This window comes from Erpetoichthys calabaricus, chromosome 11 (genome assembly GCF_900747795.2).
Source record: "Erpetoichthys calabaricus chromosome 11, fErpCal1.3, whole genome shotgun sequence".
Lineage (NCBI taxonomy): Eukaryota > Metazoa > Chordata > Cladistia > Polypteriformes > Polypteridae > Erpetoichthys > Erpetoichthys calabaricus.
The window spans coordinates 127,065,195-127,209,373 of record NC_041404.2 but is presented as its reverse complement, the minus strand read 5'-3'; positions in this window follow the sequence as shown (position 1 = coordinate 127,209,373).

Sequence of the window (144,179 nt, the reverse complement as noted above, 5' to 3'; positions counted from 1 at the left end):
CTATCTATCTATCTATCTATCTATCTATCTATCTATCTATCTATCTATCTATCTATCTATCTATCTATCTATCTATCTATCTATCTATCTATCTATCTATCTATCTATCTATCTGTCTTTTGTAAAAGTGACAATGACAATAAAGATCTATCTATCTATTTATCTATCCATCCATCCATTTTCCAACCCGCTGAATCCGAACACAGGGTCACGGGGGTCTGCTGGAGCCAATCCCAGCCAACACAGGGCACAAGGCAGGAAACAATCCTGGGCAGGGTGCCAACCCACCGCAGATCTATCTATCTATCTATCTATCTATCTATCTATCTATCTATCTATCTATCTATCTATCTATCTATCTATCTGTCTGTCTGTCTGTCTGTCTGTCTGTCTGTCTGTCTGTCTGTCTGTCTAATGTTTGACTTCATTTTGACACCACACGTAACTTGAAATAAGCCAGGAAATGAAATGTCACTTTCACTCGTCAAAGTTGAGAGGGCAGGATCTAGCAAGGATTGTTTTTTCATTGGTGAATTGTTGGTAGAGCAGACATAAACCGTTGGCAATCAGGGTATACATTTACAGCAGGCACTTCAGATGCTGACACCTCATGATAAATTCGGAGCTTCTAGAATTAAAGTAGCCATTTTGCACAATAATTCAGGGTGACATTGTCTTGCACTCTTATCCGATGCACACAGTCACCACTTTTGAGCATGTGCATGAGGCACAGGATTCCCAGGTCAAGCAAAGTGCATTCGTCCAATCTGCAAATTTGATTCACCAATCAAAAAACAGTACTCGCTAGAGCCCGCCCCCTTAACTTTGATAAGTGAAAGTGACCATTTGCAATTTCTTGTTGTGGTATCACTGAAATAAATTAATGAAGAAATAAGCAACAGAAATAGATTGTGACACATTTCATTTTTACTTGCATTTTGTGATGTTACTTATTTACTGCAACATTTCACAGTACTTTACTTATTTGTATATTTATTTTATTTTGCATCAAATATTTCTCCATAGCATGGAGGTGCAGTTGTTGGCATTACTGCTTCTCTGCTCCAGAGTTTTCAGATCAAATTGTGGCCAACGCACTGAGTGTGTGGAGTTTGCATGTTCTTCCCATGTTTGGCTGGGGTTTCTTCAGGTACTCCAGGTTCATCCCACAGTTCAAAGAAATGCTTCTTAGGTTAGGCAGCAAGTCTAAATTTACAATTATCGTGGATCTTTTAGTGAGCATGCTCTGTGATGGACTGATAACACATCCAGCACTGGCTCCTGCTTTGTGGCTGATGCTGTCAGGATAGGTTTTGGGGTCCTACAATAGGTTTGGTAAATGAATAAACGATTAATAATACATCTTTCGATCCATTTTCAGACTTACTTATCCAGTACAGAGTCATGGGATGTGTGAATCTGTCATGGGTACAAGGTCACTGGATGAAACACCAGTCCATTATTTTAACATATAATGCACATATCTATTTCTAAACTGACTTAATCAAACAGTCATTATAATATAATATAATATAATATAATATAATATAATATAATATTTGCTTTTATCCTGAACTATTATTTAAGGTCACACAACTGTATTTGTTTAGATGCTTTTGATGGTTCTATTATTTTTTTCTCACCTTACTTTCACATTATAATTAATATCTGTCTCTTTGCTTACTGGGTATTTGACACATTGTTCTCATCCATGTCATAATCTTTCATAAGGTAATTAGGAACACTTGCCTAATTTGCCAAGCTGCCGTGGGCGTTTCTAATCAGCAATGAATTTGAGTAGCAGTGTTAGAAGGCAATGTTAAATGCCGCCTCAGTATTAAAACTAATTTTCCTCTCTCCTTTGAATGTGTGCTGATTTGCATTTTTATTGGATAGATGTCTCTTTGCAGCCAAGTTTTCCTTTTCTAGAACTCACAATGGGACCCTGGCTTCTATGAAAGAAGTTTTATCAAATGAAAATAACTGAGGATTCAAGTTCAGGTCATCGTTTAATTTTATTCCAATAGCTTTTGCAGACATGGACTTTCCTATTCTTCTATGTGCACTTCTTTCAACACATTCGGTTATCTTTACTCAGGTGCACTCTGGGTAAGAACTAGTTTCTTAGGACATGGGTCAGAAACAACACTTATAAAGTAACTTAACATTCCAAACTGAATTAATCCAAATCACGGTCACTGGTAGGGTGACTCTTAGTATTGAGTATGCAACGGGATATTTGGCACGATCAGGGTGAATAGAGATGGAGCACATATCACCTGTAAGTACAGTCTTGGTGTACCAATGGGTATAAAAAGACCAATCTGCTGATGCCATAAGTCTCTATCAGATTCCTTCCATTTTGAAAAAAGGACTAAGAACAATTCCCCTCAGAATCTTCTAACATTCCCTTTGGCATCTTTTACGTTTTCAGCATTTTTAAAATTCCTAACAGAGTAACTTAGTTTTGACATCCACTCAGTCAGGCACGCTCAGTTAAGTAGCAGGGTAGCTGTCCATAATGTAGAGTGGGCCCTGGAAAAGATGGAAATTTCACGAAAGACAAGATAGCTGTAGATAAAGCCATGGCTCTAAAAGGTACCAATAGTAATAGAATGCACACTATTATTGTTAACATGGGTCATCTGGTTAGTACAAGAAGTCAAACGCTGGTGGAGGGCAGTAAATGTGTTATATATTCCAGAAGAGCAAAAATTAGACCACAATGTCACTGCAAGTAAAAGGACGATCTGGGAGGATGCATATGAAGACAGTGCTAACAGTGTCTCTGATAGTGCAGGTATTGTATTGACCCCCTTCTTTTGACACCCACTGCACACCCAACCTACCTGGAAAGGGGTCTCTCTTTGAACTGCCTTTCCCAAGGTTTCTTCCATTTTTTCCCTACAAAGTTTTTTTTTTTTGGGAGTTTTTTCTTGTCTTCTTAGAGAGTCAAGGCTGGGGGGCTGTCAAGAGGCAGGGCCTGTTAAAGCCCATTGCGGCACTTCCTGGGTGATTTTGGGCTATACAAAAATAAACTGTATTGTATTGTATTGTACCCTAGGAGTTGCCTTGAACACCTTGGCCATTTTAAAGTCTACAATAGGCTCAGGAGTGTTGGGGACACTTGGGACAACTAAAGGGCGCTGTGACCTGCGGTTAATGTGCCAGTTATAGAACTGCTACAGAAAATGATTATAGGGCAAAATAGGAAAGTTATGACGCTTTATAGTTTCTGATTTTTTCTTTTGAGCTCTTGAGACTTTACTTTTTTTTATTAGCTTTGGAACTTTGCAGAATTCAGTTTTACTTTCATATTTTAGTTTAGTTTTGTTTTAGACTTACATTTTATCTTTTTTTTTTATTTTAACCGTGACTGAATCTTGTTTTTTCAGTGGATGCCGCCATCTTGTGTTCTCTTTGTCAAGTTGTCTGTGGACCCAGAAGTCACATCACGCAATCTCATCAACATAACGGTATATAAGCCAGCACCACAGAAGGATCAATGTACAAGATTGTGGCGACATTCTAAATGAATCACAAGGGGCTTCTAAGTTTAAATTTTTCTGCAACAAATTTTTGTCTAAGTCTAAGATTTTGATTTTTGGTTTAGTAATTTTAGCCGTTTGATTTCCAATTTTGACCTCTGCTTGTTTCTCGTCTCATTTTTCATTTGATCTCTATCTCATAGTCCTTTGTTCTACCTGCCTTTGCGGTCTGTTAGTTTCCCACTGTTACAGAACAAGGAAGTAGCTGTGGGTGGATTATAAGGCAGCCCTCAGCCAGAAGTTTCATCAAGCTTAGTAGTATCTGACTGGCAGTAGGAGCCAAGTCTGGAATGTTGACAGACAGATGGTCACAAATCCTTTACTTTTCCTTGACTTTGTCTTGCATTTTGAGTTAGGCAGCATGAAATATTTGGATTTTTTGACACTTTCACTATGTTTCTCACTTTATAAGTTTGTCTGATGTCCTTGCCTTTGTTTATTTGATTCTGCCTTCCCGGTGTAAAGGACAGCCGGGTTCCATGCCTGGCAGGGACGCCTCTGCTGCATCTGTTCCGGGGGAGCCACCACGGGCAGCTCAATACCTCCCCTGGGACGCTTGGTGGCAGCCTCCCTGGCGGATGATGATTCCCCAGCCTGGCACATGGCTCCATGGGACATGGAGTCCTCCACAGCCTGGTTGGGGGCTTGGATGGCCGCCAGGGGGAGCTGCATGGTCTTGGCAGCCCGGCTGGTCAATTCCTCAGCCCCACCCGGAAATGCAATTAGGCCCAGGTGATCAAGCACCTGGAATACTTCCGGGTGGGGTATAAAAAAGGCCAGCCACCACCACTGAAGAGAGCCAGAATCGGGAGGAAGAGGACGAGGTTGCCTGGGAGGAGTGGTGGTGCTGAGGTGGAGAGAAGAAGTGTGGTTTGTGTGTTATTTAAGTGCTTGTGGGACTGTGTTGGGCCTGTGGGACACGGGGAAGGTGTGCCCCACGGCTGAAGAAAAATAAAAGAAACTGTTTGTGTTACACGTGCCTCTGCCTCAGTCTGTGCCGGGTCGGGCGCTATATAGCGCTCATATTACACCGGTTATGGCCTTAGCTTTTTATTACTTGCAGGATCCATCTTTACTTTAAACTGCTGCTATTTCACGTAGTCAGTATATTGTCACATTATTATTTGTCATCAATAAGTATTTTGCAGTTATCATTTTTATTGTTTTATTGGTGATTTCATCTCTGAGCCATTTTGAGTTCTCTTCCTGGTCTTATCTATTTTATTATTAGTAATGGATTTGTTGCTCATGATGCGTTTCACAGTGGGACATCATGGTTGTTGGTTTTATTTATGAAGGCAGCACAGTATTGCTGGTGTCCATGGTTTTGGAAAAGTAAATTGAATATGTGCAATAACTAATATTAGTCATTTTTGAGAGTAAGAGCATTTTCATGTGGTTTTCTTGATTTTACAAATTGGATTTTGGCAACTGGTTTCCTTTTGATTTTCTTGCCTTTTCACCCCCTGATCATTTCAGTTATGAATTCTTTATGCTCTCCTGGTCATACAGTATTATTGCTTATTGGGCAAGTATAAATATATGGGCAGTTTTAGTATTTCTGCTGCCCTAGACAAACCTGTAAATGGTTCCCCATTCCGCCATTATTTATCTTAATACTAATATTAATGATTATTATCTATTCTCTATATATAAAATCCTAAACCTAAAAGTGCAACGATTTTGTGCAACGATTTTATGTGATGTTTCTTTGTCAGGTTTTTTGTCACAATTTAAATCAGGCTTATTTTAAAACCTACATATATATGTTTGGTATCATTCTTTTCAGAATTTATTGAACTGTAATGTGATGTTGTTAGATTTTTAGATACTTATTTCGTTTTTAAATTGTAAACTAAAAAATATCAAGAACTCACGTTCCGTGAAACGAGACTTTGTGCCAAAAGATTTAACTGCCTGGGGACAGAAATAAAAGGTAAAGAGTAGAACAGCTGCTGTACAGGCTTTTAAATGTTCGAAAGCGCTGCGCGAGATGCAGATCACGCAGCATGGCAGCAGCAGCAGCAAGATAGCAGCTGATCGAGCAAAGAGGAGATAAAAAAAACTGTATTTGTTTCCCATTGTGTCACGATTTAAGAGGGAGTTTAGAAGGAGCGACCGCGTCTTCTTGGGGTGCGTTCAGCCCCCCTTCTTCACAACGTGAGTGGCAGAGAAGCGAAGTGGCTGACATGTAGCGAGCAAGGGGGAACCCCCTAGTTATAGTAAATTAAAACATGCACAATACAAATAGTATTAAACATGCAATTCAAAAATGCCAGAGTTGTAAAGTGTATGCTGACCTGTTCAGTAATTAGGCAGAAACCCAGCCTTGGAGTATTTTGTTCTTTGTCTAATTCCATTAAATCAGGATTCATAACAGACACATAAATCATCTTTCTAAAACTGCTTCTAATTGCAATGCATTGCACTTGTAAAATAATGCAAGACAAGCAAAAAAAATAAAAAATAATACACGCATGTACCTGAAATCTGCATCAATCCAAGGTTACAATTAGGATGGAAAATAGGATAAAGAGCATACTTGCTAAAAGGGAAACTGTACTAAAACAAAAGCAGAACTATGACTGTGCACCTGAAAGAAATAAAGAAACAAGGACATTCAGTGTAAGGAACTGTGTAGCTCTGTGAAGCTAAGTGTAGTACCACACCGCTAGTGCACAAAAATAATGTAAAACAATATAAGAGGGTCAGACAGTTGTTTTGAGAATGAGTGTTCATAAGTTAGGGTCTGTAATGCCTAAAAAAGTGATACCCCTCCCAAATTCTGCTGTCCCAGCCCAATCCCCCCCTGTTTTCCTATATGGTAGAGCTGGCCCTGAATAGATAAAAGCACAACAGCCACATAAGAAGCTTTGTCAGGATTTGGCTGTCCTTGCCTCTTTTGCCCTTGGCCTATTTTATCAGCGACTAACATAAATAAAAAGAGCAACAATTATGTAACAGAAGAAAAAAGAATACAAACAAGCAGGAAAAAGGGTCAAAATCTCAAGAAAACACAAACAATATCACAATCATTAGGGAGCTTGATAACAGGGTTTTCAAAGGTAGGATGTGCAGTGCTCAAGGACAGAGCGTTTATCAGTCTCCCATCTTTTATTTCTCTTGACACGACTGTCATCTGATTCATGATGTATGGCAACAGACACGTAGCTGAGGGACCAAGAGCAAAATACAGGTGAAAAGAGTGGCTGAGGCAGAACCCTGCCCAAATCCTCTTAGGTATTGATGTATCATTTTTCTCTTTTCAATTTGCAGTTGGCGTTACTCCCCTTGTTTGAGCCCCTTGTGTATTATTTTACTCTAAAACGTTTTCTTTTTGTATTGTTTTTAGCGTGCATAACCAGAGCACCATTACAGATGAGCTAATTCACCTGACCTTGACTGCATAGACTTAAAAAGACTTTATGTTGTGTCCCTCCTCCATCCCAATTGGGAACGAGTTAAGTAACAGGAAGAGATGCAAGGAGGGCCATGAACAAGAAATGTTCCAGATCCATAAAAATGAAGCACCCGTCATGCTGATTGAGGTGGTGCAGCGGTTAGAGCTGCTGCCTTACAAATCCGACGTATTGAGTTGAAATTCATAATGATGTCAGGAACCTAGGTATCATCTTCGAGTTGTCAATAAGTTTTGAAAAACAAATCTCCATGGTAGTAAAGTCCAGTTTTTACCAACTGAGGCAAATCCCATCCATCCATCCATTTTCTAACCCGCTGAATCCGAACACAGGGTCACGGGGGTCTGCTGGAGCCAATCCCAGCCAACACAGGGCACAAGGCAGGAACCAATCCTGGGCAGGGTGCCAACCCACCGCAGGACACACACAAACACACCAAGCACACACTAGGGCCAATTTAGAATCGCCAATCCACCTAACCTGCATGTCTTTGGATTGTGGAAGGAAACCGGAGCGCCCGGAGGAAACCCACGCAGACACGGAGAGAACATGCAAACTCCACGCAGGGAGGACCCGGGAAGCGAACCCAGGTCCCCAGGTCTCCCAACTGCAAGGCAGCAGCGCTACCCACTGCGCCGAGGCAAATTTCTAAACTAAAATCCTTTCTATCACAGAAGGACTTGGAAACAGTCATTCATGCCTTAATTACATCTCGCCTAGATTATTGTAATTTCTTATATGTGGGTCTGCCAATATCTGCTCTGTCACGCCTTCAGATGGTTCAAAACACTGCAGCTACTTGGGTCAAGAAAAAAAGATCACATACTGTATCCCCCATTTTAGCCTCTCTCCACTGGCTACTGGTGAGGGGTCTCATTGATTTTAAAATCTTGTTGTTTGTTTTTAAAGCATTGCATGGTCTCGCTCCAAAATACATCTGTGACCTGCTTCACCCCTAAGTGGCACCAAGAGCACTGAGGTCATCTGGACAACTTCTCCTTGTAATGCCAAGATCTCGAGGGGAGTCGAGGGGAGACCGAGCTTTCTCAGTTGTTGCTCCTAGGCTTTGGAGTGACTTGCCTTTTCACATCAGCTCTTCATCCTCTATCGAGGTTTTTAAAAGTCGGCTTAAGACTTACTTGTTTCTTCTGCTTTTCACTGTGTATAATGGGATTGTGGTGGATGTTATAATTGGTTGTCTTATACTGATCTGCTTCTGTATGACTGTTTGCATTGTGTTCACTTTAATGCTTCTTTGTACAGCACTTTGGCGCAACCTCTGTTGTTTTAAATGTGCTTTTATAAATAAATAATCTCATCTAAATCTTGTGCTTGTCACTTGTCTGTATGGAATGAGCACAGTCTCTTCATGTGTACATGATTTCTTTTCTGGATATTTTCATTTTCCACCCATATCCTCAAGGATGTGTATGCTAAGTTAATTTGCACATTTATGTGTGCCCTGTGATGGACTGGTCTCCATTTGGGGGTTGTTTCCCAGACCGTCCATAGCCCTGGACTGAATGAATTAAAACTGAGAATGTAAACATCTCTGCATCTTTACGACATACTGTCATATGAAACCCTTCTTAATTCTTTGGATTTTTGTTTCTCATTGGCTGAGCTTTCAAAGTAGCAACTTCCTTTTAAGACATGACATGTCTTATGGCAACAGTAGTATTTCATCAGTGACATTAAGTTTATTGGATTAACAGAAAATATGCAAAATGCATCATAACAAAATTAGACAGGTGCATAAATGTGGGCACCCCAACAGAGATATTACATCAATACTTTGTTGAGCCTCCTTTTGCAAATATAACAGCCTCTAGACACCTCCTATAGCCTTTGATGAGTGTCTGGATTCTGGATGGAGGTATTTTTGACCATTCTTCCACACAAAATCTCTCCAGTTCAGTTAAATTTGATGACTGCCGAGCATGAACAGCCTGTTTCAAATCATCCCATAGATTTTCGATGATATTTAATTCAGGGGACTGTGATGGCCATTCCAGAACATTGTACTTCTCCCTCTGCATGAATGCCTTTGTAGATTTCGAACTGTAACTTCAACTTTGTGACTGATGCTTGAATGTTATCCTGAAGAATTTGTTGATATTGAGTTGAATTCATCCGACTCTCGACTTTAACAAGGGTCCTAATCCCTGAACTAGCCACACAGCCCCACAGCATGATGGCACCTCCACCAAATTTGACAGTAGGTAGAAGGTGTTTTTCTAGGAATGCAGTGTTCTTCTTCTGCCATGACAAAGTGCTTTTTGTTATGACCAAATAACTCAATTTTTGTCTCATCAGTCCAAAGCATTTTGTTACAAAATGAATCTGGCTTGTCTAAATGAGCATTTGCATACAACAAGCGACTCTGTTTGTGGCGTGAGTGCAGAAAGGGCTTCTTTCTCATCACCCTGCCATACAGATGTTCTTTGAGCAAATTGTGCTGAATTGTAGAACAATATACAGATACGCCATCTGCAGCAAGATGTTCTTGCAGGTCTTTGGAGGTGATCTGTGGGTTGTCTGTAACCATTCTCACAATCCTGCACATATGCTGCTCCTGTATTTTTCTTGGCCTGCCAGACCTGCTGGGTTTAACAGCAACTGTGCCTCTGGCCTTCCATTTCCCGATTCCATTCCTTACAGTTGAAACTAACAGTTTAAACCTCTGAGATAGCTTTTTGTAGCCTTCCCCTAAACCATGAGACTGAACAATCTTTGTTTTCAGATCTTTTGAGTGTTGCTTTGAGGATCCCATGCTGTCACTCTTCAGAGGAGAGTCAAAGGGAAGCACAAGTTGCAATTGACCACCTTAAATACCTTTTCTCATAATTGGACACACCTGTCTATGAAGTTCAAGGCTTAATGAGCCAATTCAACCAATTTGGTGTTGCAAGTAATCAGCATTTAGCAGTGACATGCACTCAAATCAGCAAAATTACAAGGTGACCAACATTTTTGCACAGCCAGTTTTTCACGTTTGATCTAATTTCATACAACTAAATACTGCTTCACTAAAAATCTTTGTTCAGAAAACACCCCAGTACTCAGATGTTCCTAGAAAATGAAAAACACACCACTGTTATCATTTTTGTTGAAAGTAGAGTCAATTATTATACAGGCTGAGAGGGGTTCTCAAACTTTTTCATATGGCATATCTATTAAATGCTCTTTCATTCAGCTTAGACTATGAATTTACTATTTGTATCTGTATATTTCAAAATTTTTGTGGCAATAAAAACTTAAAATAGAATACAGTATAACATATTTTTGTATAGTGCTCTTCAGTGAGTGCAGGTGCAGACATGCAGTATACAAGTGACAAGTACAAATAATATGTAAGGTCCTCATTCCTTCAAATATTAATATTACATTTACATTTCTAGTAATCCAATGCAAATAGTGGTAAGAACCTTTCCTGGATTTGATGTTTGTGCTTTATTGCATATCCAGGAACCCCAGACCCTCTTCTGACCTCTTGTGTAATTGTTCCAGACTTGCATTATTATGTGACAACAGCTTTTAACAGCAAACCAAAAAAGAAAAATAGCTGACAAGTCTTTCCTGACAACTCCTGAAACCCAGAAAGAGTTGATCACATAGGAATTGTGATTATCAGCATTCTGGTCTATATGTATAGTAGCATAAATGTTTATATTATCATAAGATTTTCAAAGCCTTCCAGGAGTCTATTTGTATCTAAGGGGTAAAATGTTTTAAGTGGCAAATTTCCAGGACATACTCCAAGTTGTTTTTATTTTCAAGCCCACTGTTGAAATCCTGAAGCCACCTTCTTTTTTCAATTGGTTTCAAATAAGCTTTGTATCTGAAAGGTGCGTAGACTCAAAGTGTCACAAAGTGTCATGGCCTTCTTCTTTCTGTCTAAACACCATCCCCAACTGCCGCCATCCCCAGCCTCTTCATGCACCTACGCCTTGCTCTTTTCCTCTTTTTCCTCTATTTACACTACAAATGACATCTTGAGCAGCTATTGCTTGTGCACGCTTCAAAGCCTTTCTTCACGTTTCTTCCTTTCTTCATTTTGTAGTCAGTGCTGGTGGGATTACTTTTTTTCTTGCTAAGCACTTTTCTTTCTCTTTATCAATAATTCAGTCCTCATCCTGCTGTTGGAACTGCATCCTCTGTGGTACACATTCTCTTCTCCTTAAATCACTGTGCAAACATCTCCCTGACACAGACATCTCTGCTGCAGACCTTTCCTAATCTGGGATTCCATTTCTGTGATAAACGTCATCAAATTCAAAGAACCTGTACTTCTAGTTTCTCAGGTTGCATGCCATAGACTCTGTTAAAAATATGAGGGGCTACAGTGACACCAACCCTCTAGTGAACAGAAATGAAAGCCAGCAGTAAGTACAGCAGTACTTGGTTCCTACTTCAAGATGGATACAAACTGTACAGTACATTGACATGAGACATGAGAGTAACCCATTGCAATGCCAGAGTGGGGCAGTATGTAAGTGGGGCTAAAATGCATTGTCTCCTAGTAAAGAACATGATTTGAATCAGTGCTACCTGCAGTACACGAAATGACCACATGAGGCAATATACTGATCAGTTTGCTCTTTGACTGTGTTACCTGCCAACATTATCAGCGTGTCCACTGTGTGCGACTGTGGGACACCCTAACAAAGCACAATGGCAGGTATCGAGCAGGAGAAAAAAACAAAGTTTTTATTTTAAGAAATAAACACAGGGAGGGATAAACCTGAAGTACTAAAGTACAAACTGTGTTATGTTCTTAATTCGAGCAGAGATGCTGACTAGCTTAAGGCCATGTCTGTCATGGTTCAGTCAACACGTTCCCCCTGGCTGGTGTTCAAAGTTGTGTTTTACGTTTGTTTTGTGTTACTTAATGCCATTTATTTTTATTAAGGTTTGTTTTGTACATTGTACATTTTTCTTTGTGTTCATTTGCCCTTGTCCCTTGTGCTTTGTGGGTGGTCCCACAAGGGGCGGGGCCATCTGCCCATCACCACTAGGAACTGCCCACTATCCTGTTTAAGGGAGGGCCTCCCCATGATTCCTGGCGGTTCACTGAACGCACTGGAGTGGAGAGTGTTTTGCTGAGTTACTGTGCTATTGCTTTGCTTTGCCTTGCTTCTTGATTTCGATTTCTGGATTTCGTATTTGGAGTGAGTTGTTTGATATTTTTGAACCTGTTTCAACCACTACATTTGGAATCTGTAATTAGACTTTGTTTGCTGCGTTTGCCTTTCCTCTTCAGACATTTCCTCGTGTTCTTCAGAGCTTTGTGCTTCAACAGCCATTTTTGTGAAAATAAACCTTTTATTTTCTCAAGCGTTGTCTTGGCCCTTTGCCTTTCTAGATGGAGTACTATGATGGGTTTTTGCTCTCTAGTAGTACATTTTGGAAGTGTTTTTGGAACTGTGCTTTCGAACCCAAACAACTTTATGATAATGTCACTTTACAGGACTTTTCCAGCGATTTTCAAAGATTTAATTTATTGTGCATAATTTTAGTGAGTCAAGGCAGTCATAGCATGATTTTGTGTCTACCAGTCTGTTACACAAATCAGACTGTAAGTCACCCTGACAAAATCAAACTTGGTCTTGTCATAAGTTGTAGGGGCAGGCTTTTGTGCATGTGAGAGTGTTCACCCAGAAGTACTTTGTATATAATACAGCTATGAGGAATAAGGAACATGGGTGTTCTGGACCTCTCAAAAGAGAATAGAAACATGTTTATCTGATGTTGTGTGTTTTACGTATCACAACAGTGTGGAAAAAAAAGAAAAAAGGCCAAAGATTGTAGCAGTACTCAGCATACATGTAAAGCCTCTACAAAGGCACTAGTGCCGTCAAGCAGCACGTTATTGGATGCCAAAAAAAGATGTGAGTTAGCAACACTTTGGAAATGTGAAACTGTGCTGGAAAGTTGTCATGTATTCATCTAATTTATCACACCCTGTAATTTCTGTGTATCTAATCTGACATACTCTGGGACAAGATCGGCTACTGCAGTCGTCAAGTTTGACATCCCTTTCAACTAGAAGTCTTGTAATGTGATATCAGTTTTAATGGGAATTCTAAAGAGTAGTCAGAATAGCTGGGTTCTGTAATGAGAGTCAGAAATACCAAATCAACAAAGACCAAAAAAGTAATTCAAGAAACAAAAACATGTTAAAAATTCACGCCCAGACACTTATTAATTTGTTCTTGTTTTAGGGAAAATGTTTCCTTTATGAGACAAAGTTTGGATGTCCTGTAAAGTGTTCCGCCATCTTAAACAGCTGTTGTTATGATATATTTATTTTGTTTCTTCTGCTTGGGGGTTGCTGGCAGGATTGGCACTCCAGCCAGTGTAAAATACCTCACACAGTTTCACTCCATTTAATCTAGTGTGGTACTGAGGTGTCACCTGTTGCATGGCTGAACTTAGGTCCTAATTTGATATCCTAAGGTGTGGTTTGCCGTGTGGTGGTTGCAGCAATGCACTGCATCAGTGCATCCTCTTAGCCTTCTATTTCATTCCATGTTTTTTATAAGCAGTAAACTTTGTTCCTTCTAAGGTTTTTTATTGTGGAAAATGAAAAGACCTACACATGCAAAGTGAACGCTGAACCTCTGAGCATCATCTTGCAGAGATGCCATCACAGGAGGTATGGGCATGTGAAAAGATGGTGATGAGTGAGTGAAGCAAAATTTTGATCTATCAGTGGATGCTAAAAGGCCCACAGAAGTGGGAGGCTGAAAAAATTTTGGATTTATGAGGTGAGAAGATAGATGAAGAAAATGCAGCTGATATGCATGATAGAAGTCAGTTGAGAAGAGAAGTTTGAGAGAAAATAAAATGGTCAACAAAGGGAATCCTGGAAACTAGCCATAAAACTGAACTGATTGAACTGACTACTAAGGTTTTTTATTGTGTAAAATTCATATTTTTGTTTGTTGAAAATCTTTCATGCAATCTGCATGTCATTTTTCACGTTGTTGCCATTTTGACCTTTATTTGTGTACTGTCACTATGGGGTTGTTATATATGGAAGATAGGGAACTAACAAGGCAGCTGGGAATTGTTACATACGCATTATTTTCATTTTTACTTTAAAACTTTTGTAAAAACAATATTTGTCCTTTATTTCCTGCCCCAGGTATGGTTACATCGCTTTCTCGTGGGACTTATAACGCTGCTCGCATTGTGAAGGGGGTCTGAACGCACGCTAAAGAGATGCGATTGGTTCAGCTAATGTCTTTCTGCTTATGCTGGCCAGCTGTGTGTTCTGCTTGTCGCGCCTTGCATCAATCACTTAAAAGCCTGTACAGCAGCTGTCCTTTTGCCACTTTGTGTCTCTGCTGCTAGCGTTCTGAAGGGGGTGGGGGTTACTGTGAGGGCTGAACGCTAAGGAGAAGTGCTTGGATCATCTGCTGGCTTGCTGCAGCTGCTGCTGGTGAGCTGCATGTTCTGCTTGTCATTGTTTTAAGAGCTGGGAGCACTTGAAGTTTGTCTGCCAAAAGCATTCCTATAACTGCTAGGTTAGATGTCAGTGAACTTGTTTTAAATTGTTTGTAAGTAGGGCGTGACATGCAAAAGTCACCGTCTCACGGGTTTTGCCTCTTAAGGTTGTAATGTCTAGTCTTGCGTATTATCAAAGTGTCTCTCCAAGATGATCTGGTCTCGATCGCTTCGCTCAACCCCCCCAGAGGCGTGCTACGCTCCTGCCACTTCGCGTCTCTCCCACTCGCATTGTGAAGGGGGGAGGGAACTGAACGCACGCTAAACAGAAGTGGACTGATCAGCTACTGGCTTTGTGCTGCTTTTGCCAAGATACCTATTCTGCTTGTCACTCTGAGGGTTGATCATTTAAAAGCCTGTACAGCAGCTGTATTTCTGCCTCACTGCCTTGTCTTGCATGACGTTAAAATGTCCCTTGCGGCATGTCAAATTGTGTTCTGAGAAGATCACGCCTTGCCTCTTCAGTCTACCTGCCAAGATTTTTTTTATAATAGAGAGATGTTACTCATATCCTTAGCCCGACATCCACATATCATATGTGTTTACAAAGTGTGTTTTAATAAGTTTACATGTGTTTAAAGTGTGTGGGAGGGGTATTTTAAGGCTTAAACTATAAAAAAAAATGTTTATTTATATGGTCTTTCTATATCACTGATGGGTTTGGAACTTAACTTCCGCAATAGGCAGGGGATCATTGTATTATACTTTTCACGTAAAAAATAAGTAAGACATGATTATAAAGTTATTGACAAACTGAAGCAAAAATAATATTGTCGATTCTGGTTAATTGGACCACTTGTTAATCGGACCAGCCGCTTATTCGGACCAAATCCTAAAGAACCGAAACAGATCATATTACGTAAGCCTAATATTGTTCGCTTATTTGGACCAAAATTCGGTTTAATCAGACCAAAGAACGTGACAGAGAATAAGAAAAAGAAGCCACATGTCGCCCGCGGAAAACGGATGTAAAGTGGGTCAGCGACATCGGGAGGATCCCTGGGATCCCCAGGAGAATTTATGCTTTTATCAAAGGTCAGGAAGTCGGAAAATTTGTACTAAGTGCAAACCAGTGGAGGTGAACATGCCTGCCCTTTCTTTCCTAAAACGGACCACCCAGTAGCCGACGACATGAAGTCGAGCGTAAACAAGAATGTCCGTGCAAGGAATTGCTTCTTGTCAATAAGGATTAAAGTTTACATTTGGTCTTGCAGATGGATGTGGACATGCCGACTGAGAGTGAAAAGAATGATGAAAATGTGGAACTTCAACAGGTCGAAAATTACGAAGAATTTTTATCTATCGACAACGAGCTTCACTGCTACGATAAAAATGAAGATTATGATGCTTCAATTGTTGCTCGAATTGCAGCGAAACACATGACAGCATCAGAAGACCAGGAAAGCGATGATGATGACCCTAATGAGTTAGTGCAAGTGGCAACACAGGATGCCAGGAAATGCATTGAAACTTTGCGCCGCTATTTCATGCAGGAGGGAAATGAAGGCAGTCCCATTGATGTGTTAGATGTTTTGTGGTGATTTTGTTCAAGTGCAGTGCGTCAACAGAATGCATCAGATCACACTAGAGAAGTTCTTCAAACGTTGACTGGAATTTGGTAATGTGATCTTTTTTTATTGTGCTTCGCATGCTGAGTGTCATGTAGATTGTTTCGAAGAATTTGTATATTTCTTTTTCAATAAACAAAGTTGTAAGCATCCGTACATGTACGTAGTTCTTGTTTGTACGTTTGCCATACACGTGTGCAGCACAATAAAAGTCATAATGACATTTTAATATGTTACTTATAGCACGTCCCGTCTTGGTTGCACATGTATAGGGCATGTTCCTGTAATCGGACCAGCCGGTTATTAGGACCAAAATGATCGCGTCCCGATGTGGTCCGATTAAGCGGAATTGACTGTAAACTTGTATAACCTGCTATGATGTGCCATTTGTTCCTATCTTCCTAGAATGATTGCTAGTCCAAGTCTGCAGTAAATCCTGTGCTCCAAGCACCAAGTCTTCAGATTAATTCCTGATATTTTCTCACTACCTTCCCCTCACTTTTTCAAATCCATGGTCTTTTTTCCTATTACCATAAGACTGCTTGTCTCCACTAAGCTTATGGCTCTTTACTCCCTGGGCCACTAATACAGAGTGCTTCTTAAAAGAATACTCTGCTGAAAAATGATTTTTTAAAAATTAAGTTACTTACCCCGTGATGTTTGTAGTGACAGGAAAAACTTTCATTTTATGTTTTCATAGAGAACAGAGAAAATAATGTTTCTAACAGAACGGGTGCCTATTGTGACCATCGGTAGACAACAGCAAGCAATATCAAAAACATCCATGAACAAATCTCACATTACTCACATAGCATAATCCAACCATCAAGTCATCCAGTAATATGCTCAAATGTTCAAAATGTATGCATTGTTAGCTAAAATATGGTTAAATAAATACTTCTGAAAAATGGAAGTAATCCACAAACAGAAAGTCTATTCACTTAGAAACACACTTTTGAATTGAAGACAGGATGTTTGACCAATGAATGAGGGGAACAGGTTTGAAGCATCTGTTCTGATTACTCACACCAAATAGTTAAAGTGGTGTGAGGCCTTCAGAAATAATTTAGTAATCAGGCTAGAAACCCCAACAAACCCCACTCAAGGAAAGACATACTATTTGTTGGTTTAAACAGTGGTATAAACAACAAAAGGAACTTGATCGAGTGACATAGAGTGTCGGAGAAACTCGAAAGTCTCAAGTTCACAAAGTCACACAGTGCCCGAAATAAAAAAGAAGTTGTCAGAAATCAAAGTCACTGTGAAAAGGCGAGTTGTAGCCCACCGTCTGAATATCATATGAAAGCTTATTAGGGTACAGAGAAAAGAAAAAAAAATAGGGACACAATGGGAAAAAAGCTTGAAATGTCAACTTTAATCTTGAAATTTCCACTTTTATCACGTAGTTTATTTTGTCATTAAAGTAGAACATCATAAACTTCATCTTAAAATCATATAATTTACTAGTTTCTCAAATACCATCGTACCTAAAGTAGCACGTTAAATGCTTTGTTTTGTATGTGTTCTTCTATGTGCTCTGTGTGTATGAATCACTATGTGCTTCTTAAACGGGCTTTCTCTTTCTCCGACAGGACACAGAATCCATTACATTCATGATATTACAGTTCTCTGAATAATTTAAATACTGAGATGTATACTTGATATCATTTTCATGATGATATATTAAACATGGGAACACGGTGGCGCAGTGATAGTGATGAGCTGGCGCCCTGTCCAGAGATTGTTCCTGCCTCCCGCAAGATGCCTGCTGCGCCATGCGTGACCTTTGATGAAATAATTTATTGCTGCAGTACTGTCTCTTTCAAACATACTAACCCCCAATTCCTGTCCTTTTCTTTCTCCAAGTAACCAATCACCACACAATCAGCTCAGTAATAGACGTTAAGCCATCTGTAAGCTTAGAACTCCAATTCTTCCAAACTTTTAAGAAACATTGAAATATCATAGTACATGTTTAACTATTCTTTCCATCTATCCATCCAGTGCTATGCCAGCCCCAGGAAGAATACAGCGCGAGGCAGGAACAATTTCTGAACGGGGTACCAGATCGTTGCTAGCGCTATGTCACCGTGTGCTCACATGTTTAATTATTAAAAATATAGATTATTTAAATGATGTTAACATTTTATCTGATTAAAAATCATTTTAGATGATTTTGCATCTTTTAAATCTTTGTTGGGTAAAAACTGATTTTTTGGTGATTCTAACCATTTTTGTTTATTTTCACAAAGTTTATTTATTTCACTTCATTCTGTTTGTTGTTTATGTGACATGGAAGGCATGTCATGTGACCATGATCAATGCAATTATGACCTGTTTTGTGTCTCTTGGTTGGATAAATTTAAAAAATGTTAGCATTAGTTAGTAAGCTTGCAATTCAAGTAGGCAAACTGCTAGATTTTGTTTGGGTTTTTGATCTGCTTTCTGACCTTGACTCCAATTTTTGTTTTGCACCTGTGCTGTGCTCGCTCGTGTTTCTTTTTGATCTTCTGGATTATACCTAGCCTGGACTTAACTATGATTCTTGTTTTGTGTTTGTTTCTTGTCTCTCATAACAATTTCTTGGAGGCGCTGTCTAGTAAAATACGAAACGAGCACGAGTGACCCCTCATATCTGCTAATGTTTAAAATATCATCATAGAGCTTTGCCTTTTGAACAGAAGTTGATTCCCCTGATACTGGTGTAGGGGCAGTTTAGTTATAATGTCCTATGGACACCAATAAATTAAATGGACAGACTTGCCAGTGAAATAAAGTATGGGCAACAATAGGTGTTAGCCATCGACTTTTATTTATGTGCATTTTATGTTTTCTTGATTTTTTTCTTGTTAAATTTGAATTATTATCAATGTATTTTGTGATTATTGTTGGTTTTGTTTATTATTCTGTAACTATTCACTGTATTTTTAAATGTGTGTACATTCCTTGTTTTCCAGGACAGTATCCCTTAAGTTGTCATTGGAAGTTGTTATTGTAAGTATTGTTTTCTTTGGATTTTTCTGGCTTTATGAATTTCTTGCTTTGTCTTTGGATTCTAAGTAGTAAGTTACACATTTGCCATGTTAGACTTGGGTTGCTTCTTTAAAGAAACCTTTTTGCTCTTGTTCCACTGTTTTTTTCTTGTGTTTTTCCTTTTTCATTATTATAATAAACTCTTAACTTACAAACATTCTCATTTTCGATTTGTCTGTTCAAGCCAGAGGTTGATGGGAATGCTCCCTCTTGAAGGGCATTTCACATATTTTTGGAACTATTGATGTGCTTTGAACTTTTATAGCCAGCTTTAAATTTTTGGGCCTGCTAGGACAAAGGCCTGCTTGTAGTAGTTTGAGCTGGCTGGCCTTATCCTGGACAGTTCAGTTAAGGTCTTGGCTTGCTTTGTAGAACTTTCTGTAGACCTCTCACCCCCTTTTGCCCTTGTGAGACTCCATCTCAAAACAGCAGGGAGTTGTTTAGAAGAATGAAAATGCTGGTCAGAAAGTGCTGCTCACCTCCCTAATTATTGTTATCAATCAAAAAAAAAAAAACTGTCAAGAGATTTAAGCCACCATCAACCTTTTAAACTTCATTTTCCTGTGGTTTAAAATGTAACTAGGCCTGGTTCTGCAAATGCAATCGCCAATATTTCTGTCGGGTTTGACTCACATAAAGCTTTAAAGATGCCAGATCTCATTATTCCTTCCAAAAGTATTCTTGCTACTGCTTTTGTTACTTTGGAAGATGTTGAATGTGAAGCTAGTATCTCAATGGACTTCATTACTGATTTACTGTACTTACATCAAAGGCAAATTCTGTAATCCTTGCTATTGTAGATCAATTTTTGAAGGCAGCTCATTTTATTCTTTTGAAAAACAAAATTGTCTGTCAGCTTCTGACCTGGTAAACATTTTTGCTCAACATGTATACTGTTTACATGGTTTTCCTTCAGAAATTAGTGCTGACAGAAAAGCACAATTTCACATTTTTGTAAAGAATATTTTCACTTGCTGGTATCTCAGTTCATTTGACTTCATCTTATTGTTCAGAGTCTAAACGCCAAGGTGAGCTTGTCAAATAAGGTAATGAGAAATATCTATAATGTCATGTTTCATCAGAATCACTGTGATTGGCAGAATTTTGGTCTCTGCACCCCTGAATCTTTCAACGAGTAGAAATCAAATGGTTTAATATTATCCTTCAGGTTATCTTGAGACCACTGAGTATCAATTCCTTAATTTCCCTTCTAAGAATTGTCTGGTCGCAGGTTTATTTTAAACTTACTAAATTTGTGGCTACACATAAAAAAAAAATATGTCAAGGTAAGTCACATTGGCGACACTGGAATGGCTTGTAGAACATTCGAACATTAGAAATATGGTGACAAGAAAAGACAGTTTAGCCTGACAAACTCGTCCATCCTATTCATCTAGACCAGTGTTTCTTAAACTATAGGTCATGACCCTCTTTGAGTTTTGTGATGTCTGAACTTGGCTCACGCTGTGTCTTGAATTACATTAGTAAAGGATGAGAAAGGATCACAAACGGTTTCCAAAAGGCCTTGCGATAGGTCGCTACTATGAAGGTGAGGGACCGACAATTGGCGGCAATTCTCCAAAGGGGAAACAACAACGATTTCCAGCAGTTGCATAGCGAGGATGGATCTCCTGGATGGTGCACCACTGCAATTCCAGGTTGTGAAAACATATAAAAGGCAAAATTGGGTCGCAAGAACCACTGACCCAGACAGTCCAAAATAACATCAGGTCGAGATTTGATGTCCCTAAACTCCTATTCTTCACCATAGTACTTGGTAAATTATTCCACGTGTCTTTGGTTCTTTGTGTGAAGAAAAACTTTCTAACATTTGCACAAAATCTGCCCATAACAAGTTTCCAGCTGTGCCCCCCCATTCTTGTGTGAGTGTTTCTGTTGAAGTAACAACTAGGATATTTTGTAGTAATTTCTTTCAAAATTTTAAACACTTTAGTTATGGCCCTTCTTAATCTCCATTTGCTTAAACTTAAAAGGTTTAACTTCTTCTATGTTTTCTAATAGCTCATACCTCTCAGTCCTAGAATCAGCCTAGTCACTCTTCTGCGGACTTTCTCTAGAACTGGAACTTCTCTAGAACTTGTCTTTTTTGTAATATGGAGACCAAAACTGCACACATTACTCCAGGTGAGGCCTCATCAGTGCATTATAAAGCTTGAGCAGAACCTCCTTGGCATGGTAATCCACACATTGTACTGTAAAACCTAGCATCCTTTTAGTTTTCTTAATCACTTCTGTACACTGTCTGCATGTGATGAGTTCGCTATGACTCCTAAAGGGTACTTTCAAGTTTCAGACCTATTGTACTCAGATCTAACATTTTTCTTACTACATGTAATACTTTACATTTATTTATATTAAACTAACCGTCCCCCGCGGCTTTGCCTGCGTAGTAGTGAAACAGGACAAACTGGTACCACTAGCTAAGTGGAGGCAAGTTACACTCCAAAACGCAGAGGTAGAGCACCTCCCCTCTCCTGACGTCACACTTAACCCCTCCATTCGGCCTACAGCCTCTGTCTCGGATTAGCGTGAATATATTGCACCTGCAAGCAAACTATGATTCTTAGTGCGTTGAGAGAAGTCACAAAATCAACCGGAATATTCAAGCAAATTTCAGAAAAAAACCCGATCTAAATCCGTTAAGTAGTTCTCTCATGAAAAGTGGACAGACATTCAGACAGATGGACGTTTTATAAGTAGATTTTATAAATATAGAGATTTCATCCGTCACAAGTCTACTCAAGCCTGTATGCTGTCCATGTCCCTCTTTAACAATTTAGATGATTCTATATTATCTGCCCTACTTCATAGTTTGGTAACATCTGCAAAGTTGAGCAGCATATTGAATATATTCTTATCAAGGTCATTTACAATACTAGGAAGCTGCGCCCCCTGCTCGCTTCGCTCGCCCACCCCCAGGTTTGGTTTACCGGATATACAATTTAAGAGATTGTTATTTTCATGGGAATTGTTACATATGCATTGTTGTTACTTTTACTTTAAAACTTTTGCAAAAACAATACTTGTCCTTTATTTCTGACTCCGGGCGTGGTTAAATCTCTTTCTTGCAGGATGTATAATGCTGCTCGCGTTGTGAAGGGGGAGCAGCTGAACGCACACTAAGGAGAAGCGGTCGGATCATCTACTGGCTTTTGCTGCTGCTGCTGGCGAGCTGCGTGTTCTGCTTGTCGCGCTACACATTGATCATTTAAAAGTCTATACAGCAACTGTCCTTTGGCCATTTCGCATCTCTGCCGCTCACGTTGTGGGGGTTTGCTGAACTCATGCTAAGGAGAAGCGGTGCCCGGGCGTTAAATCTCTTTCTTGCAGGACGTATATCGCTGCTCGTGTTGTGAAGGGGGGGGGGTGTCTGAACACACGCTAAGGAGAAGCGGTTGTATCATCTGCTGGCTTGCTGCTGCTGCTGCTGGCGAGCTGCGTGTTCTGCTTATCACTTGTTGTTGTTTGAAGAGCTGGGAGCACATCTAGTGTGTCTGCCAAAAGCATTCCAACAACTGCTAGGTTAGATGTCCACGAACTTGTTTTAAATGTTGTCACACTGCCGTCTCTCGCGGGACATCAAATTGTCTTCCGAGAAGATCACGTCTCATCTCCCTTTCAAGATTTTGTTTTATAATAGAGAGATGTTTATTAAAAAGAGCAGCCACCCTAGCAGTGATCCCTGAAGTATACCACTTTAACATCACCAAATTCTGAGACAGTTCCCCTCACCATCACCCTTTGTTTCCTGTGTCTGAGCCAATTTTGAACTCACCTACACAATACCTACCTTGAATTCTCACGTCTTTTAATTTGATCACTAAGATTTCATCAAAAGCCTTCTGAAAATCAAGATAAATAATATCTCTTATTGTATGTTTTTACTGCTTCTTTGTAGAAGTCCAACATATTAAAGAAACACAACCTTTCTATTAAAAATCTCAATGGTTGTCAGAAAAGTTGTCCATAGATTAAATGGCTCTTTTGCTGCCATTCAGTGATTCATGTCAGTTGCCTATAATTTGACATTAGCCAGATGTTTCAGAATATTGCAGTCTTTTTATGTAGAGAAAAGCCAAGCAAAATGACACCTTTTATTGGCTAACTAAAAAGATTACAATATGCAAGCTTTCGAGGCAACTCAGGCCCCTTCTTCAGGCAAGATGTAAACTTGTCTTTTTATGTACAGCATCTTCACTGAGGCTTTGTGGTTCATTTCTCTTAAATGTTGGACTCTTCCTTGTAAAGGAAGCCCATTGGTTTTTAAAGTCTAGAAGATAACTGAGTTTTCAAATTCAGTGGAATGGTTATGGCCTGAAAGAACAATCGTAGGTTTCAGCTTGTGAGAGTCACACTGCTGTTCAGCACTGTATGCCGGATATTCACATCTACAGTATGTGACCTGTCCTGATTGGGTTACTGTCATTATGTGGCATTTCTTCTGCTTTTGTTTTAATTTCATGCTTAATTTTGGGGATGTCTTTGTCCTCCTTTGGATCTGGTACTTGCTGGTCATTGATTTATCAATTATAATCTATGATTATAAAATATTAGTTACCACTTCTTTTCACTTGTGGCAATCAACTTTTGTTACCTGTCTTACAGCACATACTGAACAAACAGGCCCTAACCTAACATTACTCAATTAGGTTTACCTCTTTTCTAAGTTGTTTGGATAAAAGCATCTGCCAAGCAAATAAATATAAATGTAAATGACAAATTGCACCCCTTGACTAACACAGTCAAACCATTACTTGAAATCCCTGTCCCCTAGACCTAATTACAACGTAAGTCTGTAATCAGTGTGTCAGTGTCAAGCAAGGGGGGCATTATGAGTTTAGAAAATTGTAGCCAGTCAAGGTTGACAATATATCAGAAAAGCTTTTGTGTGTTATGTTTACACATTACGTGATCATCATTGTCTTGATGTTTGATATAACTGGATATGCTTTTTTCAGCTTAGTGAAAAAACTGCCAAGGTCACGCACACAATAGTAGAATAAATGTCAAAGATTTGCACTCAATCAACACAGAACAACGCCACTCAGTGGACCGATCAACAAGCCTGTAGGCATACGATACCTAATGGCACAATCGATAACTACGCACTGTTACCGTGCTATTAACCAATTCTGGTCATTTTTTGGTTCCTCCTTATATACTCTTGTCTCGCACATTTTTAAAACTACTACTTCTTATTCACCTATTATCATATTTTGCCTTCTTGCTTAAGTGTTTCTCATTTAGTGTTTTTGGGGAGTATGATGGTTTTAGTCTTTGTGTTTACCTGCTTTGTTTTATTTAGATGCTTTTCTATTTCTTTCATGTTACTATACACTTTGGTGCATTTTTCACTTTGTAATCACTTGAGCTAACGAATTTCTAGTTGGAATTTCCATCAACTTTTATAGATTCAGGTGAGTGAAGCCAGTTCTTTCGAGCCACTAATAAGATTTTGCAACTTAGCTTCTTTTCCAGGTTTGTGTCAAAGGCTGAAAGGGTTTACACCAGGGGTCTCCAGCTCCGGTCCTGGAGGGCACCAGTGGCTGCAGGTTTTCATACTAACCCTTTTCTTAATTAGTGACCCGTTTTGCCACTAATTAACTTCTTTTGAATTTAATTTTAAGTGACTTGTGGTTTTAGGATTTGTTCCCCTGATTTTCTTCATCGTTCCTCTGATTTGCTTTGTTTCTTTCCTTAAATGGCACCCAAACAGAAATGAAATGTGAAGTAAGGAGACCAACTAAGTCAGGGCCTCAAACTCCAACCAGTTGCTTAATTAAACCCGTTCTTTAATTCCATGATTCTTGCTGCTCTCATTGTGCAATAGCAGACATTTCTGAAATTGTTCATTTTCTCTTTTCTAAGAGCACTGTTAAAATATTTTGGGGACCTGAGCAGATCGACAACCCTGAGACCTTCACCTTTCTTTATTTTCAGATATTGTATGATTGACATAGTTTGCTGGTGTGGCACGCGGCTGGGGGTGGTACCCAGCCGGGACGCCCAAGAGGACCGGAGGAGGGCTCACGCCTCCTCCAGACCATGAGGGGGTGACCGCCCTGATTGCTTTGGGGGCCACGGGTGCGGAGCTTTGAAGCTCAACTCTGTAGGGGCCTGTGGTCACTGCCAGGGGGCGCTCGGATGCCTTGGCAGCCCTGGACCTCAGCACTTCAGCCACACCAGGAAGTGCTGGGGGGAAGAGGAGCAGGGACACCTGGAGTGCTTCCGGGGATGCAGCCGGCACTTCCGCCACACTGGGGTGTGTCGGTGGAAGATTGCCGGGACACACCTGGAGCACACCCGGGGACCTAAAAAAGGGACCACCTCCCTTCATTCAAGGCTGGAGTCGGGTGGAAGAAGGACGAGGTCTGTGGTACTGGAGAGAGAAGGAGGCAGTCTGAAGAAAGGCATAGTGTGGTTTGGCCTGGACTTTGGGGGGAGTCTGTGGGTTGTGTGGCACTTAAGACTGTAAATATTATTGTAAATAAACGTGTGGTGGTGACTTTAACATGTCGGCCTGTCTGTGTCTGGGGCTCATTCCACACTGGCGTAGTCGGCAGGATGCTCCGCCTGGTTCAAGGCAGGGACCTGCATTAACAAAGAAGTCTGCAGATGGCCTGGTGCAGCAGCGGAACCCACACATGTGCCGCAGGAGCGGCACATGCACAACCCCGCGGGAGCGATTCACAGAAGGAACCGCTACAGGTCCGCAGAAGGGTCATGTTCCCCTGTTGCACGACAATAACGGGCATCTCAGTGTTGATAAAATTAATTCAAAAGAAGTTCATTAGGAGTAAAAACAGGTCACTAATTCAGAAAAGGGTAAGAATGAAAACCTGCAGCCATTGGGCCCTTCCAGGACTGGATTTGGGGACCCCTGGTTTACACCAAGAGCTGGACTCCTACCCAGTGAATGAGGGGAAGAGGTGGATTTTCAATTCAAAACCACAATATTATGGGAATGCATTTACTGTTTATAATGTTTGTGATTTTTCTGGAAGTAACAATTTACCAACATGCATTCACGCATGTTGCATATTTTGAGCATACGACTAGATAACAGACATGTGGATTATGTGATTTTCTTTCTTTTTTCCATAGATGTTTTTAACATCATTTGCCATTGTACACCATTGATCACCATTGGGTTTTATTACAGCTTTCACAGGTTCTCCTTCCTATGCATGAAAACATAAGGTTAAATTTTTTTCTTGGTCATCACTACAAACTAAATGGGGTTAAGTAACACACATAAAATATAATTTTAGTGTAAAGTATTGCTTTAATTACTAAGATGTGTATGTGTTTGTGGTAATTACTTAGTTTTTGATTAAAAACAGTTTACCTACTTTGAGAATTGAATTGAACACCTTGATTTTATGAGTGTTAGCCCCAAGAACACACCAGATACAACTTCACTTCTAATCTTTGACATTCAAAATAAAAATAAACCATGAGTAACTGGATTAATAGTTATAGGTGATTTGATTAATTAATTAACACTGCAAACTAAGGTCAAACTATGTATGTTGTGGTGGGTGGCCAGATCCCATGCTTGGCCGGGACGTCCCTTCTACATACAACCATGGGCATCTCAGTACCTCCCACGGGACGCTTGGTGTCAGCCTCCCTGGCTGACGATGGTGCCTCAGTTTCCTGCAGGGCTCCATGGAAGATGGAATTCTCCACAGCCCTGTTGGGATCTGGGGTGGCTGCCAGGGGGTTCTGCATGGGTCCCTGAGCCAGCCTGGACAAATCTACAGCCCCGCCCGGAAGTGCAATCAGAAACAGATGATCAAGCACCTGGAGCACTTCCGGGTGGGCTATAAAAAGGGCCAGCAACCACCGCTCAGGGGCCAGAATCGAGAGGAAGAGGACAAGGTTGCCAGGGAGGAATGGTGGTTCGAGAAGGGAGTGTGTGATTTAAGTGCTTATTGGACTGTGTTGTGCCTGTGGGGTTCACAGGGAAGAGGTGCCCTACGGGTGAAGAAAATAAAAGTCTTTGTGCTTTAACACGTGCCTTCGAGTGAGTCTGTGCCGGGTCTGGCGCTATATAGCACTATTCTCACAATGTATAATTATGTGATATTTTTAGTTGCATGAAAATATGAGGTAAGAACAAGTAAATAGATTTGTCTCTAAAAGAAACTAAAATATAAACATTTAGTAATTTTGTATATTCATGCCAGAAATATGGAGAAAGTTGTTTGCTGGCTGCATCAGATTTTAAAAAATATCTTCTCTACCCCTCTGGCAGTCCTGTCTTTTTTCAATGGTTGCTTTCAGACTTTAGCCTCAATGAGCTCTATCAGGTGGTGGTCTTGTAAAACCTCAATGAAGCTGCTTACAAGAATGAAATAATGAAAATGAAGAGGGCCTCCTTCCAGTCTTGCCCACCTGCTGGAGCATGATGACCACAGCCAGCACTTCACCTGTCAATTTCAAGGTCATTCTATAGCATTCTTCATTGATGTGGTTGAGTCCTCTGTCAGCCTGATCCGCCCAGAGACCACTGCAGATGAGAAGGACTGCCAGTCTAACTGAACTGTAAGGTTTTTGAGTTCTTTCCATATTTGTGAATCTTTCTTGGCTTGATCTTTGAAGAGACCTACAGATCACTTAGAATACTCTTACAGAATTTTACCAGGGATGATGTTACTGTTGTGAATGTGCTACAGTCTTAAAAATATTATTCCACAATTGCACTTTACTGGATTGTGTGATTCTGGGAAGAGTTCTTCACATATAAAATTGGTTCTTTGAGCTTTGAAAAGATTCCAAATATGTAGTGTAATAGATGGCCGGCAGCTTAACCAGGCCAGGACACCCATAGAATGGAAGGATGGGGGAAGGCAACCGCTTTAGGACAATACTTTCTCCAAGTCGTTAGATGGAAGCTTCCCTGCAGTGTAGCAGTGCCCCGGATTCCCGCAGGGCACCATGGGACATGTAGTTTTATACGACAGCCCTGCTGGGTACTGTGGGTGTCGCCAGGGGACGCTGCTAGAGATTCCGGGGAGTCAGGTTTTCCCCATAGCATGGAAGTACTACCAAGTCACGGGGACAACAGCCCAAACGTACTTCCGGGCTGAAGAACTTGAGTTCTCCTTCTGACCAGGAAGTGCTAGCAAGTCACATGAACGGAAGGGCAGAAGCAATTCCAGGTCGAGGACTATAAAAAGGACTGCTGAAGACCCAGCAAGCGAGCCAGAGTCGGGCGGAAGGTGGACAAAACTTGCTGGGAGGTGTGGAGGAGATTTAGAGAGAGTTGTAATTATTATTGAGAATTGTGGTGTTATTTGCCTGTGTATCATGGCTATGGCGCGTACGGTACTGTTTTGAGAAGAAACGGAATTCAAAATACTTCTCATTGCTTTTACCCTGCATCCCAAGTGTCTGTCTGTTGGGTTTAAAGGGGCAACAGCGACCCCTAGCTTTCACAGTGGACAAAGCACAAATCTTTAATGTATAGTACGCTACCAAGCCGAAAACAGCAGGTCAAGAAAACCTGAACTTATCCTGTGTTATTATATTTAACAAGAGTCCTTTTAAAATCTGGAAACCATTGATATTTCATAAATCTGTTATCATCTACGGTAGTCATGAAACCTGTTACAGCTCTGGGTCTTTCTGGAACCTTCATGCAGATGGATCTTTTGGAAACTGCCTGAAGAAGGGGCCTGAGTTTCCTCAAAAGCTTGCATATTGTAATCTTTTTAGATAGCTAATAAAAGATGTGATTTTGCGTGACTTCTCACTCAAGAATTACTTTGAATAGGATCATGTATTTTTTACCATTTTAGAAATATTTCCTTTGAAAAATTAAATGTTTATGTTTTTCTTTATTAATTTGTTTTTTTTTGTTTTGTTTACTTTTAACAGAGATGTACATACAAATAGTTACATCTTTTTCTGACACAATTTTGTTTTTTGTAGGCACCATTATTTTGTGGTGCAGTTGCCACCATTTTGTTCTGCAGAGAAAACATGAGAAATGGAACTGGAGATGAATGAAAGTTTAAAGCTGGACACCATGGGTTAAAAACCAGATAGTCCATTACATCTGTTTAAAAAGCCAAAGCTCTAACCAAAATGAAAATCAAAAGAGGATGGGTAAAGTTTCAATGGCAGAATTCATTACAATCACACACACAAAACATTTTAGGTTAACCATAATCACAGACGGAAAGGAAAGTGTCGCATGGGTATTTAAACCATCGCAGAGATGATGTCAAACAGTGCAACTTCCAAGGCCATGCTCCCTAACAACAGGGAGTCACCTCTAGGTAACGGGGATCCCACAATAGCAGTGCCCATCTCAAAAACAAAATGGCATCATACTACAAGCTAAAATAAAAATAATCAAAGAAAGAAATTTTGCAATTTAGTCAATAAATCCAGTTATGATAAATCCATAATTTATTAGGTTCCAGGCATCAAAAATACTTAAGAAGGGTTTATAAGCATGATAAATTTTTTAAAACACCTCAATCATAACACACATAACTAAAGAGGATGGACCAGAGGAGTGCCTCGCATCGTGTTACCGTTGCTGTCGTATGAAGGTTGGCTCTTTGAAGTTCATGGTGATTCCAGTTTATGAATAGATCCTTTGAGGTTTGTGAGCTCATTTCGTTAAGCACTACAGGTTAAAAAAGTTACTGGCTCTGAATCTTTGACAACGCTTTTATATTTTTTTGATTCTGGCGTGTGACCGATGGATCAGGTTTTTTGTTTGACAAACTTATTATGGCTTTAACACTTCAACCTTTTAGCTCCTGTTTAAATATTGTTTACCTTAGCAGAATGGTTACTTAAGTAGAGCATGATAAGAGGAAGGCCATAAACGCAATGGATGAAATAGAAAGAAGGTAGACAGAGAGGGAGAAGGACCAGGAAATAAAAGGAAACAAAGTACAAAGGTCAGAACTGGGAATACTATACAGATCTTTCATTAAGGGAAATGGGGAAAGCGCATTCAAAGTCAAAAACCAAAGAAAACTCCAATGTAACACACATTTATAGTGTTTTTAGATGCCCACAAATTTGGACAGTGATGTGTTCAGAACAGCAGCTTTTTATACAGTTGTGCTAATGACACAGTTAAAAGACACTTCAGGGACACTTCAGCTAACAATCATTGGGTTGCTTGCGGCAACTGAGTCACACAATTCTGTTGTAGTAAAATAAAAATACAACTGCTAAAACATTGACATTTGAAAAAGTTCTTAAAAAAAGAGTTTCAATTATATAAAAATAATCTCAAGGCTGAAAAAACTATAACAAAAGTCTTATTTTTATGTAACAAAATGCATTTCTTTTAGAAGAAAAATTTAATTATCTGAATTCATGACAATAATATGCACACTGAAAAGACAGGGCCATATGCTTTATGGTTTTGGCAGTTTAGCAAATGAGACTCAGCCAAAATAAGAAAATGCCCATTTTAGAGATGCAGAAAGTGAACAAGGTAATTTTGCTTTTCTCAGACACTGGAAAGCCTTCCAACAGGACGGGATACATCTACAAGAAAAAAAGGACAAATATTCTGGGCAATAGGACCTTTAGGGAAAAGTATAAGGTTTTAAACTAGATTACAGTGGGGGAAAACAAAGGGACATACAGGAATTTATTTTTTTAAGATTTTTACTTTTAGCCTAAGGATTGGGTTCAAACTATGATATTGTTAGAATTACTGAATCACTGCTAGCAGAAAGTAGTGGAGAGGAAAACCATATTGGTGGCAAAACATCTCTCAGGACAGATGACATGATAGGAAAGGAATTGTGGTATAATATGTCCATCCATCCATCCATCCATCCATCCATCCATCCATCCATCCATCCATCCATCCATCCATCCATTGTGTCCCGCTTATCCGAGGTCGGGTCGCAGGGGCAGCAGCTTGAGCAGAGATGCCCAGACTTCCCTCTCCCCGGCCACTTCTTCTAGCTCTTCCGGGAGAATCCCAAGGCGTTCCCAGGCCAGTCGAGAGACATAGTCCCTCCAGTGTGTCCTTGGTCTTCCCCGGGGCCTCCTCCCGGTTAGACGTGCCCGGAACACCTCACCAGGGAGGCGTCCAGGAGGCATCCTGATCAGATGCCCGAGCCACCTCATCTGACTCCTCTCGATGCGGAGGAGCAGCGGCTCTACTCTGAACCCCTCCCGGATGACTGAGCTTTTCACCCTATCTTTAAGGGAAAGCCCAGACACCCTGCGGAGGAAACTCATTTCAGCCACTTGTATTCGTGATCTCGTTCTTTCGGTCACTATCCATAGTTCATGACCATAGGTGAGGGTAGGAACATAGATCGACTGGTAAATTGAGAGCTTCGCCTTGCGGCTCAGCTCCTTTTTCACCACGACAGACCGATGCAGCGCCCGCATTACTGCGGATGCCGCACCGATCCGCCTGTCGATCTCACGCTCCATTCTTCCCTCACTCGTAATATGTCATAAATAATATTTAGACTCATAAGTTCAACATGTCAGAATCACTTTGAGTCAAATTAGTGAGAAAGGAGACTAGATATTTAGTGACTGTAGTTTAACACAAATTCTGGTACTTCACACAAAAGCATAATATTTAATCAAACAAGACAAATGCATGATAAAAAGGATTTAGTGACCATAGTGATAACTTCACAAACACTGACAGGGAAGCTGAAATGATTCTCATGTTAATCAGCTCTTCTGAAGGCTATCAAAGGGTAATACCTGATTAGAACTTATTATTTCTAATATTAAAGACAGAGGAAAGGAAACAAAAGTTAGTGATTCATGGTACAACAGCAATCACAACATGATTAAATCTGACACTAAATTCTGAAACACAGAAATGCACTCTAAAACATTTGTGAAGGGTAGATTTTTGGGAATGAGGAAACACTTTGAAAATGTTACATGGGAAAAAGAACACAATCCAAACATCGACTGTGTCACTTCAGATATATTGTTATCTAGGCCCAAAATAAACAAAAGGGCTAAAGAAATTGACTAAATGTATGAGATATTAAAAAAAGACTAAAAAGGTCATACAACCAAAACTTAAAAAAGATCCAAAAAACCTCAAACTAGGGGAATATCAGAAAATGCAACAAAGGACTGAAAAATGTTTGAGAGGTTAAGAGAAACTGATAAAGAATCGCTGTTAAAGCTAACACAAACAGCACACAATTTTTCGGTGTTACTCAAGTCAGGTCAGGTTGGGGAGCATGCACTTGTACAGCATGTTGCTGCTCCCACCACATGATGAAACAGCTTGGGATCCTGGTTGGCAACCCCCCCAGGTAGACGTGTCCTACGCTCCGGAAGTGAACCTCTATCTGCGCAGTTAGGTGTAATGTAGGAATTCCCTTGGCCTGGTCCAACCACTCGGGTCTTCAACAATGAAGATCCTGTGAGCCGGATCACCCTCGGGGAATCATGTCACCTGGCTGTAGTGTCGTAATTGATGCTCCCACACAATGCAGGTAATGTGCCTCATTCGGGACTCCATGAGCAAATGCTCATTCAACACAAAGTCAAACCACCGCTACCCAAGGATTCTCCGAAGAGACAAAATACCAGTCCAGTCTTCATAACAGGTCACTGGATGGCGTCCATGTCTCGTAACCATATAGCAAAACAGGAAGTTACTCTTACAAGGATTAAGGAATCCTAAGCACTAAGAGTTACAAAAAGTTCCACAAGCACTTCCAAAAATGAGAGAGATTTACAGTCAAACCCTGGCTAGTAATGAGGGCAAACAAAGGGTTTTCATAAAAAAAAGTTTATATTTACAATAATTCACTGAAACAAAAGCAATCTCTGTAGAGTACAAAATACAAAGGAATAGGCAATTCAAACTAAACTGAAGGAAACAGGCAACTCAAAGCAAACTAGAATAGTTAAAAAACAGAGCGAAGGTCTGAAGAACTAAACACTCAGCACATTCAAAATGAACCATTAAAAACTGTGAGAGACCCTATGGGTTTATAGGGCTTAGGCCAGTTCATGGTGGTATTTGGCAGGTGGCCCCTCCTCTTGGGGCACCACCCACAAAATACATGGAACATAACGCATAAACAAAACACAAAAACAAAGAATAATGCACATAAATAACATAAATCAAAGAATTAAAAACAAACAAAGGAGACATAAAACATGAATCTGAACTCCAGTCAGGGAAGTCCCAGTTATTATAGGTCAATAAAACGTACTTATTACCATGCTAAAATTCTTTAAAAAATCTATACGAATAAAGCTGTAATCTGTTTGTCCGTCTGTTTATTTGTTCACCAGTCACAGAAAAAACGTATGAGCAAGTTTTCATAAAATTTTACATGTGGTTATATGGCATATCAGGGAGAGGGTTGTAATGGAGAGGGCAACCGAAAGCCAGCATTGATGTTGGGACTGCAGCTCCCATCAGGCAGCATTAGAGTGCTGGGACTGATGACAGGACACTGTTATCAGTGCACACAAAGTTTTGTACCTGCCAAAGTGATATTTTATCCAAGACCAGAGGAACAGTGTTTTCTTCTAATTTGGATACTAATTTTGGTATCTTGTTGGGTATGTCATTCGGTTTTATTGTGGGTTGTGTTTAGTTAGGTTGAATTTCCAAAAAACATTTTATTCCCTGTTTATTTTCATCTAGACCCTTTTCTCAGAAATATACAGGTCCAAAAGAAGTGTACAGAGTTGCGAAACCCGTAAAGACAAGCAGTTCTTTCTTTCAACTACTCAAAAAATGTTTAAAACTTAAAAATACCCATTTTAGTGAGTTTCACAAATGTGAAATTACCATCAGTTTCATGAAACTGTAAAAGGAAATTCTGCTGTTTCGCTATTACCAATTGTTTTGTGATGTTATGATATAGATAGATAGATAGATAGATAGATAGATAGATAGATAGATAGATAGATAGATAGATAGATAGATAGATAGATAGATAGATAGATAGATAGATACTTTATTAATCCCAAGGGGAAATTCACAACCAATACATAATACATAACCAAGATTCAAGCCACTGGACAAGGTCAGTGGTGTTCTGGATTCAATTGTTTAACAGGCCGTCCATATTAACATACGATTAAACATCTGTTTCTGGAATCACATTAAATCAGGAGATACAAAGAAGTAGCATTCCTGATTCAAACCCAGCACAGAGTTTCGACAATTATGAAATCCTATCATACATACAAAGAAGAAATTCACCACTTATGACCTTATCAGAGACGTAGTGCAGATGACAGGTGGAACACTAGAATTTCAGCCAGCAATGAACAAAGGATCATCATTTAAAAATCACATAAATATATGCTTTTTTACTTTTAATCCATTATATAAATATACCCAGGCAATGCCAGGTACTTTGGCAAGTCTGAAATAAATTGAAAGACTATGTGTATGAAAATGCTATATAAAATAACAGTTAGTATGGCATTATGAGAGGCCAAACTGCTCTAATTTTTAGAACAGATGATGAATAAAGTCGGAAAACACAAAGAAAAGCATAATTTCTCTAGGCTGCCAGAAAGCTTTTTATAAGGTTGTGCACTAATTTTGACACTAGACGCCTTTGTTATCTGAGTTACCGTACAAAACTGTCTACATAACAGAGCGCAGATAAGAGGAGAAAGGGTTGAAGTCATCAATGAAGCCCTTCAGGAATTTGTCCTTGGATTGTATTTTTTTCCCATTTCTACTCATGACATTGATTCTGAATTAGTCCATAAACTTTTTAAAATTGTGAGATGATGGCAAATTTGCCAGGGGGTGGGGTTTGGGTGTAGCAAACACTAAACAATCAATAAAAATAATTCAAAATACCTGGACAATCTTCAAAATTGGGTAATGCGGTTTTATGTAAAAAAGAACATGAATTACAATCTTCTATAATACTTCTATTTGTTTTTGGGCTTATGGAAAGCTAAAAATATTGTGTTCTCTAAATAGTTAGTTCTGGAAATTGTGAACAAGTTTTCATTTTAAAAAATCAGTCCATTTTCAACAAATTTCACTGCATTAATGCTTCATCTTGTTTTTAAGAGGTGCAGGTGGTATTTTGAAGATTCTATCTAAACACGTGCTAAAGATTTAACTGTCGCATCTGGTGCATTGTGAAGTCAATTTATTAAATTTCACAGCTTTTGCATATTACCACAGGTTGGCTTGTTATATTCGTTAAATAGGTAGTGGCAGTCAAGTCTAAGTCTGCAAAAATGAAAAGCAAACGTCTGTCAGCACTTTAAGGAAAGCTCTTTCGGGAAAGCTTTTTCATTTAATGATCAATGGAAGCCTCCAGCCTCCTGTCCTGTGAAAGAGTCAAATTTCAAAAGATAAATATTCATCATTAGGTAAATACTGAACTTTCTCCCACTGTTGCTAATGCCAGTCATCCCTGCCAGTCCACATTAAACTCAATGCCATTCAAGAAGAGAACTTTTTAAAAAGAAGGTCAAATTTTTACTCCTTGTTCATTTTCTGATTGTAAAATGAGAAATTGGTTCATTGTGCAGAATTAATTCAGCAGGGAAGATTTTACTTGATTGCAAGCATTTAAAAACTCTTAAATTATTCCCCATGAAGAGAAGTGTACAAAGGATACACGCATTAAATCAATTAGATTTTTTGGCAATTTTGTGCTGGAGAAAATGTGTCTTGCATTTCAGCAATTTCTGCATCTGACTTGGTTCAAACTGCATTATGGGAACTTTTAGTTTTGTTGAGAATACAGTTCACGGTGGGCACAGATTAAAATGCCAACATCGTACTTCTTTCCAGTATTTACTGTATATGCTTTATGTGTAAAAGTTTCAATACGTACTATTCATTATTTGGACATTGTTTAAAACATAATGTTTTACTCTTTTTTTGCAAAATCATTACTTTATTAACTTAACAATCTAATTTATCAAACTATATGAGAAGTGACTTAATTAGTTCAATGGAAAACACCTCTCTTGAGTCAAGGGGTTCCAATTGATTGTATATATTATACTACTTAGTCTTCCTCAGTGAACCATTACCCTTTTCATTACTGTATATATTTCACCTACAGAAGACAGAAGTTTCCAAGTAAATTGGTTATTCTAATTTTTAATGGTGTGTTTCTTACATGTAAATAAGATTTACTTTGTACACTAACAATAACGATCCAATAAACCTATTAACTCATGGCTACTTACCAAACTAAGTAAGAAATCTAACACAGTGATGTGGTCAAGCATTGTAAAATAATTCAAGTAATATTGGCATGCTTTTACCAAAAAGAAAGTTAGAAAACTAAGTAGACAAGTTTGACTTTCAGTCTTACCCTAAGTGGCCATTCTTTACATGTTGGTCCCCATTAGGCGACAGGACAGCTTAATTAGTCAGAACATGGAATAAATCAGGTGTGGCCACATTATCTCTTGTGTGTTCAGTAATTGTTACAACTTAGCTGTTGCTGGATCGCTTCTCCTAATAGCTCCGACTCCGGATTAGACTGAGATCTGCTGATTAGGTAGGTCACCGCATTAAGTTAAATTTCCTGCCAAGAACCTTTCTTCATTCCAGAGATGACCAAGTCTATTAGCATCAAGTAGTATTTGGCTATAAAAAGCCTGTTTGAAGTTGGGACATATCATACAGAGTCATAGTGGGAGACGTCTGACTGACCATAGTGCTCAGATATCCTATAGCATTTGAACATTGCCTTACTCATTTAATAATAATAATACATTTTATTTTTATAGCGCCTTTCTCATGCTCAAGGGTGTCATATAAACACTTCCCACACATGTTATATTACTACACAAACTACTCTCCTTTCACTAGAATGGATCCAAAGATCAGTATAGGCTTCTGCCATATTCTGCTTCTTTAATCACCATGAATCAGCAAGAAACAGGACTCCAAATTTTTATTTCCAGTGCTTTAGTATCTAGTATAGTTGTCATTCTGGTGCCATGTGGAGTTGTTTATTAAAGTTCTTATTATTTTTCTTGGTTTAGAATTATGATTATTTTATAGGGTTGAATGGTGGCATGGTCCTTATTGCTGCTGTCTCACAGTTCCAGGGTCTTATTTTTAGATCCTGGCTCTGTTTGTGTGGATTTTATATGATTTTACAGTATCTCTGATCATTTTCCCCTGCTATCCTCCAGTTCACCACTCCCCCATCATCCTAAGGTTTGGTCTGATATGTGTGGGTGAACGTGTGTGCCCTCTGAAGGACTGGTGCCTCAGCCGGGTTCCTGCATTGAGCCAAATGCTGCCTGGAGAGACATCAGTTTCCTGTGGCCCTGAACAGGATAAGCATGTTTGAAATTGCAAGTATGCATGTGATTTTATTTCTCTTTTCTTATTTTGCTTTTTCTTCAAGATGTCACGTGTCAAAGAAATTGCTTTGTATGTGCGACAAGCAACCACGGGTATTTCCATTCCGAAGTCACACAGAGTGTTTTCTTGCATGTGCACCTACATCAGCATTTGATGTCAATGATGAAAATCAAAAAACAAAAGTATACAGAGCAAAGATATTTTATGTTTGAAATTTGTTTTCCAAAGGTTATACAAAATCGACGTGTTTCTAGAGAGTGTAGTCTGAGCTAGATAAAAACAGTTATTACTGTCTTTGGTTTAGGTTTTGTCCTTTAGTGTTGCCATATCAGTCATACATTCGTAACAAACGTACCCTGAAACAACAATATTCTTAGTTCTTTGTATATCAATTTATGCCACTCAAAAAAGAAATCACTTAAGTCTGTTGATAATTTTGTTTTATAAGTCAATCTATTAGAGCCAAAAGTTGACAGAGTGGAGCGCTGTCATCTTCTTCCATTTTGTCATCGGTTCAAGGCAATGTTATGAACAACACAATGAGAGGCTGTTCACAAAGTGTATTTACTGTAAAAGGCAAAAGAAACAGGAAATTGAGGATCCAATAAGGGCAAGCACAACATGGTCAAAAAGAAGGCTATGGTCAGATAGAAAAGAAGCACTAATCATGAAAATCAAAACGCTAAACAAACTCAAAATCATAACGAATGTTGCAAAGGTCTATATGCTTTTTTGGCCTTCTTTCTTCTAACTATTGCTAATAACTGCATTTGTCAGAAAATGTTGTCAAATGTGCAGGTAAAGTAACTCATTGCACTGCCATCTTATATGAGTGGGAAAAAAAGACTCACTACATCACTACAGAATGGCTGCAGCAACAACACTTCCAAAACGGTGATGCCCAAGGTAAAACTACATTTTATAATGACACATGCATCACATCTTATATGAGTGGGAAAAAATCAAGTCACTGACAAAGCGTTGCCAAATGATCAATGACAAACCATTGAAATACATCTCTCTATTATAATAAAAAAAATTCTGCGATGATACAAGACTTTTTGGAAGATTTTTTCAAGTCCTGCAAGTTAAGACCTTGGCCATGAGATTTTTTTCAAGTCACACCCTCCTCTCAAACATTTTCAACCACGCACACGGTAATCTCACCTCTCATTTGAGTGAATGCTCTTGACAGACACAGTTTCTGCTCTCTCAGCTCTTATAAATTTTAACATTTTCCTCACTTTAAGTTAATTAAAGAAGACGTATTATGTCCAAATCTTTTTGATGAACTTCATCACAAAGGGTTATCAACAGAAAAAATGATTAGATGGGCAATCCAAGCACCGAGAAACACTGAAGTCAAACGAATTACTGCCAAAAATGTCGATCAGTTACACGGCAAATTGGTTAAATGCGTATCAATAGACTGTGCTGAAACAGTTGGTGGTGATCGTGCGGAAGATGAAAACATCAACTTATAATATCCCAAAGAATGACTACAACCGTTAACACCGTCCAGTGTTCCACTGCATGAATTACTGGAGAAACAAGGATGTATCCAAGAAAGGTAATGTAGTACATCTTCCGTGGATAACGTTACACAACAAAGGGGATCTTGAAACGCCATTCATATTTAAACTTTAACAGTTTCCCATTAGAATAGCTTTTGCAAAGACAATTAACAAATATCAGAGTGAAATATTCGAAAAAGTCATTTTACTTAATAGAGAGAAAGAAACAAAATTCAATCACGGCCAGTTATACGTTGCATTGTCACAATGAAAGTTCAAACACAGAATTTGTCTCCACCCATAAAAAATTAAAAACTAGATGGAAACTGGACACCTATTTTCATTAGTAATTGAAAACAACGATAAAAATAAGTACTGTACACAGAATCATAACACCATGCATTTCCTGAAAGAACTCTTAGAGAACTTGCCGCAGTTTCACTGCAGACTTTGGCTGTCTGTTTTTCTTCTGTCCCTGTCTTTTATTTGAATCAAAAATTTTAAATTTTGACTCATGAGTCGTGAGCACCTGCTGCTGTTTTCGAAACACCTCAGTCTTCTGAGGGCAGATCAATTGTTTGGTTTTATTTCCACCTTGGAGGAATGGTTTTATCTCTCATCTCTTCCACTTCTTATATGACTTCTCTTGACTGTGGACACGGGTCTGAGTTGATAGTGGAGTTTCGAATCTTTCAGTTTAAAACTGAAGTAAGCTGGATGGATTTTTCATTTGCTGTACTGAATTTCTGGTCCTCAGCTTTGTCCATTTTTTGAACTTCTGCTGAAGAGCTTGGACAGCACATCTGAAACACCTCTCTTTCACAATGGGAATGCAGGGGTGACCACCTTTTGTCTTGTTGCTATGTTCACTTTTGTCATGATATAACATCTGCAGGTTACATTGGCACATCTATAGCAACCTCACCTTTTTGAGGATGGTGGTCATTGCCCAGTTTTACTCCCTCTACACAGATGCTTCTGTTTCAGTTAATCACTTTGGTTTCACCAACACATTGATCTTTAGTACATATCTACTATATAATCAAATGCTAAAGTCTGTGTGTCCAGTCCCACAGAGAAATCTGATTGGTAAGTTTGGATTTGGTGTGATTGGTCACTTTGGCTTTGGTGATGCAATGAAAGAGTAAAGACGTGTGAGCCATGCTGATAGAGTCACCTTCACAGGGGGTAAGTATAAAACCACATGGGGGCGAGACAGGTGCCTCATAAAATAATGAAAGAGAATTAGATTCAGACTTTACAGAAACACACTCGAGAGACGGAGCACCAATTAAGAGACATTCACACGCACATGCGACTACTGAGGAAAGGCGCTAAAGGTATAGAAATAGCAAATATTTTTCAAATGATTGTATTACCTCTCTGTGACAGGTATTGTGACTAGTTTGTTATAAATGCCTAACCAATGACTGGGCTATATGGTTACAAATGTCTCATGTTTATTTTTAACTGGAAAGCACTCTCTTACTATATTACTTTCTTCCTTTATGCGCAATCAGATATCTTATTATATTGCTTTCCTCTCAAAAGGAATTTGTAGAACTCCAAAGTACATCCTTTTCTACTAGCACACTAATCCAGAAGACATTTGCACATTAACTCTCTCAGTCCCTTATATATTGTCACGCTTGGGTCACAGATTTGCACAGAGACACAGGAGGTTGTAGAAAAAAAGGAACTTTATTCAAAGCACTGCAAACAAACATTTGTCTTTTTTCGAAAGTTTAAACGTGCTCCATGACAAGTCAGAGATGACAGTTCCGCCAGGAGCAGAGGATGTTTGAGACAGAGATAAGGAGAAGCAAGCAATCAATTTAACAAACTGAGAGAAGCCCGTGCAGGCTTTTTAAGAAGGCGGAGCACCACGCGAGATGCATATTACGCGACAGAGCCGGTTAGATGGGAAAGGAGGAATGTGAAGGTAATCTGTCCATGTTTCTTAGGGGTTTTCCCAGGGGCGTCTGTAACTTCTGGGGGTGCGATCAGCTTCGCAGCTCACAATATATAGACTTTGTGGGTGTAGGTGCATGCCAACAGAAAACTGTGTGGCCATGGGGTGTTTAAGGGGGTTCATGTGCCAGCATAATAAGCACAGCCATTCCCCACTGACACTCCATGGGAAAACTGGAGACAAGAAAGAAAGGAAGAGCAGAACTGGGTGATTGTCTGAGTGCTGAGGAGAGGAGGCAAGGTGGTCAGGTGGCCCCATGAAGAAGAAAGAGGAATGGTGCCCTTGGGGGCAGGTCACTATGCTCCTTCAGTCTTTTAACAGGAGTGACCCGCCACTGGAGCACTGTTTACAATGAATGCTCTGTGAGGTTTAGTGCTCCTAATACCCTCACTCTGGTCCATGTGGCTCCTTCTACTATACCATATTGAAAGTCACTTAATTCTTTTATTTTAGCCACTCTCCCTGTTAATTGCATACACATATAGTTAATTCTGTTTGTGTTTATGTTTTCAATAGCATTTTGTGATATTGCTGCTTACTAACAGGCAGTGACATGTGAATAGCAAGCGGAATGAATAAAGTAAAAAGTACTAAAGTAATTCCAATATTTTTTCCATGGGACAGGCACTTGAAATACAGTACAGCAGATTGTTTACTATATCCAAGAGATGAACTATATGTTCGAGTCAAAGGGGTGTGGTGGGTGGCTGAGGGCGGTACCCATCCAGGACTCCTGGAAGGACCGGGAGAGGGACTACGCCTCCTCCGGACCACGAGAGGGCAGCAGCCCTGGTTTGTATGGTGGCCACGGGAACAGAGCATGGAAGCTCAACCCTATAGGGGCCCGTGGTCACCGCCAGGTGGCGCCCAGACGCCTGAGAAGCCCTGGACATCAGAACTTCCACCACACCCGGAGGTGCTGACGGAAGGAAAACCAGGGACACCCAGAGTGCTTCCGGGTTCTCACACGGCACTTCTGCCACACCAGGAAGTGCCGCAGGAAGCTCATCAGGAGGCACCTGGAGCATGCCAGGGTGGATTTAAAAGGGGCCGCCTACCTCCATTCGTCAGCTGGAGTCGGGTGGAAGAGGACAGAGCTCGGAGGTGAGGAGTGGAGGCGGTAAAGGAAGGCTGGAGTTTGAGAGGCCCGGACTGAGGGTGTGTGGTGCAGGGGCACCGGGTTGTGTGCGATACACTTGTATATATTCTAAATATGATTAAACGTGTTGTGGTGTTTGAACCATCGGTGTCTGCCTGTCTGTTTCTGGGGCTGGCTTCCACAGGGGCAACCTCTTTACTAGAAGAGCACAGAAGTTAGTGATAAATGCTGCAGGCCATCTTCACGGTTCTCACTGGAAAAAACTGGAACATAAAATGCGATGAGCTCCTGCTAGGCAGTATGCCAAAAATCAAAAGTCTGCACACTCAGCATGACCGAAACAGTAAATATCTAAATGGTATGCTTGGTAAAAGATTATGAAGCTCAAATAGGGCATAAAAGGTGGTACAGGATGAGGCAAGAGTGCGTAAGTGTAAACCAGTTTACATCATACAGGACATCGGTGGTTTCAGTGCCCTGGTGGTCATACCACAGAGGTATCAATGAGGGGGGGGGGGGGGGGGGGGGGGGGGGTTCTTGGAGCCAGCAGGAGGCCATTGTAGTGTAGTATGTCCAGGGTTCTAGAAGGCAGGTCACAAGTGGATGGATGTTGCCCTTTTTAAGAGATACTTATACTTTAAGGCCAAGATGAACACTTAAAAAATTTATGCATGGTATTTTTTTCTTTCATTCTAGAACAGTCTTCAAGAGCTCTATTTTTCCTTCCATTTAAAAATGTATTTATTATAACATTAATACACTATTTCCTTAATGTTCTTCTATACAGCATGCACAAACTGCTTCACAAGATCTTTCTTTTATTTCCTTCCACATTTCTCAAGGTCCTTATGCCTAATTTATGTATTTAAATACAATGTTACACAGAATGAAAGACTATTTCAGTCATATTTACAACCTTATGCCATCAACCTAAAACCCATTGTGAGATAATAAAAAACATTTAATCAAAGTAATGGGAACATGTACGATAATAAATGAAATTGCGTTTAACCTGGCAATACCTTCAGGCTTTACAGAATTACAAAGGCCAAAGGTGGAACAGTGGACAGTACTGCTGCATCATGGATCCAATGTCCTGGGTTTGAATACCTTATCCATTTATTGATCAGGTAGTGTATACACAGTCCCCCCAAGTCTGTGTGGGATTTTCCTCCTACATTTCTAAAGATGTAAAGTGTGTGTGAGTAGGCCTTGTGATGGAGTGGTACCTAGTGCAGGTCTTGTTCCTGCCTTACATCCAGGACTTTTGGGATAAGCTGTGATCACCCATGACACTGAATTGAATTAAGTGGGTTTGAGAATGTTATGTTATCAATCAACAAACAAATACAAAATAAATAACTACGACCACACCATAAATAATGCATGCTGATACTAAAGTCATGTACTTTCTATCTATCTATCTATCTATCTATCTATCTATCTATCTATCTATCTATCTATCTATCTATCTATCTATCTATCTATCTATCTATCTATCTATCTATCTATCTATCTATCTATCTATCTATCTATCTATCTACAGAGACGTCAGCTAGTTGCATAGAATCCCCTAGAGCAGTGTCAAGATAAACCAAAGGCAAAATTATGAAAAATTCTATAAACTATAATAAGAAATAAATTAGAAAAGTACCTATATGAAAATCACATACTAAATACAATACAATTTATTTTTGTGTAGCCCAAAATCACAGAAGGAGTGCCGCAATGGGCTTTAACATTGAGGAGGAGTATAGGAACCTAATCAAAGACTTTGTTAAATGGTGCGACTCAAACCACCTACAACTGAACACCAGCAAAACCAAGGAGCTGGTGGTGGATTTTAGGAGGACCAGGCCCCTCATGGACCCTGTGATCATCAGAGGTGACTGTGTGCAGAGGGTTCAGACCTATAAATACCTGGGAGTGCAGCTGGATGATAAATTGGACTGGACTGCCAATACTGATGCTCTGTGCAAGAGAGGACAGAGCTGGCTATACTTCCTTAGAAGGCTGGCGTCCTTCAACATCTGTAATAAGATGCTGCAGGCTCTATTGTAGGCATGGAGCTGGACAGTTTGACATCTGTGGCAGAGCGACGGGCACTAAGCAGGCTCCTGTCAATCATGGAGAATCCACTGCATCCACTGAACAGTATCATCTCCAGACAGAGGAGCAGCTTCAGCGACAGACTGAGGAGATTGTTCCTTCCCCACACTATGCGACTCTTCAATTCCACCCGAGGGGGTAAATGTTAACATTATACAAAGTTATTGACTGTTTTACCTGCATTTTTATTACTCTTTAATTTAATATTGTTTTTTATCAGTATGCTGCTGTTGGAGTATGTGAATTTCCCCTTGGGATTAATAAATCTATCTATCTATCTATCTATCTATCTATCTATCTATCTATCTATCTATCTATCTATCTATCTATCTATCTATCTATCTATCTATCTATCTATCTATCTATCTATCTATCTATCTATCTATTGTGATAGATTAGAGGTCTCCGTGACCCCTTGAACCCTCGGACTCTACTCCAGACACCAGGTAAAAGTCCAATAATTGTATTTATTTGGACAATACAGTGCACAAAGCACCCTCCTCTCCACAATACTCAATAATAATAACAATAATCAATCCTCCACACTCCCAGACACTTTGCCACCCTTCCTCCCAGCTCAGCTCAGTGTTCTGGGCTTCCCAGAGTTCTTTTATAGCCCATGACCCGGAAGTGGCTCCAAGCCAAACCCACAAGTCCGTTTTCCTTCCGGGTCAGGGCAAAGTCCTTTTCTTCATCCCGGGAGCACATCGCTTCTTCCAGTCACGTGACTGGGATGTACTCCCGGGTTAAAGGGCATGCCAGAGCCCACTAGCCCCCCTACAGCGACTCCTGGCGGCCCCCAAGGTATCCAGCAGGGCTGTGTCAAAACACTACAAAGTCCATAAGGCCCTGCTGGAACTCGGGGCACAAATATGCTGTCCGGAGGGCTCCTCCTAGCGGCCCGGGGGTGATGACCGGAGTCCATAGCCGGTCGTCTGTCACACTATCTATCTATCTATCTATCTATCTATCTATCTATCTATCTATCTATCTATCTATCTATCTATCTATCTATCTATCTATCTATCTATCTATCTATCTATCTATCTATCTATCTATCTATCTATCTATCTATCTATCTATCTATCTATCTATCTAACAGACCCTGCCATTTGATAGTCCCCCAGCCTTGACACTCTAAGAAGACAAGGTAAAACCCCCAAAAAAACCCTTGTAGGGAAAAAATGAAAGAAACCTTGGGAAAGGCAGTTCAAAGACAGACCCCTTAGGTTAGGCGTGCCATGGGTGTCAAAAAAGGGAGGTAAATACAATACAATACACAGAACAGAACACAAGTAATCCTCAATACAATACAATAATGCAAAAGAAATATTACAAGTACATAGCAGAATTCAACAGTAGATGATATCTCATAATACGATTTTGATTTGGATTTAAGAGCCATCAAACCAATGTTTTAGATTTTTTGACCATGCTTCTACACTAGTTGATAAAACCAAGTATGCAACATACTTTACTTAGACTTCCAAAAAGCCTAATATTAATTTTGAAAGTAGAAGCTGAAAGCATCAGAGGTAACCCACAAAACTGGATTTCAAGGTGGTTAACCAGCAGGAGACAAAGACTACCTATAAGAGCAGATTGCTTCCTTGTGAGGTAAGGTCATCAGTGGAGTCCCTCTGGGGTCTGTCTTGGGACAGTTACTTTTTCTTTTTTATATTAATGACATAGATATCAGTAGAGTTAGCAAATCTGTGAAATTCGCAGATGATACTAAAATTGGAAGAAGGCACTGAAGAAGTGCCACATGTAAGCAAAAGGAACATCATTTATAAATACAAGATGGAAGATACTGTTCTACAGGTAGCAATTTCTGAAAAGGATTTTGAAATTTTTGATTCGAACAGAAGACATTTTCATCATCTAAACAGTATGCAGAAACAAATAAAAGGCAAATAGAATGTTCGGTTATATTATAAACACTGCTGAATATAAATTGAGGGGTGTTTATACTTAGATATGCTTAGACTATATAATGTACTAACGAGATTGCATCTAGAGTACTGTGTGCAATTCTGGTCGTCACACTACTAGAAAGAAATAGCATCACATGAAACTGTGCAGAGGAGAACAACCAAGTGTATTCGAGGACTTTAGCACATATCCTACTGTGACAGGCACAGAGAATTAAAAATCTGTGTAGCATCAAGCAGAGGAGACTGCATGGAACCCTAATTCAAGTCTTCAACATTCAACATTGATAAAGCAGAATTCTTACATGTAAATAGTGAATCATGTATTCAAAGACACCAGTGGAAATTAAGGGGAAGTGTTTTTGTATCTGAGGACTGGAAGCACTTCTTTACGCAAAGAGTTTTGGGAATCTGGAAGACATGTAGTTGAAGCAGAAACCTCGATAGCCTTTAAGAAGTATTTGGATGGGAAATTGGGACAGCTTAGCTATTAGCTAAACAAACAAGCCCAATGGACCGAATGGTCTCCTCTCATTTGCTGAATTTCCTGTGTTCCAAATACTTCCCAATAAACTATGATGTGAGCAAAAACTTTGTTTGACCTTTCTACTAATTTCCCTTGCAATGGTGTCTAAGTGACTGAAAATTGTATAACCCTTTATGCAAAACCACAGACAAAAACAATCAGGCTATGTACTATCACATAATTACAGTAAATGAAATTGTGAAAATGATAAATGTGAAATTAAAAAATGAGTTGTACAAGTAAGCAATTGAATGCAACGTATCACATTCATCATAATAAACAAATGAAAGTAGAAAATGAAATGGGATTGCAAATTAATCAATCATTTACAATAAAATGCTTATTTGAGGCAGTGAAGTCGTGGAGATGTTATTTCGGAAAAACTATGGCTTCTCTCAGAATGTATTGTTGTGGTATGAGCTGTGCTCACTGCCAGTACCCGTCAAATTGACTTAATTCAAATGAATATTTTCATTCTGATTTTCCCTTCAATACATGAATATGTATAATTAATTCACTTGCTTCTACAGAGCTCACTGTATGTGAATTCATGCATTAAGGCACAAAACATGAATAATACACACTAAGCAGTAGTAAGCTAGCATATAGAATGCATGGAGTATCTGATTGATGCAAAGGTACCAAACATACTTACTTACCAACACAATAAAAATCTTCCCTTGGGTGATACTTACTTACTTACCTAGTAAAACTTTGTGTTGATTGGTATACAAGGACCGGACATACTTACTCAATAAAACTCTCAGGTTGATTGATACTTTACTTATCTAACCAGTAAAAATGTTGTGTTGACTAACAGAGAAGGACCAGACTTACTTACTTACACCATAACACTCTCACATACAGTCAGCGTAGTTTACTACAGCTTTCCTCATCCTGTAAATGAACCCTGGGACTTGCACTCTTTGTTCTATCATATATTGGACATGCTAACAATCTACCCACCTAAAATAAAGACAAACCAAAAAGAAATGTAACCAATTGTATCGTAAATGTTGTAAGTCGCCTTGGATAAAGGCGTCAGGAAAATAAGTAAATGTAAATTTAAAATATGTGTGCTTTTGTTTAGTTTAGGTTTTTATAAGTGGGGAGTTAATTTCTGACCTTGATTTTCACTTTAGGTTTTGTTTTGTGGGCGTTGGTTTTGTTTTTTGTTTACATTTTGTTTCAATTACTTGACATCATGTTGTTTGTGTGTCATCAGATTCCTGTTTTCAATATCACATATATTACAATATTGTGGCAGATGGTAGCGTCAGTATTCCTTGGTGGATTTCTCAAATAGCATTGTTTTTGGTAACAGCTTGTTTCCCAAAAAGAAAAATGATGATGTCATGGAAATAATGATAAAATCATTTAAAAAAATTATAAATACTCAAAATTTCAAAAAATGAAATTCCTAAAAGTTGCCATTGATAAGAATTTTAAATATTTTACTGACTGTTATCAGGCTGTCTCAGGGTGGAATGGAGAGCACAATGGGTTCTTAAAGTAACCAAGAGAAAGGCCTGTTGTGATTAGGAGTCCCAAACATAGCAAAATACCCCTTTAAAGGATCGTAAAGGTAGGGCCATTACCTAACCAGCTTGTCCAAGGAGACTCACCCCAAGTCCAGCTAACCTCAAAATTACTAACTGCAGATTTCTGGCCTAACAGACCCCAAGGAAGATGACATGACAAAGTAAGAAAAAAAAATCCCAGAATATAGTAAAAGCCCAGTAAGGAGGAGGGTTGCCACCAACCTCCAGATTGTGCACAAGACGGGCAACAAAGACTCTTTACCCATCAATCTATTTGGAAAAATAGAAAAATACAATCAAAATGATTGAAAGAATTGCCTAAACAGCAGTTCTACAGAAAAGAGTCTAAATCCACAATCCAGAAGAGAAAACCAGGGGCAAAACCAAATTAACTCAAGAAACTAGAAAATCCAAAGAAAATAAAAATACTAAGAACTCATTCACAAATGATATTCTCCAGATTTGCGCTTACTTAGTAGTGGTCTTAAATAGCCAGAGTGAGGGATCAGAAGCAGTTACGTTAGAGTGGTCCTGCCAATTGAGGTTCCACACACAAAGTGCAAGGAATGGAATGGTTTTCTAAAGACACAGTACATAAATTTTAACACAATTGAAAATACACAACAATGTTAAAAATAATTCAAAAACAACAATAAAACTTAAAACTCTCAAAAGTACAGATCCATATATAACAAAGATGAGGTCAGAAAACAGAAATGAGTTCAAAACTGGGCAGTCAGCAGCGCAGGAACCAAAACGATGTTGTGAGACAAAAATCAAAGTCGAAAAATGAGAGCAAAAGTAAGAAAAAGGTTTTTAGCACAAGCACAGATTTTGATTTGAATCTGTGAACTAAACTAAATCAACACTTAACTATAAGGTGAGAAATGAAGGTCACCACTAGAATCCTTGAGGTGGAAAACCCCCAATTTGAATGTTAATTCACATAAAAACAGCAAGAAAAATGTCAATGCAAAAGAATCCCAACAAGTTTGGTTTTCTACAACCCCTTGAGCCTCTCATTTTTATTCTGCCACTTCCCTCTGGTCACTCCCACAACATGACAGTACTTCAATAATAATGATAATCTACTCTCTCTCTCTATATATAATCCTAAGCCTAAAAGTGCAATGATTTTATGTGACGTTTTTATGTCATGTTTTTTGTCAGGCTTTAAATCGGGCTTATTTTAAAACCTACATATACAGTATATGTTTGGTATCATTCTTTTCAGAATTTATCGAATTTTAATGTGATGTTGTTAGATTTTCAGATTCTTATTCTGTTTTTAAATTATAAGCTAAAAAATATAAAGAACTCACATCCCACGGGATGAGAATTTATGCTAAGAGAATTAACCATACCCAGGGCTGGAAATAAAAGACAAAGAGTAGATGACAAAGACAGCTGCTGTACAGGCTTTTAAATGTTCGAAGCGCCGCAGATCACGTGGCACGGCAGCAGCAACAAGCCAGCAGCTGATCGAGCAAAGAGGAGATAAAAAGAACTGTATTTGTTTCCCATTGTATCACCGTTTAAGAGGGGGTTTTGGAGGAGCGACCGTGTCTCCTTGGGGTGTGTTCAGCCCCCCTCTTCACAACTCAAGCGGCAGAGACGTGAAGTGGCTGGCGCGTAGCGCAGTAAAGGTGGGTTGGTGAGCAAAGTGAGTGGCGGGAAGCCCCCTAGTAATAATAATAATAAGAAGAAGAAGTAGAAGACATTTTTTTTCACTTATATTCAGAGGCATAGCAACAGGAAAGGCAAGACGAGGGGGCCCTGAACTGGGAGAACTCACCAACCTTCCCCCCAATAGGTGTCCATTTACATAGGTATTCATCACAACGAGAAATCTGTGGGAACCCCCCCCCCCCCTTGAAGGTTAACATCAACACAAGGCAACAACACAATCACAAATCCCCCTATAAGTGGTCCTAATGTCCATTGCGAGAGTCTTTGTGATAAGCATTACCTTTTTTGCAGCATTAAATGTAATCAGCACCATTTTCATAAATCTTGAAAAGGTTTACATTTCTGGAAACAAAAATTAGACTGACCGAGTTTCTTTAGACAATTCATCCTTTTCTGATTCTACTTCAGTCAGTCTCTTCAGGGCCTACTGTAGTCAATTTGTGGCCAAAACAGCAGCACCAGTTCAGCCATAGGGTGAGTGGGTAACAGCGAACCGGGGGCCTAAGAGGTCAAAATTTACTCCCTCGGCAGTCCTGACTCTATCACTGTTGCCTCTGGTGAGAGAAATTTTTCATATTTAAAGCTGAATAAATCTTACTTAAGATCTCCCGTGTGCCAGGAGAGGCTTTCAGCTCGAGCTCTAATTTTAAAACGGGGCAAGTGTTTGGAGGTCTTTGGACCTGGAGGACATATTGGCTGTAGCCAAAACTCACAAACAGCAATTTTGAAAGTTACAGAAATATCTTTATGAGCAACTTAAAAAAAAGTGCACTTTTACTTTATTTCTTATATGTTACAATGTGCAATTTGTATTTATTTTTTAAAACTATGTGCACTTTACATTTATTTGCATTTTTTCACTTTTTAAATTTTACTTTTCATTAATTCTCTATTTTCTGTATAAATGTTGTGTTTACTGTAGAGTTTTATTTATATAATCACAAAATTAAAATAATGTATTTGCTTTTATTAACTTCTCCCTGTTTTTCTTATTAATTTAGACTTTGTACTAAAGTAATGCTAGTAAATATTACCAGGTAGAGGCTTGGGGAGGGTGGATTGGAGGGCCCCATGGAGTTTTTTGCCAGAGAGTCCCTAGAATTGTCTCTGGTTATCAATGTGGAACTGCTGTCACGTTATGGAAGGGGCCAGAGGTGGACACCAAACTGAACTCTGTAGTTGCTTTCCTCAGAGAAAAATGACCTTACACCTCAAATTTAGATTCAGTTAACTCCGGCAGAAATGGCCATTTTAAACTTTATCTAAACTTTACTTGTGGGCTTTACTCCATCGAACTCCAGGCATTGAAGCAGCTTTATAAAGGCCGTATGGGGGATAAAAAGTAGTTGGTGAACCACCTTTATATTATCTGTATGTAGAGACATGAAAATAAAAAAATGATACTTGTTAAAAAAATGGAGTTATACAGGCAAATAAATGTCAGCAATACAAAATGGCAGTGAAGCCACAGGGAAGAGTATTCAAAAACACAGACAGAAAGGTGAAATCCAAAAAACACAAGCACAAACTTAAAAACACTTTGCTTGTACATCAGTTGTGACTGCTCCAACATCTCCAAGTGAATTTTAAGCGCAGAATGCACAATACTTTCTACATGCAGAGAACAGAATAGTTAGGAATTTTCTTAATAAATAAGGAGCTTAATTTTCCATTGTTCTTCACTTATCATGTAGTGCTTCAGTGTACGCAGAAGGCTTCTAAATTTCAACAACAGCCATCTACTGTATAAGATCAGAATCAGAATCAGAATCAGCTTTATTGGCCAAGTATATGTACACATACAAGGAATTGGACTCCGGTTTTACCTAGTATTGTCCCTGATGCTGTGAGATTGACTTAAGTGTTCATGAGAGTGATGGCCTGAGGAAAGAAACTGTTCACATGTCTGGTAGTTTTGGCGTACAGTGCTCTGTAGCGCCTACCAGAGGGAAGAAGTTGAAAAAGGTGGTAACCAGGGTGTGATGGGTCTGCAATGATGTTTTCTGCCCGTTTCCTGACACAAGATCTGTATAAGTCTTGAATGGAGGGCAGATCAACACCAATGATTTTTTCTGCAATCCTGACTGTCCGTTGGGTCTAGTCCCTTTAGAGAAATCTGATTGGCCAGTTTGGCTTTGGTGACACAAAGAAAGAGGAAATGTGAGAATGAGATGCACGAGGAGAAGTAAAGACACATGCTTCAAAGATGAAAAGTGTAAAACCAGACAGGGGGGTGAGAAAGGCGCCTCATAAATAATAATGATGGCATTCACCCACACGCAAATCCAGAGAGAAGGCACAGAAGGTACACGTAGGGCAAAAGATATTTTTAAATTATTCAGTTACCTGTCTTTGGCAAGTACTGTGGCTAGTAACGTAATAAAAGTCAAAAAGGTTTAATGTTCAGTTTCTTTTCTGACACACTCAAACTCTAAGATTACAAGGGATAACTGTAAATACTGTATATACTGTAAATACACGTAGCAGGGTTCCAATTGAGCAAGCCTGTTGTGAAGAAGAGACACCCACCATCAGAACCTCTGTTAGACAATTAACTGACTGAGCTCTAATTTGACAGTTGGTTTGCATGTTGTACTTGGGATGTGGACTCAAGTTTGCATCATGGGAGCCCAATATGGATGACATAGGAATGGAAAAGAGAAACTTGTTATTACCAATGATTGTTAGTTATGTCCTGAAATGATGGAGGGTGTACTTACTTTATTACATGACTATATATATGCTGACAATAGTTAAATATGACACTTGATTAGGTTAATGATACCGTTCATTTCCATTAGGGAATCCATTCCCGGACTGGTTTATCCATTCCCGGGAATTCCGGAATCCCGCATGTCATTCCCAGGAATCCTGGGCTCCCGGGAATGACACAGTGCACGGGCATCTCACATGTGAACGGTTTTAGAACGACTGAGTTATTTTTAATAAAATTACTGCAATATGTTGACACCAATAAAAGACTAACCTTATCTACAAGCAGTTCATGCTGTCATATAAGTACATGTATCTAGTTAGTTGCGGTAATAAGAGCGTGGAAAGCACAACGTGTCGAGTGTGCGGTCTTACAGGCGAGAGCGCACCTTCGTGCAGAGTACACCACCCGCTGAGAAAGCACGCTCTGCCTTGACTGAAGTAGGCTGCACAATCATCAGATACTGATACACTTGTTCTAAACAACGCCTGCACTTGCTGTTGCTCTGAAACACCGCAGTTTCAGCTTTTACTGATGCATCCAGTTTCTTGTCATCATTCTGTGATGGCAAGTTTCTTAGCACAGATAATGCGGATGCAACAGACTCACACATTGCAATTTCAAGTTGCTGTTCAAAGCTGTCAACAGCACAGACGTCAATGAAGTCTGCCCCATCCCGGCATTCGTGCGCTGCAGAGTGCAGACTCCTCCCAGTCCACTGTGCTCAGTCTTAGTGGTAGCCGGGAGACTCACTGCTGCTGGTCTGTTGTTGACTGAATTAATCGGCAACACACTACACTGTGGGCCAAAAAACCGTGCCACTTAATTATTTTCAACTTTAACTCTGTTATTTCTCGATCAAGTTTTACACTTTTACATGCTATATATGCGAGCTTGGCCGTTCCCGTTTTCCCGGGAATTACAGCAGTTTAATTCCTGGGAATGCGGGAATGAAAAATGTCTGGGAATCCCGGGCTCCCTAATGGATTCCCTAATTTCCATCACTGGTTCTGTTAACTTTTCCTTGTTATGTTACAGCCAGGGTTTGTTCTGTGGCTTATATACAGTATGTTGTTTTTTTAAATTGCTGTTTCTGCTAATTAATGGTCCAGATGACGCTGCAGCTTTTCAGAAAGTGGCTTTTCCGCCTAAAGCTGTTTACAGAGTGCCTATTCACATATAACACAATCTGTATATCTAAAATATGTATATCTTACCTGATAACATTCTCCATATCTGATTTATTGTGCATTCCATCCATAGCATGACAGTAAGATTTCTGTGTTCGGCCAAATTATGTATTTTAATAGTTTTTTACCTCAGAGGAGAAGCAAATGCCTTTTTTTTCTTTTTGAGGTGGGGGTCCAATCTCTGCCACATCGGGACAACCCACATATTTTTTTTTGAGCTCAAGGGACATTGTCCAACATTCCATTAGGTTCCAAGGACTATGTGGGCAATCCCAATTCTAGGACACCAACTACAATCCATGATACTGACACCTGGAGGGGCTTTGTTTCTCACAAACGGACTCATTCCCAGTTTTATAACCTGTTACCATAAGTGCACTCCCATTCATTTTCTAAACTCACTATTATTATTACATACAGTAAATGTGAAGAACTGCATCATGGCAAAATCAGGTACATGGTTGGAACCAGCAGTGGAGAACACTCATACACAAAGTCACACTCATTAATGGAGTTACAAATAAATGTAACGTCTTTGCCTTTTAGTCAAAGGAGGAGACTGGAGTAATTGTAAGAAAGCATGCAGACTTCACACAGACAGTGATATCGCATTGAGAGCTGTGAGGCAGTAACACTGAGCACTGTGCCACTGCACTACTATAAATGAGGACATATGAGGCTGAAAGGTGGTGCAGTGGTTAGTCCGTCTGACTACCAGCTCCAAAGCCCTGGATTGAAATCCTGGCCCAGTCACTGCTGATGCACTGCAGAGTTTTTGCATTCTTCTTTAGTCTGGTAATCCAATTTTCCTCCCACTTCCCAAAGACGGTCCCATTATGTGTGAGTGTGCAAGAGAATGGCACCCTGTTAAGAGTTAGCTGCTGCTTTGAGCACAGTGCTGCTGGGCCTCATTTATAAAACATTATAAAACATCAAAAAACAGGTAAAAAAATATGATTTATAAAATGTAACATACTCACATTTGTATGCAATTTACCTTTATTAATCAGAATCAGCTTGTAAATGTTAGTACATGAATCTGCCTCTGATTGCCACCCTGATAACACTATACAGTAGGTGGCCTATGCTAAAGAACCTCATACATATTTAATCCAGATGCTGCAGACCTTCATGGGCCGGTAGAGCAATCTCCCACCTCACGCATCCAGCCACTGTCAACTGTATTTGAGAACCTGTATGGCACGCTCTGCGCGGCTTTGAAGCTCCTGTCCTCTGTGCTCTGGGATAGAAGAAAAGTGTACATGGGTGGCCTCTATTACTTGGCACATGTAACAACATGATTTCTCGTACAATGAATAGTATAAGCCAAAACAGAGGGTTCAGTCAGTTAGCATACCAACAATTCAGCCATCATGTACAGCACTTTCAGCAAGTCATCTGATCAACTCTACCTTGCTTCAAAATACAGTTAGGTCCATAAATATTTGGACAGAGACAACTTTTTTTCTAATTTTGGTTCTGTACATTACCACAATGAATTTTAAATGAAACAACTCAGATGCAGTTGAAGTGCAAACTTTCAGCTTTAATTTAGTGGGGTGAACAAAACGATTGCATAAAAATGTGAGGCAACTAAAGCATTTTTTGAACACAATCCCTTCATTTCAGGGGCTCAAAAGTAATTGGACAAATTAAATAACTGGAAATAAAATGTTCATTTCTAATACTTGGTTGAAAACCCTTTGCTGGCAATGACAGCCTGAAGTCTTGAACTCATGGACATCACCAGATGTTGGGTTTCCTCCTTTTTAATGCTCTGCCAGGCCTTTACTGCAGCGGCTTTCAGTTGCTGTTTGTTTGTGGGCCTTTCTGTCTGAAGTTTAGTCTTCAACAAATGAAATGCATGCTCAATTGGGTTAAGATCAGGTGACTGACTTGGCCATTCAAGAATTTTCCACTTCTTTGCTTTAATAAACTCATGGGTTGCTTTGGCTGTATGTTTTGGGTCATTGTCCATCTGTATCATGAAACGCCGCCCAATCAATTTGACTGCATTTAGCTGGATTTGAGCAGACAGTATGTCTCTGAACACCTCAGAATTCATTCGGCTGCTTGTGTCCTGTGTCACATCATCAATAAACACTAGTGTCCCAGTGCCACTGGCAGCCATGAATGCCCAAGCCATCACACTGCCTCCACCGTGTTTTACAGATGATGTGGTATGCTTTGGATAATGAGCTGTTCCACGCCTTCTCCATACTTTTTTCTTGCCGTCATTCTGGTAGAGGTTGATCTTGGTTTCATCTGTCCAAAGAATGTTTTTCCAGAACTGTGCTGGCTTTTTTAGATGTTTTTTAGCAAAGTCCAATCTAGCCTTTCTATTCTTGACGGTTACGAGTGGCTTGCACCTTGCAGTGCACCCTCTGTATTTACTTTCATGCAGTCTTCTCTTTATGGTAGACTTGGATATCGATACGCCTACCCCATGGAGAGTGTTGTTCACTTGGTTGGCTGTTGTGAAGGTGTTTCTCTTCACCATGGAAATGATTCTGCGATCATCCACCACTGTTGTCTTCCATGGACGTCCAGGTCTTTTTGCGTTGCTGAGTTCACCAGTGCTTGCTTTCTTTCTCAGGATGTACCAAACTGTAGATTTTGCCACTCGTAATAGTGTAGCAATTTCTCGGATGGGTTTTTTCTGTTTTCGCAGCTTAAGGATGGCTTCTTTCACCTGCATGGAGAGCTCCTTTGACCGCATGTTGTCTGTTCACAGCAAAATCTTCCACATGCAAGCACCACACCTCAAATCAACTCCAGGCCTTTAATCTGCTTAATTGATAATGACATAATGACGGACTTGCCACACCTGCACATGAAATAGCCTTTGAGTCAATTGTCCAATTACTTTTGAGCCCCTGAAATGAAGGGATTGTGTTAAAAAATGCTTTAGTTGCCTCACATTTTTATGCAATCGTTTTGTTCACCCCACTGAATTAAAGCTGAAAGTTTGCACTTCAACTGCATCTGAGTTATTTCATTTAAAATTCATTGTGGTAATGTACAGAACCAAAATTAGAAAAAAGTTGTCTCTGTCCAAATATTTATGGACCTAACTGTAAATGAATCACGCATTGACCCAGACCACTGAGCCATGATGTCTGTCAGTCACATCTTGGCGTCACACATGATTTGAGAGTTAATGGAATGCCACTGCTTATGGTTAACAAAAGCAGCATCATTCTTGCTAGATGTCCTTATTGCAATATAAGTGCTTCCATTTGCCATGATTCGAATAGGAAAACTGGACATTGCTGCAGATTTCCTTTTTATGTTGGCTTGTGCAACCAGACATATGGAAACTGAATGTAGTGCCTTGTCGGTCTTGATTGAGATGAAGCCTGGCTGAGATATTCCTGATCTGTTGGCTAGTTCCTTTCACATAGATGCCTCTTGCCAGAAAGCCAACCGTTGTTAAAACCTGAACTGGTACAGTCTGACTTTGGACAGTCTGTCTGGGTAGTTGTAATAGAACGGCTCTTGAAAGTCTAAATCGGCTCATAAGCCAGTCATTATCATCTGACATGTCCCTAAAAGCTCATTCCCTTCATATATGACCATTTGCATAGCCTTCAAGCAGTGCCAAACAACCCATCAGGCTATAAATAGGCTTTAGGGCATGAGATTTGTAGCTTTGTTTACACAGGGAGTGAATCCTGTCTGTGTGTATACTGCCCTTTGGTTTCTAATCCTAAGAAGTGACAACAGGTAGCCAATATAAACTGACAAAGCAACAAAAAAGATTTTTAGTACAAATATGCAACTTTGGCTCTCTTAAAAGGCATCTAAAACAGAGTCTGAGGTTTAATAGGTTTGCCACATCAACACACATTATAATAACCGCTTGGTGATATGACTTATTATACATGTGAGTAGTCATTTACAGTAAGTGGTTTCCCTGCATTTCCCAACTTCATCAAGGGTGTTGTCATTTCACATTTGCTGTAAACTGTTGTGTACGGATGGGTCAGACTTGACATAAATATACACAAGTTCTTCCATCAAGTTTTCTTTTATAAATCCTGACATTTGCGTGGAAAGTTGCATGTGAACATTTCAAGACCCCATTTAGTGCATGTTCAAGTTTTATAAATCTGTCCATAGCCCTCCACAACCTGAAGCTGGATAAAGTGAGGCTGAAAATGCATGTGACTATGACTATTACACTTTAGCGTGATCACTTCATTTCAGTTCTGCTTCTGTACTTAGTCCGGTATGTGTGTTAGTATGCAATGTAATTATTGCCCAGTGTTTTATTTCCTGAAGACTATGTAAGAAGAGAATTGAATTTTTTTGATTGTAACAGATTGTCAACTCATCCCGGACTGATTGCAACTGTGCACCTGATGCTGCTGGACAGACTTCAGCTCATTGTAATGCAGGGACGGACATTTTGGGGGGGCTGCAGGCTTTTATTATAAACATGTTTCTTGTATTTTAAGCCAATACTTTTGATTTTTGGAGGATTGCGATTAAATATTCTATAGTTTTACACGTCATTTCTTTCTTTTAAAATAAACAGAAATGACTAGGATTGCAATAATACGTTAATTGTACATTGTGTTTTACTGATTTTTCATTCAAGTTACATGAAATCCTTAAAATCAATACAATTAAAAAATGAATAGCATCCAAACCCTTCAATACATTAACATTTTGTCTTTCTATTTTACCAAAAACATTTCATTAAAATCTGCTAGTTAATAGTGAACATGCATTCAGGTCAAGCTGTCCCCACTTTGGCTGATTAGCACTTGCTAACTGGTATTGTTGCTTGTGACTAAGAGTTACTTGCATGTTAATAAAATGAAACAAAAACAAACATAAAATTCTTGACAAATAAGTTAATTATAATGAAACTGAAGACTGTGCTAAAATATGTGTCATCAGTAAGCCATCCTTCTAAATTTTAAAGGGAAGTAAAAATAATAATTTCTAAAGCCAAATTGCAAAAAGTAGGCCAAGCTGTCATTTAAACAGTCGGGTTTATTTAAAATAAGACTGAGATTATATTTTTAAAAATGATTGGAAGCCTAAGGTTTCAGCCACTGTGGCCCTTGCAAGACTAGATTTGTCCACTGCTACAGTGTAATAAACAGATTCCAAAAACAATTGGTGTGGATTGGTCCACACATTCCTTCCACATAAATTTCACTTTAGTGATACAGCAGGTACAGAACATTTTACAATACAATACAATCGATTGTACTGTACAAAAATATACAATCACATGCCTTAACTTATTTTTACTACATACACAAATAAATGAGTAAAATGAACAGGAAATTGAATCAACTGGACAACTTAAATAATATTTAATTTGAATCTAAACACACTGGGTCAAATGAAGTAAACATGCTTCATAGACAGACAGACTGGTAGGGGTGTCTTAACGCCTCTGTGTACGTCGACCTTTACAGATCTTGGTTCGTTCATTTCTTTCTCCTTTTTCATCCAGCATGTTCTCCGATAGAGCCAACAAGTTGTCAGCTGTCTTCAAGTATAAATTTCTTTTAGAAGTGTGTGTATACACATGAGTATGGGGTATGCCTCTGTGTGTGCACACATGCATATTTAAATAAATTTATGATGCCCCTTGTCTGTAGCCAATGGACTGTGGTATAGTGGGTCCACAGCTCCCGTCAAAAGCCAGTTTTAAATAAATAATCGCCGCACTCGCAGCTTAGTGAGGGGGCATGGTTGTGTGGCTGAAGAAGGTCCCGGGGTGATTTGTGATGTGGGCGTTTCTCACCTAAGTGCAAAGGTGAGAAACCATCCACATCCGTGATTGTTTCCGGGGCTGCTGATTTGCCACAGCTGCCACATCCTCTTCATAAATAGAAGCATGAGGCGGCTAAGAAAAGAGGAGTAAAAAGGAAGAGAAAGCAAAAAGAGAAGAGAGACAGAGGCTGCAGGAAGCAGTATGGAGAGAGAACCGGAGTGAGCAAGAGAGTGAGAGCGAGCGTGTGCTTGCAGGCAGGCAGCCTGACAGTGAGCCCTAGCAGTGGCGTTTGGCCAACACTCTTTGGGGCAGAAGGAAGCGGTCACTTCAGCTGAGCGAACAAGGGGCTGGAGTGACCGGGGATGAAGGAAGGCTGGCCGCGTAAGGCCGAGATGGCAGCGGGAGTCGTGGAGTCTTGGGAAGGTGTGCCTCAGCGTGAGCGACCTGGCTGTTGAGGATCCCAAGTCTCGGTCCGGTAAGGTAGCCGTACGGAGCCAGGGAACGGAAGGCAACCAGACAGTAGTAAGGTCAGCTGCAGGAGGGGCACTCCCCTGTTGAGAAGCCTGTATGGGAGAAGCCGGGGAGCCTTCAGATAAAAGAAGACACCGGCTTGTTTTTAAAGAGACTGCTTCCAGCATTGTTTTCACCTCGTTTTAAAGGATTGTTGTTTTTTCTATTTTAATGGATTTTTTTAATCTCTAGTAGTTTACCTATTTTCTGGATTATTTATTTAATTATTTGAAGCACTGCACTTTATTTAATTTGGATACTGTTTTGTTGTTGTTTTAAATAAAAGCACTTTGCACTATTACACCATCCCCTTGCTCCATTGTTATGCCTCACTGCCAAGCTCATCGGTGACATTACAGACGGTGACAGGTTCAGGGCTCCCCGAATGCAAGATGGGAGCATGGAGCGAACCTGCATCGTCACATGGACATTGACTTCTCTCAGAGCATCTGTGATGGTCCGGGCCGACCCCATTCTCCCATGTCACTTCTGGGAGCCTCTCTGACCCATAACTGTCGATAGTCTTATACCAAGATGAGCCGGGCAAATGAGGACACACACTTACAGCAAGGGGTAGGTGCAAAAAAATGGCAAGTTCTTTAATTAAAATCAGTCAACAAAAGAGGTGTTCAAAAGTGCAGTGATCAGTCTTCAATAAATAGTCAATAAATAAACAATCCCATAAAAGTAAGTTGAATGTAGAGGTAAACATATCCATGGAATAAATAAATCTGATAAAATGAAGTCAAAATTCCAAGGCAGGAAACTGTCTTTAAATAATGCACACGCACCAGTGCATTGTTCTAAAACAGATGTCTCCTCTGCTTACCCTGCATTGGACCTTGCAGCAGAGGAGATGCCCAACTGACAGGCACAGCCAAACATATTCACAGGCTTGGGTCCCTGGTGTCCCATGGGCTCTCAGCAGGGTGCTGCACTGATCCTCACTCCTTCCTCTCTCCCTGCCACTCCTTGGCTTTACGCAAGAGTGAGCGACCGGCCACTCTGGCTACCCCAACAAAAGCTCAGCCGAATGGCCCTCTTCAGTTCCTGAGTGATAGCCCTACACTACACCGAGGGGCTCTCCTCCCGGCTGACTGTCTCCATCCCCTCGCACACTGGCGTCTCCCAGTCCTGCCCTTGTTCATTTTGGGCTCTCTCCCTTTCTGTACCTTTTAATCTCCGTCTTGCTCTTTCTCATTCTCTTTCTGTCTCTGTTTCTCCTCTTCTCTTCTACTGTGCAGACTCCTCTTATATTGGCTTGCTTAATTAGGCACATGTGATACACCTCTACCTTCGAAACAAGAATGAGGAACCTGACTGACGCGCACATTCATACGTGTACGTGCGATCAGCCAGGCACACTAACCATCCCCGGAGCAAAACACGCTCACGCATACCCACACCCGATTGGAGCCTGCACTTCCCGCGTCATGATTATTTATTTAAAATCACACTTCACCGCAGACCATTCATCATAGCATCTGATAGTCATGAACCAAAATGGACCAGAGCAAATGAGGAGACGGACAAGACTTTTTGCGCAAAAGTGTAGGCAGAAGTTTATAAACAACAAAAAACAGAATTAAAGAAATTTTTAAAATCATATCCATAAAACCAGTGTCTTTGGATATGCTCTATAAATAAATATCCAAATAAATAAATAAATAAATAAATACTGTTAAAATCCAGTAGAAATCCTTCCTGTGGTACTCCTTTACCCATCCTTCAGAGCATCATGAATTCCTGTTGTGTAGCCCACTGCATCCCAATCTGTGCCCAGCAGAACTGAACTGCCACCTCTGTTGGTGCCACAAATCTCTTAAACTGCCACCTTCGTCAATGCTTCACATCTCACCTGGCTTTTTGACCTCTATGCTGAAACCGCTACGCTCTGGATCTTCATTTCTACATGACATTCCTGCAGGCTCGCTCCATTCTCCTCTGCTTGCTGAAAGTCAGCAGGGTCAAATAAAGCCACACCATGGAACCTCAACACTGGCCATCAGTCCGGATCCATTCTAAGGCTGAACAGAGCCGATACTGCCTGTCCCGTCCTCTCGACAAGGAATGCCTCTCATCTTCTTATGACTGATCGCTCTTTTACTTTCTATTTCTGCTCTCTTTTAGTTCTTACCTCCAGCACTAACACCCTATCTTTTATCCACCCTTCAGTCCATCAGGCGTGTGTAAATTACTGTGCTGCTTACCCGGTAATTACTATGATCAAGTGAGTACAGTCTTCACATGCACATTACCAACCAGTGCATAAAAACCATTAAAAGCAATCAATAAATTAAACCTTCAAGACACGCCCCCATGTCTGTTGATTACACCCTTGTAATCGGGACGTGAGTTCTTGATAATTTTTAGTTTACAATTTAAAAATGGAATAAGAATCTGAAAATCTAACACCATCACATTAAAGTTTGATAAATTCTGAAAAGAATGATACCAAACATATATATGTAGGTTTTAAAATAAGCGTGACAAAAACATCACATAAGAATGTCACGTAAAATTGTTGCACTTTTAGGCTCAGAATTTTATAAACAGAGAGTAGATATATATATATATATATATATATATATATATATATATATATATATATATATATATATATACACAGTATGTATATATATATATTCATGGCATTTGTAGTCTGAATCACAATCTGATTGTATGGGTGGTTACCTACCAGGTAACGCTTGTGGTTGGCCAGCAAGTCAGCTAACATCTGCCACGGTGCCCTCAGTTGTGAGAAGCAGATCATAGAATGGTTGAAATAGTTTACTGTCAAATAATGCATTATTTGACAGTAAACTATTTCAACCATATATATATATATATATATATATATATATATATATATATATATATATATATATATACAGTGGTGTGAAAAACTATTTGCCCCCTTCCTGATTTCTTATTCTTTTGCATGTTTGTCACACAAAATGTTTCTGATCATCAAACACATTTAACAATTAGTCAAATATAACACAAGTAAACACAAAATGCAGTTTTTAAATGATGGTGTTTATTATTTAGGGAGAAAAAAAATCCAAACCTACATGGCCCTGTGTGAAAAAGTAATTGCCCCCCTTGTTAAAAAATAACCTAACTGTGGTGTATCACACCTGAGTTCAATTTCCATAGCCACCCCCAGGCCTGATTACTGCCACACCTGTTTCAATCAAGAAATCACTTAAATAGGAGCTGCCTGACACAGAGAAGTAGACCAAAAGCACCTCAAAAGCTAGACATCATGCCAAGATCCAAAGAAATTCAGGAACAAATGAGAACAGAAGTAATTGAGATCTATCAGTCTGGTAAAGGTTATAAAGCCATTTCTAAAGCTTTGGGACTCCAGCGAACCACAGTGAGAGCCATTATCCACAAATGGCAAAAACATGGAACAGTGGTGAACCTTCCCAGGAGTGGCCGGCCGACCAAAATTACCCCAAGAGCACAGAGACGACTCATCTGAGAGGTCACAAAAGACCCCAGGACAACGTCTAAAGAACTGCAGGCCTCACTTGCCTCAATTAAGGTCAGTGTTCACGACTCCACCATAAGAAAGAGACTGGGCAAAAACGGCCTGCATCGCAGATTTCCAAGACGCAAACCACTGTTAAGCAAAAAGAACATTAGGGCTTGTCTCAATTTTGCTAAGAAACATCTCAATGATTGCCAAGACTTTTGGGAAAATACCTTGTGGACTGATGAGTCAAAAGTTGAACTTTTTGGAAGGCAAATGTCCCGTTACATCTGGCGTAAAAGGAACACAGCATTTCAGAAAAAGAACATCATACCAACAGTAAAATATGGTGGTGGTAGTGTGATGGTCTGGGGTTGTTTTGCTGCTTCAGGACCTGGAAGGCTTGCTGTGATAGATGGAACCATGAATTCTACTTTCTACCAAAAAATCCTGAAGGAGAATGTCCGGCCATCTGTTCGTCAACTCAAGCTGAAGCGATCTTGGGTGCTGCAACAGGACAATGACCCAAAACACACCAACAAATCCACCTCTGAATGGCTGAAGAAAAACAAAATGAAGACTTTGGAGTGGCCTAGTCAAAGTCCTGACCTGAATCCAATTGAGATGCTATGGCATGACCTTAAAAAGGCGGTTCATGCTAGAAAACCCTCAAATAAAGCTGAATTACAACAATTTTGCAAAGATGAGTGGGCCAAAATTCCTCCAGAGCGCTGTAAAAGACTCATTGCAAGTTATCGCAAACGCTTGATTGCAGTTATTGCTGCTAAGGGTGGCCCAACCAGTTATTAGGTTCAGGGGGCAATTACTTTTTCACACAGGGCCATGTAGGTTTGGATTTTTTTTTCTCCCTAAATAATAAAAACCACCATTTACAAACTGCATTTTGTGTTTACTTGTGTTATATTTGACTAATGGTTAAATGTGTTTGATGATCAGAAACATTTTGTGTGACAAACATGCAAAAGAATAAGAAATCAGGAAGGGGGCAAATAGTTTTTCACACCACTGTATATATATATATAGTATATAAATATACATATGCACACACAATACCTTCCATTGGGAAAAAAGACACATTTTTCCTTGATTTACCTCTCTGCCCCACAGTTTAAAATTACAAATCAAACAATTCAGATGTGATTACAATGCACATTGTAGGCTTTCATTAAAGTGTATTTGCATACATTTTGGTCACAGCATTCAGAAACACTTTTTCTACATGGTCTCCCCATTAAGAGCATAGAAATGTTAGGCATATTAAAACAGTCATATTTAGTTGCTTTGTTGCATACCTCCCTATATAAAGGGGAACCCACCCAAAAGGTAGAATAATAAAATAAGAATTATACTGCACTAGCCTCTCTCAAGGAAAAATGTGTCTTTGTCCCAAACAATATGGACGGCACTGCATATACAGTACGTAACAAACATAAAGAAATGAAGAGAGATATCTATAAAGACGGAACTAGCTTAAGGCATCTTTCAATTATTTTGAAATGTGAGGGCCTATAATGTAAACATGTGCAGGCTAACACCAAAGGGGGTGTGCACAAAGCCTGACCAAGGAATAGAATCCAGCAAATGATTGATAATGTCAGAGGAAATCAGCTGCCGGGCATTAGTAGAAGTTGGCAAGCATACACAAACAGAAAAGTGAGACCTTGAATATTTTTCCTGCCAGAAATCTAAAAATGATTTTCTGGGTCAACAATAATAATGAGCTAGAGCAGAAATGTGGAAAAGGTGCCTAAGCAGGAATAAAAAATACCACTACAAGATTGAACCTTTAGTCAAATATGGAATAATTCAATAGAAAATTAAATATCAGCGGTTGCATTAACTAAGCATTACAAAGTCAATAGTGGGGGAGCAGTTTAGATTTTATATATTTAAAATGCTCAGGCAGGAAACATACAGCACCCATATCAGAACTCACTTAGCATATATTTTTTTCTTTGTTTAAAAAAATGTAAAACAATTGTATTTAATTGTTTTTCTTCTTTATGCTAACCTCCGTTGACTCCAGTATTTCCAAATGTACAGCTTCACCTCCTTCCACACCATATTGCAAGTCTAGTAAGCCACAGGGCACAATGGGGATTGCCATCCTGATTTCATATGCATAGATACTGGCCAGCCATTTACACATTTTCTAAATCGCTAACCTGAGGTAAAAGATAAACAGCTCAGGCTGGATGCTCACAACTCCAGTAGGCCCATATGCTCTTTATAATTTAGGGTACATAAGTGTCAAATTCATAAGTTTCTCTTCAGTTTAAAATGTAACAGACAGAATATTACAAATTACAACACAATATTGCTAAGGCATTTAGATGTTTCATTTATCTGGAGTATTTTTTGATTTTAATGAAGTTCCAGTTATTAATTAATGGACTTGTTGTGGGTAAACGGAGCATATCCCAGAAACAAAATACACAAAAGCAGGAAAAAGCCAAGGATGGGATACAATTCAAGCAAAAGGTGGAGGATATCAAATCCCATCCTGCATGCACATTATTTGCTGAAGCACACCGTATACACATGTGAGTTCAGGGCATTACTGAACCTCAGTCCCTTGGAATAAATGCTTATACTATTTTGAAATAGTCAGATATGCATGTGGGTTTATCCAGGGTTCTGCAATAAGCTAAACTTAAAGTGAGGGTCAGGAGGAGAACATTGCTCCCTAAAATGGGACCATGGAGGATAAGGGGAATTAGCTACGTGCTGTCAGCACCTGGCACAGTGCCAGGATACACTTATGCCCACTTGCATTGCTCATTGGCTCACCCTGCTTTGTAGCTTAGCTTTTTAAATTATTTTCTTTTTTGAACAAATGAAAAATTGCCTATTCTGCATACATGCATTTTAATATACAGTATGTATGTTCCTTGATTAAAATGTCAATTATTTATAATCCTCCACAGCACAGTTGCCAGTGTTAAATAAGCTCTTATAGTGGTAAAGCAGCTCTCGAAAAAGTGTATAAATGCTTAGAAATTTTACAGCGTGCATCTAACTAAGAAGGTGTAGATAAGACTGACTTTAAATTTTACCGAAAACAACCACAAAAAACATGCAACATTAACAGGAGGCTGTCAACTACTGTAGTAACTAACTGAATTTATTGATTGTGTAGGTAGCTCCTGTAAGAGGGAATTGTGAATAAGGCATGCTAAGCGTTACCCATATCTCGACAAACAACCCCTGAGGTTTTATCTGCGAAAGGAAACAAACAGAAGTACAAAACATTCTGATCTGATGTTGGCACTGAATCTTTGGGGGATGCCCCAGTGGAAAGTGAAAACCCCAACTCCAATGATAAATTTGCTTCCAGCACTACTTCTGGGTATGCAGGACAATCTACAACTGCTCTGCCGCTAAATGTCGATCAAATTCGCAGACTTGTCTGATAATCACAAGCCACCAGCTCAATCGGTACTAAAGTGTCCAACTTTGGTTACAGGTGGCATGGCGAGCAGCTTTGCAGATCACAGGTACATCTGTTAGCTATTTGGCTGGAATGCAGGATTGTTGAAGATGTGATGTTGGTCATAACTTAACAGAGGACAGATTCACTCGTGGATTCAGAGACTGGCAATGCATGCATTGGGAATGTTCAAAACATAAGTCAATTAAAATTTTCTTTAATATGGATTGTAAATATCCAATTCAAGTTATCACAATCTGTTTACATTCTTACACATTAACCACGGCAATAGAACACTTTCTCTCATCTCTGTGTCCCACTTTTTCCACCATCCATTCCCACATTTTCATATCAGTCTTCTCATCGTAAGAAAATTGGTTCATTAACTGACATTAATGAAATGAACAGTCGTGAATTTACGGCCATATATTTATTTACCAAATGCATTAATGGCCTCCTGTTAGTCACCATTAAGGGACCTAACCAACCCCTATAAAATGAAGTCTGGGCAAGTCAAGTCAAGTTGGGGAGCATACACTGGTACAGTGGGTTGCCGTACCCACTACACGACGAAACAACTCAGTATCCCGGTTGGCAACCCCCCAGGCAGACATGTGGTCCAGTCTCACCCTCCGGAAATGACCCTCTATCTGCCGCAGCCATGTGTTATGTGGGTGATCCCTTGGCCTGGTCCAACCACTCGGGTCTCCAACAATGAGGATCTTACGAGCTGGATTACCCTTGGGGAAACGTGCCACATGGCTGTAATGCTGTAACTGACGCTCCCTCACAATGCAGGTAATGTGCCTCATTTGGCACTCCATGAGCAACCGCTCATTCGACACAAAGTCAAATGAACAGTATACAAGGATTTTAAGGAGAGACACAGTACCAAAGGAGTCCAGTCTTCGTCTCAGGTCAATGGATAGAGTCCATGTCTCGCAACCATATAGCAAGACAGGAAGCACCAGGACTCTAAAGACTTGGACCTTCGTCCTTTTGTATAGATATTGGGAGCAACACGCACCCCTTTCCAGTGACCTCATGACACCCCATACTCTTCCAATCCGTCTACTGACTTCATAGGAAGAGTCACCAGAGACATGAATGTCACTACCAAGGTAAGTAAACCTCTCGACAAGGTCGACACTCTCTCTGCAAACAGACACATTGCTGATGGCTGTGCCTAAGAGGTCACTAAAGGCCTGGATCTTGGTTTTTATCCAGGGCATTCGCAAGCCCAGACACTCTGACTCCTCGCTCAGTTTCTTGAGTGCCTCGATCAGAGCCCCTATTGACTCCACAATTCTGGGCAGTTCATTTCAAGTGCCCTTTAGTGTTTGGTGAGAGGACAACCCCCCTGAATTGCATTAGGGGCACCTGGATATTTCTGGAGTCCTGGACTGCAGTGCTACCAGAAGAGGTTCGGAGAGCACCTGGAGCATTTCCGGGTGCACTATTAAAGAGGCCGCCTCACTCCGTTTGAGGAGCCAGAGTCAGGTGGAAGGTGAACAAAGCTTGTTGGGAAGAGTGGAGGTGGTAGAAAAGAGAAAGAGAGAGAGAGAGAGAGAAAAAGAAAGAAGAGAAAGAAAGAAGAAGAAGAAAGAAGCAACTGAGCTTATTTGTTGGTGATTTCTGCACTGTGTGCTAAAAAAGGAAAGAAAGGAATACAAAGTGTGCTACTTTTTCACTTGTGTGGTCTGCTTGTCTGTGTCCAGGTTCGGGGAGTGGTATGGTCCCCGTTATTTTCCACACATTGTATATAGGAGTTTAAAATTTTGAAAATCGCTAAATTAAAGCAAATCAAAACTTCAGAGTTTTAAAGATTCAGTCGCTGTTTCTTTTATCATTTTTAATCACAGTAAACCTGCCCAGCCTTACCTGCCACTTGCTTCCATGTCATGTCAAATACTACAAACCCTGTAAAACTTTATTAAAAGCTGAAATAATAATCTAATTGTCCATGGCCAATTACATCTAGCTGCTTTGTAGTGTATGAATACTGTATAATGTCAGCCTTACACTTCATTTTCCACTTCATTTCCAATTATAGCAGCCACTGGTATAGAGACTGTGCTTCTCCCATGCTGTTTTTAACATTTGGAAATAAGCTTTGAATATGCCATAATGGTTTTAAAGGAATTTATCAAAAAACAGAAAAGAGAATGAACATTGTGAATTCTCTGCACCTTTAACTACAGTCATTGAAATTTGACTACACAAACAGACGTACAGGATCTTAAAAATCAGTAATGCTACACATGGGAAAAGATCTGCACTGGTGTTATTATTATTGGCTTAAATATAAGTACCACTGCTTCAGTAGGCTTAACCAAAACTTGCAAATAGACATATTTATTATAATTGCCATCCAAAAAATAAAGAAAAGAATAACATCAGCATCAAATTATCACTATTCCTATGCTTTGCTGCAGTCTCTAATCTGTACATTTTATCTTTGGATAGCCCAGTACACTGTATTGGCCTGGTGTGAATGATCATGGGTATGTGTGTAGGTGTGCCCTGTGACAGACTGGCATCCTAGCCATTATGTGCTTGATGGTGTCATCTCTATGTGTTTTAACAAAAAAGTGGGCTTAAACAAAGGAAGGATAGGAATGCTGCAGGATTCACTATAAAGCATTTCACAAGAGGAGAAATTAAACATGACTCTATTCTCATAATTGTTTCATCTCTCTCCAGATACTGTTAAATAATTGCTTTGTTGCATGCAATTTTTAATATACATCCAATATATAAATATATATATATATATGCGTATTTTGTAGTGCATATACCTGTATATATATATATTTATATATACATATATAGTATATAGTAATGCATTGTGAGGGATGGCCGGCCGAATATTCCGGTCCACACCTCCAGGCCGCCAGATGGAGTCCTCCCAGCAGCATGGAAGGTCCCCAAATTCCAGCAGGGCATTATGGACGGTGTAGTTTTTATAAACAACCCAGCTGGATACCATGGGGACCACCAGGAGCCGCTGTAGGGAGGCTTACAGAGTGCTATGTGCCCTATAACCTGGAAGTGCGTCATGATCACATGACCAGAAGAAACGTCTTGTTTCCGGGTTGAAGAAAAGGACTTTTAATCTGACCCGGAAGTGATCAGGAATCATGGACTGTAGGATTGGAACCACTTCCGAGTCAGGGAATATAAAAAGACAATGGGAAATCCCAGAAGTTGAGCTGAGCTGGGTGGAAGGGTGGCAACGCGTCTGGGAGTGTGGAGGATTGTTTATTGATTGGATTATTGTTTATTAATTATATGAGTATTGTGGAGTGTGGGTGCTTTGTTCACGTTAGATATAATAATAAATATTCATCTTTGGATTTTACCTGGTGTCTGACATGTGGTCTGAGGGTTAAAGGGGTCACAGAGACCTTAATCTGTCACAGCATATAGTAATAAAATGCATTTCTTTTGACATTCCAACATATGGCACATCACAAACAATTGTAATAAAATACATTACTACAAATATTGCGATGTGCAATCTGTTGAAAATACAGAGATGTAGAAACCAGATAGACACACAGACACATATTTTTTATTAAGGTGGGGATATATATAAACTGCTCAAAAAATTAAAGGAACACTTTGAAAACACATCAGACCTCAGTGGGGAAAAAATCCTGCTGGATATCTCTACTGATATGGACTGATATGGTAATGTGTTAGGAACAAAAGGATGCCACATCGTTTGATGGAAATGAAAATTATCAGAGGGCTGAATTCAATGATACCCCGAAAATCAAAGTGAAAAAATGATGCTAATCCATTTTGCCAAAATTTCATTGCAGCAACTCCAAATCATACTCAGTAGTTTGTATGGCCCCCACATGCTCCTAATGAGATGACGGATGGTGTCCTTGGGGATCTCCTCCCAGATCTGGACCAGGGAATCACTGACAGTCTGAGGTGTGACCTGGCGCTGTCAGGAGAACCGAAACATAATGTCCCTGAGGTGTTCTATTGGATTTAGGTCAGGTGAGCGTGGGGGTCAGTCAGTGGTATCAATTCCTTCATCACCCAGGAACTGCCTGCATACTCTCACCACATGAGGCCGGGCATTGTCGTGCACCAGGAGGAACCCAGGACCCACTGCACCAGCATAGGGTCTGACAATGGGTCCAAGGATTTCATCCCGATACCTAATGGCAGTCAAGGTGTCGTTGTTTAGCCTGTAGAGCTCTATGCGTCCTTCCATGGATATGCCTCCCCAGACCCCCCACTAAACTGGTCATGCTGAATGATGTTACAGGCAGCATAATGTTCTCCACGGCTTCTCCAGGCCCTTTCATGTCTGTCACATGTGCTCAGGGTGAACCTGCTCTCATCTGTGAAAAGCACAGGGCGCCAGTGGTGGATCTGCCAATTCTGGTATTCTGTGGCAAATGCCATTCGAGCTCCATGGTGCCGGGTAGTGAACACAGGGCCCACTAGAGGATGTCTGACCCTCAAGCCACCCCCATGAAGTCTGTTTCTGATTGTTTGGTCAGAGACATTCACGCCAGTGGCCTGCTGGAGGTCATTTTGTAGGGTTCTGGCAGTGCTCAGCCTGTTCCTCCGTGCCCAAAGGTGCAGATACCAGTCCTGCTGATGGGTTATGGACCTTCTTTGGCCCTGTCCAGCTCTCCTAGAGTAACTGCCTATTTCCTGGAATCTCCTCCATGCCCTTGAGATTGTGCTGGGAAACACAGCAAACCTTCTGGCAATGGTACGTATTGATGTGCCATCCTGGAGAAGCTGGACTACCTGTGCAACCTCTGTAGGGTCCAAGAATCGCCTCATGCCACCAGTAGTGACACTGACTGTAGCCAAATGCAGAACTAGTATAAAAAAAGTCAGAAAAGATGAGGAGGGAAAAATGTTAGTGGCCTCCACCTGTTAAACCATTCCTGTTTTTGGGGGTCGTCTCATTGTTGCCCCTCTAGTGCACCTGTTGTTAATTTCATTAACACCAAAGCAGCTGAAACTGATTAACTGACCAGATCAATAGCCCAGAAGTTTCATTGACTTGATGCTGTATTCTGATTAAAAAGTGTTCCTTTAATTTTTTTTGAGCAGTATATATATATATATATATATATATATATATCCATCCATCCATCCATTTTCCAACCCGCTGAATCCGAACACAGGGTCACAGGGGTCTGCTGGAGCCAATCCCAGCCAACACAGGGCACAAGGCAGGAACCAATCCTGGGCAGGGTGCCAACCCACCGCAGGACACACACAAACACATCCACACACCAAGCACACACTAGGGCCAATTTAGAATCGCCAATCCACCTAACCTGCATGTCTTTGGACTGTGGGAGGATATATATATATATATATATATATATATATATATATATATATATATACATACAGTATAAAACTAGGGGGCTCCACCCCTTGCTCGCTTCGCTCGCTAACCCCCGTGTTTGGTTTACCAGATATACAATACAATTTATTTTTTGTATAGCCCCAAATCACACAAGAAGTGCCGCAATGGGCTTTAACAGGCCCTGCCTCTTGACAGCCCCCCAGCCTTGACCCTCTAAGAAGACCAGAAAAAACTCCCCAAAAAAAAAAACCCTTGTAGGGAAAAAATGGAAGAAACCTTGGGAAAGGCAGTTCATAGAGAGACCCCTTTCCAGGTAGGTTGGGCGTGCAGTGGGTGTCAAAAAAAAGATCAATACAATACAGTACAATACATAGAACAGAATAAATCCTCAATACAGTATAAAAATAAAAATTCTAGAAGTACGGAGTAGAATTTCACATTAGATGATATCACATAATATGATTTGAATTTGTTTTAAGTCCTGGAGACCTCATTCATCAAGCTGCCTCCCCCATTTTGCCATTCCACATCTGAAATAGCGCTAATCCGATAAAAGGACCCCTCATTCCCACATCCCCATTCATCAGGGATGACTTTACCTTAGGTTAGCAATCTACAATTTAAAGAGATTGTTATTTTCTTGGGAATTGTTACATATGCATTATTTTCACTTTTACTTTAAAAACTTTTGTAAAAACAATACTTGTCCTTTATTTCCGGCCACGCGCGTGGTTACATCTCTTTCTTGCCAGATGTATAATACTGCTCGTGTTGTGAAGGGGGGGTGTCTGAACACACGCTAAGGATATGCCTTTGGATCATTTGCTGTCTTTCTGCTGCTTGCGAGCTGTCTGTTCTGCCTGTCGCATGTCGTTGTTTTAAGACCTGGGAGCACATGATGCTTGTCTGCCAACAGCAATCCAACAACTGCTTGGTTAGATGTCTGTGGACTCCTTTTAAATGATGGCTCACTGCCTGGTCTCGCATGACGTTGTAAAAATTATACTTGTCCTTTATATATGGCCCCGGGCGTGGTTAAATTCTTTCTTGCAGTTTGTATAATGCTGCTCGCGTTGTCGGTGGGGGGGGGGGGGGGGGGTGGCGCTGCTGTCGCGCTGCCCTTCGATCTTTTTAAAGCCTGTACAGCCGCTGTCCTTTTTGCTACGGCCCTGGGACAATCTCTTGGCACCAAGTCTCATGTTTACGGTCCCCGTGAGACGCACTGTGGCAAGTCTCTTTGGTCTCGTGAGTCTTTTAAATGTCTTCTGAGAAGATCACGTATCGTAGCCTTGCTTTTGCTTTCCAGGACAGGATTTATTTTTATAATAGAGAGATATCAATGGCATTACATTTGATGAACTTTGGTTCTAGTCATCTTAAGTCTTGTTTATTCATTTTCAGATCTCCCAGACTGAGTTTTCATATTGTTCCTAATTTGTAACGTTATGACGGTAGCATCAGCATGTCACTATTTTGCAGTCGTTAGTTGTCATGGCTGTGACTATATTGTTTATGATAGCAGTGTCCATTGCTAGTGTTGTAACTAAACCAATTAAATTAATTAAAGCAATTAAACATACCATATCTTTTGCACCATATTTCTCTTGTTTTAATAACTTTGGTTACTGGGAAGTGATATGTTCAATTTCAAAGTCTAAGTGGTAATCATAAAGGAACACATTAGAAAGGAGCATATGCCCCTGTTGGATACACATGGACATGGCCACACTGTTTACGGTAACAATGTCTATTGCTAGCTTTGTGATTGAACAGCGTCTGGATGTATAATATTATCGTATTAAAGATGGTACCTTAAGATTGTATTTGTGATTCAAAACACAGTCTTTATTAACATTAGAGACAATACATTTTATGTTAGGACCTTCTGGCTGTGCCTGACTTTGTGTTTTTTTTAATTTTGCTTTCATGCTTGGTTCAGTCTTCCTTCTTAGTATCCTGACTCCTACTCATTTTTACATTTTATCGTTATTTTCTTCTATATACTAGTAAGAGTCTCTAATTCCCTTTGCTGTCTCTGGACTCCATCCTAACAATGGTCTTCATAACATTATGCTGACAGCATTGTTTGCAGAAAGGTTGTATGTCACACTTTACAGTTTAGAAGTTCAGGGTGGCCAGCACAATAACACCATAGGAGTGCTGGTCACTTACATGACATGGTAATGCAATGGGTGTCAAAGCCATCTACCATTTTAAGAGATAAGGAACCTTTCATTAGTCACTGGGTCTCGACCGGGACATCTGCAGCTGCAGTTCCAGCGTCTATATGTAGTGTGCTGTAAATATATTAAATAACTAGTAGAATATGTTACTGTGATTTAAATTGGGATGCAGATGTTTAGTATATGGCCAGAACTTTGTGGAAACCTACTCATCACACCTGTATGAACTTGTTGGATATCCCGCTCCAAATCCATGAACGTTAACATGGAATTGCATTCCCTTTGCAGCTATAACAGCCTCCACTCCTCGGGGAAGGCTTTCCACAGGATTTTTGAGCGAGTCTGTGAAAACTTGTACCCATTCAGCCAAAACAGCATTTCAGGGGTCAGGTTGGACGAGAACACCCAGCTCATTTACAAATCCAAATCTTATTATGGGATATATCATCTACTGTTAAATTCTGCTCTGTACTTCTAAAAATGTATATTTTTTATTTCTTACTATATTGAGAAATTGTTCTGTTCTGTGTACTGCATTGTATTGTATTGACCCCTTCTTTTGACACCTACTGCACGCCCAACCTACCTGGAAAGGGGTCTCTCTTGAACTGCCTTTCCCAAGGTTTCTTCCATTTTTTCCCTACAAGGCTTTTTTTGGGAGTTTTTCCTTGTCTTCTTAGAGAGTCAAGGCTGGGGGGCTGTCAAGAGGCAGGGCCTGTTAAAGCCCATTGCGGCACTTCCTGTGTGATTTTGGGCTATACAAAAATAAACTGTATTGTATTGTATTGTATTTCATTTCATCCTAAAAATGTTCAGCAGGGTCAGAGCTCTGTGTTGGCACTCGAGTTTATCCACATATGCGCTTAGCTTTGTGTACAGGGACTCCGTCATGCTGGAACAGAAAAGGCCTTCACTAAACTGTTGCCACAAACTTGAAATAGCACAATTATCTAAAATGTCTTTGTATGTTGTAGCATTAACAGTACCTGTCACTGGAACCAAGGAGCCTAGAGCAAACCCAGAAAAACAGCCCCAGACCATTATCCCTACTGCACCACACTTTACAGTAGGCACCATACAGCCTAGAGGTTAGCATTCTTCTGGCATCTGCCAATCCCAGATTCGACAGTCACATTGCCAGACAGTGAAGTGTGATTCATCACTCCAGAAAAATACATTTCCACTCCTACAGTGTCCAATGGTGATGCTGATGCTTGGCATTGTGCATTCGTGATCACAGGCTTGTGTTCAGCGTTTTGGCCAAAGAAACCCATTTCAAGAACTCCCGACACACAGTTCTTGTGCTGTTTCTGTTTCATGTTTGGAACTCTGTTGTTAGTGATGCAACACAGGATTCATGATTTTTATGCACTATACCCTCCACGAATCGCCAACCCAGGTCTGTGTGTTTGCGTCTTCTAACACTTCATGGCTGAATTGTTGTTTCTTCACAATAACAGCACTTTCAGTTGACAAGGGCAGATTTGGTAGAGCAGAAATTTCATGTTCTGACTTGTGGCAAGGGTGGCATCCTATGACAGTGCCATGTTTAAAGTTACTGAGCTCTTCAGCATGACCCATTCAACTGTATATGACTGCCAAAGGAGACTGCATGGCTGTGTGCTCAGTTTTATGGACATGTTAACAATGTGGCAGCTGAAACACCACAACTCAGTGATTTGGATGGGTGTCCACATACATTTGGGCAAATGATGCAGAACTGATTTTTTTCTGTATTTATACAGTATATAGTTTTTCCTTGCATTAATACACAACCATATATAAGAGTTTTGGCTTGTACTGAGGATACAAAATGCTGTATGAGCCATTAGATGTGTAAAGACAGGGATAGTAAAAGTTCAGATTAGAGCTGAGATCCTAGAAATGATCACCTTTTCTGGTTAAAGGCCTTGTCATCAAGCTCAATATGACAAAAACCTAAAAAGAATTAGATGATGGTGACCCAGGGACTGAGGAAAGAGGGTGACGTAAGAATTGTATTGTCTATTGGGAAAATGAAAATCATATTGGAGTAAAATTATGAAAAGGGAGCATCTACCATACCCTCCTGCCAGTGCAGTTCAACAACTGAGTGCCATCTTGCTGCACGTCATCAAGCCATTGAGCCTTTGGACAGACAAAACCTAAATCTCAGTCAATGTTTTATGAAGATACTGCATTCACTGCTGTTTGTTTCCAAACGTTAAATCAGTACTAAAAGTTAAGCTATGTGTTATTTCTCTCCGATGTTCAAGATTTTTGTATTCTGCAACTCAAACCTCAACTCAAAAAGGAGGTGCCCATGAAAAAACGGCAACAGAAATGGCACAATTTCATTTATTAATAACTGAAAATAATATGGAAACTGAAAAGTAAGCAGAAAATATCATGCAGCCCCTTAGAAAAACCAAAATGTGAACATCTATTAGCAAGAAAAAGTTGAAACATGTGCTCAGGAATTTTTAAAACACAGACTCATAAGACAGACTATATTGTCAAACGGCACACTGCCTGAATAAACAATATTGATTTGTGTGTTGTTGATAGTCTGGTCCTTGTTTTCAGAGTCCGCGGCAAAACAAATTTAGCAAGGAGTCATTGGCTTTTCACAGTAGAGTAAAGTGTGATTGCAATACAAATAATTTTGAAGTTACAGTATATGTGAGAGAGTGCATATGTCACAGACTAGAGCAAACAGATCTTCATCTCATACAATGCAACGTTCAACAAGCCCAAAGCCAAGCAGAGGTTGTACCATTTAAACATGTGTAAGATGGCACCTGTAAGCACATGGGCCTACCGAAACCCAGCACTCAGCATTCTGTATACTGACCAATGCCATGAAAGATCAACTAAATCAGATAGACCAGAAACAGATCAAATAAAATAAAGCAAAATTCAACAATACAAATAAACAGTAAGTGTAGGCATAAAAACTCAAGAGTGACTCTTCTGTAGCTTAGCCACCACTGCAAGCCACTAACAAGACTACTAAAATAACACCATTAATGTACTGTTGACTTAATATGTGGCTATAAAAAACACTTCTGTGTTTTTAGTACGTTTCATTGGTTCATTTTTATTACAAATTTTTTTTAATGTGGAACATGTATATATATATATATATATATATATATATATATATATATATATATATATATATATATATATATATATATATATATATATATATACTAGCAAAATACCCGCGCTTCGCAGCGGCGAAATACTGGCTGAATATTTTAATTAAGAAAAAAGTTAACATTTTTAAACTGAAGGAAAATATACAAATAATTATTTGTTAAGGATCTCTTTGTATATGACGTTGTCAGTTCGTCCCTCCGGTTGTAATATGACCAAGCTGTGCGCTGAGCTTACTCTTGAGCATGCAACATACAGTTGGCCATGTGAAAAGCAATCCTGCCTCAAATCAATGCCAACCTTTTGTAGTGTTTGTCCTTGAGACTTATTAATTGTCATTGCGAAGCAGAGCCTTACTGGAAATTGAACGCGTTTGAATTGAAATGGGAGATTAGATGGTATAACGGGGATGCGAGGAATAAAAACTGTGTCACCTGAGGCACTGCCAGTAAAAATAGTTGCTTCAATCAGGTTGTTTTGTAGAGATGTGACCTGAAGTTTCGTGCTGTTACAAAGTTTTGGTGGCTGTAAGTTTCTCAGTAACATTATTGGTGCCCCCACCTTCAAAATGAGATTATGCTCAGGAGTGCCTGGAGCATTTAGAGTGTTGAGAAACTCTATCGGATAATGTACCGCGTCTTCTACTTCTACAATTGAATAAACAGATTGATATGTTTTTGGTTGTGAAGGTAGTTCTTGTAGTAAAATGTGGTTTATAGTCGTAGTCATGTCATTTTTTGGTGTCAGGATAGCTCTCTCTCTTAACCATGACACGTCATTTTGGTGGAGATTTCGTAGATCGGGGTAAACATTTTGAAGAAGGCTTTGTAAGGTATTCATGATGAGACAGAGATTTGTAGGAATATTTATTTTACGATTTTCTTGCATGAAGGTGCCATCACCTATACTCATCAGAAGAGCAGAGAACTCCTCAGCTTTTCTGTCGCCTTTCAAATGAACTCTCATGTTTATTTTTAAAGTAACAACATTGATTTTTGGCCATAGGTATGAAGATTTCAGAGATGCTTTAACTTCATCAGCGCGTGTTCCTCTGGGCACGACTGGTAAGGTTTGGCGGAAGTCTCCAGCCAGTAACACTGTCAAGCCTCCCATAAGTTTGTTGGTGTTTCGGATGTCTTGGAGGGTCCTGTCTAAAGCCTCAATACCTGCTCTGTGTGCCATAGTGCATTCATCCCAGACAATAAGCTGACAATGTCGCAGCACTTCAGCCATGTTGCTCTGCTTTGATATGTTACACGTGGGGGATTCAGTATGGTTGAGGTTCAGAGGCAGCTTGAAAGCTGAATGCGCAGTTCTGCTACCCTCTAGAAGAGTTGCAGCAATGCCAGAAGAAGCCACAGCTATGGCAATGTTACGTTTTGCTCGGATTTTTGAAAGGAGAAGGTTTATTAGGAATGTCTTACCAGTTCCTCCTGGAGCATCAAGGAAAAACACCGTGCCAGTGGCTGACGCAACGCTGCTCATGATTTGGTCATAAACTGACTTTTGGTCACTATTTAGCAAACGCTCTTTATTTGTGACTATATTGGCCAATTTTGAGGTGTTGTAAGATGTCTCTTTCAAGTAGTCGGGATTTGACATAAGTTGTGCCAGTTCTGTTAAAGGTGAAGGCAAACCGTAATGATGAAGAGATTGACCTCCAATACCAATTACGTAGTTTTGAAGCAACTGTAGACAGTTGTTATAGATCAAATTTAACCACTGGTGGACTTCTCTTCATATATGATCTCTTTCAGTCTGTCTCCTAATATCTTCTGCTATGCTGTCTTTATGTTTTTCCCATAGGTTTAAGGGGTTTTCCATCTGGCAGAACACCAACATGACAGCAAACAGTTCACGGATCTTCTGAGGTGAGCGAGATAGAGCAGCTTCTTGTAGAGTCTCGTCCCAGTTGATATCGTCATGTAATAAACCGAGTGCCCTACAGGCTGACTTATAGGTCGGATGTAGGACACCATCAACTGTTCTGAGAGATATGAAAGATGTGGGACCTGTGATTTTGTTGAGCAGCAGTCGAAGATGGTAGCATTCAGAGTTATTTGGGTGTACAGTGTAGACCCGTCTCAGTACATTATCTTTTTTTACTCCCGAATGTCCTGGTACAGGGTTGCCCTGTTTCCTTCGACGAAACATGTTGTTTGCCCACACATAATATGATGGAATTTCATTATAATGAAGTTGTTTTGCAAAATCATCGTGTTTACAAAGGTCAAAGAATGCTAAAAGGGTGGTTTGTGGTGGATTATGTACTTTATTGGCAACGTTTGCTTCTGTGAAATAAATTCTTTGTCCGTTCTCAAGATGTACAGCAAGATGAACGACCGGAGGGAAACGTTCGTGAATGGGAAAACAGAAAATGCGCCAAGCTGCTTCAGAGCTACTAATGTAACGACCAGCTTCGTATCGAAATACTTCGTCATTTTCATTTTGTATTGTAAATACTGCCTGGTCACTTCCCTTGTTAACATACTTGCAGATGTATTTGATTGATTTTATTGAAGTGCAAAATTCGACATTGATGTGAGCATTGAAGAAGTGGGACAGCACAGGACTATAAGGGACCACCCATCTGTTGTCGATATCTACTCCTTTGATGTTAATTTTATGACCTCCATCAGCAGGTGCGCACCGGCGGTACTGAGGGTAACCATCTTCTCCGGTCTGAGTTTCTGAGATGAACGGACGCGGGTACTTCTTAGTGCATATTTTGTTGATCATGCAGGGTGAGTTGATATTATGAGGTCCACATGGGCCGTGAATCATGGTGGATTTTACTATTTTGTGTAGGGCAGGGTCAGTTTGTGGATCAGGAATTTCCGCACGGATGACTTCATCGATGAGAGCTGGTTTAATCCTATCTTTTAGCCACAATAGAATGTGTGCATGGGGAATACCTCGCTTTTGCCACACTATGGTGTACATGTAGCAATTTGTACAGCCGAAAATGTTACTCTTTGTGAGCAAGTCTATCATTTTGCGAATCTTGAGATGAAATACACGACTGTTAAGGTCATGGTCGATCGTTAGGTTTTTGACGTGGAAGAAGAATTTCAGTGATGTCAGGCTATTTAGGATTGCAAGTAAATGTGATGAATAAGTCAGGGCGGCCATAATGACATACGTATGTCATTGCGTCTTGTGTATGCTCGGGCATATAGCGAGGTCCTCCAGTGAAGGAAGATGGTAATATCACAGCTTGACCAAGTTCTATTGAATCAGTGTCGTTTTTGTCAATAGCATCTTTTAAGTGAACGTAATTTTCAGCACGTAGTTTTTTCTGATTTAGTCTGATATAATTTAGTCTTTCGGATTCAATTTTTGCGTACATATCAACTAAAAACTGATTTAATAAAGTTCGGAAGAAAAGGATAGTATTATCATGATGTTGTCTGATCATAAGGCGGTATGAATAGAAGTTTGCTGCAAAGACGGTTTTGTTCATAGGTAACTTACTGGTAGCATGAACTTGAGGTATAGACACAGAATAGCCGTCTTCACCATAGCAGAACATGAGAGGATATTGAAGTGCATCATAGGATCTGTGGGTTTCCTTAATGCGTTGTAGTTTATTGTCTCTGGTTTTCAAGACAATATCTCTATTGTTGAACGTTTGCCCAACGATGACAACACCAACTTGATGAACTGTGGGTTTATTAAATCTGCCTTTGTGTGCATGTAATGGTTTTTTGTCTGCGTGAATGACAACTTTGAAGTCTTTGTCATCATCTGAAATACTGTCCATTGTGGAATGGAAGTCCTGGATGTAAGTGTTACAGTCATGGAGCATTTTTTGTAATTGCTTGACCAGGGGTATGTTAAGTCCAGAAAAATTAGCGCAGCGGATTTGTGCTTCCTTTTCATCATCCCCGGCAAAATAAATTTGCAAAAATTTGTGTTCCTCACTCGGCATAGGTAAAAGACTGCCAATCAAGTGATACACTTGTCCCTGAACTTTAAATGAAGGCATAAAATTTCCTTCAACGATTTGTTTAGCACCAAATGACGTTATTTGAAATGCGCTGTTGTACTTTCGAATATTGTTCAAGAAATGCTCACTTTGAGGATGTTCGCCATTTAACAGGCCCTCAAGAAGGTCAGGAAGCTTACGTAAAGGAGTGAGAGAGACTTTACCACCGTTACAGCACAGACCAGGAGACTCGCATTTCCACTTCTGAGCTTGACAATAGTCACAGTGAACATCCATGGATCCAATGTGTACTGTTTTGTCAGACTCATAATGTATGTTTGAGTCGTACGCAAATCCACAATTGGCTTTTTTGAGCCAAACCTGTTGTTTTCGTATGAGCCGCTTTTCATTATTGGGATCGTATCTAGAAACAGAAGCTCTATTAACTTGTGGATTTGCCTCCGTGAAATTTAGCGACAGCATCTCTATGAACTTGTGGATATGCTTGCAAGTATTTAGTTACAGCGTCCCTATTAACTTGTGGATGTGCTTGCGAGTATTTAGCCACAGCGTCCCTATGAACTTGTGGATTTGCTTGCGAGTATTTAGCCACAGCGTCCCTATGAACTTGTGGATTTGCTTCTGAGTATTTAGCCACAGCGTCCCTATGAACTTGTGGATTTGCTTCTGAGTATTTAGCCACAGCGTCCCTATGAACTTGTGGATTTGCTTCTGAGTATTTAGCCACAGCGTCCCTATGAACTTGTGGATTTGCTTCTGAGTATTTAGCCACAGCATCCCTATGAACTTGTGGATTTGCTTCTGAGTATTTAGCCACAGCGTGTTTATTAACTTGTGGATTTTTGTGCGAGTATTTGGCGGCAGCTGCACGAAGTTGCTTCCGTCTAGCTGCATCAGAAAATCTACCACGAAGTCTGATACGCCTCCTTTTTACTGTGTTCTCACAGCTTGGATTGCTGCTGTCATAATTGGCTCGAGCTGGATTTGTGTTGAACTGACATTCGGTATGTGTCAATCGATATAAGCATACAACTGGCTTCATCAATAACTTCGCATCCATCTTTTGAGAGTTGAAATATTCATAAACATCAAAGTGTCCACTACTCAAATCGTCACCTGTGAATCTAAGATGTTTAAGAGGCATTGACGGTTCTCCAAAGGTGTAAAATATTTGGCCATTTCGGTATACTTGAAAGTGACAACCAAACAATTCAGCGGCAGCCATCAACTCGCATGCAGAACCATAGGTGAAGGGCTTAAGCATTTCAGTCTTATAGTGCTCCTGTGTAGTATAATTATCTCCTGTACCATCATCAGTCCACACTTTGAACCTGTCCCAGTCATTTAATACATAAGACACAATGTCCCTGCGGATATCAAAAGTGAGCCTGATATGTCCGTGCAATATGTAACACAGAGAATGGAAAAGGCAGGCGCCATCTCCGGGCATACACACCACTCGGTAAGTGACAGTTCTTTGATTGATGGTGATCACCTCAATAGACATTTTAATAGGGGTAGAGTTGGAAGAATAAAGGGAATGGGTACTTGATCAACAGCAGAGAAGTCGCGGATTAAATAAAGAAAATGGGTAGCTGAACACAAAAGTAAGTGTAAAATATGTACACAATAACTATAACAATCTTAACAAATGAACAATAAAACAACGGAGAACCCGTGGATTAAATGTGCCTTATAAACTGCGGAGCGCGTTATATGGGCAGGCAGTGAGGCAAAGAAAGGGATTCAAATATACTGTATAAACGAAGAAAACAACAGCAGAGAAGCCGCAGATTAAATAAAGGAAATGGGTACGTGAACAATAAACTAAGTGTAAAATATCTACACAATAACTATAATAATCCTAACAAATGAACAATAAAACAGCGGAGAACCCGTGGATTAAATGTGCCTTATAAACTGCGGAGCGCATTATATGGGCAGGCAGTGAGGCAAAGAAAGGGATTCAAATATATAAACGAAGAAAACAACAGCAGAGAAGCCGTGGATTAAATAAAGGAAATTGGTACGTGAACAATAAACTAAGTGTAAAATATGTACACAATAACTATAACAATCTTAACAAACGCACAATAAAACAGCTGAGTACCCGTGGATTAAATGTGCTTTATAAACTGCGGAGCGCATTATATGGGCAGGCAGTCAGGCAAAGAAAGGGATTCAAATATATAAACGAAGAAAACAACAGCAGAGAAGCCGCGGATTAAATAAAGGAAATGGGTACGTGAACAATAAACTAAGTGTAAAATATCTACACAATAACTATAATAATCCTAACAAATGAACAATAAAACAGCGGAGAACCCGTGGATTAAATGTGCCTTATAAACTGCGGAGCGCGTTATATGGGCAGGCAGTCAGGCAAAGAAAGGGATTCAAATATATAAACAAAGAAAACAACAGCAGAGAAGCCGCGGATTAAATAAAGGAAATGGGTACGTGAACAATAAACTAAGTGTAAAATATCTACACAATAACTATAACAATCTTAACAAATGAACAATAAAACAGCGGAGAACCCGTGGATGAAATGTGCCTTATATGGCGTTCATTTATAACACAGCGAAAAAGATGTGTAAAGACCACTTCACGAAAAAACTGCAGAGCGCCTTAGCTTCCTTGGCGAAGCAAGGAAAAAGGATGGCCTTATATCTCGCTTGTTTATAACACAGCGAAAAAGATGTGTAAAGACCGCTTCACAAAAAAACTGCAGAGCACCTTAGCTTCCTTGGCGAAGCAAGGAAAAAGGACGGCTTTATATCTCGTTCGTTTATAAAACTGTGGATAAGCTTTGAAAAGAATGCATCCTTGGCAAAGCAAAGAAAGGAATTCACACACCACAGTGAAGAACGGCTTTATATGGGCAGGCAGTCAATTACGTGGGAGGCGTGGTGATTTCCGCAGCAGCCGCAGGGAGGCGTGATGATGCAAGACGCAACCGCCTCACACGGCGACCGAGCTGCCCGCTATGGCCGTATACAGTATACGAAAGTAGGTTCCAGTTATGACCGTTACGCTTTGAATTTCGAAATGAAACCTGCCTAACTTTTGTAAGTAAGCTGTAAGGAATGAGCCTGCCAAATTTCAGCCTTCCACCTACACGGGAAGTTGGACAATTAGTGATGAGTGAGTGAGTGAGTCAGTCAGTCAGTCAGTCAGTCAGTGAGGGCTTTGCCTTTTATTAGTATAGATAAAAATATGTTTTTTAAGAATTTTCATAGATGAAAACTTGCCTGGATGAATTGTCTGGCCTCTGCAGATCCAACCATGATTGTTTTGCCAGTTTCACCATAATAATACGCTGAGGAGATCTTACCAATTGTGCCACCACTAGTAACAAGCCTGACAGGTGCCATTGTCCAATACAGCAATGCATGAACAAACACTATGTTATCTGTCAGCAATGCTTGTGAGATGTCAGCACCTTTCCCACACCAGCGTTTTATGACCTGATGCTGCAACACAGAAAAACACCTAACATATGGGTGTTTTACTTGATGTTTACAATTGACCCATGCAGCATCTTCTGGCTCAATAAATTGTTACTTTACTCTCTGAGTTTCAGGTCATTTCTTACTCAAGTGTTTCCTATTTTGTTTGTCAGTTTTGATGTACATTTCAACATTACAGATGGTGTCAAATGTTCTTAGTCAAAATGTTGTGATTCACTGCACACAAAAATGACAAAAATGGGTGCAGGCCTCAAAATATCCAAAACCAGACCAGTGCTCCCCTGGGGCCTCATTTATAAAACTTTGCGTGGATTTGATTGTGAAAACACTGTATGCGCATGCCGAAAAAACAGGAAAATGCTTAATTAAAAAAATCACATTTATGAAACCACATTTCTACGTAATTCAACTTTATAAATTACAATCATCTTGTAAATGTGTGTACATGAATGCCTCTATGATAATCAATCTCATAAATCAAGATGCTGCAGATGTTCATTGGTTAGCAGAGCAGCATCCCTCCTGCATTCAAGAACATCTCTCTGTGCTCCACAACTGAGAGAACAAGATAATGTGCAGCATTATAATGCCTCTCCTGTGTATTCTGGGGGTCAGGAAAAGGCGTAAGATGCCAGCGTGTGAGCGGGTAGCCACTACCACTTGGCACATGTAATGACTTGATTGCTGAAACAATGAATAGCACAGCCACATGAAAAACTGAGGGTTCTGCTAGTTTCCTTACCAACAAGTCAGCCACAACACACAGCACCATCCATCTGACAAAACTAGTTTGTCTCAAAATAAATGAATCATGGGTTGACACAGGCCACAGAGACATGATGTTTGTCAGTTTCATCTTGGCATCACAGATGTGTTGTTTGTTAATAGAATGTAACAGCTTACAGTTAACAAAAGAAGGTTCATTCTTGTTACATGTCCTTATTGCAATATGAGTGTAGTTAAGTTCTCTAATTACATTAGGAGAACCGGACACTGCTGCAAATTTCCTTTTTATGTGGGCAAAAATGTTTTGTTTTATGTATGAACACTCAAACTGGATGTAGCCTCTCTGAAGTCAGCTAATGGCTTCCAGCAAAGTGGGCATAACGGAGTGAAGCTTGGTAGAGATATTCCTGACCTGTTGACCAGTTCCATGAGAAATGACAACATGTAACTGATATAAACTGATGATGAAAAGCCAAAAAAAAGTTCTTCAATGGAAATACGCAGCATTGGCCCTTTTAAAAGGGAACTAAAATGCAGTCTGTCCATCAAATTCATAACGTTTGAGGTTTAAAATGTTTGTCACATCAACGCACATTATAATAACCACTAGGTTATATGAATTATTACATGCTTGTGTTGTCATTTAGCTGGTCTGGCTGCGTTTCCCTACTTGATCGAGGGTGTAGTCATTTCCCTCCTTTTCCGAAATGTTGTGCACACATGGGTCTCTGTTGCTGTAAATATATTTAAGCTTTCGCATCATGTTTTCTTTTACAAATCCCGACATTTATGTTGGAGATTCCATGGGCATATTTCAAGCCTCTTTTTGTGCATACGGAAGTTTTATAAATGACGTCTCTGGTCTGGAACCCAAAAACAGGCTTTACCCCAGGCTGTCTGAACCCTAACTCGGGTGCAGGGTCCAAAATTTGTCTCAGAATTAATCATTTCAGGAATGCAACTAAATATTCCAATGACAGCTAAATGTTATGTTCTTTCAGCCCAACTAACATCTCAGATTATTACTAATTACAGCAGTGTTTCTCAACCACTGGGAAGTGTGTCATGGGCTGCTGCCAGTGTGTCACAAGTTGCTGTTGTTTAAAATATTAGTGGGTCATGTTGAGTTGGGCCCTGATGTTCATGCTTGATTTACCAAGGTGGACCCAACTTCCACCTGGTCTAAAGTTCATGCTCAGTTCTGCAAGGGGGATTCCCAACCTTGGTGGGTCCTGAAGACACTTCCATCCATCCATCCATTTTCCAACCCACTGAATCCAAACAAAGGGTCACGGGGGTCTGCTGGAGCCAATCCCAGCCAACACGGGGCACAAGGCAGGAAACAAGCCTGGGCAGGGTGCCAACCCACCGCAGGACACACACAAACACACCCACACACCAAGCACACACTAGGGCCAATTTAGAATCGCCAATCCACCTAACCTGCATGTCTTTGGACTGTGGGAGGAAACTGGAGCGCCCGGAGAAAACCCACGCAGACACGGGGAGAACATGCAAACTCCACACAGGGAGGACCCGGGAAGCGAACCCGGGTCCCCAGGTCTCCCAACTGCGAGGCAGCAGCGCTACCCACTGCGCCACCCTGAAGACACTTATATGGGAAAAAGTAGGTTGAGAAACATTGCAGTAGAGAGGTCCTAAGCACAAAAAACATCCCAAAAATGCCTAATTAAGGAGAAGGGGAACCATTAAACCCCAACTAGTCACAAAGAGGGCAAAGAAGTGCTTTTATAAATAAAAACATGTATTTGTACAAAAGGAATATGCTCAGAGAAGCAAAAGAGGCCAAAGGAATTTCCTGAAACAATAAAGGCAATCCAAGGGAAACAATGTCCCAAAACAGGAATCCAAAGTATAGTCAAAGCACAAAGTATAGAGGTCAAAGAATCCCTTAATCACAAAATAATTAAAATAGCAATGTACACAGGAAATCTCCTCAACCACCTAGTGCATTCAATGAACCGCAGAGGACTAGAGAACTGTGGGTTTTTCTCAGCCCTTATAATGGTAAGGGCAGTCACTTGCAGTGATGGCTCCATAATGCCCAAAACACAAGAAACATAGCAGAAGATACTTTGACAATAAGAAACCAACAACAACAAAGTTAATCAAAAAAATGAACATAACAAACTTCAAAGAGACATTTGAACTCCTTGGGTGCGTCCCTTGCCCGAAACATAACACAGGCTAGGCAGACTGGTAAAACAGGACAGATAAAAGTCAGAACTGAAAAGATTTTAAATAACCAACAAACAAATTGAAGGAAAAGTCAGGAGCAAAAGAAAGTCAAAAATGGAAACAAAACTTAGCATTAGGTCTACTTGATAAATAACCATTCTACTGTAGTACTAGGGTGTTGTACCGTGTCAGCCATTATGAATGTAGAGAAAAGCTAAGTAAAATGACACCTTTTATTGGCTAACTAAAAAGATTACAATATGCATTATTATTACAATAATCTTTACATCTTGCCTGAAGAAGGGGCCTGAGTTGCCTCGAAAGCTTGCATATTGTAATCTTTTTAGTTAGCCAATAAAAGGTGTCATTTTGCTTGGCTTTACTCTACATTCTACTGTAGAAAGTTTTGAGATTTATCCACTGAGAGATAAAGCTGCCGAGCTGCAGAGTTGCTGAATTTATTGCGGAACTTCTGCAAATGTCATTGAAGCACCAGTCACAGTCATGTGACACATAAACAAAAAATAGTAATGGTAAAGAGTTAAACTTTATCTAAATAAATAAAAAGTAGCTCAAAACCTCAAAAAATGGATCCTCCATAATCAAGAACTGTCTTCCAGCACATAACACAAGAGAAATAACATTTGCACCTTTGCATTTCATATTGTTAGTTTTGAATTTGGTGCTTCTGCAATTTTTTCTTCCCTCTGATTATGATTTATGTCTCGTGTTTCTTGGCTCTGGTTACATGTATCTCTTTTTTGGTTTTTGACTTACTGCTCTGTTCTTTAACTAAGACTTTTGTCTTCCAGGTTACAAACCCTACGCTGAATTCTTACTTCACTGCTCCATCCCGATTCCATTCTCTCTCGAAACTTTTGCATTGTGCAAGCAGTACACTCGTCGCTGGCTAACAGGAGTGCTTGAAGGCTGAATTCTCCCCTTTGCATAATGCAATGGAATACTGTGGCCTCTTTCTTTGTATTACACACACAGAATTTTGTGTACACGAAATTTCAGCTGAAATCACCTATCTCTTCTGGCTGCCACATTAACACACATCTTGTGTCCTGACTGGCAAAAGTTCATTTTTGTGACATTCAAGTCTGCACTAAACTGGGCAAAAGAAAAAAAAAAAGATTAAAGTTATTTATAAAAAAGGAAGGGAATGCTGAGCATCGTAGGATTTTTTCATTCATAGTTAATTTGTTTAGAACATTAGAATGAACGATAATTTCTTACGTTATATTAGTTACAAACTATTTTCTGACACATAATGAGCTGGACAAATTTCACTATGGCTATAAATAAAGCAAATAGTGAGATCTGAAACATAAAAGATTGAAAAGAGTACTGAAAAGGGGGCAGCATGGTGGCGCAGTGGTAGCGCTGCTGCCTCGCACTTAGGAGGCCTGGGTTTGCTTCATCCTTGCGTGGAATTTGCATGTTCTCCCCATGTATGCGTGGGTTTCCTCCGAGTGCTCCGGTTTCCTTCCACAGTCCAAAGACATGCAGGTTAGGTGCATTGGCGATTCTAAATTGTCCCTAGTGTGTGCTTGGTGTGTGGGTGTGTGTGCCCTGCGGTGGGCTGGCGCCCTGCCCAGGGTTTGTTTCCTGATTTGCACCCCGTGTTGGCTGGGATTGGCTCCGGCAGACCCCTGTGACCCTGTGTTAGGATATAGCAGGTTGGATAATGGATGGATGGATGGATGGATGGAGTACCGAAAAGTAAGACTGAAATTTTGACACATTTTAAAATTTCAGGTAATTACGTTCATTGCTAGAATGTAAAGCATTATCTGGTCATTGTGGAAAAAAATAAATAAAAGAGAAGTATAAAGTCAATGTACTGTATATCAGCTGAAAAGCAGCCAGGATGATGTGTCTGCAGCCTTGCTTAAAGAAAGTAAAAAAAGAGACGTGCAACCAGGTGATAGAATCCCATCTTACAAACAGAACGTGACACGGTGTATGTGACAGACTGCCACATGGGAAAAAGCCGGGCCTTCTGCTAACAGTGACAAGTCCCCAAACATCTGCCTGCAATGTCGACAATAGCAGGTCTGTCTACACAAAAGACTTCCAGCCAGTCTCTGTGAATCGTATCACCAAACTTGAGAGGCCTGGAAAAACACTTTCACTGAATGTTTTTTTTTTGCTTGTTTTATCTAAGTGTACATTAGCTATCAGGGCCGATCTACACTTAGACAGCATACACTTTATAAGACAGGGTCAAGCTATTATGGAATTATTTGAAATAATAGTGATTTTCATTTTACTTAGCAAACCTCCTTGCAAGGTGCTTTACAGAGTTAACCAAAATATTATGGAATAGTAAAAGACTGCTTTAGTGTGCATCTGAAAAAGCAGTAGATATGTAAAGGGTGTTCTAAAGGTGAAGAAAAAGTTTAGGGACACAACATGCAATATTAAAGTCATCCATATTCAAAATCTAACCACACTGAAAATTCAGTTCATGCCATGAGTTCAATGGCATAATCTTACATAAGTAACAAAGATCATCCAAGTCTCAAAGTGAGCTTCATGTCCTGACGTTCAAGACGAGTCTTAAGTTATAAGGACTGCATTCACGGAAGTCTCTGGATTCACTGCGTTTAGTCAAGCAAGTCAAGTCAAGTCGTAGTGGAGAAGACTTGAGTAAAAAGTGCTTACACTTCCCCTTTCAATTAACCATATTATGATCACGAAAAAACAATTCTTAATATGAAGTAACAGTGACTGGCATATCAATGTTTTACTCTGAAGCAATTTCCATATGCACCATTAGCTTTCCATACTTTCCTCATAAGTGCACTGCTCATGTCAAAGTAATGTAGCTACATAATCATCTCTCATTTTAAAATAACTTCTTTACATAATTTAGCATATTTAGAAAATAACAAAATATTTCAGCAATTCCCCTCATTCAAAATGTATTGTACTTACATATAATTAAGTTTAACATGATTTTATCACATACACTATTTCTGAAAGATGTGACCCCTCCATGACTAAAGACCTGCTCACCAAGGTAACTGGAAGAAGGCACTGCCAGTATTCACACTGCCACTTTCAAACATGGGGGACAGTCAGGTTAGTTACAGCCCAAAACAGAAGGCCATCACAGATATAGTATCCATCCATCCATCCATTTTCCAACCCGCTGAATCCGAACACAGGGTCACGGGGGTCTGCTGGAGCCAATCCCAGCCAACGCAGGGCACAAGGCAGGAAACAATCCCGGGCAGGGTGCCAACCCACCACATGACACACACAAACACACCAGAGCACACACTAGGGCCAATGTAGAATCGCCAATCCACCTAACCAGCATGTCTTTGGACTGTGGGAGGAAACCGGAGCGCCCGGAGGAAACCCACGCAGATACGGGGAGAACATGCAAACTCCACGCAGGGAGGACCCGGGAAGCGAACCCAGGTCCCCAGGTCTCCCAACTGCGAGGCAGCAGCGCTACCCACTGCGCCACCGTGCTGCCCCAGATATAGTATCTTATATATAAATGTCTACGTGTGGAAGTGTGTGTGTCTGTGCAGCCCGGAAGTGAGAGGTGGAGTTGGGGTAAGGGCTCCACTTCTGAGGAAACAGAAACTCGCTTAGCCGCTAATAACACAAACAAGGCCAGCACGTCAGCAAAACGAAACCTCAGAAGAAAGATAGTCACTGCTACCATCAGCAAAACGGTATCCGTTTTACTTTTGCACAAGTGATGCAAGCATGGCGGCAAAACGAATCCTCCTAGGAGAGAGATGCTCAGAGTAGTTCCTTTCAATTACCTGACATCTCTACATTTCAATTTTGTTTCTGACGATTTCAATAGTTTCTAGGACCCTGGGCTTTTTATAGCACAGGCTTACACAGCCAATATAAATATAAAAATGTGCAACGTTCAGCTTTTTTCATTTTTGCTTTTTTATGATACAATGCAAACAGCCCTGATCTCTACTATACTGTTCTTCATTTAAGGAAGTAGTAGGCTGAACTTGGATCTGATCAGACGTTTTTGCCTGTTCCACAATCATTCCATAACCCACAATAATCTAGTAAACAAAAATATATAGAAATCTAGTCATCAAAGTAGGCCTCAGTGTTAAAGTGTGCAGTGAAATGTACTTTATTTAATAATAAAATGCACTGCATTTGTCATTCCAATGTTTGTGATGCACCATCTGTTGGAATGACACATGCAATGCATTTTATTACGTCATGCATTACAAAATAATGCATGCATATTAAAATGCATCACCACTAATGTTTGTGATGTGCCATCTTGAAAAGACAAATGGAATGCATATGTCTCTGCTATATGCCATTTGGTATCAACAACAACAACTACAACATTTATTTATATAGCACATTTTCATAAAAAAGAGCTTTACAGGATGAAGAAAGAGAAAAAGACAAAATACAGAAATTAAATTAGGCAATACTAATTAACATAGAATAAATGTAAAGTCCGATGGCCAGGGAGGACAGAATAAACAAGAAAAGTAAGAAAAAAACAAAATCTGCAGGGGCTCCAGGCCACAAGACCACCCAGCTCCCTCCAGGCATTCTACCTAACATAAATGATCTCAATCAGTCCTCATGGTTTTCAGGTTCCACGTGGAAGAATTAGACAATGTAAATACAGTGTTAATGATTGTGATGTTGGAATGAGAAATGTAATGCATTTTACTACTACTAGTGTTTGTGATGTGCCATCTGTTGGAATGAAAGACGGACACAGATACACAGACACATTCTTTTATTGAGGTAAGCCCAGCCCTACCACTCCGGGCAGGAGGGAAGGGGGCACTGCCACTACTTATATGTCTCTGGTTTCCCCATCCAGAGTGGATTTATTACCAGGAGACAACGCCTATCCCCACTTCCACCTAGGATTAGAACTGACGACCCTTCCAAGAGCAGGCAGATATAAAAAGGGCAATTACAGGTCATGGTTATCATTTGGATCCAAGAATGACAGAACGAAAAAGAAATGCAGAGCTCTTCTTATTTCAGACAGCCTTAAATGTGCTAAGGGCACTATTTATGTTCTATAATACCATGTTTTTGTATTCAATTAAATGGGGAATCGCCGGGCTGGCACCCCAACAATTCTTACGTCTCAGCAATCCTTCATTTGACAATCAATACAGTAATATTTATGTGTGTGTGTGCAAAAAATGAATATAGTAAAATAAAAAACTAATTGATTTTAAATAACTGTGTGTTATACTACTTATAGGCACATTCATTGGAGTTAACAAAAAACATTAAGTTGACAGTCTTTACTAAAATGTGCCTGCATTCTTGAAACATTTGAAGTATCCCATAAGTTTATTCTAAAGGTTTATCAACTCAGGCTACAAAAACACTAAAAACACCTAAATGTTAAGGATGTACTGAGTGCCAAATGGTACAGACAAGCTAGGCAGTCACTTTAAGAAAACTCCCTGACTTGTATTTCTACAGAAAACACACCCTAGTTCTTCTTCGAAAGCAGCCTCAGATGAGCCCTCCACCTTCCTCTTCAGCTCGCTAATGGTCCAATGACTTACTATTTCTTTCAGCCTCCCAACAGATTTTTCCTTTTTGCACCTCTGGTTGAGCCCTTGCCAAAGAAACTACCAGCTCTCAGTTGACTGAGGCTCATGGGAAAAAAAAAATATTTGAGTGGGTCAGAAGGTCACCCCAAAGCTCTAGAGGGCACATTAAAGGATTGTTCTCTGCTTGGGTCCACTAGTATTGCAACTAAACTAAATCAGGCACGCAACAAAACTAAAACACATGCAACAATGCTGTATTAATAGCAGACATTAAGCCTCCAGGCTTCATTCCCAGTGTATAGAGCAGCTGTTAAAAATAATAAATAAAATTCAGGATATCTTTAAAACACTACAAATTCTTTGTAGCAATGAATTTTGAAATAGTGTCTGGAAGGCATTTTTCTAGCCATAGGTGCAGAAACAGGGTCAAGTGTAATGGTGAATTATATGTCACCCTTACACTGTACTGTAATATTAACAAAAATAATTAGAATATAATTCTTCAGGAAAGCCTTCACATTTCCTCAGAATAACTGGATCTGCAGTTGGTGAGTGTGATAGCATCCATCGAGTCCTCTATGAACACCACATAATCCAAGGCATGGAGAGTGGGTGATAATCCCAGCAGCCCTGAGCACAATGTACAATACTTTTATCACTCGAAACTCCATTCTGTACTGGACACCATGCCAAGGTGTCATACTAATAAAGTACAGTTGTTTCCACAATTCTGCAGTGACAGACATGGCAGGTCAAACTAAGAACCTCATGCTATCCAGCTCAACTTCATAGCCACTAGTTTGCATAATATACAAGAAATCATTATGCCAGAAAATAGATCTTGATCACTCTTGAGTGCTTTAAATACAAATTCAGCAAAATGGGGAGGTGTAAACATCAGTCTTTAAATATTATCTACTATAGATAACTCTCAAAGTAAGATGAGGTTGAAATGCAAGGTAAAAAATTTCAAGGCTTGTAATTTACAATAAATACTAAGAATATTGGTCACTGTTTTAGTATAATGCAAAAAAGAAACACAGATACTGTATAATGAGAAAAAAATAATCTAGCAAAGTTAAAAACCAAAAATGTTATACTTACAGTAAATGTATTGAATTTTTCTACTCAGTATAGGGGCTTTAAATGGGATTTCCTAATCATTATGCCCAATTTAAACAAAGCTGATTGGCTAGCATTGGCCAATTAGGTTTGAGTACTAAACGCATTGATAGCAAATGAGACAATTCTTCATAAAGCTCCAGATGTTTAAAATGAGGTAAAACACTGTTTTTGTTCTTTATCCTTCATCCACATAAGACAGCATTTCTAATACCAAACTTTTGCACACTTGATATGAGTATATGTGGTGGAAGGGAAAGCAGACATCTCCTTTGTCTTTAAAATAATAAGCATATCCGGATGGATGTCTTTAATCTTTTTGTCATGCTGACATGGAGCCAGGTGCAAGAAAGAGTGTTGGGGCAGCAAAACCATAAACATTAATACAAATATTTGAGTGATCCTATGTCCTGATTGTATCTTTAAAATTCTTTTTAACATATTTCCCTCAAAATGGAGATTTTAATAATGTTATGATTTAATCTTTAAGGTCCTGCAAATGGAGATTTTAACTCTTTCTTCCTGTATCTGCTTACTCTAACACAGGATTTGTAACATTTCAGCCCAACCATTGACCAAGTCAGCCCTTTCCTGATTAGGGTTGCAGGGAGATGGAGTCTGAATGTTAGGGACCATTCACCATTTATGATTATTGACATTTTATTCAGTTACAATATGGAGTTGAAAAAAAAGAAAAAAAATTACCGTAATTCATTCTGTTATTTATTTATTTTCATACCCAATCACTCCGATTCACCCACTCTTTCAACCATATATTAAGAAAACACAAGGGATTAATAATATAAAAATGCACTCATTTGCTTTGGCGCTGTAATTAACCATGAAGGTTCCAAACGAATTTTATGGAGATGAGTAGTGCACGATGAAGTTGGCTATCTTGAAATCAGGATAAACGCTCCCATCTCTGTCTGTACAGAGTTCCACAGTTTGACAGATCTACAACATTAACACAAAGAAACATTCAAAGAAATCCAAGGATGGCAACAACCAAACTTATTTGATAGTGTGCCATAGTGCAGCAAATACCATCTAAGCTCTTTACAATCCAGAGTTAGAGCACATTTGTATGCAAATATTGTGTATACTTGGAGAATGAGAAGGTGAAGTGATTTGTTCACAACTTTAGAGTAAGATAATCGAACCTTTGTAGAAAAGAGTGGTCTGCAGCCCTGCAGAACTGAGCATCAAGGTAAAGAAAAAGGACAGTTTTCATTAATGATAGCCTCGAGTATATCAGAGTATATACTGTAAATATACATTTATATATATATATATATATATATATATATATATATATATATATATATATATATATATATATATATATATATATATATATATATATATATATATATATATATATATATATATACTGTTTATATGTACATGTACATATGCAATTAGATGACATATACTGCATATATTGCTATATGTGTGCACATAGAACCTTCTCTAAGGTTCTGATAAGGAAAGTACCAAATGCCAAAAGGATCAGATTTTTCACTGTCTTCTCTACCCCACAGACTGCAGGATGAGCCCCGAAATGAACAATGAGGTCATTTCCAGTTCGGCTCTGGAGGTCCCACCTCTCCAAAACACACACACTTTTTTAAGAAACAAAGGCACCAGAAGCATTAGTTCAATCAGGAACTCACTTCCAAAGAACATTGAGCTCCTTGGAGGAAAACACAGTGCACAGGAGAGACTCTACTTACGAACCAGTGGCAATAAGCTACAAACGACACAATTACGTTTTTAGACTTTTATTTTCTTAAATTAAGAGAGGTACCGATGTGGTCCCCAATCCTTCATGATTTCTCTATTTCTTTTTAAATATATATAAGTATATATGTATGTGTGTACATGTATACCTCGTTTTTGGATTTGGGAAAGACTCTTCAAACCGTGTAAGACACTGAAACATATAGTCACAACTACCCTCGAGTGGCCTAAAATTGAGCATTCAAAGGTCAGACTACAATCTAATGACGAATATGTAGCAAAGCTAAACATTGCTTCTCACCACAAGTCCATATTCAGACTTTGACAACTTGAGATATTTCACAAAGAATAACATCATAGTATGCAGATGTGTAAATCTAGAGGAAATATACAGTATGACAGACATCTCTATTATATAATAACTAGCCAACCCGCGGCGTAACATACGCTGCATAATTATGTATTGATGGGTGAACACTTGCAAAACGACACAGTTATCCAAATGGGGTGGGTTTGTGGATACCACTGTGAGTGAATGAAAAGATGGACCTCTAGAGAGAGCAACATACAATTGTCCGTGACTGAAAGCGGGATCGTCTGTGACGATGGAGGCCACGCTGGTGAAAGTTACTTCGTCGGTAGGTATAAGTTTCAGCACTTGTTCATTAAGGTGTAGCGAGTCTTCGTTGTTGACGCTTAATATAGCTTGCATACTGAGTTGTTCCGGAGTCACAGTTGAGAAACACTTTTTTAATGTCTTTTAAGCACAGGGAAAAAAATGAACATGTGAAACATCCGTAATGTAATAAGCCACCAAGAAAAGTAACATTGCAACAATGCTATCTACGACCCGATCTCTGTAAACAGAAGTGAAAACAAAATCGAGGCCGGTGCATTCTTTAACTGCCTTGTAGCGCAATGGTAGTGCTGCTGTTTTGCAGTAAGGAGACTGTGGAAGATTTTGGGTTCGCTTCCCGGTTTCTCCCTGTGTGGATAGCGCTTTGAATACTGAAAACACCGGTATATCAATATAATGAAGTATTATTATTCTTATGCGTCTAGCACTCTCTCTCGCGCACCTGTATGCATGTGTGTGTGTCGCTCGCTCTCTCTCGCTCGCTGCACGTGTTCCTGCAGGCATACCAGTAAGTGAATGAAAAGATGGAACTCTGGAGAGAGCAACATACAACTGTCCGTGACTGAAAACTGGTTTTGGGAGATACATTCACATCTTTTTGAAAGTTTGGCCCTGTGCCTTATCAACTGTCATTGCAAAGGCAAATCTAACAGGAAATTGTCTTTGCTCAGATGCACCGCAGGCTCTATCTCAGCAGCACTCGAGCTCCCTCCCCCTCTGTCTCTCAGAAGCACGTGAGCTCTCTCTCTCTGTAACATTGCAGCAGTTGTATAAACACTTTTTTTTTTTTAAATGAGTTTTAAGCACAGGGGGAAAAAAACCCAGGCTCCCTGCATGTGCAGGCTCTCTCTCTCGCTCTCTCTCTCTCAGCAGCACGGGAGCCTCCCCAGCTCCCCCCCCCCCCCTCTCTCTCTCTCTCTCTCTCTGAGCAGCACGCAAGCCCCCTCCCCCTCTGTCTCTCAGAAGCACGCGAGCCCTCTCTCTCTCTGTAACATTGCAGCAGTTGTATAAACACTTTTTTTTTAAATGAGTTTTAAGCACAGAGGGAAAAAAAGGAACATTTGAACAAATTCGAACTTTATGTAAAAGCCAACCAAGATAGTAACATTGCAGGAGTTCACCATTTTTAATCAGGCGACTGACAGTAGTGGAGTCAGGCACAGAGAAGGTCAGCTGCTGAGAAAGCGTCTCGACTGTTGCAGGGCGGTGAAGCAGGTGAGACGCTAATGAAAAAGAGGCACAGGGCTTATTGGTTTTTAAAGACTGCTTCCTTCATTGTGTTTTAACCTCAGTTTTAAAGGATTGCGCGGCTCTCTCTGTCGCGCTGCCTGTGTGTGCGTGGCTCTCTCTCTCGGGCTGCCTGTGTGTGCCTCTGTCTCTTTCTCGCGCTGCCTGTGTGTGCCTCTGTCTCTCTCTGGCGCTGCCTCTGTGTGAACCAAGGTTCCACTGAGGTTGACTAATGAAAAGTCAACGTGGCTCAGAGCTGCATGTGGACTGTGGCACAGACAAACACAAATGACGCATGTTTTCCGAGGCGTCGCGTCCGAGTTGGTGGGCGTGGCTCTGCGAGTTATCGTCGTATCCAATGGTCTTAGAGTTGGTGGGCGTGGCTCCTTTTTGCATGCGCCATGGGTGTCTTACTTGTCGGCGGCTTAGTGAATCCACGCCCCTTCCGGCGTGCTTTCCATGGGTGGCTACTTGTCTTCCGGCTTAGTGAATTATATATATAGATAATAATAATTCTTTGCATTTATATAGCACTTTTCTCACTACTCAAAGCGCTTAGCAATTGCAGGTTAAGGGCCTTGCTCAAGGACCCAACAGAGCAGAGATATATATAGTGGGTGCTTCTCACCTAATATTAACTCAAGATAGGTAAATACTTAATTGAATTCATTTTTTAAATGTGTATATTCATACATATGTATATGTTTAAATGGAGCTTCATAATATTGTTTTTATTTTGAGAATATTGATTTTTTGTGTTGATCAAAGTTGAAAATATTAAGTTTCTTTATTGTAACACAATACAATATGAGAAGGACCTACAGAGTGAATACTGTTTTTATTACTCAGTGCTTATTTCATTAAGTTGGTTATTACATTCAAGGGGGGACTCAAAAATTCCTGGAATCAATTCATAGCACGGGAGTAGGGTGAAGTTATCAACTATGCCATTAGATATCACATGCCCTACAGTCTTGTTAAACATTCTGCCAAGTGATATTGTGCTAAGATGATCAAGATGGTTATTGCCGACATTTATGTCATAACAGTAAATGTGACTTTGCTGATTTGTTTTTTCTATAAGTTGAAAAAAGCATGTGAGGTTATAAGAACATAAGAAATTTGACAAACAAGAGGAAACCATTCAATCCAACAAGCCCATTTGTTTCGCTAATAGCTAAGCTGTCTCAATATTTCATCCTGATTTTCCTTAAAGGTTGTCAAGGTTTCTGCTTCAACTCCATATCTCAGTAGTTTGTCCCAGAGTCCCAAAGCTCTTTGCGTAAAGAAGTGCTTCCTGGGTTCAGTCTTAAATGCACTGCCCCTTAATTTCCACAGATATCCTTGATTACGTGATTCACACTTAAGCTGAAAGAATGATGCTGGACCTATTTTATCAATGCCTTTGAGGATTTTAAACACCTGGATTAGGTCCCCACACAGTCTTAAATAGATTTAATTCTCTGGCTCTGTCAGAGCAGGACAAGTCCTTAAGTCCTGAGATGCACTTTGTTGCTCTCATCTGCACAGCTTCATGTGCTGCTATGTCTTTCTTGTACTGTGCTGCCCAGATCTGCTCTTACAGTGCTTTATATAGTTTGAGCATAACGTCCCTTGACTTAAATTCAACAGGTTTTTATGATTTAACCCTAACATTTTATTTGCTTCTGTGCATTGCTTAGCTGATGAAAATGTTACGTCAACACAAACCTCTAAATCCTTTTCAGAGGTTGCTTCTTGTATGACAGTGTCTCCCATCTTGTATTTTTAATTGATGTTCCTTTTGCCCACATGTAGCACTTTGCACTTTTCTACATTAAAATGCATTTTCCTGGTGTTCCACAAACCCCTGAGGAACTCCACTGATGACTTTCAGAATGAATCTTTGGTGTGGGACTGTACCAAATGTCTAGGTAAATTATGTCGTATGCTTTGTTTTTGTCAACTATTCCATTGCTTCCTCAAAAAAAATCTAAAAGATTGGTTTGGCAAGACCTTCCTCTCATAAACCCATGCTACATGCTATTTAGAATATTATTTTTGTTTAGGTAATTTTATAAATTATTTCTTGTTATAGTTTCCATAATTATGCTTGGCACAGGAGAAAGACTAATTGGTCTGTAATTGCTAGATTATATCGAACATAAAGACAATGATAAAAGCATTTTTTAAAATTAACAGACTTGTTAATAACGAGTTTCCCCAGAAACAGATTGTTAATCAGCTGAATTGCGCTGAACTACTGTCTGAGTGAAAGCATCAGGAAAATAACATTTGGAACAGCAGCACAAGCGAAACTTCATTTTGCACCAAGACAGTGTACCCCACACACTCTGTTGTCAGTCAAAGACTATTTGACCCAAAACAATTTGGTTGTTGCTTTACTAGCCCCAAATTTATTACATATTCTCCTTGTGACTTTTTCTGCTCCAGAAATTAAAACTGAGACTGAAGGGAAGACAATTTGCTACTGTGTCAGAAATCTAGGAAAAAAAACGCAGGAGGCACTAGACACGGTAACAAAAGGTAAGTACAAGAAATGTTCACCCGAGCGGAAGAAGCTCTGGGACAAGTATATTACGTCTCAAGGGGTGAATTTTAACGATGACTAAAATTGAATTGCTGTTGTATAATAAAGTTTTTTTTTTTAACCATCTCAGGAATTTTTGGGTCCCCCCATTGTATTATATTTTCTTTTATTATTGTAATTAACTGATAATCTTTGTGGTGGTTGGCATGATTAGGTCATTATAAAGGGAACTATATAAAAACTAGCCGTGTAGGGTCCTAGAAAGTATTGAAATCATCAGAAAAAAAATTGAAATGTAGAGATGTCAGGTAATTGGAAGGATCTACTTTGGGCATCTCCCTCTTAGGAGGTTTCCTGTTGCCAACATGCTTGCATCGCTTGTGCATTAGCGGCTAAGCGACATTTGTCTTTCTTCAGAGGTTTCATTTTGCCGATGTGCTCACCTCGCTTGTATATTAAACGAGTGACTCGTCGGAGGATTTCCTTTGCCGGTTTTCGTTTTTGCTGGCCTTGCTTGTGTATCCTCAGAGGTTAAGCCCTTAACCCGACTCCACCTTTCAATTCCGGGCCGGACAGACAGACACACACACTTCCATGCATAGACATTTATATATAAGATGAACTGGGATAAATTCAAGAAAAACTTTTACTTAAAACCATAGCTTTAGCAGTAGCAAAAACTTCCAAGTGAAATGCAAGTAACACGTTTTAATAGAAAACTCACCAAAGCGTTAAAGCTTTATAGAAATTAGTTTTTTGTTTCATTGAAGGCTAATTAACAGCTAATTTAAATCTTTTTCTACACTCTTAAAAATAATGGTTCTTTAATGGTATTTTATTGTTCTCTACTGGGTTTTGTGGTTCTTCGTAGAACCATTGCTTGACAAAGCACCATTTCTTTTTGACAAGATGTACTTGCATATGAAGTTGGTTCTTTCTGTTTTGAAAAACTAATATGTAGAAAAAACTGAAATCTTTAAAGTATGGTGGACTAAATAGCAAGACACTAACAGATTAAGAAAATCTGAATTTAGCTTGTGTTATTGTATGCAGCAAGAGTCATTTTAAATACATGAGCATTTGGTATTTCACAAATCCATCCATTCCTGGTTATTTACTGTAAGGAGCCTGTTATGGACCTTAATAAATAAAACATCTTTCTGGAACCTTCATGTGGATGGGACTTTTGGGTACCAAAAATGGTTCCTCTAAAGCAGGGGTCCTCAATCACGGTCCTGGAGGGCTACAGTGGCTGCAGGTTTTTGCTCCAGCCCAATTGCTTAATAAGAAGCACTTATTGCTCAAGTAACACTTCTGCTTCACTTTAGTTGTCTCACTAGTTAAGATTTTGAACCCTTATCACGTATTTTAGTCTTAAACAGCTATATTCTCGGTTTTTAATTGCTCCTAATTAGCAATAACATGCAAATGACAAAAGAGACCAGCATTTCTCCATTTAGCTTGTTGCCATTTACACCTCTGTGTATTCATCATGCACTATTGGGTTTAATTAAATACTTAGAAGGAAATGTGAAGGACTGAGAATTACTCCTCCATTTTAGCCTGCAAATCATTTGGATGATATCCTTACAAAGGGGTAGAAAGTCTAGGATATGAGAAATACCTGACATAGCAGAGTTAAAGCACTAATAAGCCATGAAATTAAATTATTGGCAAGAATTGCTTTCTAATTAAGCAACCGGGTTAGAACAAAAACCTACAGTCACTGCGGCCCTCCAGGACTGTGATTGAGGACCCCTGCTCTAAGGCATCGTTCTAAAGAACCAATCTGGCACCTTTAATTTTAAGAATGTAGATGTACATATGCAGATGGTGAGCAGCCTCTTCCATTGTACAACATGTTGTTTTGAGAGAAACCTTAATATTTAACACTAATAATATGGCATGGTGTGTGGGGTCGTGATGGAGCAGTAACTTCCCGGTTTTGTCACTTGAAAACGAAATATCATGAGTACTTGGCAAATCGTCATGTGAACCAGTCCTTAATGTCAAGATCTTAATATAAGATAAGGTTTTCAAGAGTTTCAGCCTAGTTAATGTCATGAACTCCTATTCACAACATGACATCATACTGAATTGAAGATAAAGGCCTTGTATAAAACAACACAGCCATCAACCTAATCAGGTTTAGACAGTTATAACTGCCTGCTGATGCTGTTACAGTGTGGTCCAGCCTCTGTTGCTTCTATAGCCACTGTCAGACTTACAAACTAAAATGCTTGGCCATAGGTGACAGCATTAAATGCTTGTGATTTAATAAAATTATCCAGCTGGGAAGACTACTAACAATACACTGCATCTGCAGAGATGAACAAGCCTCAACCAGACAGGCACTCACAATCAATATATTCTTTACACTGCCTCATTCTCTTTCACAATTCAAACCTGAACAGAAGTTGCATTGTATCTGCTTAAAATGTACATCAAACGTTTTCATTTCAATAAAAGATTTTTTTTTCACCCTCAACAGTATATGGAAGCAGGCTGTTAGAAAGAATAAAACTCTTTTATCCTCAGCTGTTTAAGAATTGTTCTGCATAGTCAAGGATTTCAGAGTCAAATAAGGTTAACAGAAAGTAGGTGAGTTACAAAAATACTAAAAAATGTATTCTGGGGTCAGGATATGCAGTAGAGCTGCAAAGCTCTCTCAATAAAACAAAATTATCACAAAGAAGAGGGTGGACATCTTCCAAGTTATAATCTGATGACCAGAGATTTTCCTCTTCACAAGACCTTTGAACTCCAAAATAACAGTTTTTGAAGTGTATCATCTCAAACACTAAAAAATATCAATAATTCAATTTGCAGAGAAAACTGGACAACTCAAATCGAACTGTCACTTTTTTAGAGATCAATACACTATATTTTATAAATATGTATTTTTAAACAAATGTTACAAAAGTATATGTGCAATGTGTTTTATTGGACATCAAATCATGTCCATGTTTGCATTTTCAAAGAATAGTGGAAGTGTTGCCCTTAAGACTCCGGTCCTGGCAGGCTGCAGGTTTTCATTCTAACTTTTCTTTTCTTAATTAGTGAACTGTTTTTGCTGCTAATTCACTTCTTTTGAATTCATTTTAATTGACTTGCACTTGAAGACTCAGTCCCCTTAATTGTTTATTTCTCCTTAATTAGCAGCCAAACAATAATGAGATATAAAACAAGCCAAAACATGACCAGTAAACTGTGTCCATCATACAGTATCTGAAAATTATGAAAGGAGGAGGTCTCAGGATTGCTGATCTGCTCAGATCCCCAAAACATTTTCACGGTTCTCTTAGAAAAGAGAAAATCAATAATTTCGGTTATGTCTGCTATTGCACAATGAGAGCAGCAACAACCCATGGAACTAAAGAACGTGTTTAATTAACGACAAGAATAGGTGCCTAAGTAAGCAACTGGTTGGAGTGAAATTCGTTGGAGTTTGAGGCCCTGACTTAGATGGTCTTCTGCTGGCTCACTCACTTCATGTTTCATTTCTGTTTGGGTGACATTTATGGAAAGAAATGAAGCAATTAGGAGGAAGAATGAAGGAATTCAGGGAACAAATCTTAAAAACCAAGTCAATTAACATGAAAGGAAAAGGAATTAATTAGCAGCAAAAATTGGTCACCAATTAAGAAAAGGGTTAGAATAAAAACCTGCAGCCACTGTGGCCCTCCAGGACTGGAGTTTAAAACCACTGATCTAGATGGTATCTGGAATGTCCTTCATGTCCGGTTGAACATTCTCTCCTCTTTACGGTGGACTCTTACCCATATGCTCAGGTTGTACTGGCCTGGTGTAAGAATGGTGATTGATCTGGGATGTCGTCCTACCTCAAGCCAGTTACTGCAGTGCAGTGTTGTTTCAACACCGCCTTGAAAGTTGGAGTATCACACTGTATGGATGTAAGAGTAAGAGACTTCTGATTAAAGATGCCACAGGTTGTATTCATCAGTCTCTTGTCTATCCTAATCTTTATAATTGTATTATCTTGCTTAAAAATGTAAAAAAGAATGTAAGGTGAACTTACACTGCATTAAATTCAAATTTAGATTCCCACTCAGAAATCATTTTATAGCTTAACTGGCTTTAGACAAGAATTGACTAAATAGACAGGTAAAATGCAAACGTTTATCCTCATAACAGTCATTTTCCAGTGTAACATGTCTCAAAAGGAGCAGGGACATGCTGCTCTGACACAGCCATATTGACCTTCTTCTTCTACTTTCAGCTATTCCCGTTAGGGGTTGCCACATCGAATCATCTTCTTCCATATCTTTCTGTCCTCTACATCTTGCTCTGTTACACCCCATCACCTGCATGTCCTCTCTAACCACATCCATAAACCTCCTCTTAGGCCTTCCTCTTTTCCTCTTGCCTGGCAGCTCTATCCTTAGCATCCTTCTCCCAATATACTCAGCATCTCTCATCTGCACATGTCCAAACCAATGCAATCTCGCCTCTCTGATTTTGTCTCCCAACCGTCCAACTTGAGCTGATCCTCTAATGTCCTCATTTCTAATCCTATCCATCCTCGTCACACCCATAATGCAAATCTTAGCATCTTTAACTCTGCTACCTCCAGCTCTGTCTCCTGCTTTCTGGTCATTGCCACCATCTCCAACCCATATAACATAGCTGGTCTCACTACCATCCTATAGACCTTCCCTTTCACTCTTGCTGATGCCTGTCTGTCACAAATCACTCCTGACACTCTTCTCCACCCACTCCACCCTGTCTGCACTCTCTTTTTCACCTCTCTTCCACACTCCCTGTTACTCTGTACTGTTGATCCCAAGTATTTAAACTCATCCACCTTCTCCAACTCTACTCCTTGCATCCTCACCATTCTACTGACCTCCCTCTCATTTACACACATGTATTCTGTCTTATATCATATCTCCACCTCTCCAGGGTCTCCTCAACCTGCTCCCTACTATCGCTACAGATCACAATGTCATCAGCAAAATAGGTTGTGGTTTCCTATTTTCATAATCAGAAAATTGAAATTGAAGAACTTTATTCATAAGTTTACAAAGGTGTGTACTGTGGTGGGAGTAAATGGAGAGAGGGGTACTTCTGTTGCTCTCATCTTATCCTTGTACATAAGGCCTGCTATTTCTGATTAAGCAATAAACAAACATGCTGGTGTCAGCAGGTTATGGTCGCACGACTCTGCGCACTGTTCGCAGTTCTTTACCTCTGTTATATTACTTTGCTTGTTAATTTCTTTGTTTGTAAATATTTTATAAGCATTGTATTACAGCATCTGCAGGTGGCTTGTGAAAAAGTGTCCCTGTGCATGGTAAGGAGTCCTGCCCTCGTTTTAGCAGCAGCAGGCATAGTCAGGGGAAGCTAGCAGGAAGACTCCATGAATGTTCTGTTACATTTCACCTTGTGTTTACTCAAAAGAATGCATGCTGCATTCACTGGAATAACATATTTCAACTGTGGAGCTTTATGTTGGTGCAGGCTCCTTCAAGTTGACATGTTAAGGACTCAGGAAACAATACACCATTGTGAGTGCTCCTGCAAAATGCTCAGTTCAACAGTTGGTGAAAATAAGGTGTGCTAGTCATTCTGTGAACAATGCACTGAAACTGAGAAAACCCTCTCATCCAGAGCCCAGAAGCTGTCTCTGATATTTCAGATCGTATAGCAAGAAATCCTCATAAGCTGACACGGCAATTATCACCACAGATGGGTGTGTCACAAAGGTCACATCACCACGCACTTCTTGATTTGTGGCCTACTTTTCTGTGGGCCACCCGGCATAAAAACTTGTTACCCCACTGGATTTTTCTTATTTCATTATGCTATAGTGTTGCTGTATTTAACTGCCACTTTGTCAGGATTGATCAACACAAAAAAAACTTGAATGATCCAGAAGGACCAAATTCTGCAATTCCTTCTAAGTTAAAGAAGAATTAACAGAAAATAATTTACCCCAACAAGCATTTATCCCCTTGGCCTGACGCATGTTAGTAGGTGCTGGTGCTACAAACTGTCTTTATTCGCTTTAGTGCGAACAACAAAACAGGTGTCATGAAGATAAAGTATAGAAACAAAAGTAAGGACATGACTTTTGAAAACAACCAATCAGTGGCAGGAATCTACAAAATTTCAAAGTACAGGAACTCTCTTAAAACACAACTGACTTCTCTACAGAAAGCTAGAAAGCCATAACCCATCCATTTACTGAAACTGCTTATTCCAAATCAGCAGTGGACTTGGAAGATTTATAGGTAAGGCAGGGAGCAGATATAGATGGAGTGCTGGTTCACTGCAGGTCACACTCATGCTCATGGAGCTACATCTGTAGAATCTGGTGTCCACCAGAACAGACCACCTGGCTTAAACCACCTTAGCCAGGAAGACCATCCTAAGGCTAAAAAAGTAGAAATCTGCCCCTTCACTGCTGCAAAAATCAGGCTGCTGAATGGTAAAATCTAAGAAAAAAAAACAAAAAACTAACAGGAGCTTTAAAAACAGGAAGATGTCAAAGTTACTTAGCCAATCAGGAAGCAGAAGGTGAAGACTGCTCATCCCCAGTTGTTCCCACCCCATATAAGGGTGCTCTTGAGCAAGTTTTGAAAATGTGCATCATTCATATGCCTAGACGTACCTTTAAAGAGTCAAGACTAAAATATTTATCAAATGTTCCTCTGCAAAACCAGCTGTTTTTGCTTTTACCATTTTCTTTAGAAAAATCATTGAACACAGGGTCACCGGGGTCTGCTGGAGCCAGTCCCAGACAGCACAGGGTGCAAGGCAAGAAAAAATCCCGGGCAGGGCGCCTGACCACCGCAGATCCTTTAGAAGTTTGTTTTGATTTTGAAACATTCTGAATGAAACGCATTAACCTTTTATCATGTAACACAAATATATTTAAAAAAATGGGGAGTGGTCTCCTCTAGACTTTCTCATATACTCAGATATGGGGATGGATATTTGAGGAGTATACCACAAGACAATGATTAGATTTTTATATTATGTACATTAAAGAACCATCAACAACAAAGCAAATCAAATTAATAATATATTGAACAATTATAAAAGTAAAGTTGAATAAATCGGACTCGGCAGCTGCATGAATAAAAGGTAAAGCATCACTTCCAGTTAACGCAAATAGCCCAAAAGTTGATAAAAATCTACGTTTTGTATCTAATACTTGTATGCAAAATTTGGTTGACCTAAGTGAAAGAGTACTCAAGTTATCGCGTTTACACACACACACAAGACAGACAGACTCACAGACATAATTCCAAAAATGGTATTTTCAGACTCTGGGAGGTCTAAAAAGTCAAGATTAATCAAAAAATCTCAAAGTGGAATTTTTGGAGGAATTCTAATACTTTCCCTATACTTTGTATATGAGAAAGTCAGGGAGATCTAAAACGTTGAGGTTCATCAAAATCTCAACATCGAATCTTTGGACGATTACAATACTTACCCTATACTTCGTATAAGAGCAACTAAAAGCTATTGAACTGTCAATACATTTATAGGCATCACATTGCATTTTATTTGTTTTCCATCCAGGACAACTTGCCAATGACAGGTGTAGGACAGATGTTTCCATTTTTCCACTTGCAGGTTACACACTTGTCCAGTGTCACACACTAAATAGCTGGTACAGTTTGAACCTTGCATTTTGCAGTCCAAAGCTTTAGGCATTAGCTGAACAGGAAGTGTTAAGAAGCCAGTCCAGAGTCACACATGACAACATGCAGGCTGCTTTAAAAATACTTAGGAAGAAAGGAGAAGAGTAACATTATCCACATGTAGCAAAGCTAATTAATAAAGCTGATTAAAATGTTCTACATAGTGATGAAACTGACTGCATAAAAACCAGCAGACAAGATTTGAAATTAAGAAGCATTGCTCTAACTCAGGGCCATCTTAACAGCATCACAGGTCCCCAGGCAAAGTAGTGTGCCGGGGCCCCTGTTTTGATAGCAAAACAGAAACATACATAGGCATCAGAAACATCGTGGGCCCCTAAGCTCCTGGGGCCCCTGGCCAGTGCCCATACATTAAGACAGCCATTTTTAAATGCCTATCAGACAACCTTGGTGTCACAATCCCTCGTAATACACTAACAGTTGTGTTTGGTGGACTCCCAGATGAGCTTAAAGTGCAGAAGGACAAACAAACTGTAATTGCCTTTACTTCACTACTAGCACGTAGACATATCTTGCTCAACTGGAAGAATCCTAACCCATCTCTTTTAAGTCAGTGGGTAACTGATATTATATACTATTTGAAATTGGACAAAAATCAAATTCTCACTTAGTGGATCTGTTCGAAACTTTTTTAAAACCTGGCATGATCTAATTAGTAACATTTTAGAATAAGCATTTAGAGTATAATGGGGAGAAGGACTTCTTTCCCTCTTTACTACTCTCAAAAGTTTTACTCTGGCAGTTAGCTTTTCTCTCTTTCTCATGGGTGGGGGTTGAATTAAATTCAGTTTGACTTGTTCATATGCAATGTTATATGCTTTTAATAAATTCAAAAAAAGATTAAAAAAAAGACATCTCTAAGTAATGTCTGTTCAAAGTGCACAATACTACATTGAAATTGATACTTTCAAGTACAAATATTGAGTTTTACTTTATTGTCTGTTTATTGATGCATTGAAATTGTTAGTCCTGCATTTTGCACTTACATATAATGTGACCAGTAAATGCTGCCTTGTAAATCTTACAACTAATTTACTTCCTATGTTTCTTTTTAAAACTAAGATTTAAAAGGAGAGCAGTCTACCTCTGGTAAATCAGTAAGGTCATTTCTAACTTCAGTCATCAGACTGTCAAATGAGTCACCCATTGGTCCAAGTGGAGTTGTTCTCTGTATGCAGAACGCTACTGAGCTGGTTAGCAGACCTCTTAACAGAAAATGACGCTATGTGTTATATTGGACCTTCATAGCATATTAACATTGTGATCATTCCTGTTATATGTATAAGTGTGTCTTCTTTGTCTGCTGCTGGAGCCCAATTTCCTTCAGGATTAATAAAGTATCTATCTATCTATCTATCTATCTATCTATCTATCTATCTATCTATCTATCTATCTATCTATCTATCTATCTATCTATCTATCTATCTATCTATCTATCTATCTATCTATCTATCTATCTATCTATCTATCTATCTATCTATCTATCTATCTATCTATCTATCTATCTATCTATCTATCTATCTATCTAACAGACCCTGCTATTTGATAGTCCCCCAGCCTTGACACTCTAAGAAGACAAGGTAAAACCCCCAAAAAAAACCCTTGTAGGGAAAAAATGGAAGAAACCTTGGGAAAGGCAGTTCAAAGACAGACCCCTTAGGTTAGGCGTGCCATGGGTGTCAAAAAAGGGAGGTAAATACAATACAATACACAGAACAGAACACAAGTAATCCTCAACACAATACAATAATGCAAAAGAAATATTACAAGTACATAGCAGAATTCAACAGTAGATGATATCTCATAATACGATTTGGATTTGGATTTAAGAGCCAGCAAACCAATGTTTTAGATTTTTTGACCATGCTTCTACACTAGTTGATAAAACCAAGTATGCAACATACTTTACTTAGACTTCCAAAAAGCCTAATATTAATTTTGAAAGTAGAAGCTGAAAGCATCAGAGGTAACCCACAAAACTGGATTTCAAGGTGGTTAACCAGCAGGAGACAAAGACTACCGATAAGAGCAGATTGCTTCCTTGTGAGGTAAGGTCATCAGTGGAGTCCCTCTGGGGTCTGTCTTGGGACAGTTACTTTTTCTTTTTTATATTAATGACATAGATATCAGTAGAGTTAGCAAATCTGTGAAATTCGCAGATGATACTAAAATTGGAAGAAGGCACTGAAGAGGTGCCCCATGTAAGTAAAAGGAACATCATTTATAAATACAAGATGGAAGATACTGTTCTACAGGTAGCAATTTCTGAAAAGGATTTTGAAATTTTTGATTCGAACAGAAGACATTTTCATCATCTAAACAGTATGCAGAAACAAATAAAAGGCAAATAGAATGTTCGGTTATATTATAAACACTGCTGAATATAAATTGAGGGGTGTTTATACTTAGATATGCTTAGACTATATAATGTACTAACGAGATTGCATCTAGAGTACTGTGTGCAATTCTGGTCGTCACACTACTAGAAAGAAATAGCATCACATGAAACTGTGCAGAGGAGAACAACCAAGTGTATTCCAGAACTTTAGCACATATCCTACTGTGACAGGCACAGAGAATTAAAAACCTGTGTAGCATCAAGCAGAGGAGACTGCATGGAACCCTAATTCTAGTCTTCAACATTCTCAAAGGCATTGATAAAGCAGAATTCTTACATGTAAATAGTGAATCATGTATTCAAAGACACCAGTGGATATTAAGGGGAAGTGTTTTTGTATCTGAGGACTATCTATCTATCTTGTTTTATATACTGTAGCTACTTTTTAGTCTATCAATTTGTCTTATCTATCTCTCAAACCAGTGTTTCTGCTCAGCTACTAAAAATCCAGTGAGACTCTACTTTTAATAATTTATTTTTTTGTCTTCTAAATATCACCTCGCTGCCATTGCTCTACACTTCCATTCAGCTGGGTTCTTTAGGATAAACCAATTTGCTCCCATTTCATCCAAATGAGAGTTTTTTTTTTACCTAGCTATCGTTAATATTATATATCTTATTGTTAATGGCTTGCCAATCTATTGAACTGTTTCTGTAACACTTACTGTAACAAACAAGAACACTGAAATCTGACACAGTTACAGTAGGGCTATTCAAAGCAACGAGGAAAAAGGAACAAAATTCTTGATATTGTTTCAGGGGTGAAATTTCCCATGCTTTTCTTTAAGAATGAATTATAGCCTGTGCCTGAATTCAGTGATGACTACTGTTAAGCAGGAACACTAAACTGAAATATGAGACTGGGTATAGCTGAATTTAAAAGTATGGCGCCTCCAGGCCCTAAAGTTTCTTGTCTTATGGGAGATATTTAAAAATTCATCAAAATTGATTATGCAGATCATTTGGGTTCATGAAAGCCTCAGACCCTTAAAAAAACTCCAATTAAACATAATGAAGAAGAACTACAACATTTGAAAATGTTTGCTTATTTATCCATCCATTTTTTGTCCCAGGTGTTTTTTTGGAGTTGTAGCAAGGCCCTTCTAAAGTAATTATATCATGCCATTACTTCATTTTATTTATTTTTATTATAATTTTTAATTGACATATTTATTTCACTCTTTAAAATTGAGTGCACTGTGAGGTTGTGAATGTTTGACTGTGCACAAATGTTTGCTCTGCTTGCCCCTTGTAATCACTAAAGTGACTCCAATATATGTCTGTTATATGCTGCCTTTCACATCTACCTACTTACAGGGCTATCTATCTAACAATACAGTTTTCACCCTCAATTTTCACCACACGTACATCCTAAAAACATTTTTCATTGTCCAAACAATCTTCCTTTTAGCATGAGCTTTAACATTACCATACCGGCACTGTATATTTGATACCAAAGCACAAACTACATTGGTCACAGAAAAAAAAAATATATATATTCAAGAGTGTGTGTCATACATTTTCTTAATTTATCAAATAAGTTGGTTTTCCAAGTAAATTCACAATATACCGTGTCACTTATTTTGCACAGAAATAGAGTATTTTTTCTTGCTGTAAAGAAAGGACTTTCATAGACGTGAAATGCTTATAAGGACTAAACGATTCAGCTGAAGCACATAAATCTGCACAGAGGGGCAGCACAACAAGACCAGACTTGAAAGATTTAATCGAGTTCTGCTGACGGTAATGATATTAGATACACTGATGAGCGTGAGTCAGGTTATTCTTTCACACCTAAAGCTTTTGTTCAACATTTTCTTTTTATTCTCACAATTAAAAAAGAAAGCATGCACAGTCATTGAGAATATCTTACTAAATCTTCTAAGCAAAAAAGAAATGTCAAAGTGCAGTAAAAGTTTACAACGACCATGGAGAAGTGAGAGCCTCATCTGTCAATAAAGTTAAACAAGAAGTAAACCTTTATTCTACCATTTCTTTGCCATAGTTGTCATTTCACATTTACGTTGCCCTCTTTTTTTCTTGGAGCAGGGTCCTTTTTCTGAAGCTGCTTTAACAAAGAAAACCTTTTTTTGGGGGGTAAATTTACATAAAAGTGTTCCAGCATTGGCCGACGTGCACATCATAATCACGCTGGCGTGCTGTTTTATAAAAGAACACAAATGTATTAGGAAGGGCTTGGATGGCCCCTAGTTTAGGTGTTACAAATAAAGAGCACACATCAGCTGGGCCTTTTATTATTCTAAAATCCAACTTTTTAGCTAAGCACGTTTTGTGACAGCTTATAGGTAAGGTCACTAGGGCCTGTAAACACTTTGCAAGAATTAATATTTTGCTTTTTTTTTTTTAAATGAAAGGAATCACGACCTAAAATCAAATGGAAAAGGCATATTTTTGTTGAACACTAGAAACAGAAAACATGCAAAAGCATCCCCCGTCTTCCAACTCCCAGCAGTGATGCTTCAAGTTCAAGTGAACAGCTCGGCATCACAAACACTATGCTCAAGTGCCCTATGTGGGGTGAGGGGGTGGGATTCCCATTATTTTGTTACCCCTGATGAAGTTATTTGAAGAAAAGGAGTGCAGGGAAGAAAATCTGGTTTTCTATATTGATTGGGGTTTTTTTTTTTTGCATTTCTCTCTTGAAAGAGTGAAAGTTCCCAAAAAAAAAAGACTGTCACAAAATGTATTCTGGAACCCTGCTGATAGCTTTTGTCGTTGCTGAATATATCATGACCAATAAACCCAAGAGTGGATTAGCCACAGTGGATTAAAAGATTTGCTTCTTAGAGTTTATTTAATATTGTAGCTGTGATTATTAGAGAAATACCACCTAATGTATAAAAAAGACATGCACAAATCGGGGAGAATACTTGCCTATTTCCCTTTTAGCCAAGGTACAAAATACCCATAGCAGCCACTTACAGCCATGTGACACCTCGCCCCAAAAAGTAACAGAAACAGCGTCCCTTCTCTTCTAAGAAGTGGCCCTTTATTAAAACAAAAAAGGAAAGCAAACAGCAAAAGCGAGGTGGTGGTGGTGGTGGTGGGGCTGTGGTGGTAGTGGCGGGGGTGGTGGTGGGTTTGAAGAGCACAAAAGCTTGTCATCATCTGTGTTACATTTGATTATGGATACTCCTGGAGCAGTCGAGACAATTAATGTGCTCTTGCCTGAAATGAGCAATGCAACCCAACGAAAACAATTGCGTGCTAAAAGACGCGGACCCCGGCATGAGCGGAAAGTAAAGGGGGAAACACAAGGAGAAAGAGGGGACCTGCCATTTTGTAGTGTCTTGCACTGATCATGTCGGCCCATTCGAAACATGGCCATCTGCAGCGTTATATTGTTTACGAAGGAAAAACTCAACTAATTGTCTTTTCTTTTTCCGATTGTTACGCACACTGCGGTAGGCTTGGCCGCCATCTTTAATCATAACTAGGTTCATTTGCGACTGTCCTTTTTTTTTCCTTTTTTATGCCCCTTTTATTTCTTTTTTTAAATACTAATGGTGGTTCTATTCTCTGACTGACATCACACTGCAGTATCGACAGCTTTATGGGTCGCACAACAGGGGTCCGCTGAAATATGGAGCATAGCCTGGTCTCGCCGCCATCCTGCGGATTCGCTGTCTACATTCAAGCCTTCCTTAAACATAAGAACTGCAAACAAAAATTCGTCCCAGTTCTAGTGCCTTTGATCTCATAAAGGCCTCCATTTACAGCTCCTTAATAGAGCCTTTTGAAAATATCTTTCCTCAGATGTTCCGAGTAATGAGATTTAGAATACTATGATTAATCTAGGCCTTTTTTTTTGTACACACACATACACGGACACGCACACACTCTTTCAGTCAAACTGACTTTGTTGCTCAATTCTTCCCGCATAAGAACTGGAGAAATATAACGGAACTCTATAAGAGCCCAGCTGGAGAGCTTTGATGGCGCTATTTTTTGTATCCAAATTTGATCTGAAAGGCCTACAACAATAATTTTAAAGTAAAACCGACCGTTCCCCCAACACACACCCCCCACCTTGTCCTTTGGTCCCCACCACCCCCACCCTCCCCACCAGTCTTCTGTCTTTTTTTTTTTTTTGAAGCTGAATGTTAAGACTAATCTTGTTTACTGTCTGCCTCAGTTTTGTTTCATATAGCAGTTTTGGAGAACAATAAAGGGAGTTGAATCGGAATGGTTGATGCTCTCACCTGCCTCTCCTGCTGTTTTCTTCGCCGGGTCTGATTTTCGTGTTCCGCCATCACTGGGCGCAGTCGCCTACTTGCCACCCCAAGTACTTTCTTACACTCATGAACCTGGTTCTGTTTCTTACTACTGTGTTGCTGAAAGATGTGCATCTTTACTTTATGTTGCAGCTAGGGTTCTTCAACCTGATTGGATGACGCAAGGACCAGATGATAGTGCTTAGAACCCTATTGTAACTATGGCAACAAACCCCTTAGGCATCAGTGATTTGCTCATAATTGCTGGGTAAACTTTCGAAATAGGGCACTTTCTGTTTAGCGGGCATTACCGTCTTGGGCAGTCCACTTGTCATAGACGGAGGCAACATCTTAAAAAATATTAGCAAGGGCTAATAGCTAAACAGGGAAAAAAGTCAGATCTCTCTCTTCCTGTTTCTCTCTCTCTCTCATTCTCTTTATATATACAAATATAAAATAAGAGGCTCGGGCAGAGATGTTCTCGCCTTTCAGCTCCCTGTCTCCGTTGCTTCAATCGTATATAAAGCATAAAGTTGAGTTTTCCTTAAATTAAAGAATGCCCGAGTGGGATTTCAAACAAAAACGCAAAACATGCCAAAGGAAGGTCAGAAGATGAAAGTAAAAGAAAATAAATGAAAGAAGAAATGATATTGCCTTTTGTAGCAAAGTGTTATCAGCTGCTTACCTTTCATGTGAATTTCACACTTGCTTGTCTGGAAGCAGGCAGGGTCAGGCACGGCAAGCCCTTCCCACAATAACTGGTTTGCTATTCACACTGTCCAAATGCACCCCACAGAATCAGCTGCCACTTACATTTACGTCGCTACATACCACGAGCAAACATATTTTTCAGAAGGGGTGCTTTATCTTTCCTTTCATCTTTTTTATTCGGAATAAAGAAGAAAATCATGCACACAAGGAAGAAAGCCGATCAAATGAGGCCGAGAGACACTTGGTTCTGACCGGACCTGCCAGTTTTCTGAAACGTAGTCCGCCAGAGACAAGGCATTTCATTAAAGATCATTGCGAAGACAACAGCACCAGCTGGCCCCTTGGTTTCAAATGCATCCTAATCACATAAGCAAAGCTAATTTTCTGGAGAGATGGAGCATTGAGCTTCAAAGCAATCTTATCACTCTTTTTGCACAGGACAGAATCAAAGGTAACTTTAATGGCTGAAGTGGCTATTTTAATTGTTCTCTGCATGTCGACTTTTTTCAAGATTACACGAATGGAATAAAATTATTAAAAGTGGTGCAGGCTCCTTTCATCATTTATATATTGAGCTAGCTGCGCTGGATAAGGCTCCAGTCAATAAATGTGACTTGTTTTCCTCTTTATTCAACTGGCCCCTGTTAAAGTCTCTATTGTGAATCAAAAGTATCTCAGCTCTTTCATTTTCACACTTCAATAAAAGAGGTGATAAAAGATACAAACCTTATGAGCAGCAAAATGTTTCCTTGGTCCTTCCCTATTAGGGTGCTGACTACATGTCACTGAGGGAAGAATAAATAAGATTTTTGCCAGTTCATTTCCCAGTTCAACCACTGATGCACAAATTACCAGAGAAATGATGAAAAAAATTTCATATAGCTCCTTTCACAGTGAGCAGCTTTAAAGTTCATCTTGCTAAGTAGACAAGAGTACAATACACAACAAAAAAGAACTGAATGCAAAGCAGCACAAAACAACAAGGTAGAAATAAGAATTATGGCATCATAGGGGGGTGGCTGGCCAATCAGGGATGGAAGGTGGGGGTGGGGAACTAGGAGACCTCCAGACTTGTGAATAAAATATAACTATGTAGGAGGATGTTTTCTGCCTTAGCAGGCTTGTGTCGTACCCAGACATGAATACAAACTGCCTGCAGGTTTTTGTTTTTAAGTTTGTAATATACATAAACGCACAGGCTTATTTGCCAATTGGTGCCAGAAAAAGCTTGGACTTGCTGTCTGCGTTGGAATGCTGTATGGTTTTGCCAGGGCTACTCTCTTGCCAAAAAATGCTCAATATATCTGAAAAATGTACACCAACAGAAAATAAATGTAACCTGACAAATATGTCAAATAGTCAGACCTCATTTATTCCATTAAATATGGTGATTTCTTGTTTTTGATTATTATTGTAAATTAATGGTGAACTCTCTGGCATGCATTCATTGAAAATTTGACAAATATTGCAAAACCAAATGTAAACAAGTTAGGAAATGTGCTCATGGCGTAACATTCAGGTGCATTCGGCAACCGAGCTAAACGTTGGGTCATTACAACTCTTTTTACATAATCCAAAAATCAGTTATCACATTTTTGTTTGTTAAATAATTTTGTAGCAGTGAGTTATATTTAAAAGTAAAAAGTGATAGTAAAATACAATCAGCAGTGTTAGTAGACTATGATAAATATATGGTTTTTAACAGCAATTTACAATATCATGTAGTTAAAAATGTAGCTTAAATAGGTTGGTGGTGGCTCAAAAGCTTTCCATACACAGATGATTCCAATTCAAGTGAAGGGGAAAATGGCACTGATTGATGTCTGTTAGTTGTGGAAGGTCTGTGACTGACTGTTGCATAATGTTCTTAAACAACAATTTTTAAAGTATACCCCATAAAGTAGTATCCAATAATTACCAAACAAAATACAATGATTACCATAATACAAAATTAACAATCCTAGCATGACGTCATTATCAATATTACCACATAAGTTCCCCCACCTGCATCACAGTTATGTAAATAAATAAGAACTTAGACGGGAACTGATTTAGTATGATGGGAAGTTGACAGTTATCTTAAAGATTTTAATTCCAGTCTAAACATACTTGGCAGCGGTGGTTCTTTGAGTATGAAAAACCCGTAATGCACTGTCATTCTGTTTTACGCTACCTCGCTAAGTAACCTTTTCAGAGCATCACAAACTGTAGCCCGCTCTGCCATATTTATTTGGGCCACAACCAGCGTCTTCATATACCGTAGAAGCGGTTTAATACAGCGCAGCCCTTGTTGCATGTCCAGCAGCAGATTACCTGCAGTTCCCTTTCTGAACCCATGCTTAGAACTTTTTCCGTGTGATTAATTAGTTCAAACACTGTTTAGCTGTAGGTTGGTAAAGTCGGTACTTTACAGTAATAATCTGCAGATAACATTAATTCAATTAATTCAGTCTTTTAAATGCTTACTTAATTGCTTTCCTCTTCCATTCAGTTCCAGAGAAGTGGTAACTTGCCTAAAGCAGCAGCAGAAAGGTGCTGCTGGATGAGCTGCTGGTGCGTGTAAGCACACCTTCCTCGGCCTCTGTACTTGCTTTCAGCATCCAAGTGGCTAATGGACGGGTGAAGAAGGAAAAAAAATGTAAAATATACAAGTTGCTGTAACCGCTCTCAAAGTAAATTTGAAACTGAAAACTAATTCATAGTTGAAGTTGCATTGAAGATGTCTCTGATTTAAGATAGACAAATATGTCAATGGAAAATTTAAACAAGTGTAGGTCAGGTCAGGTTGGGGAGCGTGCACTTGTACAGTGTGTTTCCACACACATGACGAAACAGCTCAGGATCCCAGTTGGCAACCCACCAGGCAGACACGTGGTCCAGTCCCACCCTCCAAAAATGACCATCTGTCTGCCACAGCCAGGTGTTACATGGGTGTCCCCTTGGCCTGGTCCAACTGCTCAGGTCTTCAACGATGAGGATCCTACGAGCTGGATCACACTCTGGGTATCTCGCCACATGACCATTGTGCCATAATTGACGCTCCCTCACAATGCAGGTAATGTGCCTCATTTAGGACTCAATAAGCAACCGCTCATTCAACACAAAGTGAAACCAGCGGTACCCAAGGATTCTCTGAAGAGACACAGTACCAAAGGAGTCCAGTCCTCATGTCACGTCACTGGATAGCGTCCATGTCTTGCAACCATATAGCAAATTAAGAAGCACCAGGGGCCTCATGTATAAACGGTGCGTACGCACAGAAATGTTGCGTACGAACCTTTCCACGCTCAAATCGCGATGTATAAAACCTAAACTTGGCGTAAAGCCACGCACATTTCCACGGTAACTCATTCCTTGGCGTACGCAATTTATCCGCCCGGTTTTGAAGACTGGCGGCACCCAGCGTCAAAGCAGTGCTACTGTTCCTGTGTGATCACCCTTTCTTTCTTAGATCCACATTCCTGGCGCGGCTTTATAAATACACTGAAATTAACTGCATATTGTTTATTAGTGTAATGCATCTGATTGTAATTAACCTGTAGCAATATAATGGTCCAGGGAATAGCCATAGTATTCCAAATACCATAACTGCTTTAGCGTTGTTACTCTCACTGCATCTTCTTTCAGCTGATCCCGTTAAGGGTTGCCACAGCAGATCATCTTTTTCCACATTACTCTCACTGCACCACTCAGAGTATTTATATCACTGTATCTGAGTGGGAAATCACAGCAGCTGCTGATTGTAAAGAGAATTATCGGTACACAGAATGAAGCAGATGCTGCCTGAGCCACAGCAAACGCTTTAGTCCCTGTACGGACTTCGCGGTTTAGAAACAGTTTTATCCCAAGAACTCTAAACACAATAAATCAGTCCATCAAGTGCTCCTTGTAGAAATGTTTACTTATAAGTACAATTACCTCACTGTAAACTTGCACTACAGTTATAATATTGCACAACCTGCGCAACTTTATAAAGCGCGTATTTACATGTGATGACGGTATTCATTTCTAAGACGAAATGCAGCAAAACATGTTGATTATATTATACAGATAAAACTTTAACTTCATTTAAATAATCTGTATTGTTTATAATTAAACATGTGAGGACACGATGCCGCAGCGCTAGCTAGTTCAGTAATTGTTCCTGCCTTGCGCTGTATTCTTGCTGGTGCTGACACGACACTGGAAAGATAGACGGATATAATAATTAAACACGTACTACTAAGATATTTCAATGTTCCTTAAAAGTTTTGAAGAATCGAAGTTCTAAGCTTACAGATGGCTTCACGTCTATTACATAGCTTATTGTGTGGCGATTGAGTTTTTGGAGAAAGAAAAGTAAGGACAGGAATTGGAGGTTAGTACGTTTGAAAGAGACAGTACTGCTGTGATAAATTATTTCATTGAAGGTTGCGCATGGCGCAGCAAGCCTCTTGCGTGAGACATGAACAAGCACTGCGCCACCGTGTTCCCATGTTTAATAACATGCTTTCATTCCTATCATCATGAAAAAGATATCACGTATACATCTCAGAATTTTAATTATTCAGAGAGCTGTAATATCACGAATGTAATGGATTATGTGTCCTGTCGGAGAAAGAGAAAGCCTGTTAAAAAAGCAGGTAGTGATTCATACACATAGAGCACATAGAAGATCAAATACAGAACAAAGCATTTAACATGCCACTTTAGTTACAATGGGATTTGAGAAACTAGTAAATTAAACGATTTTAAGATGAAATTTATGATGTTCTACTTTAATGGCAAAATAAACTACGTGATTAAAGTGGAAATTTCGAGATTAAAGTTAACATTTCGTGCTTTTTTCCCCACTGTGTGCCTTTTTTTTGTTTGTACCCTAATAAGCTTTCATATGACACTCAGACGGTGGGCTATGACTCGCTTTTTCACGGCGACTTTGATATGTGATTTCTTTTTTATTTCGGGCACTGTGCGACTTTGTGAAGTTGAGCCTTCGAGTTTCTCCGACACTCTGTCACTCGATCAACTTTCTTTTGTTGATTATATCACAGTTTAAACCAACAAATAGTACGTTTTTCATTTGCCTCCACTTGGTATTCGCTGAAATTCTTATATTTTCTCCCGTGCTTTTCCCATTGTCTTTTCACAGAAGGCTATTTATATTGATTTGCATATTCAAAGAGGCGTAATTCTGGGAGGAGTTGGGGCGGGACAGAAGGCGCGTGCACGTGCGTTACTTTTCACGCAAATCGGGATTTATGTAGTAGAAGAACGTGAAAGTATGCGTGTGCACAGATTCCTGCATCTGGATTTTTCTGTGCGTACGCACAATCCCGCTTTTGTGCTTACGCCATGTTATAGTGTGAGTTCTACGCACGGCGTTATACATGAGGCCCCAGGACTCTAAAAACTTGGACCATCGTCCTTTTTCAAAGATATTGGGAACGCCATACACCTCTTTATGACTCCACATGATCTCCCAATCTGTCTAATGACTTCATAGGAAGAGTCACCAGAGACATGAACAAAGCTGCCGAGGTAAGTAAACCTCTCGACAAGGTCAACACTCTCTCCGCAGACAGACACACTACTGATAGCTGTGCCCAAGAGGTCATTAAATGCCTGGATCTTGGTGCAGTCAGGACAGTTTTAGGCCACCGATAGATCTGAGCACTTCAGACACTATGAGGCCCAGAACCTGTTTATATTCGTTGAGAAACACGTTTATTTTTACCTCTTGTGTATGTGTACAATTAAATAATTTAATAATTGGATTCAGTAAACACTTTTAATGCAATGTGTTGCTTTACTTAGGAAATGGATTCATTTTATTTTTTTCACACAAAAAAGTTATGCTGACTTCTGAAAACATACATGTATATACACATACACATTTCAGATGCAGAACCGAGACACTCTGATAGTTTAAATGTTTGATAAATGCTGAATACACAGACCTGAAAAGTACCGTGTCCAATGGTTTGAGATCAGGAACTAAAAGGAATTCAAATTGACATGAGGGGAGTGTAATGTAGGCATCAGGACACCAGTGAAACAGGAGTGGCTCCTGGAAAGTGGGTGGCATCAAAAGAGACAGGGGCATCATGTTATGGGCCTCACAATGTCTCAGGTTACAAGGCTTCAGACTGTCTCGCCTGCAGCTGGACTCTGTTGGGGGGCAAATTTAGGCAAATTCTGTGGACAAATGTAGAGCCAAGTGTAAGGAAAAGGTAAGTATTAATTTAAACAAAAGAACTGGCAGTCACGTCTGAGTGAACACAATGTCAGCAACGAGAAGATCCTGTCTAATTCATTTTCATTTGAAATAATGTAGGTATTGTTATAGATTAACAAATGTAAAACTATATAAGCAGTCTTTTTTTTAAACTAAGATGGTTGAATAACTAGATACAGGGGGTCCTCGGGTTACAACGTCTCGACATATGATGTTTCGAGTTTACAACGCTCACTCCCATAAAAACTTAAAAAAATTGAGATGTGAGAAGGAATAAAGGTAAGGAGTTTTTTTTTTACACTCATTTTTTCTGTTACTACAGTACAGTGTGCAGTACAGTATATTTATGTCCTTTTCCTTTTTCTGTGGCTTAGTTGTGTTTTTATGTTCAAAATTATGATTTTGCAAATGTGTAGGATAGGTAAGTGACTTAGGCTAGGGTGAGTTTCGACACCAAAATTCGGGTTACATCACTGTTGTAGGAACAGAACTGTGTTGTAACCCGAGGACCCCCTGTATGTCAAAGCAGTAAGACTGGACATACAGTATCCATGTTTCTGTGGGCAGAAGATATATCTTGGGGACATCCACTCGAACGTGGCAAGGGAATGCGGTGTGGTGTGGATGACTTATTGGATACTTGAGGAAGTTTATAATTTAAAACACCTGTTACATCAGATTCCTCTGAAAAACATGCATAGTGTCTCCAGATTAGCAACGCATAAGTGAGCAGGTTTCCGTCTGCTTGTTAGCGTTCACCTCCTCAACCTCAGAAATAGATTAATGAATAGAGACAGATATACCCACAATAATGTTAATTTATCTTGACCGAGTCTGCCTCACTGTGAAGGTTTTCTTTTATCTACTCTCTATATATAAAATCCTAAGCCTAAAAGTGCAACGATTTTATGTGACTTTTTTGTCACGCTTTAAATCAGGCTTATTTTAAAACCTACACATATATGTTTGGTATCATTCTTTTCAGAATTTATCGAACTTTAATGTGATGTTAGATTTTCAGATACTTATTCCGTTTTTAAATTATAAACTAAAAATATCAAGAACTCACATCCCGTGAGACGAAACTTTGTGCCAAGAGATTTAACCACGCCCGGGGCTGGAAATAAAAGACAAAGAGTAGGACAGTTGCTGTACAGGCTTTTAAATGTTTGAAGCGCCACACGAGATGCAGATCACACGACATGGCAGCAGCAAACCAGCAGGTGATTGAGCAAAGGAAAAAAAAACTGTATTTGTTTCCCATTGTATCACCATTTAACAGGGGGTTTCGGAGAAGCAACCGTATCTCCTTGGGGTGCATTCAGCCCCCCCTCTTCACAACAGCAACGTGGGGTTGGCAAGCGAAGCAAGCAGGGGGCGAACCCCCTAGTCAAACTATAATTGTTGCAGCAGAGCTGAAAACAAATTTAGAAGAGGTACTGTCCTTTGATGACGTATGCTCCAGTCGCTATATACAGTATAATTTAATTACAAAATTCTGTACAGTATATCAACTGTCATCCCATTTACTTGGGAGTAATTATGAGTTTTTTCCACCCACCTGCATTTTTCTTTTGTTTTCAATTCATTCCTTGCACTCAATTTTATGCACAGCACTTGTTTGAATTTGCTGGCACCCCTCTTATTTTACTAGTGGCACCTCTTGCTTGTGCGTGTCACTTCTTATTTTGTGCATTGGCACTTCTCAAAATTTTTTGCCGCTTGCCCTTCAGAGCCCTAGCAGTTTTTGTAATGGGAGATTCTGAAATTTCAAAACTTTGCACATCACAATCACTTTGAGGTATCTCAAGAAACCGTCTCAAAATTTATTTTTTGAAGAGTAAGTGTGCCAAATTTCAGTAAAACTGGTTGACAGGGGCTAAGTTATTTTATATTAACAGTCAGTCAGACAAACATGGCTATTGCAGTAAGCTCTTCTCACATTTTACAGTATGTATTGGTATACATTGTAAATACTGCTACACTGTTTGGTGGCTCACTCATTAGTGTTGCGGCCTCACGCCATGTTATTGTCTTTATGGAGTCAAGTCCACCCCCTCTCTCAATGACACGCATATTAGACACAACAGCACAGGTGAGTTGATGTATGTATGCCCTTAGACTGGACTCCGTTGTAGCATTTTGCCTTGCAACTGTTGCTGCTGAGTGTTTTTGCTTCCTGAGACCCTGTACACAATAAAGCAGGCTAACAAAATCAACGGAAGTGTATGTATGCAGCTCCTATGGTCTGGCAAAGACAAGCTTTCTTAAACACATAAAAGTGTTTAAACATGTCATGTAGACACTTAATAATACTTCTGCCTATATGCAGTAGCAGTTTTTTGCAATCTGAATATGCCTACCATTGTGAGGCCTCTAGTCATTTACAGTTTACATGAAATTACCCATATCAAAGGAAAGAAACAATCGCATCATCTATTAATCCATCCATCCCTCCATCTGTTTTCAGACCTGTTTATCCTGAGCAGGTGAAGCTGGAGAATACAAATATTTAGACACTTTCAGGCAAGCTCAAATTTGGAAATGCCTTTGTATTTGGGAAACAATGCAAAACTAAATAGGGAAAGAGATAAATTAAAACAAACAACATATTATGACCATAATAAAAAAATGAAATATTAAAACCATTAAAATAGATCCAGACTCTCTCAGCACAATCTCATTCTATTCAGATCATTTCATTCAGAGTTGGTTTATATTGTTGAAGGAAAGTAAAAATATTTTGGAAATGTAAGCAATTTACGTTGGTCATGCGGCATATTTAACAAAGTGTTTGCTGCACATGTAACCTACTGTGTAGTTGTGTCATGTGACTGATCTTAACTAATCATTAGTAGGAATCTGCTGCTGGGAGAACAGACCTAATTAAATGTCTTATTTATTTTCTATTTTTTTCTTCCATTTTTTGTTAAGTTCAGGAGTCATGAGTAAATGAAATCAGTTTTTTCTCTTTGTATACTCTGTGCTAATATAGGTGCAGCCCATTGTAGGATTCACAAATAATATTCATTTTCAATTTCAATTTATTCTTGATAAGATCTTACAAGACCAAGATGTTATACAAAAATTAGAAATTTAATATGAAATGCAATATTAAAGCAAAATAAACAGAGAAACATTATGCAACACCCTGTGCAATACAAGGAACAATACTACTACTACTACTACTACTACTACCACTACTATTACTGCATATTTAAATACTGTACATATGTGCATGTTTTAAAGGACATCGAGATCAGGGCCTGTGTTCACAAGTGATACCAGGAGGGGACACAGTTAGGAGACCCTCTCAAATTATTATTCAGGTGTAATGGAAGGACAATTGGGAATGCTCAATGGTTCATACATTCTCAACCTTTGTAACTGGTAGCCACGGGAAACTGCTACTAATACTCCTAAAGGGTTGTCTGGCCCTTTTAGTAGAAGTGGAGCAGTTATCTGGCAGTTATACCAGGGGCCACTAGAGGGAGATCTGGGCAGATGACCCTACAATTTTGTAGGATTATGTCTGACCCAGATGTGCATCAGAGGAGAGTGGAAGTGACCTCCAATGTGTGCCAGGGATCAGTATTAAAAGAAGCTAGCAGCCATTGCTCCAGTGCACTTAAAATTAGGTGGAGAGTAGACAAGAGTACGTGGAACAGCAGTGCAAGAAGTAAGAAAGGTAGAAGGAGTAGTCAGAAAGAGGTGTGAAGGGTTTTTAATTTACTCTCTAACCATTTATTTGATTTTTTCCCTTCCAACTGGACACACAGCAATATTTATACCCTCAGACCCAGTGACATAACCACCCCTTCTGCCACATCACTTGACCTAAGAAAACAAGACAGTAACAAAAGCTGATTTTGTCAATTTTTATTTGATTTAAAAATAAACAACATGAATTAAATACTAGTTCATCCAAAGCCTAAATGAATCAAAAACATTGGTACAAAATCCTAAATGCTAAGGCCTCGTTTATTTGAATTAAAGAATTTTTTAAGTCTTGAGAGCTGGCAAACTATCAGACTTGGGGAGACAGTGAAAATTTCTACATAGACAATGACCAACCCTTGCAAACACACTTTGATTTAGGATCATTAACACTTGTCCTGCCATTGAACTGATAGGCAAATAACCTGTTTTAAAGTTTTGCAGTCAGTTTAATATGAAATAAAAAATTAATTCTTCCATTTGTTGAGTCCACTCATCCAGTGTCCAGGTCACAGAGCAATGACTAAGTAACAGTACGTATTTAGCCTTCCTTTAATTTAGTGTTTTATGTGTTTTTAGGTTTATTTAAATTAATGAAAATAGCAAAAGTAGTATGAGTTCACTCAGCGCAATGTAACCATTCGTCTTGTGCCTCATTAATAAAAGTTGTTTTATTGTAACTGTATTTTAATTTATTTTCATTGCCAATAATCCTCACAGGTGGCACAGTGGTAGTGCTGCTGCTTTGCAGTGAGGAGATTGTGGGTTCACTTCCCGGGTCCTCCCTGTGTGGACAGTGCTTTGAGTATTGAGAAAAGTGGTATATAAATGTAAAGAATTATTAATATTTTTGTAGGGAAAAGTTGTTGTGGATGAAATTTATTTGTGCCCACAAACCATTGTGACAATATAGTGCTGTATGAAAATAAGTGCTGCTCTAAATAAAGCAATTAACTTTATAAAACCTTTGAAACATACTGTATGTTGTATATTCAAACTTTCATGATGTTTTTGTTCTTAAGTTACTAATAATTTGTAAAATTGAACTAAAGTTCTTTAATTGTAACAATGAAAGCATGCAAACCTCTGTACCTATTTAATTGATTTAGGTTAGGTCAATAAAGAAAAGGCTTCAATTTTTTGGGAAACATACCCTCGGCCAAAATCAGAGAAGGCTTTCAGCACAATATGGATATGGTGTTTTACACTATGGTGGAGTGTTTACAAATGGATTAAAAAGTTCAAAGATGGCCAGGCAAGTGTTAAGAACAAAGAAGGGGTAGGACACCTGTCCACGTCCACTACCGACAACAACATTGAGTAAGTTTATACCATGATTCTGATGAACCAAAAAAGGATTTTGACCCCTGGTACACCTCCAGCCCATAAAAAATGGACCACCATTCTCTGTTTGAACCAAAGAAGAGCATGGAGCAGAGCAACCATGTTTACTCCTAGAAAACAACAAGAGAAGTTGACTGATCAAGGTCCAAACTTTACCACTGCGACCACAGACACAGCCTGCTTTCACATATGCACCGGGAAAGCTGTACAGCAATATTCTTACAAAAGTGAGGATAATTATTGACTTACTCTTGTAGTTAGACCACTGAGATTTAACACCCAAACAAAAGACAGTGATGACCAATAGAACTACCATTTATTATAAATAATGAAGCAAATGCTTTCCTTAAATAATGTTAAAACATTTGGAACATGGTTAACATGATCAGTGACATGATAATGATAATTGAAAATGTTGGTGTAGACTGCAAGTCAATCTTCAAGCAGATCACATAAATTTCAACTAAAACACCACTAGATCATTAAGAAGTCCCTATGGCACAACCAAGCATTTATCATGTCTTGTTGCTGCTTAAAATGCAGTCTGGCATTCATTAGCATCTTAAATACAAATTAAATTGTAAAGAATCTGATTTTGTAAAGATGGTGGAGTATCTGATATCATTCAAAGATTGCGTGTGTCAAAAATCTTTACAAAATATGATTTGTCCAATTCATTGGAATTTAAAAAGAAACTTGCACTAAATGTTATAACACATCTATACTAATAAAAGGCAAAGCCCTCACTGACTGACTGACTGACTCATCACTAATTCTCCAACTTCCCGTGTAGGTGGAAGGCTGAAATTTGGCAGGCTCATTCCTTACAGCTTACTTACAAAAGTTAGGCAGGTTTCATTTCGAAATTCTACGCGTAATGGTCATAACTGGAACCTCTTTTTTGTCCATATACTGTAATGGAGTGCACCTCGATGGCCGTGGGAGGCGGACTTGCGTATCGCGTCATCACGCCACCCACGTAATCACGTGAACTGACTGTGAACAAAGTACGTACAAAACATGGAACAGCCCCAAAGAGCGCTGAAGAAAACATTCATTACACAATTGAGAAGGCAGCGAAACAATAAGAAGCGAGCGAGTGACGCATACAAGCATATTCATAAGTGCAGCTACAACCGTAAGTTTAAATTAAGTTTATAGAAACGCTCCCGCTACCGTTTGCAATACCATATTCGCGACATACAAGTTTAATGAGAAAACACGAGGGCACCGTGTAAACCTAAAGTTTAAATTAAGTTCATAGACCTACAAAAGGTTGCCATTGATTTGAGGCAAGATTGCTTTTCTCCTGTACAACTATACGTTGCATTCTTAACAGTAAGCTTTCACGGCTTGGTCATATTACAACCGGAGTGCTGAACTGACAAAGTGGTATACAAACAGAACTATAACAATCGTAAAAAAAAGAAAAAAAAAACAGTGGTGAACCCGTGGATTAAATAAAAAAGCGGCTTCCTTAGCGAAGCAAGGAAAAAGGAAGACCTTATATGGCGTTCGTTTATAAAACAGCGGAAAAGCAGTGTTAAGGCTGCTTCACAAAAAAACAGCAGAGCACCTTATATGAGCAGGCAGTCAGCTAAAGAAGGGAATCAATAAATAACTATAATCTTAATAAACGAACAAAAAATAGCGGAGAATCCGCGGACTACATAAAGAAAATGGGTACATGAACAGAACAGTGAGTCTCAAATAGCTACACAATAACTATAGCAATCGTTATAAACGAACAATAAAAGAACACAGAACCGCTAAGCTAGGAGAAAGGACGGCCTTATATGGCGTTCGTTTATAAAACAGCGGAGAGGCTGTGTAAAGGCAGCTTAACAAAAAAACAGATCCTTAACAAATTGTTATTGGTATATTTTCCCTCAATTTAAAAACGTTTTCTTTTCTTCTTAATAAAAATTTAAAAGCAGTACTTCACCGCTGCGAAGCGCGGGGATTTGGATATATATATATATATATATAGATATAGATATAGATATAGATATAGATATATAGATATGTATGTATGTATATATATATATATATATATGTGAATGTATGCATGTATATATGTATGTCTATATATATATATATATATATATATATATGTAGATATGTATATATATGTGTATATATAGATATGTATATACAGTATATGTAGATATGTAAATATGTATGTGTATATATATATATGTGTCTGTATGTGTATATATATATATGTGTGTATGTATGTATGTGTATATGTATATACTGTATGTATGTGTGTGTGTATGTATGTGTGTATATGTATGTGTATATATATGTTGATATGTGTATATATATGTGGATGTGTATATGTATATATATATATATATATATATATCTATATATGTTTAACATCTCTGCTGCGAAGCGTGGGTATTTTGCTAGTAGAGAATAAAGTCATTATCTATATTTTGTTATTATAATTCTTCATGACTGTGGTCTCAGGTCCTAATAATTCAAATATCCCTTCCTAAGTTTAAGGAGACCCAGATAACAACACAGTAATGCATTTCTATGGTATGAGAGGTGGTAATGCAAGGCTATTGTTTAGATAAAAACAACAACAACAACATTTATTTGTATAGCACACTTTCACACAAATGGTATGGCTCAAAGTGCTTTACAGGATGAAGAAAGAAAAAAGAAAAAAAATATAAATTAGTCAATACTAATTAACAAAGAATAAATGTCCAGGAGGACAGAAAAAACAAACAAAAAAAACTCTAGAGGACTGGAGAAAAAAAAAACAATATCTGCAGGAGTTCAGAGGCCACGAGACCACCCAGTCCCCAGAGGGCATTCTACCTAACGTGAATGATCTAAATCAGACTTCATGATATTCAGGGTTCACATGGAAGAACTTGATGATGATGGTCATGTGGACTTCTGGTCTTTAATCCATTAATGTAGGGACAGCTTTGATCGGGTGCTTTGATCGGGTGGTGGTGGCACAGATCACCAACACAGAAAACCAGAAAGAGAACAGCAGAGAAAGTAGGGGTTAGTACGGATTTTGGAGATATGAAAAAAAAAGATAATGAAATGCATATACAGAATATCAGAGTGACACTAAAATGAAGCTATGAGAAAGCTATGTTAAAGTAATGGGTTTTTAGCAGTTTCTTAAAGTGCTCCACAGTATTAGCCTGGCAAATTTCTATTGGTAAGCCATTCCAGATTTTAAGTGCATAACAGAAGAAGGCCGCCTCACCACTTAATTTAAGTTTAGCTCTTGGAATTCTAAGCAGACACTCATTTAGAGATCTATGGTTACAATTTGGAGTATAAGGTGAAAGGCATTCCAAGATACAGGATGGAGTGAGATTATTTAATGTTTTGTACACCGTATTTTAAAGTCAATTCTAAATGACAACCAATGGTAACCAATGTAGTGACATCAAAACAGAAGAGATGTGTTTGGATTTTCTTTTCCGAGTTAAGATTCTGGCAGCTGCATTCTGCACTCCTTGTAACTGATTGATGTCTTTTTTGGGTGGTCCTGAGAGGAGTGCGTTACAGTAATCTTATTGACTAAAAAGAAAAGCGTGAACTAATTTCTCAGCATCTTGCAAAGTTATAAGAAATTTAATTTTTGCTATATTTTTTAAGTGAAAAAATGCTGTCCTAGTAATCTGATTAATATGTGATTTATAATTCAGGTCAGAGTCAATAATTACCCCTAAATTCTATACCTCTGTCTTAACTTTCAAGCCTAATAGAATAAAGTTTATTTATAATACCCTCATTACAGTAATCCCTCCTCCATCGCGGGGGTTGCGTTCCAGAGCCACCCGCGAAATAAGAAAATCCGCGAAGTAGAAACCATATGTTTATATGGTTATTTATATATTGTCATGCTTGGGTCACAGATTTGCGCAGAAACACAGGAGGTTGTAGAGAGACAGGAACGTTATTCAAACACTGCAAACAAACATTTGTCTCTTTTTCAAAAGTTTAAACTGTGCTCCATGACAAGACAGAGATGACAGTTCTGTCTCACAATTAAAAGAATGCAAACATATCTTCCTCTTCAAAGGAGTGCGTGTCAGGAGCAGAGAATGTCACATAGATAGAGAAAACAATCTCTAGCAAACAAATCAATAGGGCTGTTTGGCTTTTAAGTATGCGAAGCACCGCGGCACAAAGCTGTTGAAGGCGGCAGCTCACACCCCCTCTGTCAGGAGCAGGGAGAGAGAGAGAGAGATAGAGAGAGACAGAGTTTGTTTTTCAGTCAAAAATCAATACGTGCCCTTCGAGCTTTTAAGTATGCGAAGCACCGTGCAGCATGTCGTTTCAGGAAGCAGCTGCACAGAAGATAGCAACGTGAAGATAATCTTTCAGCATTTTTAGACGAGCGTCTGTATCATCTAGGTGTGCGAACAGCCCCCCTGCTCAATCCCCATACGTCAGGATCAGAGAAAGTCAGCGCAAGAGAGAGAGAAAAGTAAGCAATCTAGCTTCTCAGCCATCTGCCAATAGCGTCCCTTGTATGAAATCAACTGGGCAAACCAACTGAGGAAGCATGTACCAGAAATTAAAAGACCCATTGTCCGCAGAAATCCGCGAACCAGCAAAAAATCTGCGATATATATTTAAATATGCTTACATATAAAATCCGCGATGGAGTGAAGCCGCGAAAGGCGAAGCGCGATATAGCGAGGGATCACTGTATATCAGTTTTTGCCAATCACTACGATTTCTGATTTATCCTTATTTAGTTTGAGAAAATTACTACTCATCCATTCAGAAACACATGTAAGACATTTTGTCAGTGAATCAAGAGAGTCGGGGTCATCAGGCGCTACTGATAAATACAGTTGTGTGTCGTCAGCATAACTGTGGTAGCTCACCTTGTGCCTTGAGATAATGTAATCTGAATAAGGTCTTAGGATAAGGTTCAAATATGATCACTCCTACCACTGTCTTTTATGTGGACCCGTTCCCTGGACACTTTTTACTACTTGGACATGGATTTTTATCACTCTTTAATTTAATATTATTTTTTATCAGTATGCTGCTGCTGGAGTATGTGAATTTCCCCTTGGGAATACTAAAGTATCTATCTATCTATCTATCTATCTATCTATCTATCTATCTATCTATCTATCTATCTGTCTGTCTGTCTGTCTGTCTGTCTGTCTGTCTGTCTGTCTGTCTGTCTGTCTGTCTGTCTGTCTGTCTGTCTGTCTGTCTAACTAAATAGAACTACAGCAGAACCAGAAAAAGTGAGGTATTCCTAGAATTCTTCTTCAGTCTGAAAATTCCTTAATTTCAGGAAACAATCACTTAGTAATTTTGCTTCTGCCATGGAAAGCTTAGATTATGTTCGTACATTAAAAATTCTAACCCGTGAACAATATTTTTCTTAGCATATTGACAAAACAGTAGCTTAAGTGATATGTAGCTCATTCAATTGCCCCATTATTATTATTGCGGACCGCATCAATGATCTGCCTAAGGCGTGTCAGACACATTGATCAAATTTCAATACGTGTTTTTTTAACATGTCTCAGCAGATTTCTCATCTTTTTCTAGTTGTAATTACATTTTTAATATTTCTGAAGTATTGTCCTTGTTTTATTCTATTTACTGAATATTGAATGTTTTAATTTTTTTCCTCAAAGCTTGCTATTCTCATTTCTGGGTTCTGTGCATATTGTTTCCTTTTAAGAAATTTCAATCTTGTTCACTCATCTGGAATTATGTAATCCAGTTTTGAGACTGCTAATGTTTCTTCAGCTTCTTAGGTAGGTAGAAAATTCCTCATATTGACCCTCTGAAATTTAAGCCTGTTATGAATTAACTGGTAAAAAACAGGAAAAAAACCTAACTTAACTAATTAGTAATAGGAGATCAAAGGTACCATTTTATCCTGATTTTAATGCTTATAATGTAAATTAAGTGAATATTCAAGCAGTAAACTAAAGTGAAAAGAAATACTTTATATAACAAGATTTTGAATGCCAAACAGAATAAACAAAATGAAACAGAAGGAGAAAATGCTTCCAACTAGGAGTAGAGAATAAGAAGTAAGAAACCAAAATACTTAAGCAAATTAGAAGTAAAATACAGAAAATGAACTAAAAGGGAAAAGTACACAAGGAAGAACCCAGAATATTCAAATTAACAAAACCAAGACTAAAATAAGAATTGTCATACAAGTATCCCATTCTGAAAATCAATTAAAAGCTAAAAAAAAAAACTATAAAGAAACATTTCTAAATGAAACCCACAACATTAAAGGAGACCCAATAGTAGAAACCTTATTGTAAAAGGGAGGCCACAGCAGAAGTAGATGAACTACTCAACTCCTCAGCCAAAAACTGAAGTTGCGTTGACTTCTTTTATGGAGGGGAAGCACCTGAGGACATAATCGTAAACTGATACTCCTGCCCATCCAGTTGGGCTCAATTCTAAGAAAAGTAAGTAATTAAGAAACAGTATTAGTTGTAGTAGTAGTAGTGGTAGTGATACTGTTGTCTCATGCCATTGTACAAAGTATAGTGAAATTTGTACTTGCATTTTTGACCAACATACAACAGTCTCCATCAGAACAACAAACAAGAATTTATTACAATAAATGACTTCATTTTACTTTATTGAAGCACAAATCATCTTACCAAATTGATAAAAATAATTTACAGGCAAAAGGTAAGAAAAGAAACGGAAGGCAAGAAATTGGGTAAGAATCTACTAAAATTCTTACAACCGATAAATTGCTCAGGTTGAAATAGCATGTAGGAAACTTGAAAATAAAACAACATGTAGTACTTGAATCCCCAACAGATCCTGCTGGAATCCCTAATGGGTGGCAGGGAAGAATTTAAGAACCCTACAGAAAAGCTCCTCAAAAGCCTGCTTTACTTACTTTTCCTCATGAGAGAACCAGCCTGCACAAACTAATTCATAAAGAGCACAAGAGTTTTTTTTTTTAATTTAGTATAAGTCATAAATAAGAAAAATGGAACAAAAATACTGTTAAAAGTTATTTTGTAAAAGGCACAAATGAAAGTTAATGGCTGAATGAATAGAAGTTAGAATTAATTCAATGTGGGTCCAGAGCCAAATTCAGAAGCAAAAGCGAGAACAGGTGACAATCTTAAAATATCCCCAGACATCTGCAGTAGATCTGAAGCTTTGTAAAATGTGAATGCTCAGATTTAAATATGCAGAACTTTAAAGCATTCAACTAAATGGTTATAATAAAAATAAAACAGCTTCAGCAAGTCTTTGATGTACAAACTTAGGTAGGGAAAGCCATTTGTTTGGATGTGTTGTGTTTAACAGGTGTATTTATTCAAAGAGTGTCATCCCTGTGTCATAAATAGTCTCTTTTGGAAAAGTAGTTTTGAGTTTTTGCTGAATAGTGTACTGGACTTCATTAAATAAAATATTAATATATTAAATTATATTAAATTAAATATTCATTAAATAAAAAGCTTAGTCCATGTGGATACTGTTCATTTATTCCTTTAAAGAATCTGAATAATCCCTAATTTATAGGGTTCAACAGCTCATTTTATGCAGGAAATTCCTGTTGCAACGTAACAATGTTGATTCACGTGGACACACACACTGTGCAACCTGACCCTGCCCATCTTGTTGTGTCAGAACACGTTTACTGCCCTGGGGTGATCAGTGCTCCAGAAAATATGAGTAAAAAATATTAAAACAATTATGGAAATACAAAAAAAGTGTGAAAATGTATCATGCATCAGCTGTAGAATTTGATATTGGCCTACTTTGTTCCCCATCTGACACTTTTCCATTTTGTGTGGAGGGCTTCCAACAATGGAAACACCCAAGATGGCATCAATCTGATAAACACCAGAGGATGTTTAGTCAAAGTTTTCACAGAGGCTTACAGGTAGTTATCCATTTGTTTATTTTCTTGTTGCTAAACTTGTACAACACTATGCTCTGATAAATATAGCAAGGGATTGCCCTGTTACAATATTCATGTATAGACTTACGAGCATGGGCATACATTTTGAGGCAATTTCTACAAATATCCAAACTCAGCAGATGGTATAAATACGTCGATGTGCATAATTACAAAGCAATTTACATTTTGAGTAAAACAGAAGGTTTTCAGCTAGTTAATATGTATGAATATGACCATGCTGTCAAAGCCTGAAATCAAATAGTAATGATACACTAGATGAATAATGCCTTTAGAAAGCAGCTCAAATGGGCAGAAAAAGTTTTTTGTAATGGTATAAGGACTAAAGTGATGCAGAAAATGTCAAAAGGAGATTAAGAATTATTTCATTACAGGTACAATACTGAACACACAGAAGACTGCTTAAGGAGAAGAACATTAAAATTGTAAGTTACAGCTATATAGACTTTAACAAAATGCCAAACAAAAAGAAGCAGCCCGGTCACGGGTGTATTAGGGCTAGGCATTGCTATTGAGAGAATGTCTATGGAGAGCATTTACAGATTTGTTTCTTAGCAGGCCCAAACAATATTAGATTATATTTACATGTACATCTATTTGCTTAGCTGATTTACAAAAGATGTCAACATTATTGCGTAACATCAGTCTGAGGACCGTTTGGGAACAAATGTTACACAAAGGGACTACAAAATTGATTTCCACAATATATAAGCTAGGTACAATTCCCAAATTCACAAAAATTAGCATCTATTATATAGAAATTCACAGAACAAGAGAGTCTTGAAATGCTTCTTGAACTCATTGAGGGAGTCAGAGTTTTGAATGGAGGTGGGCAGGTGGTTCCACTGGCCAGGAGCTACACATGAAGAGTCTGGACTGAGAGTTGATACCATGCAGAAGAGGCATCGCAAGACACCATTCATCAAGAGATTTGAGTAGTAAAGAAGAAGCATAGGACCTTACAATTGTCTCCATATGTACAGTATAGGCGCTGATCAACTGACTGCTCTGTCGTCAATCATCAAGGATTTGAATTTGATATGTGACGCTACAGCACACTTGTTTAGCGACATGTGCTTACATTGGCTGACTGAGCAGTGGCTTGGTGAAACATGCCAGTACTTCAGCCAGGACAGAGTTGTAATAGTCCAGCCGTGACAAGATCTGAGCCTGGACCAGGAGTTGTGCTGCATACTCTGTAAGATATGGTGTGATCTTGAAAGTCAGAGAGACCACAGAAACATGGTCATTGAAGAACAGCTGGTCATCAATCACTACCCCAAGGTTGTGTATTGATATGGCAAGTGTTAGTGATAATGAATTGAGATGAACAGAGATGGGGTGCTGAATAGACATGTAGGCTGGGATAACAAGAAGGTCTGTCTTTGCCAGGTTGAGCTGGAGATGGTGTTCCTTCATTCAGGTTGCAATATCAGTAAGACATGTAGTAAGACATGTGGTCCTCTGGAGTATCATGTATCATCATCATAGCACTAATAAGAGAAACCATGAATGTTGAACCATGAACCATGTGTACAATAATGCATAAATGCAAGGAAAGAAAAGAGTCAGTAGCATTTTATAGTCTGTAATCCTGACTAGGAAATTAACTTCACCAAGGAACTCAGAGAGTACAGTGATCCCTCGCTATATCGCGATTCTCCTTTCGCGGCTTCACTCTATCGTGTATTTTATATGTAAGCATATTTAAATATATATCGCAGATTTTTTGCTGGTTCGCGGATTTCTGAGGACAATGGGTCTTTTAATTTCTGGTACATGCTTCCTCAGTTGGTTTGCCCAGTTGATTTCATACAAGGGACGCTATTGGCAGATGGCTGAGAAGCTACCCAACTTACTTTTCTCTCTCTCTCTCTTGCGCTGACTTTCTCTGATCCTGACGTAGGGGGTGTGAGCAGGGGGGCTGTTCGCACACCTAGACGATACGGACGCTCGTCTAAAAATGCTGAAAGATTTTCTTCACGTTGCTACCTTCTGTGTGCAGCTGCTTCGTGAAGCGACATGCTGCACGGTGCTTCGCATACTTAAAAGCTCAAAGGGCACGTATTGATTTTTGACTTTGTTTTTCTCTCTCTCTCTCTCTCACTCCCTGCTCCTGACGGAGGGGGTGTGAGCTGCCGCCTTCAACAGCTTTGTACCGCAAGCCAAACAGCCCTATTGATTTGTTTGCTTTCCTCTCTGTTTCCTTTGAAGAGGAAGATATGTTTGCATTCTTTTAATTGTGAGACAGAACTGTCATCTCTGTCTTGTCATGGAGCACAGTTTAAACTTTTGAAAAAGAGACAAATGTTTGTTTGCAGTGTTTGAATAACGTTCCTGTCTCTCTACAACCTCCTGTGTTTCTGCGCAAATCTGTGACCCAAGCATGACAATATAAAAATAACCACATAAACATATGGTTTCTACTTCGCAGATTTTCTTATTTCACGGGTGGCTCTGGAACGCAACCCCCGCGATGGAGGAGGGATTACTGTATTTTGCCTCCACACTTCTACAAGTAAATAAATATTGTAGCTGCATTTGTTTACCCAAAATTACCAAAGTTCTGCAGCTTTAGTTTGCTTCATGAGAGTTTAGCAATACCTTGACGCATTGAAATGATTCCACAGACAAAATATCTTTGTTTTTAAAAGCTTTAGTAAAAATTCAAAGTAAAGCAGTTCACACAAATATAGAGAAGAATTGATATAGCAAAGAAAAGTTCTGTTTAAAGTTTATATATCTTGTTTCATTCTTTAAGTTTCCTCATAAAGTTGAACTATTTCTAAAACTGTATGTCTGTCCCATCTACTTACTGTAAATGGGTCTTTCGGTCCATGCTAACTATGAGCCAATTCCAAACACACAGTGACTTAATTAACACATCGAATTACAGATAGAGCCAAGGAAGTTCTGTCTCATATTAACTTACAGGGGGTGAAAGGTTATACCATAATCTATAGCTATGAGTGAAAAGTATATGTATTCTATTCAGAATAACCAAATCCTAATATGAGTTTAACTTAACACTAGAATTACCAGAGCCAACGAAAAAACTCGTAGATCCGGTCCACCTTAAATCGCTTCTTAAATATGTTCACACCTCTCCGCCAGCATCCTTTGTCCTCTAAATGTGCTGATAAAAGACAAGCTGCCAGCAGCCGGCTATTCCATCCCCCCACCGACTTAGAACGTTCACGAACTTCTCCCAGCTCATGCCTTGTTTGATTATCTGGGAGTGAGTTTCTTAGAGAGTCAGATCGGGGGGGAGGGTTAATGTTAGAGCACGTGAGCTCATTCAGTGCTGCAGGAACAACACACATGTTGATCTTTTTTTTTTCTTTCAGTACATGTGGCTTCCCTGTTTATTTATATATCTTTGCCTGTCTGTCTCTCTATTACTCAGTGCTTTGTCTGTCTGTGTGTTATGGATCTTAAAAATAAGTTATAGGGACAGTTGTTCATGTTAATTGCAGTCTCAACTGTTAAAAAAATATTTTAAAAGGAGCATCCCACATGAAAATATAACAATCTCATTAACTGACAGTGCATACCAATTTATAAATTTTATGTCCGTTTGAGGTTAAAAAGAAAAAAAAAAAGCAACACTTTATCCCCAGCAGGGAATCGAACTGAGGTCTGTGAGGCACAGCAAAGCTGCTGCACTCTAAGAAGCAAATTTTAACGCGCTACACCACGGAAACTGTTATATCATTCTTGAAGCTTTTGTCAAAGTGTTTATTTGATCTTTAGAACTCAGGCTTTACACGTTCTATAGTTTATGCCTACTACATTTTGTAACATTTATTACTAAAATATGAAAAAGTTTCTGTTTTAACAATGTGTTTACACAGATTACTGTAGAAACGGAACACGCATGAAATGTGTGTGTTCCAAATAACGATCTATTATTTCCACTCTAAAACTCCACTTCACTCCCAGATAATCAATCAAGGCATGAGCTGGGAAAAGTTCGCACACATTCTAAGTCGGTGGGGGGATGGAATAGCCAACTGCAGGCAGCTTGTCTTTTATCAGCACATTTAGAGGACAAAGGATGCTGGCAGAGAGGTGTGAACTGATTTAAGAAGCGATTTAAGGTGGGCCAGATCTACAAGTTTTTTCGTAGGCTCTGGTAATTCTAGTGTTAAAGCATTATCTTTCTAAGATTGGCTCCTACAATTATAAAGGTACAAAGTGTTCTCATCCATAGTCTTAGTTTGCAGTCACTCCAGCATATAGTATCATAGGGTCGATACTGTCACATGTACAGTCATGGATATGTTTGTATCAGGGAATCACAGTTGGCCACCTCTGGAATGATGTACAGTGGATTCAGAAAGCATTCAGACCTCTTCACTTTCTGTACACTTTGTCGTGTTGTAGATTATTTGTAAATGGATAAATCTGACATTTTTGCCCAGTAATCTACACTTAATAATAACCTGGAAAAACAAGGTGAAAACATGTTTGCAGAAAGGTTTATAAATTTATTAAAAATTAAAAAATCAAATCTCTCATTTCTGTAAGTATTCAGACCTTTTGCTGTGATACTCCTAATCATGTTCATGTACATCCTGTTTGGTTTAATTACACCTGAGATGTGTCCAGAACTTGACTGAGGACCACCTGTTGCAAAATGAATTGACTGGACATATTTTAGGAAAGCACACACCTGTGTATATTAGGTACCACAATTCACACTGTCTGTCTGGACAAAAACCAAGCCGTCAAGTCCAAGGAACTCTCTGTAAACGTCCGCAATGAAAGTGTGGTGAGGCATAGATCGGGGAAAGGGTGTAAAGCCATTTCTTAAGATTTGAGTGTTCAAAGATGCACAGTGGCCTCAATAATTGTGAAATGGAAGATTTATGGAACAAGCAGGACTCTTCCTAGAGTTGTCTGCCTGGCCAAAGTGAGTAACTGTGAAAGAATAGCCTTGGTAAGGGAGCTGACCAACAACTCAATGATCACTCTAACAGAGTTTCAGATGTGCTCTGCTGAGATGTGAGGACATGTTGAAAGAATGTCTATCTCAGTAGCACCCCATCATTCAGGCATTTATGGCAGATCACAAGGAAAAAGACTCTTTAATGGGATTAAACAAATTGGACTCTTTGGTCAGAACTCCAAACACTATGTCTGGTGAAGACCAGGCTCTGCTCATCACCTGCCTAGTACCATCTCTATGGTGAAGCATGGTAGAGGCAGCAGCATCATGCTATGGGGGTATTTCTCAGCAGCAAAGACAAAGAGACTGGTCAGATATGGGGGAAGAATGAAAAAAATAACTTCTCCAGTGTGCACACAACCTCAGAGTGGGGCACTGATTCACCTTCAGCACAAAAAATCACCAGACGTCTACAGTGGCTTCAGGCCAAGTCTCTGACTGTTTTTGAGAAGCCCAGCCAAAGCCCAGACTTAAACCCACATAGAACATGTAAAGAGAGACCTGAAAATGGCATTTTACAGACTTCCCATCCAATCTAATGGAGTCTGAGAGAATCTGCCAGTGAGAATGGGATAAACTGTGCAAGTCCAGGTGTACAAAGCTTGTAGATACTTGTAGAGACTTACCCAAAAGGACTTGAAGCTGTAATTGCTGCCAAAGGCACTTCTGCACAGTACTGAACTAAATGTCTCAATATGTACATGAATTTATTTTAAATAAGTTTGCAAAAAATATCATTATGTCATTATGGGTGATTAAGTGTACAGTAGATTGACCAATTTATCAATTTAGAATTAAACCTACAACACAGTAAAGTGTGCCGCTAGTGAAGGGGCACTGAATATTTTCTGAATCCACTATATGTGAACCATGCTATACCATGAGAAAGATTTAAAAGATTAAGTGGGCTTGGTCCAGTTTTCGGTGCACGTGGTTCAGATTGCAGCCTCCAAGCTGTTTGTATCTCATTCTGTATGATGGTGGTAGTTATTTGGAAAGGAAGGGCAGTCTTCACAATTTTGAATTAGAAATTCCTGTGGTCTTCCTTTCTGTTCGTTTTGACAGCTCACAAATGTTATGGGAGGTTATTTCAAAACATTCATCTGTTGGGACGCATTGCTTTGAGGGACTACATACAAACAGATCTGGACAATTTTCTGGTGCCATGATTTTGGTCTGAATATTATTTTTTTCTCATTTTTAATTCATTTTTTGTATAATTTTTTTTTTCTTACTGGTTATTTATTTTCATAATAAAAACCTCTAGTTTACGTACGATTTTCCCAAATGTGGCCATTTTGGGTATAGCCGCTGGTCATGTGACGCTTGGTTCATTTAGCGTGGTGGTGCAGTAGTGTCCAAGTTTATGGATATTTAAAAAACAAACAATGCTATTTTAATAAGAAAATGGATCTTTAGGTAACTAACACATTTTGCTTTTTCTAATTTAGACTTTTTGTCTGTTACTCTGACTATATTTTAAATTGCTCCTTTAGTTCTGTTCTGTTTCCTGGTCCGTTGGCTTTATCACCACGTTCATTTTGGACTTTCACACTCATAACATCTGGTACTTCTTGAGACTTTGAGTGCCAGAAGGTTATGTCTGGGGCCGTTGAGCTGTTACCCTAAAATGCCCTAATGGTGACTGTACGTTGCTTCTCCTCTGTGAACACCATTCAAAAACTGTGTGTCTCTATAGTGGAATACTTTCCAAATATGTGCTAAACAGTTTAAGCGCCTTATTCATGGCTCCAAGGAATAAGATATTGGGACTAAACCAGCAGTGTCCACTAGACGGTGCATGTTCATTTTATTATGATTCTGAGAATAAATCTCCTCTTATGTACATTGTACCATCAAAGAACCACATCAGAATGGACACTAGTCCATCATCAATGACAAGAAGAACACAACCACACTTACGTGTATATTGAGTCAGTGCAAAATCACCTGTGAATTTTATCGGCACGCCTTGTGGAAACTGGAGTACCTCAAGGAATAATAAACTTGGACAATCAGAGAATGAACAAACTTCACAGCAAACATTGATCAGACTGAGGCCTGAGCCAAGGCCATGACAGCTATGGGATGGTGGCACTTACCACTGCCCCATCCCTGGATAAGACAGCAGGCCAACCCACAATCCGAAGATTTAAACCTAGTAAAAATCAACCCTATACTGCTTCCATTCCACTGCTAGGCCAAGCTAAGCAGTCTAACTCTTACAAAGTAAAATGTTTACCAGTACAGTAGCAGAGTTTCCCGAATTATTCAACAGAATATAAATGTCTGATACTTCAGGATAATTGTTTTCCCCTTACTTTTGTAAAGCAGAACATAGAATTACTCAGGCAGTAACAGAGTTTTGTTCATATCCAGTCAAATGCCAGGAAGCAGCTGGTGCTAATGACTGCGTATATTTAACAAAGCGACAACTAGAAACAAACCAATGAACCCGCTTCCATCTTTTGCATAGATGGTTGAAATGAAAAGGGAGAAAAACTTGTTCACATTTTGAGGACATTCTGTAATGAATCAGCTCTGATGCTGGGAAGAAAAACGTTGCTAAATTGTACCAAACATACACTGTAATGAATTTCACACGGCTTCAGAAAAAAGAATAATAAGTTATGTGTGGATAAATGTGTTTTAGATCAAAATCAGCACTCTGCAGATTGAAAACAAATTAACTGATTCCAAGCAAATTTTAGTTCACTACCAGAAAATAAATGATGATGCTTTTTCCACAATTAGGAACTTTGTGCCCTTAGCTGCACCCACTCATTCGACGCAGAAACATCTACAGTACATGTAATCCCATTTTCCCTTTCCTCAGTAGATGATACCTGGAGCTACATAAATGATTTATTTTCTAGCGCAACAAATGTAATACACAGAACTGTGGAGTCAATTAAAGGAAAAACAAGGAAAGAATTCATGCCCTGGTGCTCACCTTCCAAAAGCTTCAATAAGAAAAGAATAATTCCTTTATTTGAGCAATACTGAGAGACAACATTTTTATTATTTTAAAACAACAAATTTAACAACAGACCTTTATACAATTTCAACTCCTTAATATCAGATATAGCGCTGAAATTTCTAGAACCGAGTAACATTTTAACTGAAAGTTACAATCTGTGTTTGCACATTTACAGTCTGTTAAAACTTATATCAGTTTAACCACATAGAAACACTTACAAATACATTCTTCAGATAGTAGCACTGAACAAAATTAAGAATTATTTAAATGTACGTTTCAGTTTATGCACAGAAGTTTACACTTACACTCATCAATAAGTTACATTTAATGTACAGCACAAGCAGTTACACTCGTCAATTAATTTCATTTTGTACATTATGTTTACCTTTATGTTCTTCAATAGTTTGATTCTGATACATTTTTAACTATACTCTTGCTTTTGTAATCAATTGCATCTAATCCACATTACAAGTTTTAAACACTTAATGATCTAGTGTCGACTTAATTTTAATTATTAAATTTTTTTAATTTAATTAATTTTATCTTCTTTGCACACATTTACTTGTATATTCGCTATTAAATAATTTGGGGATTGTACTTAAACATATTGGAATTGCACATAAATGCTCAACTTGTAAAATTAGTAGTCCCAGTTATTGTGTCAGATGTCTGTGAAAAATGATGTCACCTGCTTAATGTCACACGTAAGAAGATGGCCTTTAGAGAATGCGGACTGATTGACATTTTTTTAAAATGAGCCACTCCTTGTGTGTAACATTCACACTTCACACACAGCTTCACAATACATATGGAGACACTTGGAAGGGTGGTAACAGTGTCAGACGATGGGTGGAACAGGAACTGTCTCTACTGAGAACATCAAGAAAAGAACGAATGAAGCTAGCTGTCCAAAAATCAGTGCATCACTCTTTGTGTGTGGTAAAAAAAATGACTTCATGAGGATTGGCAAATTATTAAGAATGTGGCCAAAATGTGTTGATTCTGTACATGCTGTATCTTAATTTAATTGTTAAATGATTAACTCATATTGAATATGCATGCATCAGAAGCAACCAAATTCATGTTAACTAATAGCATTTAATCGATCCATCAAGGTATGCCAATTGTTTCCGGAAAGAAATAGCTTTTACACAACCTCACAAACGATCAAATGTATTTTCTTCAAGCGGTAGTATTAAATCTGTATCACTTTAATTCTTCCATATTTCAGAGCCACTTCAACTTGTGTTGTTCAAGTAGTTGCATGTAGCCCAG